The sequence below is a fragment of the Hyperoodon ampullatus genome (genome assembly GCF_949752795.1).
Source record: "Hyperoodon ampullatus genome assembly, chromosome: 17".
NCBI classification, from domain to species: domain Eukaryota; kingdom Metazoa; phylum Chordata; class Mammalia; order Artiodactyla; family Ziphiidae; genus Hyperoodon; species Hyperoodon ampullatus.
The window spans coordinates 73,970,520-74,114,698 of NC_136930.1; positions in this window are offsets into that span (position 1 = coordinate 73,970,520).

Sequence of the window (144,179 nt, forward strand, 5' to 3'; positions counted from 1 at the left end):
AGGACTGTGATTCCTTCCCCTCAGGGTTGTGAGAGCATGCGTGTGATTGCAGGGCACAGCTGTGATCTGTTTGTTCTCGCATCCGTCCACCCTTGCATACTCTCCCCTGCATGGTGGGGACCTGCATTCCCCAGGCGTCCTGGTTCCTGACTTCCCAGTGGGGAAGGCCAGCAGGATGCCAAGAGCAAGGCTGGAGGGCAGCTGGAAGACGTGAGGCCGGGTATTTCTCCCCTTCCTCTTGCTTTGAGCACAGTCTGGCCGTGCTGTCTCCTCTACTGTCCCATGGCATCTACCATGGCTTTAGTTGCTGCCAGAAAACCCTGGTTCCCAGGATCTGCTGGCATACCTTTGGTTTGTAGAAATACCCTTACAGTTTAATTTTCTATCTGGCCTCTGGGGAAAATTCAGAGAATGTATGCACACAACAAGCTCGCCACCAAAGAGGGGCCTATGTTCACAGCTGCAAAGAACAGTCCATAAATTCACCGTCCAGTTCTCTGCTTTGTGTTTCATTGTGAAGCACAGTTTCTGGTTTCCTTAAGAAAAAGTGTCTCTTTGTCATACTGGACTTTTCAATGCTTGTGTTTTCCAAAGTCAATTATGAAAACAGCCTGCTTTACTACCATAAACAGCAGACGAATTCCAATCTTAACTCGGGCAGAAGACAGGGCCTGCTGAGATATGTAAGACCCAGGACACTCGGACAAACCCAGGGGCGTCTGCATATTGTCTTAGGATTCCAGGATGCGGGAATGATGAGGGTTCTTGGGGGTCATCTGCTTCAGCCTGCACTCCTTCCTTGGGGGCCTGCTCCTCAGCATCCTTTTCTGGGTGGCTTCGGCTTGGATGCCTCCAGTAGCGGAGAACTCAGTACTTTCCTTGACAGCCTTTCACTTGCTGGGGCAACTTGAGCTGCCAGAAGATGATGCATCCTATGGGAGGGGGTGGACCCTCTGCGGTTTCACCCACGGAGACTTCTCCTTCCCAGCTGTGTGTGCTCTCCACGATGCCCATCTCCGTTTGAAGTCAGGACCCTCCCAGCACGTTGTCACTACCCATTCCTCCAGGTTTCCGATGGGCCTGTGACCTTGGGTGAGTCATGTAACCTCTCTGAGCCTCGCTCAGAAGGTAAGGATAAGAATAGCTCTTGCCTCGATTCAGATACTCAAGGGAGATACACATGTGGAGTGGCTGGAAGGCCCAGGGAACACAGCACTCTCTGCACACCTGTGGGTCAGCGTTACTATCCTGCTGTCGGGACTTCCGCTATTAATAATAGTCACGGGCAGCCCCATTCCCCTGACAGCTGCTTGTCCTAAAAACTTTTAAATAGAGCTTTATATACAACGTCACCACTATACAGAATGAGAAAATTTAGGTTCAAAAACCCTGATTGATATCACACAACTAGAAAGCGGCCAAAGTAATTGTAATTAATTAATTATAAAACACCAGATCTGGTAACATCAAAAATTCTTGAACTTTTTGTTGTACCCATATTTATTATCTATAAGAAGATGATGTCATATATATGTGTAGATATAGATACATAGCTATAACCTTTCTGATTTTATAATGAGTTTCCCTAGTGTTATTCTTGAGAAACTTTAAATAACTTACCTGGCAAGACATAAATCATGGCAAATTTAAACTGACTTTATTTTTTTCCTCTTGAATGCCAACCCCACAGCCCTGTTTGCAGGGCTAAAAAAAGTAAGGAGAGATATTCAAGCCCTGTTCCTCTTGGCTAACTGGGGATTTATTACTGGTTCGTTTGCTCACAATGGCAGGGGGCAGACCCATCCTTCTGTTTCTGGGCTGTGAGCTTCTAATTGGAATGTGCGCTGTGTAATGAGGTTTACTGTTTATGAGCTGCTTCATGAAAGGGCAAACTCCAAAGACAAAACGGTATTTTCATGTATTTATTATTTTATCTGTGGCATGAGATGGAATAGAAGGGCAAAATCAAGGTGAGCTTTTAGAAGTGTCTCCATACCAGGGGTTTGGTCTTCACTCATTCCCACGCCTTCATTTCTCCGTAAGGATTTGCTGACTTCTTCAGGAAATACAGAAGAAGAAGTGATTCCTTCTTAGGGCGAATTCCAGAGAAGGCTCTGTGGAGGAGGTGACATTTGAATTGGGCCCTGGAGGATGAGAATTCTGATGCATTGAGTTGGGGACAGAAAGGCAAAGAAGGAGAAGAGAACGTTTTCTGGTTAAGCTGGGAGAGCCATGGGTCAATTCACCCACCAATCAATCATCTGAAACATGTGTGTGGGCACCGGTATCCACCAGGCAGACAGGATGCAATGAGTTAGAACCAGAAGCAGCTTCTACATTTAGATGAGGGAGCCTGGGGGAGGACAGTGGCGAGGGGCACACAGCGTGCAGGACCACCAGGCCTCTACCTTGGCTCATAAGGGAAAGTCACGTTAGCAGAATAAATAAGTAAAATAAAAGAGGAATCGTCCCTCTCACTGTCTCCTGGTCCTGCTTGCCACTTGCTTCCTCTGACCTTAACTATCACCACATCAGTCATTCTTTTTTTGTTTTTTGGTCCTTGCCGTGCTGACCGTGGGATCTTAGTTCCCTGACCAGAGAAGGGCGGAGTCTTAACCACTGGACCTCCAGGGAAGTCCCTTGTAACCTAAACACCGAGGGGCCTCCACGTGGAGGCTGGTTGTATGGGGGCAGCTCTCCTCCAGGAAAGCTTGTGCCCCCGAAAGTTCTTAGTGGGAGACAGCAAGGTGGATACAGGAAGACATGGAACACAGGTGTTACCAAACCCAGCAAGGGCCCCTTCTTCCTGGTGTCATTGGAACCAGTAGAACGAGACCAAGTTGGGTTCGGAAAGCTCCGTTCTTTTTTTTTTTTTTTTTTTTTTTTTTTGCGGTACGCGGGCCTGTCACTGCTGTGGCCTCTCCCGTCGCGGAGCGCAGGCTCCGGACGCGCAGGCTCAACGGCCATGGCTCACGGGCCCAGCCGCTCCGCGGCATGTGGGATCTTCCCGGACCGGGGCACGAACCCGTGTCCCCTGAATTGGCAGGCGGACTCTCAACCACTGCGCCACCAGGGAAGCCCGAAAGCTCCGTTCTTTGATCAGAGAAGGGAGAGGCACAGGTGGGACTCTAGGGCGCATGCTCTCCCACCACCCCCAGGCCGTGGGCGGGGCTGCTTCCGGGGATCCGGCAAGGGAAGAGGCGGGGTTCTCGCGGGGCGGGCGGGCGCAGGCGCAGCTAGACGGCTCCCCGCTCCAGGTGGCAGTGCCAGGCGCGGTGCCTCTGCACACGGCCCGCTGCCGCCGCTGCCATCTTGAATTGAGGGTCGGGTGCAGCGTCTCTGCACACGGCCGGAGAGCTGAAGTGTGGGTTCAGCCATGTTGCACCAGTGTCTCTAGTCTGAAGCGCCCAGTGCGTGGGCTCTGACTGCGGCCCCCCTGTGAGTGAGTGAAACTAGACTAAGCGCAAAGGTAAAGGTTAGACTTTATTTTACTACTCAGACTTTACTTTTATTCCCTGGGAATTGCTCCTGGGTTTTGCCGGTGGCACAGGGTGGGAAGAGGTGGGGAGAGCTTTGTTCTGGGTGCCGTGAACACAGAGAAAAGCCTGAGAGCTCTTCTCTGACCTGCCAGTCACAGCTCACCTGGGATGAGGGGGAAGGAAAGGTCTCTGATGAGACCTCGGTCCTGCCCTCCAGCCAGTCCCCGCCAGGAATGCACCTGCAGTGAACGAGGGGGCTTGGTTACCTTCCGGTGAGGGAGTCACTCTCAGAGTGTGCTGGAAGGGACTCACGTAGGGCTGGGGTCTGTGTTAGGTGGTATGGGAAGGAGTTAAGGAAGTGGGCTTTGCTCTGGATTGGATGCAGTGAAAAAGCAGGTAATCCTAGTTTTGGGTATCCTACCTATATCTTACCTGTAGGGAGATCTCCCCTATGTGAGGGAGATTGGAGTGAGGCTATGTTATCTCAGTGGGTCCTTTGCCCAGAGTTGCAAATGTCAATCAAACGAAACCGGTGTAGCAGAGCAGAAACTTTATTCATCGATCAAGGAATGGAGGAGGGAGAGCGTGTGCTCTAAAAACACCTTCTCCCCGAGGGGAGGGGTGTGAGGGAATTTTAAGGGGTAGGAGGCAGGCATGTCATCAGGGAACTAGGAAAGGGGCAGAGATTTCCAGGGACAGCCAGGGCATGCGAAGTCTTCCCTGCTTCTCTGCACAAGGCACGAATTGTGCCTAGCAGAGTACAGGTCCCCCCACTGGGCAGAGATCTTAGCGTAATGATGAAGCAAAGGTTGCTTCCGGACAGCCGAGGTCTCTTCTGCGTAGGCTGGCTCCTATGGTCAGGTCGGAGTAGGTTCAGGCACGTCTCTTAAAGCGCAGCTGCAAAACATCTCTGTCAAACCCCAGGTGCTTTTTTTAAAAAAGATTTATTTTATTATTTACTTACTTATTTAATTTATTTTTGGCAGTGTCGGGTCTTAGTTGCAGCATGAGGTCTCTTTGTTGCGGCACACGGGCTTCCCTCTAGTTGTGGCGTGCAGGTTTTCTCTCTCTAGTTGTGGCGCACAGGCTCCAGAGCACGCAGGGCACCTCTAGTTGAGGTGCGCGAGCTCAGTTGTTGTGGCATGCAGGCTTAGTTGCCCTGTGGCATGTGGGATCTTAGTTCCCTAACCAGAGATCAAACCCACATCTCCTGCATTGTAAAGCGAATTCTTTTTTTTTTTTTTTTTTTTTTTTGCGTTACGGGGGCCTCTCAATGTTGTGGCCTCTCCCATTGCGGAGCACAGGCTCCGGACGCGCAGGCTCAGCGGCCATGGCTCACGGGCCCAGCCGCTCCGCGGCATGTGGGATCCTCCCAGACCGGGGCACGAACCCGCGTCCCCTGCATCGGCAGGCGGACTAGCAACCACTGCGCCACCAGGGAAGCCCCATAAAGCGAATTCTTTACCACTGCACCACCAGGGAAGTCTCAATCCCAGGTGCTTTTGAAACCAACATAGAGATAAATCAAGGCAAGGATCCTTCAGCTCTCAGGGGAAGGCAGGGGTGACAGCTACAGCTGTGATTCCAAAGAAGCAGCAGTCACTCCGTCAACCACGATGGGGGATGTTTGGACATTTTTGTGGTTTGGATAAAGTTCTTGTTCATGATTATGCAATGGTCTTGTTTGTCTTGATCTGTCACGGGCAGAGTGGCCCTGTCTGGTGTTGATATTCTGTGAAATGTTTGGATTCAGCAGGAGGACACCAGGCCAGCTGCCAGATGCCAGGGGTTGCCTTCTAGTTCTTAGCTCTGAGGTCACACCTAGACTTCGGGAGTTGTTAGTTTGGTGGCTTGAGTAGAGAGACGGCATATGCGTAGACTTTGCAGGGAGAGAGCAGTGACCATCCGGGGAAGCACAGGGGCTCAGTGGCTTGAAGCAGGAGTGAGCTTGGGGTGAGAGGGTGGTAGGTGCTGGGCAGGTTGGAAGGAGTAAGTCACGAGGGTCTGGCTTAGGCGTTTGGACCTGGGGCTGCAAACGAAGCAGGGAGCTAGGAAGAAGAGTCACAGGGTCTGATTTGCCTTTTATACAAGTCACTTGCTACACTGCAGGTGAATGCAGGGAAATCTGAATGTTCAAGTTGAGGGGCAAAAGGCGCTGAGAAAACGGGGTTAGAGACCTGGATCTGCTCCGCTCGACCATGTCATACTTGAGAGCACACAGAGGCCCCACCTGCCCAGGTAGATGGTCTCCCCACTACATTTAAAATAAGCAGCCAAGGAGACTCTTGAGAAGAAGAATTTAAGCTGATAACCAAAGCCCAGTGTCGTCTGACCTCCTTCAGTTCACAGAAGGGTCTTTGTCAAAACTGCCTCCAGGCCAGGACTTCTTGTCTGGTAGAGGCGGCAGTTATCCTGTGGGTGTAACAGCCTGCCTTCTTCCCTCCCTCCCTTCTTTCCTTTCCTTTCCTTTCTTTCCTTCTTTCTTTCTTCTTAAGATATTCTTCAAACATCATAATGACTAAAATACCTTTCCTAAAATTCAGTAATTTAGTCCAAATGTCATTCCAGTGTAGGTACCCTCTCTTCTCTCCAGTTGTCTCTTTAGATCTTCTCTTTGCCGTTGACATTACTCAGTGTCACGACAGTGGGTCCAGATGTGATTTTCTGTGTATTTATCTGTGCTGGGACTTGCACGCCTCCTGAGTCTGAGTGTTTATGTCCTTCGGCAGTTCTGGGAAATTCTCAGTTTTTCTGGTCATGACCTCATTACACATTGACCCCATTGTTACCTTGTTCCTATTAGATGTATGTCATGCCTCCTTTTCCCATGGTCCTTGTAAATTTACATTTCATATTTTTCTGTCTCTGTCTCTCTGGATTACGTTTAGAGTAATGTCGAGGTGTTATCACAGCTAATATCTGGAACACGTTATTATATCATCATCTTTTTCAAACATCACTTTTGCCCATTCATTAACTTTATTTAAAATTTCAATGACTGCATTTTTCCTTCTGGGTGTTCTATTTGCCTGCTGTTCTGTTCCTAGTATATTACCGTTTTCTCACGGTTTTGAGTCTATCTCTCATTTCTTTATTTATTTTAAATGTACTTAAAATTTTTTATTTATTTATTTATTTTTGGCTGTGTTGGGTCTTTGTTGCTGCACGCGGGCTTTCTGTAGTTGCGGCGAGCAGGGGCTACTCTTGGTTGTGGTGCGCGGGCTTCTCATTGCGGTGGCTTCTCTTGTTGCGGAGCGTGGGCTCTAGGCCCGCGGGCTTCAGTAGCTGTGGCGCTCAGGCTTCCATAAACTCTAAGTATTACTTATCTGAAGTTCTTAGAAGTCTTAGTAATGGTGTACCGATCTGCTCTAACTTCTTGTTCATGCAATGTTCCTACGTATCGAGCATTGTATTGTGCTTATATATTACCAATGACACGTTGTTTCTCTATGCATCTGGTCAGTTTAGATGTTCAGACTGAACTGGACCTGGATTGTACCTCACCCTAGATCAGCTTGGCCCCTTCTACCCCCCGCCTTCCAGCTCTTAGCCACACATCTTGTTTCCTTGCGAATGTGCCCTGGCGATGTCTTATGTACTTCGTGCTGTTGGAGAGGTGTCGTCAAAGCTGCCACAGTACAAGTTCCCACAGGCCTAGGAGCCCTGACATGCGCCATCACCCGATGAGGGAGAAATGGTACATGTACGCGTGGGTGGGACTGGACCGCCAGAGGCTTCTGCTTCCCAGAGGCTTCCTGCAGGGTCTAGATGACAATCCCAGGAGACTGAGGGACCTAATGAACTGTTGAGTATACTCCGTCTGGTGGAGAAAGGAGACCGGGATGAGCCCGCAGGTAGATCTCTCACCCTTCCTCCTCCGTGAAGATAAAGTGCTTCCACGTGGCCCTTCCCCACTGGGCTTTGTTTGAAGCAGTGTCTAGCTCGGAAGTGCATCCTCTTAAAATTTCTGTGCACAGCGATGAGTGTGTCACTGAACACCACGGGCATTTGGGGTTGTGAGGTAGTTGTGACAGCATTCATAACATACATTCCTGTACAGGTTTTCTTACCTGAGTTACGGGTGTCATTTGTGTGAATAATGACACGTTGTGTGAATAAAGATTTACACTGTAGGACAGTGACAACTTAGCCTAGTTACAAAAATAATATATATTATTAGACACCATCCCCTACGCCAACCGAGATGAAAAGTAATCTCGAAGAGCAGATTTGCAGAAGCTGTGGCTTCTGTGAGTGCTGATTCTCTTTTTCCTTTGGGCAGGTTATGATGGGAGGCACTTCTCAGAGGAAATCACATCGGTTGGTGTCCAGAGGCCAGGATTCGATCTCAGGTTTGTCCTTACTGATTCTATGACCCTGGGCTAGTTAATTAACCCTACTCTTGTATTTTCTTTTCTTATTTGGAAATTGGGAACGACGAGTCGTATGTGGTAGGGTTGTTGTGAGGCCTGGGGTCACAGGAAGGCCCGTTGCCTGGCACAGTCCCTGACATTTAGGGTGGCCTCCATAATTGGGAGCTGTGTGTTGGACCGTTCCCTACTGAAGCCCTGATGTGGAAGCCTCGGCATCCAAGTCCCTTTGCGAATCAGTTATTTCAGTGCAACAGACTTTCACCAAGCACTGTCTGCTTGGCTCACAGCATAGGCTCTGGGGATTATACAAATGAAGAAGACTGCTTGGCAGTGGGGGAAAAAAATTCCACTAAAATTAAAGCCTATATCTCTTTGAGTTAAGAGCAAAATGTCACTTACTTCTAAGCGTCGTTTCCAGGGAGCAGGTAACAGTAAGTTTGTGGAGGCGTTTGTGGGAACAGACAGAGGACTTGCTGTCTCGTGCCTTTGGGCAAAGTATACAGCGACATTCCTTCTAGAGAGATTCAGGAAATGGCACTGTCTTCAGGTGGACAAATTAGACAGGTGACCCCCGGATGGGTGGGCACCGCTCGGACAGGGTGTTGCTTGGTGAGCAGAGCGTAGGCAGGGTTTCAGTGGCCACATGCTTGGTCTGGTTGGGGACCTGTGTGCAGGGCACAAGTCAGGAGCTGGGTTCCTTCCAGAGGCCACGGGAGAATGTGTTCTTGCCCTTTTCAGTTCTCAGAGGCTCTGCCTGCACTCCTTTGCTCACGACCCTTACCCTCCATCTTCACGCCCAGCCACAGTCTGGCCCCTCGTGTGTTCTCACATTTCTTTGTAACGATAACCAGGAGAAGTTCCCCACTTTTAAAGATCCACATGATTAACTGGGCCCACCAGGTTAATCCAGGTACCTGCCCCCCACCATCTCAAGGTCCTTAGCTGTAATCACATGTGCAAAGTTTCTTTTTCCACGTAAGGGCATATATTCACAGGTTCTAGGGATGACGTCATGGACATCTTTGTGGGGGGGGGCCATTATTTTGCCTCCTCCAGTACCTCCAGCCAGGAAGGAACTGAGGCCCTCAGACCAAAGTCCAGAAGAAAATGAAGGCTGCCAGCAGCCACATGGACCAGGAACAGACCCTTCCCCAGACCAGCCTCAGATGAGCCCAGCCCCAGTTGAGACCTTATCTGAAGTTAAGAATGCCTGGACCCCTGACCCACATGGATGGAGATAATACATGTGTGTCATTTGAAGCACCAAAGATCGTGATGATAATATTCTACAGCAGTAGTTAACTAGTACATTATACAAAAGCCTGTTGCCTGTTTCTCCAAACCCATCTACCATTGCCCTCCCCTCAATTTATACATGTTTACATTCGCAGAAACACACACACACAAAACCACCTACAATAACTATACACTTTTAGTTCTTTACACAAAACACAGGGTTTCACGCCTCTGTGCTGTGAAATTAAATGAAGATTTCCCAAATGAAAGTAAGCAAAGGCTATTTACTTTGAACTTGCTCTAGCAGGGGAGTCACCCACCATCGTGAGCGTTTGGCAGAGAATCCAAAGCTGGCAGAGGAGTGGGAAAGCTTTATAGTGTCAAAAAAACAAAGGCCTCCAGGGTGCCCTGATTGGAGACTGTTGGCCTGGAGAAGCTGGAGTTGGACTAACCACCTCCAGTGGGGCATGTGACTGTTTAGAGGTGAATATTATTTTTATTCCAGTTGGTCCTAAGCTAGAAATGGGGGCAAAAATTAGGGAGGCTGTCAGTTATTAACCAAGACCTGGCCATTTGGGGCTGATTGTTTTAAGGGTTATTGGTTGGCTTCCAGGGTTGGTTGCTGCAAATTGAGGATTGGAGTTACCTTTCATATATACACACACGTGCGCACGCACACACACGCACACGCACCCACATGCACCCACGCGTGCACACATGCACACATGCGCACACATGCACATGCACACATGTGTGCACACACACACATCCCCGCACGCATGCGTGCACACACACACACATGTTTGTCCGTTTGTATATTGAGTCTCACAGCACTTTTTCATGTACGGTTCTTTCTACCCAGAGCGCCCATCCCTACCCAGCTGCCAAACTCACATGCAACTTTCAGAACTCCGCTTCAGTGTAATGACTTCCGGGATGCCTGCTGCGATCACTCTGCCTTCTGTCATCTCTCTGTAGTATGTCCACATCAGCATCAAATGTTCCACGCCGCATTATTTTATTGGCATATGTTTTTCTCCCCAACTTGATTATGAGCTCTATTTCTCCATTGTCCAGCCTATGGCCTAGTACCTAGGTGCTCAGTAAAGGCCTGTTAAATAGTTATAAAAATAGGGCCAGTGGCAAAGCAAATATTTCTATATTCTCCATCCAATCCAATGGTTTCATTTCCCTGTTAACCTGAAGCCATGGAGTCATGCAGTCTTGAAATCGGAAGGTATCCAGCTCATCTTAGCCTACTACCACGAAAGAGAAGGGGAGTGACAGAGTTTCTTGCCCAAATTCCCACAGGGGGAAGAGTCCAAAGCCTAGGTTCCTTCTGGTTTTCCATGCATCCTAGAGACCTATGGATGCTGGAGGGCTAGAGCCAGAGTGCAGGGGTCAGGAGCCTCTCAGGGAGTAAAACAGATGCTGGCACATGGAGGCTGTTGTTTACATACAAGAATGCACTCATGAATAAAGGAAAATCACTCATCATCTAGCAACTACTATGATTCACACTTTCCAAGGAATTAATAGCATAATCCAGGAAGGCACTGGACAAAAGCCTGGCACTGCAGAAGTATGTGAGTGTATTGCTTTTCTCTGTCTGCGTTCTCATTAGCCCCGTGTTATGAAAACACAGTTATAAATATTCAAAGTGGTATGTATAAATCTGTTTTCATATAAGGAACTCGATAGGAAATGTAGGCCCACAGCTGTTATTTCTTTGACTTCTTTGATCCTTAACCCAGGTGAGCAGGCATGTTCCGAACTTTTCTTTCTTTTTGATTCAATTCAAGTCCCTGTATGGTTAATTAAAAACAACGGCATCATCTCTGCTGTGATGGAACAGTCCCATCGCAACAATCCATCATGCTAATTAACAAAGGGAAGAGGGATTTGTCTGTTTTCAAGTTGTCTATTCTAAAACTGGTATAATTCAGAGGAGATGCACCAAGCAAAATCCAACATGCAAAATTTTGTTTGGAAAATGATACTTTATGAATTTTGAACTGTAACTTGGATTTCTTCAGATTTGGGCCTCTTGTATTATTATTGTTGCTGCAAAGTAATAATTAATAACCTAGTAATATTTATGTTATCAATAATAATAGTAATAATAATAATAGTAGGTCGCATTTTGGAATGTGTATTCTGTCCTACGTCGTCATTTCTCCAAGTGTGTTCATACAACACTACTTCTTACTATGGAAGATGCTTCCAGGCTCAGAGCTGTATTGGAAAATGGAATCTTCTAGTCCTTCCTTGGAGATTTATAAGACTCACTAGAAAAATCCCTTTAGGAGTCTTAAAGTTTAAAAAAATAGTTTCTTCTTAGAACTGTTGAACCATATTTGATAATGTATCATATGTGGAATATCAGCATCATGGAATTGGTATTTCATGGGATAGATTTTGATATTTTAAGCATTAAAAACAAGCTATTAAGTAGTTATCCCATTAGAGATAAGAAAAATGAGACCCAGAGGGGCAAGGTAATTTGTCTAAAGCCAACAAGTAAATTCCACCCCTGGACTCTGCACTCCTATGTGTCTGATCCCAAAGTCCATATTCCCTCGATGGGTGTATCTTGTTGGTGACATGGATCTTGGTGTGTGCATGTACTTGACCATTGAAACTAAATCTTCCGTCCTTGATTTGTGGAGGAGTTCTTTTTGAACATTTGCACAATAAAGCACCCACAACTAGACAGCAGGCCTTGATTTAAGACTTCCTTACAAGGCACGACGGGCCTTTCATCCCTTTGCTAATGCAAGAGACTCATGCCTATACTACACAGCAAGAGGCCACCAGTTAGGGGGAAGAAAGGGGACAGGGAAAAAAATTAAACTTTCCTTAGAACTAACGGGTGTCGGCTCTGGGTTGGGCCTGGGATACAAAGATACCCAGAACAGGGAACGTACCACAGATGTTTTCACCAAGGCCTGGCCCAACTAATCACTTTTTATAATGTTGGCTTTTGATGAGCAGAATTTCCTTCTTTTAATTCGGTCTGATTTATCTTGTTTTTCTTTTATGATGAATGGTTCACAGGCTATTTAAGAAATCTTTTCCTAAAACAAGATTATGAACATATTCTACTGTTTTATTCTAAAGCTTGATTATTTTAACTTTCAGATTTATGTTTATGATTTTCCTCAAATTAAATTATGAAATAGGGAAGAAAGTTTGTTTTTCTCCATACATATACTGGATTCGGGGGGAGCAAAATTTATTGAAAAGACTGTTCCCCAGTGAAAATCTGTGTCACTGTAAATAACAATGTCTGTCTACGTAGGGTCTATTTTGACTGATTATTCTGTTTGTCTATCTTTGTGTCAGTGTCCACGCTGACTTAATTACTTCAGCTTCACACTAAGTCTTGAAACCTGTAAATCATCTAACTTATTTTTTAATGTTGTCTTGGCCATTCTTTGTTCATAGCATTTTCATTAAATTTTTGAACTTCTTTATCAATATCTACCATACCACACTAATATTTTTAAAAATCTTCAACTGCTTTCATGTTTTGGCAATTAAGAATAAAGCTGCTGTGAATATCCATGTGTGGGTTGTTGTGTAGACATAAGTTTTCAGCTCATTTGGGTAAATACCCAGGAGCATGAGTGCTGGATGGTATGAGAAGAGTATGTTTAGTTTTATAAGAAACTGGCAAACTGCATTCCAAAGTGACTACCACCAGCAGTGAATGAGGGTTCCTGTCGCTCCACACCCTCACCTGCATTTGGTGTTGTCAGTGTTCTGAATTTTGGCCATTCTAATAGGGGTGCAGTGGTATCTCATTGTTTTAATTTGCATTTCCCTGATGACATATGATGCAAAGCATCTTTTCATATGCTTATTTGCATCTGTAGATCTTCTGTGGTGAGAGATCTGCTCAGAGCTGTCCTTCAGTAGTGGATATCAGCAACCTAGGTATCCAGATAGTGGATATTAGTCAGCATTAAACGGAAAAGAGCTATCAAGCCATGAAGAGACATGGAAGAACCTTAAATGCATTTTACTAAGTAAATTAAAGAGCCAATCTGAAAAGGCTACACACTGTATGGTTCCAACAATATTATATTCTGGAAAAGGCAAAACTATGGAGACAATAAAAAAATAAGTGTTTGCCAGGGGGTATGGGAAAGAAGGAATAAGTAGGTGGAGCACAGAAGATTTTGAGGGCAGTGAAACTATCCTGTATGATGCTATAGTAGTGGATGTTTGTCATTATACATCTGTCCAAACCCATAGAATGTACAATGAGTAAACCCTAATATAAACTATGGATTTGGGGAGATAATGATGCATCAGTGTAGGTTCATCAGTTGTAACAAATGTATCACTCTGGTTGGGGATACTGACAGTGGTGGGGGGCACTCGTGGGATGGGGGTATATGGGAACCCTGTACTTTCTGTTCAGTTTTTTTTAAACCTAAAACTGCTCTACAAAATAAAGTCGATTAAAATAATGATCTTCTAGGATTTTGATTGGAATTATATTGAGTCTATAAATAAATTTAAGGAGAATTGAAATCTTGATAATGTTAAGTATCTTAAGACATGAACATGGAATAACTGTCCATTTGTTTAGGCATTACTTAATTTTTCTCAGCAGCATTTTGTGTTGTTCCATGTGGAATTCTTACACATCTTTACTTAGATTTATTTCTTAGGTATTTGATATTTTAAAATATCAATATTACACACGTTTACATGGATTTATTCCTATGTACTTAATAATTTTCCATGCAATTGTAAATAGTCATGTTTTCAAATTTATTTTTCTATTATTTGCTGCTAGAATATATAAATATTATTGTATTTATGTACACTTTAGATTTACCTTGTTTCTAGCATCTTTGCTAAATTGACTTATTAATTCTAACTGTAGATTTAGACAATTTCTACATATATAATCATGCCATTTATGAAGAGAGATGGCTTGATTCCTTTTTGATTTTTTCCCTTTTTAAAAAAAAATTTTATTGGAGTATAGTTGATTTACAGTGTTGTGTTAAGTTTCAGGTGTACAGCAAAGTAAATCAGTTATACATATATCCACTCTCTTTTAGATTCTTTTCCCATATAGGTCATTACAGAGTATTGAGTAGTGTTCCCTGTGCTATACAGTAGGTCCTTATTAGTTATCTATTTTATATATAGTAGTGTATATATGTCAATCCAAGTCTTCCAGTTTATCCCTCCTGCCCTTACCCTCTGGCAGCCATAAGTTTGTTTTCTACATCTGTAACTCTATTTCTGTTATTCCATTTTGAATCATTGTATCTTTTATTTATTTTTCACGCTGATTGTAATGGCTAGTGTCTCCAATACAAAGTTAATTAAAGGTGATGACAATAGGCATCTTTTATTTGTTTCTATCCTCAAAGGGAAAGCATTAAATATTTTACCATTGAGTATGAAGTTAGCAAAAGGTTTATAGCTGATACCTTTTATCAGATTAAGGAAGTTCCCTTTGTTTTTAAATATTTATTTTATTTATTTATTTTTGGCTGTGTTGGGTCTTCATTGCTGTGTGTGGGCTTTCTCTAGTTGCAGCGAGCTGGGGCCACTCTTCATTGCGGCGTGTGGGCTTCTCGTTGCAGTGGCTTCTCCTATTGCGGAGCGTGGGCTCCAGGCGCGTGGGCTTCAGTACTTGTGGCTCGTGGGGTCTGGAGCACAGGCTCAGCAGTTGTGGCACACGGGCCCAGTTGCTCCGCGGCATGTGGGATCTTCCCAGACCAGGGCTCAAACCTGTGTCCCCTTGCATTGGCAGGCAGATTCTTAACCATTGCACCACCAGGGAAGCCCAGGAAGTTCCCTTTAACACAGTTTGTTGATTATTTTTAATCATTAGATATCAAATTTTGTCAAATGCTTTTTATATGCCTATTGGGAAGATCAAAATTTTTTCTTCTGTTTTCTGTTATGTGTAAATTAAAGTGATTAGAGTTTTAATATTAAACCAAACTTTCACTCCTGGAATAAATCTCACTTGGTCAAATCATATTGCCCTTTTTATATATTTCTGAAACAGATGAGGTGTTCGCTAGATATTCCCTTTAATATCTCTTATCCACCTCTTAATAGAATCATATATGTTTATGACTAATGGTGAGATTAGGTGATTAGGACTTAATGGTATGAAAAACCACAGTCTAAGCTTCCATTAGACAACAAGGGAGGCTACTTGGAAGAACAAAAATTGCAAAATGGACAGTAATTTAAAAAATGAACAGTAATTTGTCAAATGATTTGACACTAAATGTGTCAAATAAATTAATACAGCTCCAGAAGTTTTCCAAAGGATTTCCTACCCAGTCTGCCAGAAAGAACTCTTGTAGTTACCATAGACAAACAAAAGCTGTCATTCATTCATTCATGGATTCAGCATGTATTAAGCAGTTACTCCATACCAGCTATTACATATGGTAGTTCCTGCAGGTAAAAAGATGATGGAATGTAGAAAATGAGAAGAACCTCACTCACAAGGTTTTCAAACCACATTCCTTAGTGAGCTCTTGGAATTCTGTGGGATAAGAGGGAACAGAGTCAGTGGTCCCCAGGGATCCACACCCACTTCCGAACACCTCTGCTTTTGCTTTTAAAAACTTTGTTTTTGAAGAAGTAGTTTTTGCGTCTGCTGTGTAAGGCTTGATGCATTTTTACCAGTGAGCACAGTCATGAAATGGACACCCAGCCTGAGATACAGAAAACTGTCTATACTTTTAGAATCTTCTTTCCTGTCTCCTTCTAGTAAGTCCACCCTGAAAAGTAACCACTCTTCTGACTTCTTCCACTATGGGTTCGTTTTCATGATTTTGAGCTTCCTATCAGTGGACTCATCCAGCATGTACTCACTTCTGTTGACCTTAACTTTTTATGTTTGTGAGAGTTATTCATGTTTTTTGTGTAATTATTCCAGTTACTATGGCTGCATAATAAGTCATCCCAAAATTACGTAGCATAAAACAACCATCTATTGTAGTTATAGGTTCAGAACTTTGGACAGAGCACAGTACGGTGGGCTTGTCTACACCCCACTATACCTGAGGCCTCAGCCGACAGAGTCAGTCTTCTACATTCTCTTGTCTGGGGGTGGATTCTAGTTGCCAGCTGAGACCTTAGCTCCTACACATGGGGTCTCCATGTCAGCTGGGCTTCTCGTAATACGGTGTCTGAGTTTCAAAACTGAGAGTTCTAAGAGGGTAAGAGAGCAAAGCAGAAGTTGTACCTAATTTTACTGCCTAGCTTCCAAGTTTGAAGTCACACAGCATCACTTTTACTGTATTATGTTGGTCAAGGCAACTACAAAGTTTTGCCCAGGATCAAAAAAAAGGGGGAACCCCCCCCTCACTTCTCAATGGAAGAGGGTTAACATCTTGCTGTAAGAAAAACATGTGGGATGGAATATATATTGATGATTGCTGATGGACATTTGAGTTGTTTCTAGGTTAGGTATTATAACTAAATCTACAGAAGACATCTTTGTATATATATTTTGATATACATATGCATTTATTTCTATTGAGTATATTGAATGGAATTGCTCAGTCATAGAGTACTGGCATACCATCTTCAGCAATTAGAACTAAAGATTTTCCATAGTGCTTGGGCAAATCTACGTGTATATTGGCAAAATATGAATGCTGTAGTCGCTCCGCATCCTTACCATTACAAGTGAAATGGGCTGGTAAACAAGTTGTGGATGGATTTTGGGGAGCCCTGCATTCACGCCTTAGGGTTCACACTTTTCCCTCAAAGCCAGGGGTTTTAAGCTGGAGGTTTTCCATGCAAAACCTGTGGTGTTGCCGAGGCTGCTGTTGCTGTTGTTGCTTTTAACTGACTTTGGATAACTTTAGAAAGGGCGTAATTCACTCTCCAGTGTTCTAAGATAGTTACTATTCTGTAATTTCTCACCACGTTCCATCTCAGAATTATTCACTTTACTCCTGAAAGCATTTATTTTAAAAGTCCCCAAATAAGCAAAATTAAGCACAGTATTGTTGGGGAAAACATATAACATATACAGTAAACATATTTTTAAAAGAGCAAGAGGATAATGAATTTAAACTTCAGAATGAAACGTAAGCTTTGCAGGGAGGTGGAGGATGGGACAGATGGTAGCGTCCAGGTTGAGTCAGTGCTATACTAATTGGGGGAGTAGGTTCATGGGTAATTGTTTCTTTTTGCGTTATCATTTACATATATTACATATACTGTTTGTACTTATTTTTGTACCTGTATATGCATTTATTAATTCAGTCATTGTATCAGACAGTGGTTTTAGGTATAAATTATTACATGATAAAAAACTAAGCCCAGGAGGAAACCATAATTTGAAAAGAGGTATGTACCCCAGTGTTCATTGCAGCAATATTTACAATAGCCAAGACGTGAAGCAAAATAAATGACCATTGACGGATGAATGGATAAAGAAGATGTGGTACATCTATACAATGGAATATTACTCAGCCATAAAATAGAACGGAAAATGCCATTTGTAGCAACATGGATGGACCTAGAGATTATTATATTAAGTGAAGTAAGCTAGACAGAGAAAGACAAATATCATAGGATATTGCTTATATGTGGAATCTAAAAAGAATGATACAAATGAACTTATACACAAAACAGAAATAGACCCACAGGCATAGAAAACAAACTTATGGTTACCAAAGGGGAAAAGAGAGAGGGATAAAAAACTTAAGCCCTATATTTCATAAAATTCGTGCACGTGTATAGTGATATTTATGGGAGGAAATCTGTGAATATGAGAGGCATAATAAGATAAAAAGAAGAGAGATACATAAGCCTCCTTGTAGTAAAAATGGGAATATTCTGTCTTTTCCTTAACACAAACTGGGCTGGTTATTCAATTAAACATGGATTTCTTCCAAAATGAAATATTTGAAGACAAAATATTTAAGGGTGTTGGATGCTGGAAATATGCCCAGATCTGCTTGAAAGCAGCTCAGAAAAAGGATGAAAACAGGGAAGAGAGGGAGCAGTGGTGGCTGAGAGGAGATTCACACAGGCAGGCAATTTCCTGCTCTGGTATTTTTCACAAAGGCCCATTCCCAAATGGAGACTCCAACTTTGAACACTGGGTATTGTCACTTTCTACAGAGAACTTGAAGCTAATGGTTATTGTAGACTCGTTATAACCATGAACTGCAGGCTTTTTCAATCCATTTCTGCTTTCACTCAGCAGATGCTCAATATTTACTGAACAGAAGGCAGGTGTCATTGGATTTAAAGTCTGTGAAGTCTGTGCTAGTGTCCATATTTTACAGATGGGAAAACTGAGGCTCAGAGATGTGAAGTAGCTTCGTGGTGGGGCAGCTTGTAATCAGTAGTTTCCAAATGTGCGTCATAACAAGTCCACGTACTCTTCTGACCATGTGACCCACCACTGCCCCATCAGGAGGAGCGTATATCCCCTCTCCTTGAAACCTGGTGGATCTCGGTGACTGCCAGGACCAATGCAGTATAGCAGAAGTGACCCCATGTGACTTAGGGTCATGAAAGGAAATAAAGTTTCTTCCTGACTCTTTCTTGAGACACTTGCTCTTAGAACCCAGCCACCTTGCCTTGAGGAAGCCCATGCTACATGGAGAGCCCTGCTGACAATGCCAGCTAAGGTCGTAGCCAATAACCAGCACCAACCGACGGACACAGGAGTGAGAGAGCCTTCAGCAAGACTCCATCTCAGCCACATCTGATTGCAGCTGGGTGAGAGACCTCCAGTGAGAGCCTTTAGCTGAGTCCAGTCGACCCCCAGACCACAAGAAGGAGTGGTAGTAGTAGTCGTTGTAATAAAACTGGGTTTCTTATTTATTTATTTATTTATTTATTTATTGCGGTACACGGGCCTCTCACTGTTGTGGCCTCTCCTGTTGTGGAGCGCAGGCTCAGCGGCCATGGCTCATGGGCCCAGCCTCTCCGCGGCATGTGGGATCCTCCCGGACTGGGGCACAAACCCGCGTCCCCTGCATCGGCAGGTGGACTCTCAACCACTGCGCCACCAGGGAAGCCCAAAACTGAGTTTCTTAAATTGCAATAAGTTTGGGGTGGTTTGTCTCCCCGTGAAACTATGGGCATTAAGCCCCATGCTCAGAAGCTTACACTCATTCATATTATAAAAGATGCCATTAGTACCTCTAGAAAATGGCCATGTTCTTGCTTACAATTCCTTACAATTCCACTGATATTCCTAAGATTTTTGTTCATCAGATTTCATCTTCCTTCTTTTCATGTCTGAAATGCTAGGACCTGTTGACCCAGGTTCGGTAATAATTAATACCATTCTATCTCAGGGAACTCAGAGTTTGACGAAACAGACTCACACATAGATAAATCATTAGAAAGCAGCATGGGAATGGCAGGGTCATGGCAGATGGTGGTGGGGCAACCTCTAGGGAGGGACGCCAGGGAGGGGCAACATCAGGATGAGGGCAGTTGATCAGAAAGAAAGCTTCCTGAAGAAGAGGTCAGCTAAGCAAAACCTTGAAGAAATAAAATAAGTTGAAGGCAAGGAAAAGAATTCCCAAAAGGATGACACAAATCTTGCAGAGGCAGAGAAGCAAAAACTAGTTTAGTGCATGAAAGAACAAATATCTCAGCGTTACTTTAATGGCCTCGGAGGCCAGGTGTGGCAGCACAGCTGGCCTGGCAGTCTGGCGGTCCGGTGCTACTACAGTGCCTTCCTCGGGACTGGGTTTTCAGAAGTACTGCCTAAGGGGCAGGGAGTGCAGCGAAAAGACAGTTTGTCCTGCATGTGAATCATCTACTAAAATACAGTTCCCCAAGCCCTGTCCGCCAGTGTTCTCATTCTGTAATTCTGGGTCGGGATCTAAGAATTCTGATTAAAGAGGGGGAAAAAAAAGCTTCACCCAGTGAAGCTTTTTTCATTCAGTTTGAAACTGCTTGAGTCAGTGGGATCCACTGAGGGACTTTAGGAGGAGGACAGAGTCGTGTGTTGGAAGTGAGGCTTCGCTGAGCAGTTTGGAGCACGGAGTGGGAAGGGGTGGGGACTGGGGGCAGGAGAGCAGTCAGGTCGACGGTCCCGGTGAGAGCCGGCGAGCAACAAGCCAGGGCAACGATGCCGGGGGGAGAGGAGATGGCGTCCGTCACGGCCAGACCACACGGCTGGGAGGGCTGGTGGTGGGCCGCTGGTGGAGGGAGGTAAGGCCGTCAGGGAGGCTGTGCAGTCTGGGCTCAGGTGAGACGGGGCACACTGGGGCTGTCAACTAGGATGAAGGGAGACAGAACAGGTGCCACAGGAAGCCCCGACCTCCAGGTAATAAGAATCGTTCTTACAACATGAGAAATAATGATTCCTAATTTTTTAAAGAAGTTAAATTAATGACAGGCCAGGAAACGTTTTTTTCCGGCTTCCAAAATGAACACATGATTTATATCAGTAATAAAGAATAAAATTCCTGAAAATAAAATATAGAAGACACTAAATGGAGTAGAAATATGAGCGGAGGCTATAAATAGGCTACTGACAGATGGGGAAGTCAAAACTACTAACATGTTTATTAAAAACGTTCTGACTCGATAATTTTAAAATGCTAATTTAAACAAAGGTACAACTTTTTATCCTGACAGCAATGGCAAGGAGGTACAATTCAGAATGTGGGAGGGGAGTGGGGAAAGGGGTACTGAGGACCTGCCGGGATGGGCAGGCTGGACGGGTCCAGCCGTGCCGGAGGGAATACAGGTGGAATCAGTGGAAATAAAAAGGCGCGTAGCCAGTGATCCAGCAGAGGAGCTGCTCTACAGGGAACAGATATAAGGAGGCGTGTCTCAGCTTTGTGATAGCAGGTGTCAGAAGAAGCCCAGCTGCCCATCAGTGGAGAAAGAGACAGACAAACTGTGTGAGCGCACTAGGACGTGAAGCAGTCAGGAGGAGCAAACCAGAGGAACGTGCCGCCACACGGCTACATCTTAAAAGTGCTGAGCGAAATATCAGCATGATATCGTTAATACACATTCAAACTACGTACCCAGAAAACAGCATTACACATTTTCCAAGGATACCCCCATATTCAGGGAATGACACCAAACATAGCAGTTATCTGCTGCGGAGGCAAGGGGTGTAATTGAGGAAGGAGCAGGGGAAGAATCAGAACACAGAGCGGGAGGGAGAAGAGGGAAGAGAGGCGAGAGCAAGCCTGAGGTGACTTTCGTGCCGATGTTGGCATGTCATGAACTTAGGGATACAATCGCGTGAGGTTTCTGCACCCTCGAAGATCAGAGCCAAGAGAAGGTCTAGCAGAGAAGCTATTGATGAAGTTGAGTTTGACGTGACTATGGGACCTGCAGCTGTTGAAATTCAGGAAGCACGTGGAGAGGTACAACTGGAGATGACGAGAGGCAAAGAATCTGGAGAGAAAGCCGGACACAGTCCAAGAAGAATCCACGAGGAAGAGTGAGACACCCCTGGGAGGGGTCATAGGGTAAGCTGGCGAGTCCAGGAGCTGAGAACACCTGTTGCCAACGGGCAGGACGCAGATGGGGGGCTGCCCAGGAGACCAAGAGGCTGCGGTGTGAGGACACTAGGGGGAAGGAAGAGTGGCTGGTGGGACGAGCGTTGCCGGGGGGCTGAGGGGGCAGCGCTGGAGGCAGCGTACAGGCCCTGCGAGATATGGGCCGAAACCATCTCCTGCGTTGGTCCAGGACCTCTTGCTCTTATCACTAGGTAGGTGGTACATGGGTTTGAGTGGGTGGGATTAGGGGCTGTGGTGCAAAGGAGCGGCACAGAGGAGCAAGAAGGGATCCCTGTCCCTCTTCTGCCGCTGACAAGGCGTGTGAGTCATCCTTCAAGTCATTTCTCATCTCTGGGTCTCAGTTTTATGGAGACGAAGCATAGGTAGTTCTTGTTTTGTGCACCATCCTTCTATGGCTTCTATTAGCTGGCATATATGAAAGTCCTTTTATACTTCATGTTGCTCTGAGCATAATAACTCTGACAACTACTGCTCTACTTTCTGTCTTTGGATTTTTCTTTCCTGGACGTTTTATATAAATGGAAGCAAACACTGTGTTCTTTTGTGACTGGCTTCTTTCACTGGGTGCAGTTTTTCTTTAAGTTCCTTTCATTCCTTTGTTAATTTATCCTCAGATATCTCTCAAGTGTTTACTATGTCCAGGTTGGGATGTTTTGAAGAAAGCGGATCGTCTTAGTCTCTGACCACTTGGGGAATTGGACCACAGGTATTTCAGAATCAGTGGGTCCTCAGAATGTCTGGCTCACCTCTGTCAATCTACAGATGAGGATGCAGGGGGCAGGAGAAGCACAGTGACTCCCCCGAAGCCTCAGAGTGAGGGAGGGGCAGAGGCAGTGCGGGGGGCAGCCCTCTCGATCCTCTGAGCATCCCCGATGGCCCCCTGCAAGCCACACAGAATGGCAGGGGTCTGCTCATTGCAAGTGTTGTGCAGGTCTCCCCAGCATTTAGTTCTCAGGAAGAGCGGCCCTATAAATCATCTGAGGGCAAAAGCAAAGACAATGTGGGGTAATGGAAAATATCTGAACTCAGGGCCCGAATAAGCATTTTCCAGTCCCGTCATCCCTGCGACTCACTGTGTGAGGAAGTTTCTCTCCCTCTCTGGCCTCAGGAAAACACAAGAATCTAAGACCCCTCCCATCTCTAGTATTCGGCTGGCAGTTGAGGTAGCACAAAGAACCTGTGATCCAAGCTCACAAAATGTGCTGCTTGTAGCTCTCTGACGGCAGTTCATGGCAACTAAGCGATACCGCCGCCCATTCGCATTTCCATTGAGAAGCTTGGGTGTCCACCAAGCTTCAGAGAGAGGAAGTGGGTTTGGAGTGCTTGCCTTGGAGGTACATGGGATCCATGAAATGGGGCGGGGCCCGGCTCCACACGTGGGGCTCCCTTCAGTCTATGGAGAAGCACAGGCAGCAAATCGCAGAACCCTTTCCTCCGGCAAGATGGACCCGCCTACCTTCTGATGACAGTGTGCACGGCTCCTTCGGCCTTTGGCTGTTGCCTCCTGCGGGTCTCCCAGGCTCCCCCTTCTCCGTGGTGTAGGATTTGGAAATCCGAGCTGTGTAACAAGACAGGGAGCTGGATTTTGACTTCATTGGGAAAACCATTAGGGCAGATTCATTCAACACTTGCTCCGTGCTGTGTGGTGCCTTGTTAACTGCTTTTTACTCATTTCGTTTAATGCCTACAACAGCACCATAGCCCCATGTTATAGACCAGAAAAGAGCTGGACGTTGAAGCATGATACCTCAGGCCACACCCAGGCATGGGGTGGAGGCAGGGCTCCAAACTAGTCTGACACCAGAGCCCGAGCTCTGATCTGCCACATGAAAGGACACCTTCCACTGTGATCTGGGAAGGATGCTAACCAAATGCCAAACCGGCCAGTCATCCCATTTCCCGAATCAGCGTCTACAAAAGATGAGAGGGGAAGACAAGCGAACCTCTAATGCGTGTTTAAACTTCGACAATCTGTGCTCCCAAGTGGTGGGGCTGGGTTTAAAACTCAGGATTTTGACTGCATGGTTCAGTGATGGCCCCAGTGATGCAGCCTGCGCCTCGGCACGACCTTCATCCATCCAGGCAGCTGGTAGGAGCTGCCCCGGGAAGCGCAGCACACTTCGTCACTTCAAATATATTTCAAGGGTTTAGCGATGAATTTTATAAAAGCCGCCCCACCCCACCCCTGAAATCAATTCGCCATTTTTCTTAGACTCTAGAGGAGTGTGTCAGCTGTGGTCTTTTCCTAAATCCAGTGGAACTGATAGTAATAACTCCATGGCTTGCCAATTCCCACGGTATCACTGAGCAGCTGACCCTGCTCGTGTCCACTGAAGAGGTGTGCCTTCCTGCCATTCTCTGATGGCATGCAACATCTGGAAATACCGTGGAGCCTGATTTGGCAGTTCTAGAGGTTCTATATCATGGTCTGGCTTGCTGGAAAGGGTTAATTGCAGAAATTTGGCTTAGCAAGAACTCACCCCTTCAGTTAATGGTAGGAAATTATTCACCTATCTATTAATTCCCTCCCACCTCTTCCATGCCAGAGACTGAAGGCAGTGGTGAGCAGAGGCAGATTCGGTGTCTGTACCCAATGGGGCTCCCCCAACAAGCTCACTGGCAAAATCATCTGACACACCAGGAGCTGGTGACAGGGGAGGGGTTGTATTAGGGACAGGTGGGTCTGATGCAGGTGGACTAGAGCATTTATCTTTGAGAAGGAGGTAACCTAGGTCAAGAGGACCTGAGAGTGAGCTTCTGGGCCAGGAAAAATGTTGTTCTGCGTCCTAAAATCACTGAAAACCCAAACAAAAGGTTTTAAGCAGGAGTAAGGATGGGAGATAATGATCAGATGTATGTTGTGAAATAAGGTACCCAAAAAAGTTTGTGGAACAAACACAACTTGGAAGCTGGGGTATGTGCAGATTCCTGGGTCCAGAATGACCAGGATCTGAGTTAGTGCTAAGGTCTCATCCACGTCATCATGCCCCAAGCAGGGAGAACTCGGGATGCTGGGTTCCAACAGTGATATAGCACATGCACCCTGCCTTGGTATCTTTGAGAGGACACATTCTTTTTCTTTTCTTTTCTTTTCTTTTTGAGGATACGTTTTTTATAAGTAACAGAAATTCCAAATCAAACTGGCCTAGACAATAATAGAGAATGGGATTTAGGACCAGTTGAATAGCACTACCTCTGTTTCTCTGCAATTCCCTTTATTCTGCCCATCTCTGCATGTCTGCTTTCTTCTCGTGTTGCCTTTTCTCATAGCGGGAAAACAATGGCAGTTGTTCAAGTTCCAGATTTTGCATTTTTAGACCCTAAACTGGATCCTGTTTCTCAGAATTCCCTGAAAAGTCCTGAGTTCATAAACCACTCTCTGTGGCTGGGAGAAAAACCAGGCATCTACTGGCCTATGCTAATCAACACAGCAAAGAGGATAGAATTAATCTTTCTGGTTAAATGCGCCTGGAGCTTAGGGTGGGGTCGCAAACGCACCCCAAATCCCAATGGCAAAGTGGGCTGGGAATTGGAAGGGCAAACACAACGTCCTGAACGGTGAATGTCTGTACTTCTGCTCTCACTGTCAGCTGTCTAATTACATCCCCGTTTCAGATTCCTCAAAGAAGGAATCTGTTGCAGCTACGCGCCATCACCCTTGTTTGCAGCTCTTCCACCAAGATGCACCGTTGCCTGCGACCAGCCTGATGCGTGAATGTCCCTGAGGAAGGGCCCTTCCCTGGTTGAGGCTGCTTTGACTCAAGATTGTAGGGAGTCCCATTGTAAAGATCACGGACACCCCAGCTCGGGGCTGCAGTCTGAGGTGTCTTCAGCAGAAGTTATGGGTGTGGCAGGCACCCAGAACAAACGGATCTTTCATATAGTGGGGGCCGATCTTGACCCTCCCAGGAGAGAAGGTTCGTTTCCTGCACAGGGTGAGCTTCCTTCATTAAAGGGCTTCAAGGCAAAGCTGGATGACCACTAGGTGGCGCTGTGGAGGATCATCAAATTGTCAGCCGGCGTGGGACCAGATTACCTCCTTGTTACTTTGAATCTCTCACTACAGTATTATTTAATGATTCCCCTTATTTTGTTGAAGATGCCCTCTGTGAAATCAGTATTTCTCATTCCATTAATTGTTTCGATATTGTCTTCTGGGAAAAAGACTTGGCAGCATTTCAGAACTCAGGAGCAATCAAAACAGAATTTTTTTTTTTCCCCCCCGCAATTGTCTTGCTTATGTCAGATTTTTACTTAAAGTCACAGGATGTGAAAGTCAAAGTGCTCCTTTGAGATGTGGAGGCTGAGACACAGAGAAGGGAAGGGATTTAGCGATGAAGACACAGGGATTCGGGGAAAAAGCAAGTCGGGAGCCCAGGTGTCGTGAGCACCAGGGTGAGTCCTTTTCCTCCTCACCATGAGTCTCCTCAGTGCCTGTCACACGTGGGGCTGCATCCTGCCCTGTGCTTGCCACTTGTTGGCCCTCTCTGGCCATGCCCGGCCCTTTGCCTGACGCATGTCCCCACCAACCTCTCAGAACTCCTTCCGGGAGTCAGCCACCCTGCAAGGCTTCCCTGACCCCCAGCATCTGAGACTGGAGTCCTCCCCACGTGTTTTCCTCTGTTACTCTGTGCAGTCACCCCTCCCGACCTCGTGAAACTTGATAGGACGTGGTCATGCACAATGCACCCTTTCTCTGGAATGCTGCTTCTTAAGGACAAGGACCCTTCACTGATTCGTATTTCTATGAATGCCTAGAGTTTTAGGCATTGTAGTGGCTCAAACAGTGCTTGCTGGATGGCTGAATAAGTGACTGATTAATAACTGAAATAAGCAAATTGAACTCATACACACACTGTCATTTCAGTGAACATCCCTCTGCAAAGATGAATGAAAACAGAGCAGTGCTGTTGAAAAGAACCGTGTGTGTGAGGGACTTCCCTGGTTGCTCAGTGGTTAAGAATCTGCCAGCCAGTGCAGGGGACACGGGTTCGAGCCCTGGTCTGGGAAGATCCCACATGCCGCGGAGCTACTAAGCCCGTGCGCTGCAAGTACTGAGCCTGTGCTCTAGAGCCTGCGAGCCACAACCACTGAGCTCGTGTGCCAGAACTACTGAGGCCTGCACGTCTAGAGCCCGCATTCTGCAACAAGAGAAGCCACCGCAATGAGAAGCCTGTGCACCACAACGAAGAGTAGCCCCCGCTCGCCACAACTAGAGAAAGCCTACACACAGCAATGAAGACCCAACGCAGCCAAAAATAAATAAATAAATTTATTTTTTAAAAAAAAGAACCACGTGTGATCTCTAGACACTGAGAAGTGAAGATGTCCAAACCATTAACTGAGTGATGTGTCAGAGAGTATATGTAGAAAGATCCTACCCTTCTCAAACAAGAAGGAATTATATCTGCAATAAAATGTATGTATGGATGAATATATATCTATTTTAGTATAAGCATGTGTTATGTGTGAGTCTATATTTAACCATATTTTAAATTATGAATCAGACTCTGAAGTTTTTGCTTAAAACTTTGAAGTGACTTTCTTCCGCACTTAGGCTGTTACCTAATTCACTGGCTGAGGCTCTGTGTGACGTGGACCCCGGTTCCACTGTACCTCGCTCCACCAGTCCCCACTCTGCACACTCCAGCCACTCTCCTTGGGGGCTGAATGCACTAAGCTTGATCTTTGTCAGGGCCTTTGCTTTTTCTCCCCAGCTCACTCTTACCTCATGCTTTAAAATGTCTGATTCTTTTGTATTATTTGGATCTCAATTTCTGAGACAGACAGGCTCTGATCACCCTTTCCAGGACAGCCCTCTTCCCAGTCACTGTCCTCCATCTCTGCCTGTGGGATGGATGCTGCTGTTGATTCATTCATTTACTTCTTGTCTGCCTTCATCACTGGAATATAAAGTCCATGGAAGGAGGGACCTTGCCTGTCTTGTTGTCTTATCCTGGTATCTAGCAGAGTATTCCAGCACACAGTAGGACATCAGTGAGCATACGCAGAAGGAATAAAGCATAGATATAATGTAAGTCCATAAAAATTGTGAGAATTATATATTAAACTCTTTATAGTGGTTATCTCTGGGAATGGAAGGAGAAGGAAATTATAGTGTTTTTATTATACCTGACAATGCCTAACAAATATTTCACATGAACACATTTGGATTTGGTGAGAATAAATTTTTTTTAAATGTTTCATTTCGGGTTTTACTTCTTTTTTACATTAAGCTATTATTTTTCCCCAGAATTGTAATCTAGATATGGTCCAATAAACCTTTAAGCATAAATAGAAAAGGTCCTCCGATGATGTAATGTGGATCATGTCCTTGACATCCTTGAAAGCTTTCACAGGCACATGAAAGGAAAAAATAGAATCATGATGCTGGAGGGGACCCGCTGTTAACCTAGTCCAGCTCCCTTACTTTACTAATGAGGGAGCTGAATCTCTAAAGTGCAGGTACTTCAAAAGTAGAAAGAAAAATGTATGGTAAATTGGAGTTCTGACTCTGAACCTAATTACTGGGTAACCTTGGACTGGTCCTCTGTCTCCTCTGAGCCAGTTTTCTATACTTTTAATATATGAGGGGTGGGGGGACTTCCAGTGGTGGTCCAGTGGTTAAGACTCTGTGCTCCCAGTGCAGGGGGCACTGGTTTGATCCCTGGTCGAACTAAGATCCCACATGCTGTAGGACACGGCCTAAAAAGAATTTCTTTTAATTAAAAAAAATATATGAGGGGGAGGGGTTGTCTTGCTGACCTCTAAGGATCTGTTCTGTTCTACGAACCCATGTTCCTACTGATGACTTAATAAAACAAGTCCTACATGACAAATTCAGACTATCCATTTCTAAATATCTGAAAGTGTAAGCAAGATTAATTTCCTAAGTTATTGGTTACAGACAGGACACACTACTTCTGAATTTAAGGGAGGTAAAGAAAGGAAGATAAGGATGTGACCTCTCTGAGCACACCTCCCAGGCAGGATGTAGGAAATCTCAAGAGACAGTTCCCACTACCCTAAAAACCAAGAACAAGCTGAATAAACAAAGCGATTTTAATTGTTTAAAGATCAGAGATCTACATATGCAGAATGAAATAAATGCTAGAGAAGGATGAATGTTTCCTAGGAGAGTCCCCACCTGTTTTCACCTCTGCGGGTAGGGAAGAAGGAAGAGTGGACCTGACATGGAAGGTGGTAAAAAGAAATCAGCACACATTTTAATGGCCACTTAATGGCCACATGTCAGCTGATAGGATGGGCTGGAATTCCTAGGTGCCCCCATCACTAATCTTTTGGTAGCCCCCTGCCACCGTTTTCCCACACAACTCTCACCAAGGGCACATAGTGGTATGCGGAAGTCTGGAGACGGGTAGGAGAGCCGGGAGACATCTTCTAGGTAAGATGAAAGCTTTCCCGCATACAAATGCTTGCTTTGGATGGAGGCAGGGCAGGAGAGTGAGAGATTACAGCCAGGCATGTAAGGCTTTCACTGAGTATAAGGTAGCAGGTGGCTGAAGGTTGGAGGCAAAGAAGCAGAATGGAGATGGATCTCCCCAGAAGCAAAAGGCTGGAAGCAGGATGGTAGAATAAAGGGGCTCAAAAGTCTGGTGGCCAAGCTTTTTGATCAGAGAGAAAGCGGCTTTGACTCAAAATTGGCAGATAGGTAGAAAAGCATAAAGAGGTCTTTGGAGTTCTACCAGTAGTTGCATCCTAAGAACTGAATATATTCTGAGGGTTATTATTATTTTTTAACCTACTGTTTGTGTGCATATAATAAAAAATTAATATTATGACATATAAAGAGTCAAACCAACCCAAATCAGGTAACACAACATTGAATAGAAACAGACCCATAGATAGCCCAGAGGGTGGAATTAGCAGATGGGGCTTTAACGTAGCTATGAAAAATAGGTGAAAAAAATCTCGTGGACAAGGTGGAGAAAAGACACCTAATGGAAATTCAGACCTACTGGAAAAATAAGAGGATATCAGACACTATAAATATGTACATAAATATATGAAAAATCTTATTCTGTACATTTTTCATTAAAACAATGACTGTAGAAAGCAAAAATAACAAAGTATTGTGTGGTTTGTAAAATCTGTAAGTGAAGTATAGAGCACAAAATCAGGAAAGAAGGAATGGAATATATATGCAAAATTCATAACAAAATATTAGTAAAATGAATCTAATGACCAAGTGAATATGACCAAGTGAAGTTGATCTCAGAACTGTAAGGTGTGTTCAGCATTTGGGAATCAATCAAGGTTATTCACCAAATTAAGAGTATCAATCAATTATACTTCAATTAAAAGAAGAGTATCCGGATTTCCCTGGTGGTCCAGAGGTTAGGACTTGGCGCTTTCACTGACGCAGGCCCGGGTTCTATCCCTGGTTGGGGAACTAAGATACTGCATACCGCATGGTGGGACCAAAAAAAAAGAGTATCAACGAGAAAAATCATATGACCATTTTAATGAAAGAATGAAAATTATTTTATATAATTTAATAACTATTCATGATGACAACATCAATCAAAAATAGAAGGTAACATGTTCAATCTGATAATGGACATCTACAAAAACCACAACAATTATTATACCTAAAAGTAAAATATTGAATGCTTTCCTTCCGTCATTGAGTATCAGGCAAGGACACCCTTTCTCACCTTTTATATGCAGCCTTGAACTGGAAGTCTTAGAGCAATAGGCAAGAGATGGGGAGATGACAAACATTACAAAGGAGGAATTCAAGCTCTTCATTCTCAAGGACATGATTGTATATACATAAAACTCTAGGGACTCTAAAAAAGAAAAGTAGAACAGATAAGTGAATTTCACAAGGTCAACTTGCTAAACAATTGAGTATCCATATGAAGAAAAAAACCCCCCTAAATCTCTGCTTAAATCATATAGACACACTATTTAGTGTAAATTTGAAATGAATCATAGACTAAATTTTAAAAGCAAGAGCCATAAAACTTGTAAAAGAACACGTATCATATATATGCAGCCTTCATGTAGGCAAAGATATCTGAGGACACAAAAGCACCAACCCTAAAAAAAAGGTTAAGAGAAAAATTGGGCTTCAACAGATTGTTGTTTCAATGTGATCATCAAATGACATCTGTAAGTAAATTAATAGGTAAGCTGCAGACTGGGAAAAAAGTCTTGCAATGTCTGCTGTGACAAAAGACTTAAATCCACACTATAAAAGAACACTTAAAAAATCAATGATGAAAAGGCAGACCACAGACACTTCCTGACAGCTCTTTTGTACAGGACAAAAGTGCTGAGTGAACTCCTGTGGCTTCAGAGAAGGCCCTAAGGCAGACAACAAAAAGACTCCAAGGTGGTTGCTATTCACAAGTCTTACAGGTGTGGTTGAAATCAGAGCCTGAGCAAAAGCCACCTGGGGCACCAAAAGCATCTTTGATAGGCAAGTTCAACTCCCATATACACTCCTGCGGCGCTCACAGAATTGAGCTGAATGAAACTGCTGCCAATGTATTTTCTGAGTTTAAATCTTCCTTAAGAATATGGGGGACTAATAAGGAAGAGAGAGAGAAAAGCACAGCAGAAGGGCAGGAGCTGGGCCACGAGATCAGGATCTTAAATAACTAAGAGGAATATACCACCGCAAATAGGAAGATAAAGATATTTCTGCTGACTTTTTTTTTTTTTTTTTTTTTTTTTTTTTTTTGCAGTACGCAGGCCTCTCACTGTTGTGGCCTATCCCGTTGCGGAGCACAGGCTCTGGACGCGCAGGCTCAGCGGCCATGGCTCACGGGCCCAGCCGCTCCGCGGCATGTGGGATCTTCCCGGACCGGGGCACGAACCCGTGTCCCCTGCATCGGCAGGCGGACTCTCAACCACTGCACCACCAGGGAAGCCCCTTTCTGCTGACTTTTTAGACTAAACAGAGGCACTGTAAACTTATGTAGAATGAGCTAGACTGGATCAAAATCATCTCTTTAGCAAAACATCTCACAAACAACAAACAAGAAATAAATGAAGTGCACCAAAGCGAAGAGAGAGGGCCAGCAAAATCAATAATATAAACAAAAATTGCCCATTCCAGTTATGTATACGGGACAGTGCAAAAGTAATTTTAAATGAGAATATTTAGGATGCTGTACGCTACAATTTAGGTTTAAAAATAAAAACAATGACTACAATGATGGGGGAAGGGTGTTCAGTGAGAAGTTAAAATGTTCAAATGTCCTTAGGAGGATAGGAATTAACATAGAAATACTTAATAGTAACTGAGATTTAATTAAAATACACTTAGATATTTATTTTAAAATAAGGGTATTTATGGGCTTCCCTGGTGGCGCAGTGGTTGGGAGTCCGCCTGCCGATGCAGGGGACACGGGTTCGTGCCCCGGTCCGGGAAGATCCCACATGCTGCGGAGCGGCTGGGCCCGTGAGCCATGGCCGCTGAGCCTGCGCGTCCGGAGCCTGTGCTCCCCAACGGGAGAGGCTGCAACAGTGAGAGGCCCGCGTACCGCAAAAAAAAAAAAAAAAAAAAAAAAAAAGATATAAAATAAGGGTATTTACTACATGAAGAGATGCACAGTAGGCTCCAAACATCAGAGAATAAGGGAATTACAGGCTCCTTTGTCTCTGAGGAAAAGGGAGAAAGAGGAATTGCCTCACGGTTTCCTTGGGCCAGTGTGGCTTCGCTGGATGCTTCTGGCTCTGGGTCCTCCAGGAGGTAGCCCTCCAGCCCATGGCTGCCATCAGCTCAAATTCCAAGTTCACGTGGCTGTTGGACTGAGACCTCAGGTACTGGCCACGTGGACTATGCAGTGTCCTCAAGACACGGCAGCTGGCTGGCCGCACGTGGGTAATCTGGGAGAATGAGGGAGAGTGGGCGAGAATAGCCCGAATGGAAGCCGCGGTCTGTGTATGAGCTAGTCTCAGACGCACCATCATTTCTGCTGGAATCTGTTTATTGGAAGTGAGTCACTAGAGCCAACGCATACTCAGCATGGGGGGATTACACAGGGCGTGTGTACCAGGAGGAGATCAGGGAGTCTTAGAGGTTCCGTCTTGGGAATTATGAGAGCACTGATGAAGATGATGACGCAGATGAGGATGAGAGTGATTGATGGGTGTGATGAGGATGATGACCCTCCTGGGAATGACAATGATGGTGATGATGATGGTGTTGATGATTATGAGGATGATGGGGCTGGAAATGAGGGTGATGAGGATGATGGTGGTGACAATGAGGATGATGGTGATAAGATGATGACCGTCATGAGCATGACAATGACGATGATGATGGTGTTGATCATGCTGGTGATGGGGATAATGATAATGATGATGGTGATCACGGTGCTGCTGCTGTTGATAGAGATGATGACACCTTGGTAATGATGATGATGATGGTGATGTTGATGATGACAGGGGCTAGGCATTGAGCACAGCTTCTGTGCCAGGCACTGTGCTTAGATATTTACATGTTTTGCTGCATTTTCTTCAGACGTCTTAGAACAGCTACCATCATTACCTGCATGTTTATGAAGAGGGAGCTGAGATTTAGAGATTTTATGGAAATTGCTCAAAATCACATTCCTGGCTGGTTGTGAAATCTGGATTTTAATGTGAGCACTTTTGTCCCAGAGTGGGATCTAATAACCACTTTGCTCACCTGCCTCGTTCTGTGCTGTTTTCTAAAACGTGCTCTTACAGAGGTATGTGAATGGGGGAACACAAGGAGGCATGCAGTCCTACAGAGCAGGCTGCATCTGGAAAAGCATCATGGATGTGTGCATTTAACCTAGCCTTCAAACACCCAAGAGAAATAGAAGTGGGGGGATGGTCATTCCCAGCAGCGCCAACTGGAAATATACTACGGTGAGGGGCCGTGGTCCTAACTGGGACAATTTGAAACAATTACGGCTGAGATGGGAAATAAAGCTTTTTTTTTTTTTTAAATAAATTTATTTATTTTTGGCTGCGTTGGGTCTTCGTTGCTGCGCGCAGGTTTTCTCTAATTGCGGCGAGCGGGGGCTACTCTTCATTGCGGTGTGTGGGCTTCTCACTGCGGTGGCTTCTCTTGTTGCGGAGCACGGGCTTCAGTGGTTGTGACACGCGGACTCAGTAGTTGTGGCTCGCCGGCTCTAGGGCGCAAGCTCAGTAGTTGTGGTGCACGGGCTTAGTTGCTCCGTGGCATGGGGTATCTTTCCGGACCAGGGCTCTAACCCGTGTCCCCTGCATTGGCAGGTGGATTCTTAACCAGTGTGCCACCAGGGAAGTCCCAGAAATAAAGCTTTGAAGATTGTTTTGGGCCAGGTGGTTACGAGCACTGAGTTCCTGTTAAGAGACTTAGAGTCTATGGTGCCTCTAATTTGTGGGGTCCAGTTTAAGGTTAGGGCTAGTTCATGATTAAAAATTTTAAATGCCTTGGTTTAAGACCTTAGACACCACCGGGCACACTGCTCTGGTGCTTGGCCAGAAAAAGCACCACACAGAGCTTTTGTGTTACTTTGCCTAAATTCCTCCTCCAGCATAATGTGGTGAATCTTAAGCATGTTGATTTTTTTTCCTGGGGCCTCAAGATCTCACCTCACAACTCGTTTTGTGAGAAGCCATGCAACCCTGTAAGAACACGAAGTAAGTTCAGGCCTACGGCTGTCCAACCCATGCAGACAAAGGTGACTTTGCTCCAACTGAAGCAGCAAAGTCTGCAGGAATTCTTCCACATCCAATTACCACTTCCAGTTAATTCCTATAACTAAGCAGAACATGTCCTTTTTCATTTTGTCTCAGAGAACTCATTTGGGTTACTTTGCTGAATTAAAAATTTTTTCCCAAGGCATGAGGATAAGAAATTCTCTACACGTGCAATACCATGTACTAGATTTTCTAGAACAAAGTTTAGTCTGCCTTAAAAATGATCAATTTGGTCTGCTCTTAGGATATAGAAATGACTTACATATATTAAAGAACAGTCTCCTATCTTCAAAATTTTATAATCCAATCTAAGCAAGGGCACCCTATTGTATTAACAACCTTAAACATAGTTTGGGGAAAAAAAGTTAAGTTTTGTATTTACATGCATGAGTGTATATTCGATCAGAGAGCTTAGGTAATTTGCTTAGAGTCACAGAGCTGAGGCCTTAGAGCTTGTTCCCCTTGTTACAAATCCTGGGAGTCAACCTGCAGGGGTCCTGCAGGAGGCCTCCCCTCACATCCCCCCGTCAGGTCAGCCTGCCTGAGTCAGGTGTCCTGGGCCTCACTCAGTACAGTTAAAGTACTGTGAACTGAAATTTGAACCACGTGTCAGAGACTAGCATTATTTAACTAAACGCTGGTAATGGATTTATGCATATTGAAACTGCGTGAAACAAGACCTGCCTTCCTTTACTGGAGTCTCCTGAGCCAGACAACTTGTCTCAAGGGGTCTAATACCAAAAAGAAAACAAGCAGAATATCACAGTGGCTCTGCCCCTGGTCTGTAACCCCTGAGCCTTTCCCCACCCTCTCATCCTATAGGTGAGGAAACTGAGGCCTGGAGGGGTCAAAGTGCTGGCTCTGGTCATCCCGTGGCTACTGACGGCACAAGGCAACAAAGCTCAAGTGTATTTGTTAGTCTTTCCGGAACATTCATGAAAAATCTGCTCAATGATTGTAAATTATCTCCTTCTCCGTCTCCGGGCTGTGCCACTGACCTGGCTCCAAAGGGCTGCGGGCCAGGAAGGCCCCCGTGGTCCTCATGTTTCCAGATCTCTACCCCTCGGTGTAGGAAGATGAAGCCCAAATGCAGGGATTACCTCAGATTGTCACAAATCACAAGCCAGTGGAGGTTTCTGCCTTGTGTGTGTGTGTGTGTTTATGTATATGTGCGTGTGTTTAGTGAATAATTTTCCCTTTATCACATGTAAAATGGTTTCTACAACAGAGTTGTTTCATATTCTAACTGTAATAATAAGCACTTACAAGTCATGAGTCATCATTCATATATGACATATACATATCTATAATGTACTTATTAAATCCTGATCTAAAACCTTTTGAGGGAGTTATAATTGCATTCATTTTGCAGATGAAAATTATATAATCTTTTCAGAAAATAATAATAACAACAGCATTCACTGGCATCCTTGGATAAGAATCCAGTTAGGGACACTGGGCAATAAATCCTAATGAAAACAAGACTAGAATCCTCATGCCCACGTCCCCCTGTGAGGCAGGCAGCCCGCTGTCCCGGTGGAAGGGGAGGCCGGCGGGCACACGGGAACCAGCAGCAGGAAGCCTGCCGTGCAGGAGGCGCCCTGGGCCCTGCACTGCTGAGAGACCTTGGCTGGGGCGCGGGTGTGAGGAGAGGGAGAGGGCTGGGCACCGGGTGGGGGGAAGGCTTAGGGAACAGAGGCAACACGTGAGGGCGGGGCGTGAGGTTCCTAAGCCACTGACCTACCCAGTGCTCCAGGACAGGGGAGGGAGAGGGAAGGGCTTGGGGCTGGAACCCGGCTCAGAAATATCCCCAGCATCCCTTGGAGGTGACGGTCCAGTGACCTGGGCCTAGCAAGACACAGCACCAGCCTCTCTGAGCAAGAAAGTAGTCCCACTGGGCAGCCCTTTCCTACTGCGAGCCGGGGAGGGAAAGTGGAGGACGGGGAGGGGAGGGAGACGAGTGGGTGCTGGGGGCCGCTCCTCTGCCAGGCTGAGGTCAAGGACCCGTGATGAGAGGTGCGGAGACCCAGTCGTGGCTCCGGAGGTTCTGGAAATGGAAGCCGCAGGTCATCCCCTCGCCAGTCCCACTCTCATTTCAAGGCGATGCTGGTATCACCCGAGGTGAAGTCACTTTTTCAGAATTTAATCTGGGCCATTTGGGACCACCCAGGTCGGTGTGGTGGGAAGAGGAGGAGCTCTGAGATGCTGTTGCCTCATGCTCGCAGGTCAGAGGCCCTTAAAACAGCTGCAGTGGGCTTCCCTGGTGGCGCAGTGGTTGAGAGTCCGCCTGCCGATGCAGGGGACGCGGGTTCGTGCCCCGGTCCGGGAGGATCCCACATGCCGCGGAGCGGCTGGGCCCGTGAGTCATGGCCGCTGAGCCTGCGCGTCCGGAGCCTGTGCTCCGCAACGGGAGAGGCCACAGCAGTGAGAGGCCCGCGTACCGCAAAAAAAAACCCCAAAAACAAAAAAACAAAAAACAGCTGCAGTGAGGACCATGGTGAGTGATGACGCACTGCATTAATTGACCAACATCGTCTCAATCAAGCCCCACAAAACCCTCCTCAATTAAGTAGTAATTAATCACTAAGAGAGATGCTCAGATTGACGATGGGGCAGGATGGCAGTTGCAGGAGGGACAGAGCTGACAGGTGAAGCCCCCCTTTGTCTGGGTCCCAAATGTGTATGGAACGTGATTTCTCTAAACTGGCCTGATAATAAAAATCAACAGAGGCACTTATTAAAGTTACAGATGCTAGGGTCCCTCAACTGGGGATTCTGAGATTCAAGTTTGGAAAACGTTACAGTAAACTAAACTGCATCAGGAGAACCCTGTGCTAGACAATATCCTGGGACTCCCTGGGCTGCAATCCCGCGGACGGGGTGGTACACAGCTGGTTTGTAGGCGCCCTTATAGCTGCCGACGGCCGGCAGGGGGCAGCAAAGAGCTTCCACGTGTTGAAATCCGTCCGCGTGCTGTGGCTGCGATGAGAGCCTGTGAAGGCGTCACGGGGCAGTTTCCCGGGGTGACGCTGGAGCATCGGCAGCTCGGCCCTAGGTTGGTCGGTAGGCAGGGCACAGGTGGGCCTTGCACCAACGGAAGATGCGGGGTTCCTGAACAGTTTCAACTGGGGAAGCAATAGGTCTGTGTTTTCGGAAGCGCAGTGTGGCAGCTGCAGTGCAGGTTCTGGCAATACAACGGGTGCCGGAAGGGACGTATTAGGAAGGGTCTTCACCTCCTATTGCGCGAGCAGCGCAGGGCAGGCAGCTTAAGCTCCAGGCTGCTGTTTCATGTGCAAAATGGGAGGAATGATAGGAGCCACTTTACACGGTTGTTACTAAATGAATTAATCCACTTAAACTGCTTAGTGTGATGTCTGCCAAGTGCTTAACTACTGATTAAATGTTAACGATTAGTAATATCTTCATTGTAATTACAGAGACTTTGTGGTCTCATTCACAGGACGTGGTGAGAGGCTGGCTGTGAGGTGGGCGGGGGGTGGAGACCAGCCGTGGAGCAGGTTTTCAGGGGGGAGACCTGCTCTCCCGGGGGGGCAATCAGACCCACCTGGGGCCCCGGTCCCCGTGAGGATGGAGATACTGGGGGTCTGAGAGTTGACAGGGACTCTAGGAGGAGACTGTGTCCGGGGGCATCAGAGTCCCCCAGAGAGGTGACAAAACAAACGACTGAATGTCAGGTTAGAATAAACTTGGAAAAGAGGAGGAAGGTAAGATCGGAACTGCCAGTCAAGGGTTTAAGGCTACTCGGCAGGTATGGGGAGGACAGGTGAGCCTAGGCAGGTGTGAGGGGGACCTCCCATCGCACTGTGATTTGTTTATAAGGAGACATAGGAAACTTACACGTAATAAAATGAATAGCGGCTAATGTTCATTGATGGTAAGGTATCAGTCACTGTTCCAGGCACTGTATCTGCATCATCTCCTCTTCCCCTGCAATCACCCTACAAATGGGCATCATCCCCACTTTGCAAGAAGGAACATGGAGCACAGGTTGTTTAAGCAGCTTCTTTAAGGTGTCACAGCTAATAAGGGCTCAAACCCAGCCGATCTGAGTCCAATTCCCACCTTCAGAGATATCTGGGCAGGGCTCTGCTTTAGGAATTTGAATTTTAAAAACAGCCTCATTGAGGTACACCTGGTATTCATAAACCCTGCATATTTAGTGTTACAATCTGATGAGCCTGTCCATACATATACACCCGAGAAACCATCACCACAGTCACTGTTATAAGCACGTCCATTACCTCCAAAAGTATCTTTGTGCCCCTTGGGTATTTTTGTTTGTTTTTATGTTAAGACTGTGTAACACAAGATCCACACTCTTGACAACTATTTTAAGTGCTCCATACATTGTTGTTAACTACAGGCGCTGTGTTGCACAGCAGGTCTCTAGAACTTTTTCGTCGTGCATAACTGAAAGGTTAGCCCGTCAGTGGAGTGTGGAGGGCGGACTGGAGGAGGGGAGAGACCAGAAGGAGGGGCGGTGTGGTGGTGAGGGCCCGCTGCAGGGGAACTTAGAGACCAAATCTCCAGAAACTCTGATCAATGAAGAAGGCAGAGACATAACAACAGTAGCTTCTTTTACTGTGCTTTACCTGAAAGCCTCCCATAATTGCACCCCAAAACCCTCACCCCTAAACAACATCTTCTTTTGTCTTTCACTGGAGGTGGTGTTTAAGGCGTGGATGGGCCATTTTAACAAGTTGCTCAGTTTTCCTGCGTCTCTCCCATGTATTGAATATGTAGGAGGGATACATGTTACTAAGCTTCTGTTTGTTTTTCTCCTGTTAGTTTATCTTTTATGGGATTCTCAGCCGAAAACCTAGAAGGGTGGAGGGAAATGAGTTTTCCTCCCCTTATATACTGGTATTTTAGAGACAGCTGTTGGGCAGGAATACATGTTTAAGTTCCTTAATCCTGTTAGGTTGCTCACTGCTTTCCTCTCCTTTAGGATGTAAATGTGTTGAATCTCATGACTAGATTTTCTGAAATTGAGCCATCTTTTCTTTTTTGCAGAAATACGTTACCGTTTCAGATAGATCACTCATAAATGCCAGCGACCTTAACACCCTAATGGAGCTTTAGGTTAGTCTGCCAGGAGAAGTGTTTTGTAGGAGCTGTCACGTATCTTTAGGATAAAACCACGTTCCTAATTATCTAATTCTCCTCTTCATAATTCTTCGGTGCCTCTCTTTTGTTCTCTGAATTTCAAGCTCTTCTGAGTATATCCAGGGCCCTTCACACTTTACGATCTCATCCCTCATCTGTCTTCTCTTCTAAGCCTCTCATACCCAGCCAATCACTATAGCTTGATAATTGTCTTCTTTAAATGTTTCTTTAATCCAATCCCTATTTTCCATATTTAGAATCCTTGCTTCATTTCAAGCCTCAAAGCCTTTATCTCAGCACCATTCTAAATGGGTTCAAGAATCATTGTTGTAAGACAGAGATGGGAGTCTATCTCTTAATTGTTCAAAATACTAAAATGGGTCTCCTTCCCCCCACAAGATAAGAGCAAACTCGTCACGTCAGTACAGCACAGCCATGACCAGGTTCCTGTCCGTGGGACACATTTCCCCGGGAAGACGGTCTGGGTGACAATTTGCAGTGCACACCTATGGCTGCATGGTGAAGCCTGTTCTCAAAGGGAGCTCACTTCCCTCTCCGTGAAGGGGCCCTGGATCTGTGAACTGACTCCTACCTGGGAATCTGGCAAAAGGCCGCGCATCCCTCACCCCACGCCCCCACTGCCACTCTGGTATCTCAAATCAAGCATATGTCTGCCAGGTCTGAAATGTTCCTGTATATATTGCAGTGTAAGAGGCTGAACATGTAGTTAAGTCCAAGTATGTCTGTGACCAGGTCGCCGTCATTGCGTCATCCCCCCTGTTAAATCAGGCCTCATCTTGCTTCCCCTGGCTTCCTGTGGAAATCATGCCTCCCGTTCATGAGGGCAGTGCCCTCATAACCCAGTCACCTCCCAGAGGCTCCATCTCCTAACAGCATCGCATTGGGGGTTAGGTTCCAACACCTGACTTTGGGGGCGGGGGAGACACAAACATTCAGGTCATAACAGTCAAGCTGGCACAATTCAGTGTTGTATTCACCTTCCACCATCTAATGCCCTCAGAACACTTCGGCATTCATGTGGCTTCGGCTGTGTCAACAAAGACTGGAAAGATTCGCTAACAGTTGGTATGTTACACCTCCTCCTGCAGCAAGGCCTCATTTCCACACCTTGGCTTTGCTGGAATAAAACTCTTTGTTATCAGTCTGAAGCACAGGGCGCCCATGGGTGGGCGGAGTCTGGAGGAGAGTCGACAGCCCCCTGTGAACCAACCACCCTGTGTGATGCCAGCAGAGTTCTTTATAAATCCATCTTTAAGTGCAGGGAGAGGCTGGTTTCCCTACGCGTGAGAGAGGGTTGCTTTCACTGAAAGGAATGACAAGAGGGATTTGAGAGTTCAAGGTCCTCAGCTTGTATGTGCCTGCCCCGCTGTGCCAGCCCTGGGGGCCCTCTCTCTCCCCATCAGTTCCGGTTCCCTTAACTTGGCACAAGAGGCCAAAGAGAATTATCATCTAATGGTCACTATAATTCAGTGGTCCTTACAGACTCTGTGTTTGACCCACATTCACCGGCAGCCGCAGGGGATAAGGGCTGCTTTCGGAACTGCCCTAGACACCTTTTGATTTTCTACCTGCAGCCTGAGTTGAGAATTCAAGGCTTTGAAGCTGCCAGCCCATGTTTCAGTATTTCTAATCAGCATTGTCAACTCAGCTTCTAAGTGGCATACAGTAATTAATTACTGAATCAACAACTTGCCCTCTACGTGCACCCACCAAGTCAGCTGCAGAGGAAATCCCCTACACACAGCACTTATCAGTGTCCCGTTTCTCCTTGGTGAAAGATTATATATTCACATGTTAAATAGGGGGCCCAGCAGCATACTCCCTTCTGGCCACCAGAGCCATGTATGTGCTCTAGTGGTGCCTCCTGACGTGGGCTATGTGGACCCTTCTGTTACGGCGGGGACAACTGCCGTGGATGTGCGGGTAGGTGGGGCTGGCCCCTGGCCAGCTGTCTGTCTGTCTTTGCCTCTTTCGGTGGCTGCCAGCCCACTGGTGGGCAAGGCCAGGTCCCAGGGCAGGTGGCCGTGGGGCCCTTGGGGCCGGAGGCTGGTTGCAGCCCATTGGTGGACAGCTGAGCCCCTGGCACTGATAGGCTAGAGAGAGGACTCCAAAATGGCACCTGCCAGCACCAGTGCCCTTGTGGTAGAATGAGCTCCCCAATGGGAGGCCCCAGTAGCCTCCTGCCTCTTCAGGAGGCTCTCAAGATGAACAGATGGGTCTGACTCAGGCTCCTTTCAAACTACTGCTTTTGTGCTGGGACTCAGAGCACATGTGAGATTTTGTGCATGCACTTTAAGAGCAGATTATGTTTCCTGCAGCCCTCCAGATCTTCCATACGCAAACCCCGCCGGCCTTCACAGCCGGGTATTCTGGGGGCTCGTCTTCCTTGTTCAGGACCCCTGGGTTGGGAGCCCAGCGTGGCGGCTTGAGACCCCTCACTCCTCGGGGAGAACCTCTGCAATTTTGATTATCCTCCTGCTTGTGAGTCGCCTACCCAAGATGTGGGTCTTGAGTATACTGCGTCTCCTACCTGTCTCGTGGATCCTTCTGTGTATCTTCAGTTGCGGAAAATCTTTTCTGCTAGGCTTCGGGTTGTTCTTATAGATAGTTGCTCTGTAGTTACAACTGTAAACGTTGGAATTTTGGTGTGCCTGGTGGGGAGGGGAACTAAGGGTCCTCCTACTCTGCCGTTCAGCCACACTCTATGGTCATACATTTAATAACTAAAAAGCATTCTAAAAATAAACTTCCTTTTATTTGAGCCAAAAAATCACACCTCAAAGTGTCCAAATAAAAAATGTACAGCTGGATGAGTTTTCACAAAGTAAAAATTGACCAAGTCTCCACCACCCGTTAAGGAAAAAAAAATAAAAACAGTAACATTGCCCCTCACGGCTCCTCTGGATTCCCTTCCAGTCACAACACTTACCCCCAGAGATAACCACGACCCCGGTTTCTGCCATCAAAGATGAATTTTTCCTGTATTTAAAATACACGTGCGCACACGTACGTGCATGCCCAATGTGCATATACCAGCACATACACATACACATGCACACACACACAGTACACATATATGCTCACACACATATACAATACAGTGTGTACCTCATTGTGTCTGGGTTTGTTCATTCAACATTATCTTTCTGAGATTTATCTCTGCTGCCTATATCAAAAAAATCTGTGTCTATATCATAGCATTAAGCCATTCTTCAAGTTACCTTTTAGAATTTATAACAATTTTCCTTTTAAATTTAGACCTATAATCTATCTGGAATGAATTTTATGTATCCAATGAAAAAGGAATCAATACTCATAGTTTTAAAATATGGATATCGAATTTATCCAGAATAATTCATTTATTTTATTGCATTTATGTGTGTGTGTGTTTAGCAGAAATTTATATTCCATTCCATTCCTCTATTTGCCTATTTCCGCACCTATTAGTGTACTGTCTTAATTATTTAACTTTATATAAATTTTAATATTTGGTAGTGAAAATTCTCCATGTTTGTTCTACTTCTTCAAGATTGCCTTGGCTATTTTTGGCTATTTGTATTTACGTAAAAATGACAGATAAAGGAAGCACTATCCAATTTGATTTTGGATTCACCTCATTTTGTTTTTAATTTCTCTAAGATTGTTGGCCCCACATTCTAATTTCCTTGACAGATTATCTATGCCAATAAATAAACAAATACACACATATATCCAATGCTCTGTGCTCCCTGGAACACACGCACTTTTATTGTCTCCCGTCACATTGACTGCTGCCTTGGCTTGGCCGCGAGGCTAACTTTTAGCTCCTGAAACAGCAAAATCATGGATACTGAGGCTTGATCTCCGGGAAAACTTGCTTTTGGGATGCTTCCTTTTCGAACCTAGGTATAATGCTGTGAGAAGCTCAACCTAGCCACCTGGAGAAGCCATGCTGGGAACTGAAGACTTGGCTAAGGTCCCAGCCAACAACCCGCACTAACTTGCCCGCCACGGGAGTGAGCCTTTCTGGAAATAGAACCTCCAGCCCTCTTCGAGCTTCCCCAGCTGGAGCCACATCCCCATTTGAAGGAGCTCGAGAAAATTAATTATTTTGGTTAGATTAAGCCTCTGAATTTGGGGGTAGTTCTTTATACACTCATGGAATATATGTATGTATGTATGTGTTTGTGTGTGTGTGTACAAATTTGGGGTGATTTATGACACATTTATAGAATTGTGATGTGCAATGAAATTATATATAAACTCTTCTAGTTATTCTTGGAAGGACTGTTGGCCTAGCACTTTTTCACAGTCAGAGGTGCAAATATAATTGAAGAACAGTTTTCCATAGTGAATGGCGTAGAATAGAAGAATGATAGGATTAAAGCATTGTGAATAATTGGACACTATGCCCCATTAATCCAAAATCCATTCAATAAAGACAGGGCAGGCTAGGCTGTATAAAATGCATTACTGTAATGGTAGTTTTGCTGACAGTACAAGGATTGTGATTGTTCTCAGGCACTTATATGGTTGGTGAATAACAAGCCCTTGGAGTCACTGAGTTGCAACTTGTGTAAATATATGTTGTATGTCATGTTTCTCGTTTCCATTATATAATGGGAGGAGAACCTAAGAGAATATATGCAGATGATCCTACAAGTGAATTATATTTTTTAGGTCATTATACTCTTAGAATTGACATATTTACATTTTAGAAATGTTTGTCAGGAGCGTAGCAGGTCATATATGTTCCAGTTAAATGATCTTTTCTCCCCTTCTCCTGGTAAACACAGTGAGGATTCTTTGATGTACCTCAAATGATTTAGACGCGTGCCACAAGCAATCTGAGACTAATAACCGTTAACATGCTGAGGTTTGCAAATTATAGACTTTATAAATAACTTAGAGCAATTCAAGGTTATCTGTAAACTTCTACTTGATTGCTGTTTGATGTCTCCTTCACGTTGTGTGCTGTACAGTTTCTATGCACCACCCTCCCCCCACCTACCATTCTCTCTACTCTTTCCACGTTGCTCCAAGCTCACAGGGGAGCATTGGCAAGAGATCTGAGGGAAGGGAGGTGGTAAAGTCAGGGTCTTGATTTTTTTAACTCTCCCTGCAAGATCTCTGCAGGTTGACTGTGTCCTTGACAACCACAGTGCATCTTAGATGCTGTTCCCCACACAGCGTCCCCTCCCTCTGGGATCTAGTAACTGTACCTCCACTAACCCTGCAGGCTTAGGGGTGCCGTGTCTCACCATTGTCACCAGATTCCGGATGGGACCTTCCCTCCTGACCCCCTAAATCCTGCCCACAGGATGAAATGGTTCCTTTTACAGATCGTTCCCTTGTGAATTCTTCTTAAATATATGTATGCTGTCTCTTTTCTGCCAGGGTGTTAAGGAAAGTTAAGATGATTTATTTCTCAGCATAGTTTACTCACAAATCTGGGTTAACTTGTGGGATTGGTGTCTGAACTTGACTTCATCATGAGCCAAACACTGGTCTAAAAACAAAGTTCAGCCTCTGAACTGAGTCCCGTGCAGCCCTTCAGAAGTAACAAATTACAACAATGGCATCTGTCTATCGTAGTAAATAGTGGGTCCTAGAATTTCTGGATGTCCACTCTGGAAAGAAACTCAGAGCTCATCTGATCTCACTCCTTTTTTTATGTGGGAAAACTAAGGTAGCGGACATCCCTTTCCCAGCATCATGGCGTGAGTGGGTCTAAATCTACCAGCAGGAAGGCTGCATGTTGAGAAGAGTCATTCGTGGACTGAGAATCTGGAGTTTGGTTTCTACCAACTCACTCATGTGAGCATCAGGCAGCAAATACAAGCACCTCGTTCTAGAAGTGAGCAAGGCAGACATCCTTCCTGCCCTCAGGCAACTTCCATCCTTACAGGGAAGGCGGAAAGTTAAAAGATACCCAGATCATTATAATTTGTCATTACGACTGTGAGTGAGACAAAGAAGCAACAGCAGAGACGCCTCCTTTAGGAAGCAGTTGGGGAAAACCTTTTTGCTGCAGAGATGATATTTAAGCACATACCCAAATGGCTCAGTGAGGTGACCACCCGCATGTTCTTATGGAGCGCCTACTGTGTACCAGGCTCTGTGCCATGTGCTGGGACTTACTGAGAACCACCAGGCATTGTATCTTAGTAGAAGAAAGAGACGATCCATTTTAAAGATTGAGGCTCTGAAATGACAAGGGTTATGATGGCCACCGACAGGACACAATGAACATCCACAAAGGGGTGTTCAGTGTGCTTGGGAGGTCAGGTCAGGATCCCCGAGAAAGTCTGGCTCACGGCTGGGTAGCAATCGAGTGAAAGAATAGGGGAAGAAATAGCATTCTGGGACCCAAAGCAAAACCAAAGCAAAAGCACGTGAGTGTGCCAGGGTCCCACAGGAGGCACGTGGAGGCTTCAAGGACCAAAAGGTCCAGGGGTTACAAGCTCAGAGCGTAAAGGAAAGCCTGGGGCAAGGTGATGCTGGAGAGAGGTCGGGGCCAGCAACACAGGGTTTTCCAGGTCCTGTTAAAGAATTTTGCTGTTAACCTTAGAGCACTGGGAGGTACTAAACCTCCTTAGGGGTGTGTGTGTGTATTTATGTGTATGCATGTGTATTTGTGTGTATGTGGGCATGCACTCAGACACAGTGATTACTCTGCCTTTAACATGGGTGAAAAGAAGATAATTATGTGAAGAACCGGGGTGGTTGGGGGAACACTGGCCAAGCAGTCAGAACATCATGTGCAAAGGCCCTGAGATCAGAAGAGCTTTGCACATTTCTTTGAGGAATTGAAAGAAGACCAATTGGTTGGAGCATCAGGAATGAGGTAGAGAGTTTCGAGGTGTTCAGAATTATGCAGGGGCCACACCATGCTGAGCCTGTGGGCTCTGACAAGTGCTTTCAGTGATGCCCTGGGAGGCACTGATGCAGTCTCATTTCATCATTTACTGGCTGTGTGACTGGAAAAGTCCCTGGTCCTCTCAGAGCCTCGGTATCCTCATCTGTCAAATTGGGCAAACACAGCCACCGTGGTAGGGCTGCCAGGAAGATTAAATGCGGTACAACATACACGGGTGCTGTTGTCACCACCGTCTCCAGTATGTCTCCTCATTTCCGTCTGCCAAATGTCAGCACTGAACTAGGCCAGTGACTGCTAAACTGTATGCATTAAATGCTACCCGGGAACTAAAAACACCGCCCTCCCCCCTGGTTCAAACCCAAGTCCACTGACCTAGAATTTGCAGGGACAGTGCCTGGGAACCTGTACTTTCAAACAGACGCACCAAGTGCCTGGCATTTGGAAGCCACTTGACAAGATGTCCTCAGCAGGCCCTTAGACACCAAACATTCCTTGAGTCGGTGCCCCCAACTCCGGCTCTGGGGCCCGCGTTGAATGCGACCCGCTGGAGGTCAGCTCCACGGCCAGTTTCCTACTCCAGGCTCTGCCAGAGACTTTGCAGATTACGTTGGATGCCTTCTCTCCCTCCCTGTTTCATAATCTAATTATCCTGGAAACCAGATGTGACAGGCTCCCTCCCAAACCCATTTAAACATCTCAAAGGGCACCGTTCAGGACCCAGCGTTTTATCCTTCGCCAGGCCCTGACCCGAGAAGCCTGGAAGATCTCTTTGTGCTAATTAGCAATGAAATGTCCTTCTGCCACAATAATCCGATTATTGGGCCCAGGAGCAGCTGCGGGAGAGAGCATATCACGGGGGTCAGCCCCCTGGAATAGCACACCCTCTCCCTGCAAGCACTTCTAGTGTCTGTATCTCTCTGTGTGTGCGTTTTTGAAAATGTGATGAATATAAAGGTGCCTTTCCCCAGGAAATTAAATGCATATTCGCAAAATGATCTACCCCTTTGCAGAGCTGTGGGCCACGTCAATCCCTTGGTGCCTCGTCTACTGGCTGACATGAGCCAGCCATGCCGGTCACTCACTGAGCACAGCTTACTGTTGTTTCCTTCTAGACCTTTTCAGGTAATGCTTTTCTTTCTAGACACATGGGATTATACTGTAGATATTGTTCCTCAATCTTTGAGTGGATGGATAAATATAGGAAAAGAGCCCAGAATTGGAGATGGAAGATCTGAACTCATATTCCAGCTCTACCTACCAACTATCTAAACTCAGAAATGTTACACTTTGAGATCCAGTGCCCTGCCAACCACCTGTGGGAATTGGCGGAGATGCCAGAGAGCTTCTTGCCTTGAGTCCAACCAGTTTACAGGAAGGCTCTGTGTACTTGTTCGCTGTTGGCCTCTGTAACAATGTTGATGAGGATGGCATTTGTTGAGTACTGACTGTATTCCAGCTATTGTGCTACTGACTTGAAATGCATTAATTAATGTGATCTCAAAATGACTCTTAAGGTAGGTAAAAAGTCCAAGGATCTTGTAAGTAATTTGGTAGAAAAACCTGGCTAGAAATGGCGTGATATTATTTATAGTTTTCATTTATTTTGTTCTCATGAATATTCACGTCTCCCCACAAAAACAGTAATGAGTTTTATTAGAGTCATGCCCTTGACCCTTTCTGGCCCTTTTACAAAGTTAGAAACAGGCATGGTATTATATTAAACTTCTAAACTTTGAACATATCCTGAATTCTGAAACATTTCTGGGCCCAAAGATTTTGAATAAGGGACTTGGGCTTGCCTATATTATACTCATTTTAAAGTTGATCAAACTGAGACTGAGAAGGGTTTAAGTACTTTCCCCAAATCAGTTGGTAAGTAAGCAGGCTGCGATTTGAACCAAGAGCCGTCAGCCACCGTAGACCATTCTGTTTCCACTAGATTATGCATGTTAAAAGTGATCTGAAAATTAGACAAAGTGATCCCTGCATGTTCTTTCTACCTCTGATTTCTGTGGCTCTCAGGCTAAAGCACCTCTTATTTATAGTCTATGTCTCCAGGGCAGCTATGCTTCATCTTAGCTTTTATGTAACAAACTTATCGTCTAATTTGGAATCCAGGAGCAAGTAATCATTAAGTTTTTCTAATATGCTTTGGGTAAGGCACCTACCTGTCAGGGTCAGCACTGTATTTAGGAAAGTGAATTACATTTACAGGGTTCAACTGAATACCCTGCAAGGAAGGAAATATTTACAGAAGTGAGGGAAGCATTAAGAGAACTGTGACAGGATGTAGGGTGCCCAAGACAAGCAACCCTGGGATGCAGTTTCCACCCCTAGCTGTGAAGGTGCAAGGGGGGAATGAAGAGAGATCAGACCCCAGGTGAAGTTGCAGTTTGGAGGAGAATCACTCGGCAAGGGCCACGTGGGGAGGGAGGCAGTCACTGCTGGACCGTGGCCCAGTCACTCTTTTATCCTGCCCTCCGGTTGTCTACTTGTGCTGCCCGACGGCCAAACCCAAATAAGAGTGAGAGGGCAAGGAGCGCAGCAGATGTAATTCGTAAGGATTTGGCCTCACACAGCCCAGTAAATGGCAGTGAAGTGTGGACCGTGGACCTTCGGGCAGAGAATATCCAGAGCAGGTCCTGTTGTAGGATGGCATTGTGTGTGGTCATGTGTGTGAGCTCTGGACCCAGGATGCCTCATGGATTAGTCAGCTTGGGCTGCTCTAACAAAATACCATAGACTGGGTGGCTTAAACAACAGACATTTAAAAAAAAATTATTGAAGTATAGTTGATTTACAATGAACAACAGACATTTTTTTTCTCACAGTTCCGGAGGTTGCAAGTCCAATATCAGGGAGCAAGCATGGCTGAGTTCTCTTGCTGGCTTGCGGATGGCCACCAGATGGTGGAGATGTCCTCATGTGGTGGAGAGAGAGCTTTGGTGTCTCTTCCTCTTCTTAGAAGGACACTAATCCCATCATGAGGACCCCACCCTCATCTAAACCTAATTCCTTCCCAAAGGTCCCCACCTCCAAATACCATCACATTGGGAGTTAGGGCTTCAGCAATGAATGGGGGTGGGTACAGTTCAGTCCATAGCACCTTGGCTGACTTGAAATTCCCTCATGACACTCATGAATTCACTCATTCATTTAGAAACTTTTTTTGGCATTTTAATGATCCTCATCCTCCTTTTCCATCTCTTTCTAAGCAGCACTGAACAACGGGTGCCGCACATTTTACATCGTTCAGTCATAATAATGAATCACTTTATGAATGAGGCATCTGAGGCATTTTACTACTAACTCATTGAATCAAGACTGAGAACATTTTTCTTGTGAAGAGGGCATTCTGTTTATTCAGGAGAAATATTTTTATGAGTTTCCTGGGGTAGAAGTGAAATCACAAAAATGTCCTGGGATAAAGCCTTCCAAGGAGGGAGTTTCCTCTGTACATCCCTTATTTGAAGAGTATCTCATGGGCTGAGTCAATAATGGAAGTAGAATTTCCTTAATGTGGAGGGATTTGAAGATGGGTTTGGGGCTGGAATCTGGAAAGAAAGGAGAGCTGGAATCAGTATCCACGAGGGGACAGGTGGAAAGAGGAGGAAGGGAAAAATAAAGACAACCAACCAGCCAGTTCAGAGGCACGGGTGAGAAGGGAGTTTGAGGAATGTTTGCCCATTTTTGTGAGTTGTTTATGTATGGGGGATGCAATGTAAACCCTCCTGCATTTGGACACTTCAGGAAAGTCTGCTGTGCTCACCGAGGCTTCAGTGCAGATGGGTTATTTCAGGGATGTCTAAGAGGATGAGTTCTGTTCCAGGTTAGCAGGGAGTGAAAACTGCTTCAGCACATGTCAGCAAGAGAGCAGAGAGGCATCTGTGTAGCCTCTATTTTATGGACAAGCACGTTGAGGTTTGGCAAGTACCTTGTCTAAAGCTATATTGTAAGTGATAGAGCTTATTCAAGTAGAATTTAGATTTGTCTGCTTTCAATGGCTGAATTATTTACACTCTTCTGTACTGTTTCTACAGCGATCAATGTTGTGATAATTGCAGTAAGGTGGTACCGTAGGTGAATCATGAACAAATGCTTTCCTTAAAGAGTTATATTGTGCCCATCCCATTTCTACTTGAAAAATCAAAGGTGGCAGAAAGCTCACTGCCTCCCAAGGAGACGGTTAGATTTTTTTTTTAAATTCCTCGGGGGTGAAACTTACTCTATAAAGTAAAAAGAATTTCACTTTCAATATGAAAGTGAGGATTTCACTTTGAATCTCTTAGCCCTCATTCAAAATTTTGAGGTAGCATCAAAGAAGTATTCCCTCCAAATTATCAGGAAGTCTTTCCAGCTCTTAGAGGGGAAGTCACAGTTGACCCTTTTCTCCCCAGGGTTAAGGAGCCACAGTGTTGCGAATGAATTGTTTCTATGACAACAATTCCAAGTTCCTTCTCCAAACGCCTAGTCCCGTGAATGCTCAGCCTTCAAGAATATATAAGCATTATTTGAAAGGAGTACAACTTAAAAAAATTTTTATTAATATATGCACAGGATATTAGTCACCAACAGCTTGCCTTCTACTGAGCCAGAGACATGTTGGGAGAGACCTGGGGAGGGCTGTGGGTTGCCAGCTGATGGAGCAGTGGAATACAAACCGCCATCTGCTAAGTGGAAGAGAGGACCTGAGAAGTAGCTAGAGAAAGCTGGGTCTGCTTCTCACACAATCAAGAGAGGAGACAAATCACGTAGGAAAGTCTGTCCCTAGGAAAGAACCAGGCACCCCGTGGGAAATGGCAGTGCCCCAGGCAGCGCTGGGATTCCCAGGGTCATGGACATTGGCTGGCATGAGCCAGGGAGGAATGAATGGAAGCACCATCACCATCTCTTTCATTTCTTGGCTGTGGTCCCTTCACTGCCAAGGCCCACGTCATACTGAATCATTGTCAAAGGGCTGTCAGGTCCCCTGCCAAGGAGCATAAGGAGAGGCTGTGGCCAAGGACCAAGCAGGGCACAGAAGAGGGACGAGTGACAGCTGTGGCTGTGGAATGGCCCCTGGCAGATTTCTAGACAATTCAGCAAAAGAGCCAGAAGGTGCAACCCAGGACTCCAGGACCCACTGCAAATAGTTTAAGTTTCCACACTGGAAGAAGAGGCCTTGGGTCGGTGAGATGTTGGCGTTTGAGGACGGTGATGCTAGTTGTGGAGATTTGATTATGGAATCAAGTAAAAGTTCTAAATTTTCAAGATATCCTTAGAAATGTTCATGTTTTTTACTTTCGGATGTGTACAGAGAAAACAAACTACACTGATGAGGTGGGTGTGCTGTAGACTGAATCTCAAGAAGGGCTTTGAATGAAATCAGATATATTGATTAATGTCTACTTTGACTGTGTCTCCACTTCTTCTCTTTCATACCATTAAAACATTATGTGTCATGTGAGCAACAACAGACATATGAACTGCCCAGTGATAAACTCAAAAACACTATTTGGAAACAAATAAAAGTTTAAAAATAAATGGAGAGCCATACCATGTACCTGGAGAGCTTCACTCAATCTTCTGAAAATTAAAATTTGTCCCAAATTGTTGTCTAACTTAAACATAGTTCTACCTAAATCTTAATGTGATGTTATACTAGTTGGCAAAGTGATTCTAAAGGAATTCTAAACGTAAACATAGGATAATATCCAAAAGGATTTTAAAAAAGAAGGCCAGTGGAGGGGGCTGTCACCTGTTATATGGCACATTTACTGTAAACATAAAATAATTTAACTCCTGGTGCTTGTATAGGAGAGAGAAGATATAATAGAAAAAGACATAATCTATTGTTTAAACTCTAACGTATGAAAGGGTAGTGGTTCAAATTTGAAGTTACAATGATTATTTGGTTACTTGTTAAATAGTATTTTGAAATTTGGCTGAGGGAAAAATCAGGTATATACTCATCTGACATGTAAAACTGCTTGCAGAGAGAGTAAAGCTTGACTGTAAAAAGTGTGGTAATAACAAGAAAGTATAAACCTATATAAAAACAGGTTTGAGTAAAATTTATAAGAATAGAATAGATATTTGAAAATTGCAGATAAAAAGATGGATTTACTTGATGAAATGTTTTTCATATACACATATATGCATGTGTATGTGTATGACAATGTAAGTGATTAACAAAGTAACACAGAGCTACTTGTATGATATGAAGAAAATTCCCTAATGAATAATTATAGAGGTAGAATAAGTAATTGGAAAAGTTATGAACAAGAAATGTCTTGGGCTTCCCTGGTGGCGCAGTGGTTGAGAGTCCGCCTGCCGATGCAGGGGACACGGGTTCGTGCCCCGGTCCGGGAAGATCCCACATGCCGCAGAGCGGCTGGGCCCGTGAGCCATGGCTGCTGAGCCTGCGCGTCCGGAGCCTGTGCTCTGCAACGGGAGGGGCCACAACAGTGAGAGGCCCGCGTACCGCACCAAAAAAAAAAAGAAATGTCTTTACTTCACGTCCAATAAGCATAGTTGGTGTGAGTGGAGGATGACACATCAAGATCTTTAATGGTATTGCAGGACTGATTGAAAAATGATACTTGAGCTTCCCTGGTGGCTCAGTGGTTAAGAATCCGCCTGCCAATGCAGGGAACATGGGTTCGAGCCCTGTTTCGGGAAGATCCCACATGCCCCGGAGCAACTAAGCCCGTGCGCCACAAGTACTGAATCTGCACTCTAGAGCCCGCGAGCCACAACTACTGAAGCCCACACGCCTAGAGCCCGTGCTTTGCAGCAAGAGAAGCCACCGCAATGAAGAGTAGCCCCTGCTCGCCGCAAGTAGAGAAAGCCCGCGTGCAGCAACAAAGACCCAACGCAACCAAATAAACAAACAAACAAATAAATAAGTAATTAAAAAAAGAAAAATGACCCTTCTGGTCTATTAAATGATAGACCAGAAAATAGACACTTGGTAGATTAAATGTGCATTTTAATTGCATGTTTGAATTCCCTATTTTGTTTCATTATGAGGAGCTGATCTTTTTTAAAAAAAATCTTCATTTAGTTAAACCAGAAATCAAAAGACAATCAGCTAGTAAACACAAAGAAATATCTACCCCATAAATCCAGAGGCAAAACAAAAGCACCGTTGATTTTTTTAAATCGTTTTTATCTCTTGGAAATCTAAGTCACAATATATTTAGTTTACATGGTCAAAATTGGCATTTCTGTATCTATGGTTTGCCCAATTTGATTTTGACATTTCACATGAAAATGTGTGTTTACACTGATTTATTGCCATAATTAAAAAAATATATACAAGCATTCTGGATCACCTTATATTCATTACAATCATGCATTATAAGCCCCAGATATAGATGTATGTTTATGACACTACTGGCAAAATGTCCAGTTATATTGATTTAATTTTTTCAGATTAATGAGAAAATTAAAAGGAAATCTTAATATGTAAGCAATGTGTTGTGTCTGGTTAAGTAGAGCAAAACTGACACGCACACACACACACAGTCTGTCCTCTCAAAGAGCTCTCGGACAAACGAATGCATGATTACAACACAGTTAGAAGCTGCTATAAGGGAGTAGAAGATGGTATGAACAAGAGCCTGTATAAGTCAGGCATCAGGATGACCAGGAAGTCTTCATGGAGAAAAGCACACTTGAGCCTCGTCTTGAAGGAGAAGTAGGGATTACCCATTTTATGGAAATGGGCTGTAGCATATGCAGGCTGTTGTGAGCAAGGCCCTGCCTCTTAGGCCCTATGACCCAGCAGACCCAGTATTACTGGGAAAGTATTGTGGCATGGAAGCTATCTTTAACCTCTGAAAAGCCCTGTGGGTTTGGTAATCAAGTCTTCTTCTTCTTCCTTAACCTTTTTTCTTTATTTGAGAAGAAGCTCCTGGTTTGCCTCTGGGTTGTGATGAAGGCTTCACCACGAGATGGTACATGTGGGTATTTCAACGGATTTAAATGTGGAAGGGGACTAGTGAGAATCCCAAGGAAATAATTACACTCATAATCAAATGAGTATAATCTGATCCAAAGAGCCATAGAATTGGATGTACACAGTAGGATGGGGCTAGTGTGCATATGGACTTCTAGGGGATGTTTCCACCAACTTGAAATAGACAGTCAGGGCCCTTGAGCACTACTCTGCTGGCCCTGAAATCTTCCAGGTGTGGAGAACTGGGGTGGAAGGAAAGGTGGTCCGAGGTGTGGATCAACACAGACTCTCGGGCACAGGTGCACAAGCAGACCCTCTGATCAAGGGCTGTTGAAGTCGGGAAGGCATGCCAGAGAGGGACACTGATGGACCCCCTCAGAATATAGATTCCTGCCTGCCTGTCTGAAGGACAAAGTCTGAGTGCCTTAGCTAACAATGCACAATGCCATGTGTAATTTGTTCTCAGATTACCTGATGTCCAACTCACCACTCTGCCACACACACACTAGGTCATTGTGGGCCTGAAATTCTCTGTGGTTTTTGAAATGAAACACTCCTTGAGAATTATTCTTTGCACATGTGCTTCCTCCGTTGTTGTCATGACTCCTTCTCTTGGAAAACTTCTTACTCTTAAGAATCAGGCCAATGCCTTCTATTTCTCGCCCAAGAAATTAACTGATTTGCATTTTGCATTGTCATTACATTTATCCACGGCTCTGCTAAAGCTCTTACTGGATCTTTTACATGTCTGTATTCCTGATAGACTGTGAACATCCTTATGGAAGGAAATCAGACTTAATAGCCATCACCCAGCACCATCAAAGATGAGCAGTAAATAATACTTGTTAAAAAAAAACTGGTGATAATGCAAAACAAACAATGAAAATCTAAGATTATGCAGCCATAAGGAGAGATCAAGTCAGGATCCACACACTGTAGATAACCTGAACTCACTTGGGAAGATTTTGTGAAGAGAATGTTTAAGAAGTACCCTGGCTCCCTCCCTGTAGGGGTGGCATCGTGTGATCTGGCTGAGTCCTCCACCTGTGACCCCACTGTCTCTTTAGGTGGTCCTATACACATGACCTCCTCCTTATGGGTTCTTGTTACCACTCTCCTTGGAACCCTGCAGACACAGGTACGATAAAGGACTGCCATAGTCACTAGCTCGAAGGTATAGCACTAGTTTTTGTGGTTTCCCTGTACCCTGCCTACATTTTTGTAAATTGTCCCCCGTTTCAAATTATCCAATTTGAGAATGACATCTCTTTCCTGCCATGAACATAGCACAATGCTTTCTGTATCATAGGTATTGATGTATTCATTTGTACAATTTTTTAATGGTAAGTTTGAGGGCATGACCCATGTATGTTATTCTCTATTATTTCCCATGGTTCTTTTATCCCATTATATAGTTGTTGTTTTTTTTTTTTTTTTTTTTGCGGTACGCGGGCCTCTCACTGTTGTGGCCTCTCCCGTTGCGGAGCACAGGCTCCGGACGCCCAGGCTCAGCGGCCATAGCTCACGGGCCCAGCCACTCCGCGGCATGTGGGATCTTCCCAGACGGGGCACGAACCCGTGTCCCCTGCATCAGCAGGCGGACTCTCAACCACTGCGCCACCAGGGAAGCCCCATTATATAGTTTTTATGAAATATTTAACAAGTATGCATGGAGGACCTTTGATCAAGGATCTGTCAAAGTGTGGGGAGTACAAAGCTTTATAAGCCAGATTTTCAGTCTAAAATGTACCATAGTCTTATTAGTGTGAGAGAACTAAGCTGGTATATATTGCTACACATTATACTACACTATAAAAAGTGCTAAATTAGAAATATGTAGGTACAAATACTACTGGAACTTGGGCGTAACTAGAAAGTATACCTCTGTCAGGGGATATTCAGTAACATTTTTCAGAATATGACCGTGGAGCTGGAGATTGGGATTGGATGTGTTGAAGTTGGCTTCCACGGGAGAGCATTTATTTAGAGAAAGCAGAGCGAAGGAACAAACCTGGGACCCAGAGAATAGCCAAGAAGCACAAATACACTGCAGTGTTGATGACAGTTGTATTCAAGTTCGGGCAGATGCACAGACCCAAGAGGGGAGGTGCGAAGCATCTGGTCTGACGGAGGAGACATGGCCAAGGCTGATTACGAGATCATTAGGGAAGCATCACCTATGGTGTAGGGTGCTTGCAGGGCAACCCTCTGAGACATGGTGGCAAACAAGTGACAACAGTATGCAGTCACAGGAAGAAAGTTTCTTTAGGGGAAATTTCCAAAGCCAATATTGATTGAGCTGCTGAAGTTGAGGCAGTAGAATATAAGGCAGTGCTCCTAATAGAGCCGAGCAGAAGGGATGAAGACTGGAAATCTGATATTCCCAGAGGTTTAGAGTTCGGGGCTCCTAGATGATAATATCACTAGAACACAGATAAATACTTCATAAATAATTGCATACAATGAATTTTGCATCCTCCCTTTGCAGTCAAGAGCAAGTGAATGTTAGCATGTTGAAAATTATTTTGTCAAGTAGTTAGTTGAAATTCAGGAAACTGTTTTGATCTGTATTTTTTCCAAATGAATTTTTCAACTATAATTAGAAGCTGTGTTAGTTGTAAGCCAGATATCTCGTCTCTTACATAGTCACAAAATGCTCACTGAAAACAAACTGTGGTACCACCGAAGAGAACAGAGAATTAGGCAGTATCTGAGAGATTTTTGGAAGGAACATTTTCTGCCTGATGAGTCTAATCTTCCGTGACAGGGTAATGGGGCTTAGAGATGGGAAGATGATGACAGGTGTAATATATCTTGTCTTGAGCAAAGTTACGGGTTCTTCATTGCATGACACATCTGTTTCATATTAAAAAGATATTCTTAATGACAACCACTAGGTACGTACCCAGTCATGTTTTCTTGGATAATATTTTGTGGATGAAAGCTTGTCTATACCAAGTATAAAGAAAGATTTTCTAAAAAGATGGACTGAAATGTTGGAATTGTAAAACTCAAAAGTCATCTTCAACTCCTCCATCACTCTGACCCATGTCGCTCATCCGGCCCTCATATCCTGCCAATTCTACCACCAGGGATTCCAACGGAACTTCATACTGTGTAGACACGGCGTCTTCGTGGCAACAGAATCAGAAAAACAAACTTCTGACCTGAATCTGAATACCCTATAAATATATCTCTAAATATGGTACCAGAAGGAAAAAAAAATTATTAATTTTTTCTTTTATATTGGAGTATAGTTGATCAACGATGCTGTGCTAGCCTCAGCCATACAAGAAAATGACTCAATTATACATCTACATGTATCTATTGTTTTTCAAATTCTTTTCCCAATTAGGTTGTTACACAATGTTGAGCAGAGTTCCCTGTGCTATACAGTCGGTCCCTGTTGGTTATCCATTTTAAATATAGCCTTGTGCACATGTCAATCCCACACTCCCTAGCTCTCCCTCCCCCCCCACCCTTCCCCGCTGGTAACCATAAGTTCATTCTCTAAGTCTGTGAGTCAGAAGGAAAAATTTTAAAGATGTTGTAATGATTTTCATTTGCAGAGAAACAGAGAGGGGAGAATTCCCGGATATCACATCTAATTACCTACTTCTCTGCACCCCAACTGCCACTGCTTTAGTTTAGAATACCAGTGTCTATTTCCAGAGATATTGTAATAGCTTCTCAACCACGTAGTAGATAACCAAGGCTCAAATTCCTGGTGTCATCAGTGACGACTCCTCACATTTTGTACAGAATTTTCAATTGCGTGTTCATCACCACTGGACATTATCCCTTACCTGTACTGCTGGGGAAGTACCCTCACTGGAATCTCCATGCTATTTCAGCTAACATTCTGCTCTCAGATTACTTTTTACAGTTCTGGTCACATAATTCCTCTGTGGAAAAAAAGTCTCTGTGGTTCCTATTGCCCACCAAAATGAGTCCAGAATATGTTAATGTCCTATTACAATCTAGCTTAAATTTACCCTTTTGTTTTTAATCTCCTGGTAAATCACTCATCAGTCAATAGTCATTTTCTTAAAAATTCATGAGCACTATAGTTCTGTTTTGTGCCTCTGTATGTACTTTTTACCCTGAATGCTCATACTTTCCAATATTTATGCCTTTCTCAGAATGTGCCATGCTAAGAGAAAAGCCAAAGGCTCCCTTTCTTTTAGTTTTTTTTTTTTTGGCCATGCCACACAGCACGTGGAATCCTAGTTCCCCAACCAGGGATCGAACCCGCACCCTCTGCATTGGAAGCGTGGAGTCCTAACCACTGGACCTCAGGGAAGTCCCTACGTACTCCCTTTTTTTTACATAAAGCCTTCTCTAACTCTCTGTTGGAAAAAACGTTTTTTTGTTGCAATTTTAAAATCTCATTCTTTCTTATGGCAATCTTAAACCATGGAAAGAACCTGGGTTTTTATTCAGAACATTTGCAAGTTTGAACCGATGAATAACAGTCTTTCATATTTTATTACCAATACTCATGCAACTTTTTGAGAGTAGACAACAAGGATCAAGGACAAAAGGATAAAGAGTAGATAGTATGCTATTGCAGTGAGGTGGAGAGACAGGGTCTGTGCTTGGTGAGTAGCAGTAGAGGTGGTAGAAATGGTCAGATTCTGGATATATTTTAAAGATGGTGCCAAGAGAATTTGCTGCCATACGAGACACGGGGTGTAAGAGAAAGGAAATCATTTAAAATGACTCCAAGGTTATTGGTCTGAGCAACCAGAAAATTGGAATTTGCATTAACTGAGATGGGGAAAACATGGAAAGCCAGTATTTAGGGTGGAGATCAGGAGTTCAGATTTAGAGTTGTGATGTGTGAATTAACTAGTAAGTATAGAATTGGAAATTTTGAGTAGGTCATTGTATATAGAAGTCTGTTATTCAGGAGCGATGTCTGGTCTGGAAATAAAATGATCTGGATAAAAAATTGGGGAGCTTTCAGCGTTATGTGATATTTGAAGCCTGTGACTCTGTAAAATCACACAAGGAGTGAATGGAGAGAAGGAGAGAGACTCGAAACTGATCTCTGTTGTACTCTGGTGTTTGTAAGTTGGGGAATGAGGATTATACAGAAAAGGAGGCTGAGACATAGTTAGGAGAAAGACAACGGGCATGTGGCAACCTGGAAGCTAAGCACAGAAGATGTTAAGAAGAGAGGACCCATTGCTCAAATACTTCTGAAAGATACAATTAGCTGTGGATTGGAACGTGTCCATCAGGTTTCACAACATGGCAGCCCTGGGTGACTTTACAGGAACGGTTTGGTGGAGTAAGGTTGAAATCTTATTAAACTGAGTTTAGAGAAGGGCACAGAGGAATCTGTGACAACAAGGGGATAGATTTTTTTAAGCATAATTTTAATGTATGGGAAAGATGAGCAAATTACTGGACATTTCCTTTCATACGGACCTTAAATCCTTGTAATTAATAGGTCTTGTAACATGTAGGTATTTGATGCATTTTGTTCATGCCCTAATATTGAAAAAAAATGAAGTAAATATGCAGATATTGACATAGATGACCATGATATTATATGGGGACGAAGCAACTAATAGAATGTCTGTATATTATGATATCATTTATATTTTAAAGCACCAACACTGTGTGTGTGTGTTCATAAATACAAAAAAAAAAAACCCAACAGTATCTGGAAGAATGCACAATGAATTATTCATAAGAATTTTATTCAGTTAGAGAACTGGGGTTGGGTGTATGAAATAAAAAGATAATTTCCATTTTTATTATATATAGAAATTTTTTAATATGAAACATATTAGAAAAATTAAAAAGGGGATGTATAACATGGAGGGGATGTGAGTCCTTAGTAAGTTGATAACAGTAAAGAGAATTCATGTTTGCTCAGTTTAATGGAAGTTTGGAGTTGACGATTGGTACTGCAGCTCAGTTATGGGAAATCTGTCTAATTGTATGGTGTCCCTATCTGTCTTTTAGGGGCCTCGGTGTTCTCAAATACACAGTGAAGGATAGGAATGAGATGGCATCTAAGCTTCTTCCTCATTCTGCATACCTCTATTCTTTGACCTCAGTGTTGGGAAATATACTGGTGATTGAGGCCAGAAGTTGGCATTCTAATACTTCTTTGATCCTAAGTCATGGAGTAATTTTTGGAAATTTCTCTTTTCTGAATCTAGTCTTCGTCTCGCTGTTGGGAAAATGAGGAGCTTGAATTACATCAGTGGTTTTCAGCTTGAACCTCCCACTGCCGTGGCCAGCAGTTACCTTGGGTGAGTCATCTTTATAAGCCTCAAGTTCTCATGTTTCAAAAGGATAGAAAGAACAGTGATTTCTTTGCAGGATTGTTGGATAACTATCATTCATGAAGATAACCTTTCATAAGACATTTCGTAACGTTTCACGAAAATAAGTGAAGTGTTATTTATAACATTTATAAAAGGATAAAGGATGATATTGTCCCTGAGCAAATCCAAACCTTTGGAGTTCCAGGATTTACAGCAGAAGTCAGCCTAATGAATGTTTTTGCTTCTTTCACATCCCCACCTAGCTTCCCTTTGAGGATGTGACACTTTATCCAGGTCTCCATTGTTGAGGGACTTCTTACTGCAGGAGGAAGATACGCAGACATTTCAGAGGAAGACAACATATAAACTGTTACACAGAGAAGCTTCAAATTTCAGTTGATTTCAATGCCCAAATCTTCCTTCTAGATGAGGGCACACCTGAATTTGAAACCACACATGAAGAGTTGAAAGGTCAAAGCTGCTTCATCATTTCTATGTTTAATAAGCAAATCCTTACTAAACAAACCCTTGAATAATGCAAAGCCATAAGTCATCGATGGGTCCTTAGTGTGATAGAAAAAGCTGACTTTCAGATTGTTGAACTTATAAGACATCACGTAATGACTAGGAAAGCAGGGGTGTAAAATGCATTCCTCTGTACCCTAAATGAGCCCAGATATTTTTCCTTAGCTCAGCCTTATAAGCATTTTAGGTTTCCATTATAATTTTTACTACCCTATTAGGAGACAATCGTTCATGACAGGGAATTTGAGTGAATTATGCAATCTCTGAAGATACACCAATATCTCATAGTCCCCTGTGTCTTTGATGAGCTCACTTCCTGAAGCCATCAATAAATGCTTTAAATGCAACCTTGACTATAGCCTTGCAATTTCCTGGAAACTGTCTCTGATGTGTCCTAATGCATGAGGAGAGAGAGTAATGCATTCCTGATTTTTGTTCTGGGTGGCAATAGTAAGAGCCAAAGGCAAGAAGGGACAGGCATTCTAGATGGAGGAACCAGCACAGGAAATGTATGGAGGAATAAATGCACAAACAGGGCATGTTTAGAAGATAATACCTTGACTGAATCCTTTTACCTTGGTATGTTGATTGTTTCATAGATTAATACAGAATGAAGGAGAACTCAGAAAATCTCTCAAGGTCACTTCTCTTTATCTGTAATTCACACAAAGGCCTGAAGTTCTCCACTAAAATAAATAAGAGTCAAACCTCAAAAGTTAAACCATTGGAGTGGTCAGTTTCACTGGGATACAACCATGTGCTGGGTATAAAGATGGGCACGAAAGACATGGCCCCTGTCTTTGTGGAGTTTGAACCCTGGTGAGGATCCTAAGAAGAGTCCTCAAGTAAATATCACCCAAGATCAGTGCATGAACTTCCTACTGCTGCTCTAACAAATTACCACAAACTTAGTGGCTTATAACACATTTACTTCCTTATGGTTCTGGAGGTCAGAAGTCAGACCTGGGTTTCACTGACTGCAGTTGATGTGTCAGCAGGGCTGTGTTCCTTCTGGGGGGCTCTAAGGGAGAACACATTTCCTTCCCTTTTCCTGCTTCCAGAGACCACCTACATTCCTAGGCCCGTGGTCCTTTTCTCCATTCTCACAGCCGGTAGTGTGTCATTGTCAAGTCTCTCTCTGACTTTCCTGCCTCCCAGTTTCACTTATAAGGACCCCTGTGTTTAGTTTTGACCCACTGTAACAACTTCCCATCTAAGATCCTCTATTTAATCTTATCTTCAAGATCCTTTCTACATGCAAGGTAACATATTCATAAGTTCTACGGGTTAGGGCACGGGCATCTTTGGAAGGCTACTGTTCTGTAAAACTAGGGAATATTTCTCTGAGCTGAGCCTTGAAGTTTGGGTAAGATCTGAATAGACCAAATTTCCTTTCTTTTTTTTTCCCTTGCTTCCTCCCTCCCTCCCTGCCTTCCTTCCTTCCTTCCTTCCTTCCTCAGTTAATTTAGTCCAAAAGTCACTGGGAAGACCAAAGTGAATCAGTAACAGTATCCTATAGGATGGCATCAGAAACAGACCACAGAACCATTCCAGTGGTGATTGAAATGGTAGTCTGAAATGCAGTATCAGAACAGGGTAAAAGAGGCATAGATTGGCATACAGGAATTTGAGCACATAAGTAAGTATGTTGGGAATGGGAGCCAGCTTTTCAGTGACAAGAAGGGAGGTAGAAATATGGAAAGATACGTTATGCTAACACCTCATGTATTCCATAAATAGATGAGTAGATAGTTATAGATATAAAATAATTAGACTTAAGGTGTGTGTGTTCATGCATACGTTTCCACTGAGAGGGACTGGGGACAACAACACTAGGGTAGCAATTAGCACACATTACATTTAGATCTTGGTCTCTAAATACCATGGAGGTGCAGTGCACGATCCAAGGAGCCCAGGGATTGTCAAAAGAGAAACATTTCAGTACCTGGACAGCTCCCTGCACAGCTCTCTGAGGGCATACTTCCTTCCAGCACATCAATGTGACATCCAGCTGCAGGTCTGAGTCAGGTCCACAGAGCAGGTCACTTCAGTGTGCCAAGAGAAAGCACTACATACCCACACTACCTGCTGCTAAAAGTGCATCCAGAAAAAAATCACATCACTCAATGATGACTAAAAAGAACATTATTTCATCTATGAAGTATAATTGCATTTCAATGGGAATTAAACTGTTTGGCTTTTTGAAAATTCAAGAAGGCAGAGCCTCTGTGAAATGGAGCAGAAAACCACAAGGTAAGCAAAATCTAAGACAAAAAGCCAACGGGATGAAGTAGAAAAGGAAGTTAGACAAAAAGGGAAAAGTCACAATGGGGACTAAAAAGCATGGAGATGTAAAATTCCATAGACTCAAATAAGCAATATAGACAACAAATATGCAAAAATACCTCCAGGTTCCAGAGGAAAATAACTGAGATTAAAACCATTAGTAATTTCAAGGGAGGGGCCTATAATAATGATTCAGAGATTAAAATGTACAAATTTTAAAATTATGGAGAAACGTGTTTTCCAATTTGTTAATGAAATTTAAAATTGTTAAAAACAATCATTATATATTATTAAAAACATAAATGGCCACAAAAAAAAGCCTATGGCTATTCATCAGGGTAACCATGCACCAGAAAAAGGGAAATTCCCAGGACTTCTGTTAGATACAGGCTCTATCTCTAGTCCTGGGCACCCAAAACATCACTGAATACTATTAGTCAGTTTGGGATTAGGACAGTGAGATGACGGATTTTGATTTACCTCCGTCTAATAGTTGAGTAAATGCCCTACCATATTAGTGAAGTTTCTGGGTGCCAGAGTGTAGGGCAAGTCGAAATAATCCTTTTAAAATTAGAGAGAATTTGCTTCACCTTACATCACTCTGGAGAACAGGATAGGATACTTTGTGGATGTCTCTGGATTTTGGAGGTAACCATATACCACATTTGGGAATATCGTTCAAATCCATTTACCCATAGGCTGCAAGTTTTCAAATGGGCTCTGCACAAAAGAAGGCTCTGTTTTAGGTCTAGACGCTAGTTTTAAACTGCTACCTGGATCTTTCAAACCAGATCATGGTGAAGGAAGGGTGTGTGTCAGGCCACAGTGCAGGAAGAACCTTCTGGTTGACCCAGATGGAAGATATCAGTGCATGTTTCCAGGTACTTGAAGTAAGGTCATGCTCTCTTCTTTTGACTACTATTTCTTATCTAGGTTTTTTGTTGTATATATTTTTTATTTTTTGTTTTGTTTTTTTGTGGATTCTGTTTTATACAGATACCAAGATGAGAGGTCTGTAAGAGCCTTTTGGTTAACTACCTTGACATGATAGAAGAATTTTGTAGAGTCAACAAAAAATAAATAACCATTTACAATTTTATGCTATTTTAATATTTTCCAATTGCTTTATAGACATTGTATCATGTGTGCCTCATAATAACCCTATGCAGTGTGCTATCATCTTTACCTATTTCACAGGTGGGCAAACTAAGGTTCAGTGAAGCTGATTTGTCCCAGGCACAGAGGTAGGAGGTAGCTGGGTCACCCAGTGTCCTTGGGGAAATCCGTATGACACACAGACTAGGCATTATCTAGAAGAACCTTCCACAGATAATTCAGGTTATCGTGATGCTACTCATGCTATCACATCACAGTACTTTCAAACTCTGCTTAGTGTGTAGGTTGTTACAAAGTTTTTGAAGGTGAGTGATCTGAAGAATGTCAATATAATTAAAGTCCCACCTGAAACTTGAGATGTTGGCACCACCAGTGCTTTTTTATATAAAGTAGTAGGGGGAAGGAAAAGGGGGTTAAATTAATTAACCAAACGTGTGTTCTGGTTAACTTTCCTTTAGATAATTGAGGGAATAATTTAATAAATTGGAGCCTTCTTCTACGACCCCCATCTTGTGTTTCCCATTCCCTCTGACAGCCAGCCTCTCAGTTAATTGAAATTTTCTTCCTGATGGTGTCATGGATGCCTTTATTCCCACAGGATTCATATCCTTACTGGATCTTTCCTTATTGGATTGCCAAAATTTCCTATTGACTGATATTTGTGGGCTTAAGATGTCTAAGAAATAGTCAGTGCCTTTCTTGGATTTCACACACTGTCTTTCTTGACAATGTGTTTTAGTAACAGAATTTGCCCTTGGTAATCAGAATCAACCACCTCAGCAAATACAAGAAGCTCTTCTTCGTATGGTGATGGAACAACATAAGGAGATCAAATGCTTAAGGGGGAGTTTCCGATTCTGATTTGACAAAAATTTAATGTATAGCCTGGTCAGTAGGCATCCTTTGGGCACTAGACATCTGAACCCTCTGAGCACAAGGCTGCATGTGTGGGAAACAAAGGACATAGTGATGTCGGGGTCCTAAGCTCTGGCCAGGCGCTTATAGATTTGTATCCCCCGTGGGTGATCTGTCTTAGTTTTAGTGATTCTGCCTGCTCTACAGATCTGTCATCATTGTATTCTTTTTTTTAACTTATTTTTTTAGCTACATTTTATTTATTTAAAAAGTTTTTATTTAAGTATAGCTTATAATGTTAATTTACAATTTACAACATTATTATTTACAGTGTTGTTAACTTCAGGTGTAAAGCACAGTTATTCAGTTTTATATATATATTCTTTTTCAGATTCTTTTCCCTTATAGGTTATTACAAGATACTGAGTATAGTTCCCTGTGCTATACAGTCGGTCCATCATTATATTCTTTAGAGTTCTCTTTGTCCCTTGATGGGTCATCTCCTGTTCTAGTAATTCTTGAATAATTCTTTATATTAAACGTTTCATTTTCAAAGTACTTCGTGGTTTCTGTCTCCTGTTGGATCCTAACTGAAACAAATAGCTGTTGGTGTAAGGGACTCATCTCATTTCGTGGGACAGCACCCCAACCTTGCACGGAGTTACCTCAAATCGGTCCTGAGTCTCAGAAGCCCATTCCATCTGTTTGTCAAGCCAGCGACTGTTTTATAAGGCACATGGTGAAAAATTAATTTGTAGGTTTTAGCCCATTACAAATTCTCCTTCACAGTAAAATGATTTCCTCAGTTAGTGTCGATGCAAAGTGGAATACTATGGTGATGAATTCCACAAGTCATTGAATGATGATGGTTCTGTTAGAAATATTTCCTGCAGGGAAGACAAATCTGCATCTAGAATATGTATGTGTTTCTATTAGAATAAATTGCTGCCCACTCCACTATAAAAAGGAAAAAAAGTACTACACCTACCACCTGGTAGCAGGATGATTGCAATTGGGGGTGGTACTATATCAGCAAAGTGGCCATAAAATTGACTTTCTCAAGTAGGACACTTTTGAGAATGAAAAGAGGAGCTAATGGGACATCAGGACAAAAGGGATAAGACTCCAGGGGCAAAAGTGAACGCACAGTTACCCTGCATGCTAGATACTTAGCATTAGTCACTGCTAAAGACACCATCAGTACTTGGCAATAGCAGTGTCCAGCTCAGCTTGGTGAAGGATGTCCAGCTTGTAGAGCCCACGCATAGTCTTCATTCCTGATGCCCCAGAATCTTTGTGTCCACAGAGAAAATTCCAGGCTTCCTGGAGAAAGAGGCTGATGGACGTCCACATATGTTCACCTTGTCCACCTGGTTATTGAGTGTTTTCCAAATGGGTTGTGTCTCCTGGTGTTTATTTAGTTTTATCATAAATGTCTTCATTCACCATTCCCTTTCTAAGAGGTCCGTCCACACATCACTCCTCTATATGACACCTAATTTCCAATAGTTATTTTTTGGAAAAAAAATATGAACGGCGAACCAATCCATTTGCAATCACTATACAGGTTCTGTCTTTTCCATTGTATAATGAACGTATAGAAATACTACCCAAATTCTTCATTGCATAACTTTATTTTGTAACCATCCACAGGGGCACCCTTGGGGGTCTCTCTTGCAGCTGCCATTCACTTCCAGTGATGACAGCACACTGTGCAGATTTTGAAAGAGACCCTTGCTTCTTTCCCATTGTGTTGGCTGCCATCAGAGAGCTGCACATGATTCTAGGTGAGAGTTGATGGAGAAGTAGTATAATAGTATGTATTAGTCAGTTTGTGCTGATGTAACAAAATATCATAGATTGTGTGGCTGAAACAACAGAAATTTATTTTCTCACAGTTTTGGAGGCTGGAAGTCCAAGGTCAGGGTGAAGGTGTGGGTAGGTCCTAGAGGGAGTTCTCTTCGTGTCCTGCAGATGGTCACCTTCTTGCTGTGTCCTCACAAGGCATGGGGTCAGGAGAGTGAGAGCAAGAGAGAGAGAGAGTTTCCTCTTCTTATAAGCCCACAGGCCATAGTCCTATCAGATTATGGCTCTACTCTTATGACTTTATCTAACGTTAACTCCCAAAGACCTTATCTCTAGGTACAGTCACAATGGAGGTTAGAGCTTCAACATGGAAATTTCAGAGAGACACAATTCATTGTATAGCACAGTCAGAGAGGGTAACTTTGGAATGTGTACCACATTCTCCTGCAGGTTACCTGTGCCTCTGAATTGGCTTTGGTCTCATTTAAATAACTTCCATTTAATCAAAGAACCATTTTTTATGATTTGCCAGCTCAAGTACTCTTCAGCCAATAAAAGTAAACTGAAGTTGCTGACTCACATGGTGTCCTGAGACATTCAATAGCTTTCAGGGCCCAGGAAACCAGAGGTGCTTTTCAAAAGAAGAATCACTGTCTCAAAGAGGTGACGGTTTTACTGCAAAGTCCTCAGTGTCTCTGCTGAGATTCATCAGTGGAGGACTTCCCAGAGGGCCCATGAGTATCCCTGTCTGCCTTAGATGCTTCTATTATCATTAGATCTACAGGAACATAAGGCTGAAGCAGCAGAACGCATGGATCTGCTGCAGAGCCCTTTCTGGCTACAGGCTCCCAATAAAACTTAGGCTTATGGGTCACTCAATAAATGTATCAGAACATCATGCCCAAAGGTAGTGTATCTTACCACCAAAAATCAAAGAGAGTTACCGCATTGCATCTTTTTCTTGGTTGCAGAGTGCAAACATAGCAAACTGCATCTATCTCTTTTTAAAGGAATATCCTTATACACCTCAGAACATGGGGCCATAGGAACCTTACCCGTGTGGCAGACCACTGGTCTTCTTCTGGTTTTCACACCCATCCTTGGACACACATATGCCTTGCTAAATTGCGTAGCGTGTCCACTATAACCTGCTCAGCAGGGACATGTAGAATAATGTCATCAATTGACATGACCAGTGGATCCACTGTGGGATATCAAAGTGGGTGTCTGAAAGCAGAGTGTGTAGAAACAAAGCTAAGATAGAAAATCAGTATGTAAACTGAAGAAAGGAGAAGGCAAGACGGGCAGAGGAAGAAGCTGACTGGCAGTGAGGTGGGACCCGGGCCTCAGCCAATCCTATGGGAGCTCTGGATCTGGGAAGGCTCCTCGGCTGGGTGTTTGCATTCCTCTGTCAGTCAGTCATCAGTCTTAGCCTCTTCCTGGAAGGTATATTAGTCAGGGTTCTCCAGGGAAACAGAACTAATAGGATACATATAGATGTACAAGAGAAGCTTATTAGGGGCATTGGCTCATCTGATCGTGAAGGCTGAGGAGTCCCCCGATCTTCTGCTGTCAAGCTGGAGAACCAGGAAAGCTGTGATATAATTCAGTCCCAGTCTGACGGCCTGAGAGCTAGGGGCTCCAGGTGTAAGTCCAGGAGTCCTAAGGCCTGAGAACCAGGAGCCCCAGTGTCCCAGGGCAGAGAAGATGCAAGTCCCAACTCAAGAAGAGAGACAGAATTCACCCTCCCTCTGTGTTTTTGTTCTATTTCGGTCCCTCAATGGATGGGATGATGCCCACCCACCTTGGGAAGGGTGGATGTTCTTTACTCAGTCTACTGAATCAAATGCTAATCTCTTCTGCAAACACCCTCACAGAACACCCAGAAATAATGCTTTACCAACTATCTGGGCATCACTTAGCCTGGTCAATTTCACACCTAAAATTAACCATTGCAGAGGGCATCACTTTAGCTGGGACAGTTCCTTATTGCTGAGGACAATTCCAGTGAGGGACACTTCTTTGACTCTTCAGCAACCAATAGCTATGGGATGGTAACATCAGACTTGAAGGAAAATTCAGGGCAGAGTACCGCTCTATCCACTATAAGTAGAATGATGGGGAATTGCATTGTTAGATAATATCATTAAAATATAATGATGTTGAACAGTATGGAGGTTCCTTAAAAAACTAAAAATAGACTTACCATATAATTTTGCAATCCCACTCCTGGGCATGTATCCAGAGAAAACTCTAATTCAAAAAGATACATGCACCCCAGTGTTCATAGCAGCACTATTTACAATAGCCAAGACATGGACGTAACCTAAGTGTCCATGAATGGATGAATGGGTAAAGAAGATGTAGTGTGTGTGTGTGTGTGTGTGTGTGTGTGTGTGTGTGTGTGTGTGTGTGTAATGGAATATTACTCAGTCATAAAAAAGAATGAAATAATGCCATTAACAGCAACATGGATGGACCGAGAGATTATCATACTAAGTGAAGTAAGTCAGACAGAGAAAGACAAATATCATATGATATAACTTATACTTGGAATCTAAAATATGACACAAATTAATATATCTATGAAACAGAAACAGACTCACAGATATAGAGAACAGACTTGTGGTTACCAAAGGGAATAGCGGGGATGGTGGGGGAGAGATAAATTAGGAGTTTGGGATTAACATATGCACACTACTATATATAACATAGGTAAACAACAAGGTATGCTATGTATAGCATAGGGAACTATGCTCAATATCTTGTAATAAACTATAATGGAAAAGAATCTGAAAGAGTATACACATATATATGTGTATATAACTGAATCACTTTTCTGTATACTTGAAACTAACACAACATTGTAAAGTAACTATACTTCAAGTAAAAAAATCAGAAAGAATAAAATATCTGATGTCAGAATAGTAACTGACTGTATAATCTCAGAGTGTTAATGTGAAGAAAACGTAGCCAATCATAAAGTTAAATTTCATGTGTATACCACATCAATGTTTATGTCTATTTCCAATCATATTATTCCACTCAAGTATTACACAAGTACTACATTATAGTTAAATCACTGTAAGTGAGAACAGTGCAAAAGAGTGCACATATAGTTTAAAAGTTAAGTACCTGTATTTCAAGGTTAGTGAAATGACTAGAGTGAGCCTACAGTGGAAGGTGGAAGCCCATGACTAATTTTGTTACATCCTGATTTGTGTAATCATGAGATCTCCTATATTAACAAAAGCTTCCATTTATTAAGAACTTGCTGTGGGGCAGACCTGTGTCAGTGCTTTTCGTGAATTATCTTATGTAATTCTCTTATCAGATTTATCAGTCCCATTTTACATCAGAGGAACTTGATTCAAAGAAAGATTAATTAACATGCCCAAGGTCATGTAGCTGGTAAATAGAGACATAGATTTTACCCCAGGAATTCTTGTACAGAGACCAAGACTGAAATGTCTAATTTGTCAAGATTTAAGGAAGACATAATGACCTACCCTATAACAGGTGGGATTATTGATGGATAAATTATTTGAAAAGCACTAAGAGTTCGGCAGAAGGATCATTAGTATGCAAAGCCAACTGTCACTGCCAGTGGCAAAGGTCAAGTGCAAGTACCCAAAGTCTCCTTAGCAAGGACCCCAGGCAACTGGCTAATCTGCAGTTGGCTAATTTGCAGATAAATTCTGCCCTGGAAGTCAAGAAGTCATCTTCAAAGATGAGCTAGAAGACTTTTTCCAATATTTTGCAGAACTGACCAAATGGCAGAGTTTTTCTTGTGCTCATTTGCGTTACAGGGATAGTCAGGCTTACCAGAATATATGCTTATTGTTTAACGTATGCTTTATTCCTCTCACCACGTGCTTCAGAAATAAATTTTAACCTTGTGTATCAGTACAAGATACATAAGTGTATGATGCTCTAGGAAGAGTCCAGGATTTAGAGAAGTATTCGAAACATACAGTGTTTCAAAGGTTGTTGTGAAATGGAATTAAGCAGATGGGGTAAACCGTAGGACCCCTTCCAACAGCTTGAGGAATAAAAAGTCACTCCTTTTTTCTCCTTTTCACACCCAGATCCCAGAAAATTCCATATTCCATTCTTATCCAAAAACTTCAAGGACATCCTCAGTCTAAAGATACCAGATCTACTTCCAAATACCAGATGAAGATAACTCAGAGTAGCCCAATTACTCCCCAAGGAAGTTTCATTTTCTGGCTCTACAGGTTTTGTTGCAGAGTGGGGGGTGGGCTGCACGGTGTGCTCTTGTCCATTGCTTCTTGGATGCTCTTATGGGTTGCCTTGTGTCCCCCGAAAAGATATGTTGAATTCCCAACACTTGGTACCTGTGGATGTGAACTTATTTGGGAAGGGGGGTGGTCCTTCTAGATGTAATCAGGTTAAGATGAGTTCGCACTGAGTTAGAGTGAGTCCTAATCCAAATCGATGGGTGTTCCTATAAGAACAGGAGAAAAGACTCAGAGACACAAAGAGAAAAATACGATGTGATGACGAAGGCAGATTGAAGTGATGCATCTACAAGCAAGGAGCACTAAAGATGGCGACAATGCCAGAAACTATGAGAAAAACATGGATTCGATCATCCCGGAGAGCTTTCAGAGTGAGCGTGGCCCTGCTGACTCCCTGATTTCAGACTTCTAGCCTCCAGAATGTGAGAGAAGACCTTTCTGTGGCTTTAAGCCCGCCAGCTGTGGCACTTCGCTACAGGAGCCCTGGAAAAATGATCCAGATACTTTACTGTTCTGATTCAGCACAAACTGAGATTGAGGTGTTTGGGGAGTTGGTTTTGTAGTTTTTCCTGGAGATAATCCCACTCTCTCCAACATTACCTGGGGCACAGCCCTGCATCCTTGAGCTATTTAGTTTACACTCACATTCTCAACACAACACCCGCCCCGCCCCCCCAAAAAAACCAACCCTTCCTGTGCTGGGAGCTGCATTAGTGTGGGGCAAGGATGGAGAGAGGGGTTTCCTACCGTGGCAACAGTGAGCCATTACACGCTGGTCGGGGCAGCCTCCCTCTACAACTTTGTCGTTGTAGTAGTTCCATAGGCCCCATTTGATGTGCCTGCAGTAACTGGGGGTGTTTGATGAGCATCCTGATTCCCAGGCCTCACCCCAGACCCCCAGATCCAGCCTTGGACCTCCCGGGAACTGCTGAAGCCTATAGCAGACTGTCCATGGGGCACACTTGCAGGAACAATCCTCTCAGCTTTGTGGACGAGCTCGGTTTCCTTGCCCGGACTTTTCTGTTAGCCAGGCCCCTGCCACAGCTGACTGATGGGATGCATGCCTTCGTCACCCAGTGAGTCTGAGAACAGGAAGCACATGGCAGCACATGCACAGGTATGGGACTGTCTCTAGGGAGGGGGTACACACTTCTCCAATCCAGGTGGTGGCAGTCAGGAAATGAAGGCACTGTGTCGTCAGTTTTTTAAAAATCCGGTAATCAGCACTTACAGTACCATGGCGCACGTTCCATGTATTAATTAGCTGGCTTATATTTCTTTTTTACTATATAAAACTGAGAATCTTAGTTTCTGGTCAGCACCATGCGTCTGATGTGCAGAAAGATCTGTCACTATTCATAGAGGCTAAGACCACAGCCCCAGGTAACCTGCACCTTGACTAACTTGGATGCAGAGCATCCACCTAAATATCAATTCCCATCCTATTCTTCATAAGTGAGTTTGGGCTAATCACTGTAGCCAGCTTATTTCCTCCACAGCTAGAAGAAAGTATTTAAACACCTCCATGCTCACCGTCCATTTTTTGGGTATTAATAACAGTTCTGGGCTTCAGCTTTTGATGGGAAAAGATAAAAAGTATTGTGGCTGTTTCTGCAATATGCTACACCTTCCAAAATGTAATAGAAAGCAGGCTGAGACACCATGAACATAAATACCTATATTAAAATGCATAAACAAAATGCAGCATTAAGAAGTATAAGAAGGTATGAGAGTGGGGTACATTTCAATAACCAGGGGGAGCCATAGAGACATTCTTGATGTATGTGGTCATTTCTGAACTTTGTCTTGAAGGATGGTTGTGTTAAGGATAATATATTTGATACTCCAGTCGAGGGAGGAAGGTGAAAAGGGGCACATGGGTGCTCAAAAAGGATGAATCATTGGCTGTTGTGCAGTCGTGGCCGGGAAAAAAGAGGAAGAGGTGAGCAGGAAGATGAGGTAGGGGACCAAATGATGAAGGACCTTCAGAGCCCATGGGAAGGTCAGTTTGGATTCAGAAGGTGATGCTAAGCCCAGGAAGGAAAAGTGGTGCAATCAGCACAATGTTTAGAAGGCAACCAGGAAGTTCTACTTCATTAGGGGGAAAATGAATCAGAAATAGTGCAAAAGCAATGGGGAAGCTTTGGAACTGGTCCATGACAATGACAAAGAGAAACTGAACTAGCACTGCAGTGACAGAGAGAAAGCGAAGGGAAGATAGATAGTTGGGGAAAGAATCAGAAAAAGCAATTTTCAACAATTGGGTAATATAAACCCCCTTGGTATCTGTTTCTTCCAGACCAGACTGCGGAAGTAAAGAATATGAATAATAGATGAAGGATATATTGATGATGCAAGTTAATAAGAATATCTTAACAGTGTGCTTAAATGAAAATTCCAGGGTTGGAGAACCAATTAGGAGTGAGTGTGACTAGCGGTTCAGCCCTAAGCATCATTGTTCTGTGGTTGCTTTTTAGTGATGGTTCCAGTGATGGTGAAGGGGATGGTACTGGAATACGTGGCAGCAGAGTATCCGTGACACATCAGGCATCGGGAATATATCTTATAGGGCAGAGGCTCTGTTCTTGCCAAGCACTATTCTAGACCCTTGTGATACACCAAGAAGTAAACAGACAGAGAAAACCTGATACACCAAGAAATAAACAGACAGAGAAAACCTGCCTTCTTCAAGTAGATACCTGTATCTGTCATCTTCCTTCCTGAGAACTTGCACCAAGCAGTCTGACACTAGTCCCAAGCATCCCAAGTGCTAGGACAGACAAATGAATATCTCACCCTTAATAGCAGCAAGAGGAGCTTTGGCCATTTTGCGTGTAAAATCATAACCCTTGCTTTCTAGAACTCTTGAGTTGTCACCCTGTCCCATGCACAGAGTAACAGCTCTCCACACACTGTCTCATCCAATGGGCACAGCAACTTCAGCCCTGATGGCACGGGGAGCGAGCGGAGAGCTAAGGCCGGTCTGGCACAGCACCCAGGAGGTGCTGTCCAGGAGCCGGAGATCAACAGGATGTGCACTTCTGAGCTCCCCAACCGAGACATCTTGTTTTTGTTCTCTCGTGAATTACCATTAATGTGCCATCCAGGTAAGCAGTCTAGGATCATTACACTGTCATCAATAGAAGCTATAAAAACAAAGTCATCAAAGAGGGATTTTGCACGTCCTCTACTAATACGGGAGGGGAAGTAGACTGCTGACTCAGACAGTGGACTCAGTGAACTCAAACTCTGGTCCACAGAGGTATATATTCAAAGAACAGAACTTACAGCTTCTCCAAGAGTTTATCTCACTCTGCACAATGACTCATATTGACCACGCTCAAGACATGAAATTCAGCAGCCGTTTATTCATTTCCATGGGGAGATGAAGCTGCCAAAATAATCAGTTCATTCTCTCACGCTGGGAAAATCCATCTGGGAGACCACATCATGAAAAATTAAATGGCGAAAGTTGATGTCTAGCACTGGGTGCTAGACATTTTATCTATCTTACCACATTTCATTCTAATAAAGTATCTCTGAGCTAAAAACCAGAAGCTTATGGAGTTTCAATACCTTTTCCAGAGCTGGTATTTGGGAGAACCAGAACTTGGACCCACTTCTGTCTGTCCCCAAAGGTCTTCTCACAGTACTCCGCTTACGAAAAGTCAAAATATTCCTGGAATTAATGAATCTCGATGCTGCATTTTATTGTAGGATATTTTCCCTTCTTTTAGAGTTGGGGACAGAAATGCACTGTGACTGAAAACTTGGCATCTGAAGTTAGACTCCTGTGGTTCTGATCTTGCTTTGCTTCCTGCGTGGTTCATGTTGGGCAAGTTATGTGAGTTCAGTTCTCCGAGAAGTCATCTTTAACTATAAAAATGAGGGAAATTAGAGCCAAGTATCTGGCATGTAGAAAGCACTCAATAAATATTAATTATTGTTTGATTTTAAACCTCTGTGTTTAGGTTTTTGTGCGGACCTAAGTATCCAAGTCACTTGGAAAAATAACTAGGAGAACAAGGGCTGAATCATAAGACTCTGTTGAGCTTTGTAAAAAACTGCCAAACTGTCTTCCAAAATGGCTGTGCCGTTTTGCATCTCCACCTTTTGGTGGAGAATGAGAGTTCCTTTTGCTTTGCATCCCTGTCAGCATTTGGTATTGTCAGTTTTTTCAATTTTAGCCATTCAAATATGTTTGTAGTGGTATCTCGTTGTTTTCCTTTGCAATTTCCTAATGACATAGGATATTTAGCATCTTTTTTTATATGCTTATTTGCCATCTGTATATCATCTTTGGTAAGGTGTCTGTTCAGGTCTTTGCCAATTATTTTTTAACTTGGGTGTTTGCTTATCTTCTCCCAAACTGTGGCTTGGTTTTTAATTCTCTTAATGAATCTTCCTTTTTTGAACTTTGATAATTTTCATATATGAAATTAAAATACTTTTCTAAGGGAAGTAAGGCTGAAGTGCCATGCTCTCCTCTGCAGTTTAACTGCTCTCCCTCATTCCTCAAAGTGGCTGTTACTATGAATCTGTCTCCTACTCCTGCTTTAAATTCAAATCAGTGTCACCTCCTCCCAGAAACTACCACAATGACCTCTTTTTCCTCCAAGGCATAAGATAGTAATGGATTCCCCTGCCTATGCTCCGCTACCTTCCTCTAGCACCTTGTGAATCATCCTCCCGTCCCACAGCCCCCACTTCCTCCCTCTCTCTGAGATCATCAGTTGTGTTATGGTTTTCTCTTCGTGACTCAGTTTTTCCTCCTGCAATGGAAGATCTCTCTTGGCAGGTTATTTTTCTTGTTCAGTTTTGACCATCACCGCCTGATACAGGGTGGGCACACAATAAAAAGGTTTGGCCAATATTGTTGAATACATAAATTTGTTTAAAATAGTGAATATATTAAATAAGCCCTTGATATATACTCAGAATAAAAGACTAGGTATTCTGCTACCGCAGACCACCTTTAGGACGCATTCAGGGATTTAAAAAAAAAAATTTTTTAACATCTTTATTGGAGTATAATTGCTTTACAGTGTTGTGTTAGTTTCTGCTGTAATACATATACACATATCCCCATACCCCCTCCTTCTTGCGTCTCCCTCCCACGGTCCCTATCCCACCCCTCTAGGTGGTCACAAAGCTGATCTCCCTGTGCTATGTAGCTGCTTCCCACTAGCTAGCTATTTTACATTTGGTAGTGTATATATCTCAATGTTACTCTCCCACTTCGTCCCAACTTACACTTCCCCATTCCCGTGTCCTCGAGTCCATTCTCTACATCTGCATCTTTATTCCTGTCCTGCCCCTATGTTTATCAGAACCTTTTTTTTTTAGATTCCATATATATATGTTTTAGCATACGGTATTTGTTTTTCTATTTCTGACTTACTTCACTCTGAATGACAGATTCTAGATCCATTCACCTCACTACAAAGAGTTCAGTTTCGTTTCCTTTATGGCTGAGTAATATTCCATTGTATATATGTGCCACATCTTTATCCATTCATCTGTTGATGGACACCTAGGTTGCTTCCATGTCCTGGCTATTGTAAATAGTGCCACAATAAACATTGTGGTACATGTCTCTTTTTGAATATTGGTTTTCTCAGGGTATATGCCCAGTAGTGAGATTGCTGGATCATAAGGTAGTTCTATTTTTAGTTTTTTAAGAAACCTCCGTACTGTTCTCCATAGTGGCTGTATCAATTTATATTCCCACCAACAGTGCAAGAGGGTTCCCTTTCCTCCACACCCTCTGCAGCATTTTTTGTTTGTAGATTTTTTGATGATGGCCATTCTGACTGGTGTGAGGTGATATCTCATTGTAGTTTTGATTTGCATTTCTCTAATGATTAGTGATGTTGAGCATTCTTTCATGTGTTTGCTGGCAATCTGTATATCTTCTTTGGAGAAATGTCTGTTTAGATCTTCTGCCCATTTTTGGATGGGATTGTTTGTTTTTTTGACATTGAGCTGCATGAGCTGCTTGCATATTTTGGAGATTAATCCTTTGTCAGTTGCTTCATTTACGAATATTTTCTCCCATTCTGAGGGTTGTCTTTTCGTCTTGTTTATGGTTTCCTTTGCTGTGCAAAAGCTTTTAAGTTTCATTAGGTCCCATTTTTTTATTTTTGTTTTTATTTCCATTTCTCTAGGAGGTGGGCCAAAAAGGATCTTGCTGTGATTTATGTCATAGAGTGTTCTGCCTATGTTTTCCTCTAAGAGTTTTATAGTGTCTGACCTTACACTTAGGTCTTTAATCCATTTTGAGTTTATTTTTGTAGATGGTGTTAGGGAGTGTTCTAATTTCATTCTTTTACATGTAGCTGTCCAGTTTTCCCAGCACCACTTATTGAAGAGGCTGTCTTTCCTCCATTTTATATTCTTGCCTCCTTTATCAAAGGTAAGGTGACCATATGTGCATGGGTTTATCTCTGGGCTTTCTATCCTATTCCATTGATCTATATTTCTACTAAAACTACTTATTTTAATAACTCTCCCTGGAAAATAAGCCTCACTTACCCCGCACTCCCATCCTTGCCCCTTCTTTATGATGCACTGATTCATTTGTTTCCTAAATAGTAGGAGCGATGTGAAATAAATGAGGGAAAGTGGTTAGATTGTATTTAGACACATGTGCAAAATACACAGGCACCCGCACACCCTCAACAGCAGTTAAAAGGAAATCTAGCTTCAAGTGAAACCCTGTCTGGATTTACCACCACCTTGCCCTGTCGGTTAGTAGGTGGAATACTGATAATCCTGATACAAATTTGCAGGCATATCCTGTGTCTTCCAGTTTAAGAGCTATTTTTAAAACAGTAACATAAAACAACAATGGAAACCTAGGAGAGAGGAGCATTGCTCCCCCAGAGATGAGTTGGAGGGAGGGAGTTTAGGAGGATAACATCCTTCAGTCCTCATTCCTGAGCTGAGGTTTTAAGCAGGTACAGACAATATTTATTTATAACGTATATCCTGTCTCCTTCCAGAAAGTGTCAGAAGCAGCCTTTTCTTTTTTTTTTTTTTAGAAGATGTTGCTGGTAGGAGTTTATTAATTAATTTATTTATTTTTGCTGTGTTGTGTCTTCGTTTCTCTGCGAGGGCTTTCTCTAGTTGTGGCGAGCGGGGGCCGCTCTTCATCGCGGTGAGTGAGCCTCTCACTATGGTCACCTCTCTTGTTGCAGAGCACAGGCTCCAGATGTGCAGGCTCAGTAGCTGTGGCTCACGGGCCCAGTTGCTCCGCACCATGCGGGATCCTCCCAGACCAGGGCTTGAACCCGTGTCCCCTGCATTAGCAGGCAGATTCTCAACCACTGCGCCACCAGGGAAGCCCAGAAGCAGCCTTTTCTTTTTCCTGTACTTCCAGGATGTGCTGGGATTAGTCTGAGCCAGGCAGTGGCCTTCACCTGAGCTCTGCATTGTGATGCTGAGTTACAGTGATGTGCCTCCGATCTCACCTGTCTTAGTTGACCTGGATTCCTCCTGCTCCGAGTTCCCTTCCATCTTCCACACTCTCCTCTAACCTACGGTGCTGAATCTCTCCTAAAGTGCCTATGAACCTGGGTGAACATCGTTCTCTTGTACTCAGACACAGGTCTGCGTCTCACCACCCATTCCCCTTACGATACTGAGCACGATATTATACCTTCTTATTGCCCCGTTCTCTTGAAAATCAAGATTACTTAGGAATTCCAGAATGCTTACGAATGCCCCTGTATTTTCAGGTTTTCATTGTCAACCCACTGGCATGGTCCTTTACAGGGTGCAAACGATTTTTTTTTTTTTTTTTTTTTTTTTTTTGCTATACGCAAGCCTCTCACTGTTGTGGCCTCTCCCGCTGCAGAGCACAGGCTCCAGACGCACAGGCTCAGCAGCCATGGCTCACGGGCCCAGTCGCTCCGCGGCATGTGGGATCTTCCCGGACTGGGGCACGAACCCGTGTCCCCTGCATCGGCAGGAGGACTCTCAACCACCGCGCCACCAGGGAAGCCCTGCAAACGATTTTTACATGCAGTTATCTCAGCCGAGGTTCAGAACCTTTAGGTAGCTAATTCATTAACTTTTCTCTTAAATGAAATGTGCTAAAATATATGAACAGTATGAATATTTTCTTGAGTTCACTGAGGAGTGAGTAGGGCTTTAGAGTTAACATCCTGGGCCGTCACTTTCCAAACGCTGGTCTGGCAGGAGATGGAGGAGGAATAGGAGAGAACGCGCTGCCATTTGCTCATTTGTAACGTGAGCTTGAAAGCATCTTGCTTGCCTCGTGGATTTTTGTATGGATCAAAGGAAGTAACCCACGAGTCAGATTTATGATTTGTAAAATTCTACGCACAGTTAAAGGCTTATTAGCTAACAGTTAGCCATTCACTCAGTATGCAAAAAAATAATTGGATGGGGGTATACATTCCGATGGAGCCAGAGCTGGTCTTCCATTGCGGTCCTCACCTACTAGCTGAACAATTTACTTTCTGAGTTTAGTTTTCTCACAGATTAGAGGTTTGCCTATCAGGATAAGTCACTGCCCCTTCTACGGTGGACGGAGCCCAGTGTTGTCCGCTTACCTCCAAGTTGGGCTCCTAGAGGAATGGCGTTATTCCAGGGCCTCGGCTTTGGTCCCTGTCAGAGGTTCAAAGTAGTTAAATCAACCTTGGTAAGTGGGAGCCCATGCTGTTTGGCCAATGCATAACTTCCATCCCTGTCTCCGTGGTCATTTGGTTCATGTGCTCTTCATGTCAGCAATGGGGTGGCCAGTGACAGGGGGTAGCTTATATCAATCAGCCAAGTCTTTACTCCACCAATTCAAATGCTAATCTCTTGGCCTAGCGTTGGGAGACCTCAGTATTTGCTCTAGTTTGGTCAGTCCCTGGCCCCGCCAGAGCCAATCCCCCATCTCTGAGCCTCAGCTTCCTCTTTGCACAGCAAGGAAGTTGGGTTATAAGATTGCTATGGTATCACTGAGTCTAACATCTTATGATTGATAGGAAGCTCGGTATTTGTGCAGTAAACTGAAATGAATTCCTGTGCCTTGAGCACCTGCCAGGTGCCAACTCCTAAACTAGCAGTGTGCATGCATTATTTAATTCTTACAGCAATCTTGAGAAGAATAAGTCCTATTTTTACAGAAAAAGGAAACGGACAGAATTGGAACGATCGATCCTCGCTCTGCCTCCTCCCAACTGTGTGGACTTGAACATATACTTAACCCTTCTGCGCCTCAGACTGGAGGCCAGTGAGTGAGGGTTCTAGTGCTGTCCACCAGCAGAGGTCCAGTAAGTCTGCTGGCTGAATCTTTGACTCCCTCGGTAGAGGGAGCTCACAGGTCACGTGGAGCAATCAGCTTTGGTGCCCGCATGCAAGATGCACATTGCTGCATTTTTTCCCATGTTTCTGAATTTGGGGTGCGTCCTATGATCTGAACATCTATTGTGTGAGCCTCCTGTGCGTGTACGAGCAAGGGTCATGCCTGTATGTGAGCATCATGCGTGAGGGGGTCTGTGTGCCTGTTTCTCCACCTTCCCTACCACGTACAAGCCCATGTTAATAAAACTCGGGAATTTGACAACCATCAGCATGTTAGTGAAGGCATGCCTTACATCTTCCTCACTGTGGGTTGGGAAAAACTTCTTCTACCCTCTTACGTCAGTTTAATTCTTAGAACCTAAGATAGGGTAACAGGAGAAAAACATGCAAATTTATTATCTTTACACATACATGGGAGTCTTCAGAAGGAAAATGAACACCCGAAGAAGCTGTTAGTCCAAAAACCTTTCACATCTTTTTACACACAGAATGATTATGGGGATGTGAGCAGACAAAGGGGCTTGGTCTTAGGGCAGCAAAATGTGGGCAACAGGCAGGAAATATATGGGGGAGAGAAATGGAAGATGAGGGTTATCTTAGTAGGTTGGTCTATATAGGCTCATTTTGGTGTTGTCGCCCTATCTCTGGTGATAAGAATGTTCTTTTCCTGCTGTAGTGCAGGTACTTCTCTCAGGAAAACTTTGTGAACTGCATTTAGGGCAGAAAGGGGTAGGTCAGTAGCCCTTTCTGCATCTGCTATTTCTCAAGTGCTTGCAGCTCAAAATAATATGCTGAGGTGGCTTATGTTGGCGTGGCATGTTCTGAACCCCTTCACCAGAAATCAGCTGCACTCACCCTCATCCTGAGGCTTTATGGCACAGGAAATCACGTCTGGTCCTCTTGCTTCTCTTTATAAGGTCTCACAATCCAGCTTAAATCATCACTGCTGTGTCTCTTTACCTCCAAGGGTCTCTCCATCTTCTGTTTCAGCTATTCCTCTTCTACAATCAGTGGCTCCCCACTGCCTACAAGATAAAGTCCAGACTCTGCAGCTGGCAGTGAGGGTCCTCTTGGGCTCCGTACACACCTTCTACTCCTCACCCACTATGCCTCCCTCAGATGTTGGTGCTCTCCATCCATCAGACATATCCTGCCTCCCTGCCTGGCCATGTCCACGTTCAATTTTAATATCAGCCAACCATAACTGGTAGGCAGCACAGTACTGGAGGAGAGTTTGAGGTGGGGACAGATTAACCTTGTTTCAAATTCTGTGCGGTCCGTACTGATATTGGACAAACTGCTAACATCTTGAGCTATTTTTACTTGTAAAACGAGAGTCATGTGTGTAGCTACTTGAGAGCTTGGGGGTCAGAATTTATAAGCTACCATAGGAAAATTGCCAGGTGTGTAATAGATAACAGTGCATGGTGTGTATAAATAATTATTATAACTCAATTCAACTGCCCTTATAAAGATGGTCCAGATCTCCTATTCTATCTCTCATCTCATCCAAAATAATCTCTCTTAAAACCCAATAACTTTATCCATTCTTCCCCCAGGTCTCAGTTCTCTCTACCCTGCACTTGGCATGTCTGGCCTTCTCTATTAGACTGTGAGCACAATTCTCATTTGATTCAATTTTATATTCTCCAGAGGGCTTGGCAGACAGGAAAGCCTCAATGAACACTCAAGAGATGAACAAATAAATGGATTGCTTTGGCTGATTCCATTACAACTATGGGATTGTCATTCCACAAGCATAGCTTGAGCAACAATTCTGCTCAGAATTCTCTGGGGTTACAATAATGACTCAGAGACAACTCAATCAGCAGAGCCCACACAGACCCAATTACAATCCCACACTACAAAACAAGAAATCTGTGCTCTTTCCAGGTGGTCTAAGAATGAACCCACAGGGTTCTTTCAGAAGAAGTAGTTGTGTTACCTAAAGTTACCTTGGTTAGTCTTGCTCTCCAAATGTCACCAAAAATCCATGTCCAGGACCAGCGCCCTCCAACTAATGGCATGGTGTCATAAGAAAAGCTTTGTTATTCTCAGCAGAAGTTGTAAACAAGCCACTTTATAAAAGTAATCTTTCATGAAGATATAGCCAGAATTTCACAACTCGGCATTTGAGAGCTCAAGTTGTTTACAATCTCTTGGTTCTTGAGATGTGAAATCCACAGCTGAAGAGGGGGGATCTCCCTAGACTCTCCCCATTGTTTACAATATTAGGTTCTGGGTCAGCAGGTATTTAATAAATGGATGAGTGAATGTGTCTCCTCAGCACCCAGCCCCTGACCCAGGAAAGGTTGCTTAATAAATGCTAATTGAACTGAGACTCATTTGAAATCCCTGCCAAGACTCAGAATTGTTGTTTGGATGTGAAGGCCCTTCGGATGAGATATGACACAGTTAGAATCAAAATGGAAAAGATGAGTGTGTCCCACACCGGCCACAGGGATCATGAGTGCAGTCCCTTCAAACCTCAGTGCTGCTTGTTGAGTTCTTATGATGCACTACCAGGTGCCAACTGTTATTTTCATTCATTTATTTAATCCTCAGAACATCTCTGAGAGGTTAGTATTCTCCCTAATTTTGAGGTGGGAGACTAGACATATTAAGAATGTTTGAACAATCTAAGATCTAGTAAGCAGTAAAGTCAAGGTAGGAGTCCAGGTTTTGACTTGAAAGCCAATGCTCTTAGTGTTTTGTTTTTTTTTTTAAGAAGATGTTGGGTTAGGAGTTTATTAATTATTTTTGCTGTGTTGGGTCTCCGTTTCTGCGCGAGGGCTTTCTCTAGTTGTGGCAAGCGGGGGCCACTCCTCATCGCGGTGCACGGGCCTCTCACTATCGCGGCCTCTCTTGTTGCGGAGCACAGGTTCCAGACACGCAGGCTCAGCAGTTGTGGCTCATGGGCCCAGTTGCTCCAGGGCGTGTGGGATCCTCCCAGACCAGGGCTCGAACCCGTGTCCCCTGCACTAGCAGGCAGATTCTCAACCACTGCGCCACCAGGGAAGCCCGCTCTTAGTGTTTTACTGGAACTTCCTATCTAGTATAGGAAGGAACTTCCTAAAACCTGATTCCTATTACCTGAGCTTCCTATCACCAAGTCAGATGCAGAACACTTTGGAAAATCTCGTTTCTTGTAAAACTGACTACTCACCAACCAGCAAAACTTTTTTGGGCAGAATGTATTTTCCTAGACAGAGTAGAGACTTGAGCATACAACTTCTAGCCCGACTAATGAGTAGGCCATTCACTGTGATACCAGCCACACTTGAGTTCACAAAGTTAGCTTTTGCGGTATTTCAAGTCTATCAGCTGACGCAGTCTGTTGTCCTCTAGGCCGCCTGCCATGCTGTATTCCCTCAAATCAGGATCACCTGTTCCAAAGAACCTCCTGCCCCTCTAGCTGTGTCCAGGGCTGCATCTTTTTTTTTTTTTTTTTTTTTTTTTTGCGGTACATGGGCCTCTCACTGTTGTGGCCTCTCCCGTTGCAGAGCACAGGCTCCGGACACGCAGGCTCAGCGGCCATGGCTCACAGGCCCAGCCACTCCGCGGCACGTGGGATCTTCCCGGACCGGGGCACGAACCCGTGTCCCCTGCATCGGCAGGCGGACTCTCAACCACTGCGTCACCAGGGAAGCCCCAGGGCTGCATCTTTTTAAAGAGCCTGACACATGAGCTGGGCTCTGTTCCCTTTGCTACAAACATCTGGAAATGCTGTAGGAGTTCAGAACCCACCATCCTAAAATATGTCTCTCTGGCACGTTGAGTGTTTGCAGTTAAAGGCACTTGAGGAAGCACATGCAAGAAAAATACTGACTTTTTCTTCAGAGCAAGAAAATCACACATGAAATAGATCCTCCCTATTCTAGTCTCCTCATTTGACAGATGGGGAAACTGAGGTAGAGTAAGGGATGGCTCTCCTTGGATCACAGGGCACACTAAGTGCACAGCTGAGGGTGTGTCCAGATGTGATGCAGCCAGGGCTTCTGCTCTGTGTCACTATGATGTGTCTAACCCTAACCCTGCTGCCCAAGGTGCAGGCTGGGAGTGTCCTAACCTGGAGATGCCCATGTGCAGTCGGGGCCACTGACCAAATCCCCCTCAGTGGACCACAAACAGGCATGGCTGTTCTACTGCACACATTTCCTGGCTTCCCCACTCCTAGAGGGAGTCTGGGCTTCCCTAGAACCACTGTGGAGCCTGAGGCCAAATGTAGAAAATAAATATCCTGGGCTTCTCAAGTGCATTTGGGGACGGCAGAGGAGATAACACGGGTCTGAGGGGACAGATGACCTTGGGGCCAATCTAACGCTTCATGCTCTGGCCATAGAAGGCGAGCAGAACGTTCTGGGCTTCAGTTCCTCCATCTCTAAAATGTGGGATTCTTATTGGATTGTCTTTAACATCCCTGTCAGGTCTATCATGCTCTGATGTGTGGCTTCAAGGTAAAATTTTGGCTTTGCCAATTAATTATATATACATAGACTCAATTCCTGCTGAAGGACAAGAAGGGAAATAGAAGGAATATTTATTGAACTGTCATCATGTAGTAGACACATGCAGCTCTTCCTTCAGCGAAGAACTCGTGACTTCAGCTCCTAGAAATCCTGCCAGCAACAGCCTTCCGCTGTCATCTCCTTTAGGATTTTCTTGAGCTGTTGAAACCCAAATAGTCTGTCACATTACAGGCCTCTTCCCTAATCCTGACACCTTTGGTTCCTTCTCCTTGCCATATGGGTCTGGTTCCAAGATGTTAAACATCGCACACGTGCTAACCATTCAACTGTTAGTTACCTCTTATTAACATGATGACACTTAGCAAAGGTTGCCGTGTGGCAAGCACTGTGCTGAGCTCTGGGGACTTCAGACGTGGCCCCTACAACCATTTGTGACATTTCCTTTGAGGATGTCAGTTACTCCCGCTAAGTCATTAGGCCCTGATGGCAGGGCTTGTGCCTCAGGAACAGGGGCTACTCGTGACCGGGTACTGACCACTGGGGCCAGGTGCTCAGCAGACACATCCCAGACTGAGTGATTCGGCCCCGGTGACACACACCAGGCTAGGGGATGAGCCTGCACCTTCGGACAGTGGCCGCCATCTAACTCCTCGTTCCTAGTCTTTCTCTTCCACCTGGTATGTGAATTACAACTGAGCACCACACCCTATAGACCCTGGATCTCAGCCCTCCTCTTGACTCTGTAACCCACCAGTTCCCCAAACCCTGGTCACGACTGAGCGCGAGGCTTGAATCCCTTCCCAACTCCTTGGACCCCACATCTGTGCAGTCAGTTGAGGCTGCCTTGTGCCTGAATCTCCAGTGACTCCTAAAACCACTTGGAGGGCTCCACATGTAAAGAAGAACATAGGACTTAGGAAATTATAACTAGGAAGCAAATATATACATAAAGGTGGCCAGTCTCACATACAGAGAAATCCAAATCCAAACATGGAGGGTTTTCTGCTTGTTAAAGTATCAGTGGCTGAAGGAGAAAATAAAACACAAAATTGCTGGAGTTAGGGTAAAACTCTCCTTGTCCCTCTTTTATTGTAAGGACTATTTTGGAAAGCAATTTGGCAAAGACTTCCAGACACAAAGAAATATTCATATTCTTTGACCCAATAATTCATTTCTGGGAACTGAGCCTAAGGATGTAATTCCTTGTCTGAGAAAGAAAGCAACATCTGTGTATAAATATATTCCCTGAGGCATTTTTAATGGGGAGAAACTAGAAAGAGCCTTAAATAATCAATAACAGGGAAATAGGTATATAAATTATATACACTCAGCTCCTTTAAATGAGTTAAGAAAACTCTAAAAGAACATGGAAAGATACTTACACCATGATGTAAGCAGGAAAAAATAGGATAAAAAAACATACAGTATGATTTTATCTATGTAAAAGTTGAAATATATAAGAACGTCCTGAGGCCACTACAGATAATAGAAGCATTGTGATGGCGGGGGCGGGGGAAGAGGGAAGGATGTTGTAGGCTATTCTCTGGTTTTCAGGTATCTAACATGCAGCTGTATTACTTTAAAATGGTAAAAATCCTTGTAATTAAATTTAGAAATACGTATTGAGAGATGGCTGAGTTAAGGGGATAAGAGGAAAGTTTTACTCCCTGGAGAAACATCTGGACATTTCAATGACCATCCTTCTTTTTTTTTTTTTTTTTTTTTAATTTTTTTTTATTAGTTTCTGCTTTATAACAAAGTGAATCAGTCATACATATACATCCGTTCCCACATCCCTTCCCTCATGCATCTCCCTCCCTCCCACCCTCCCCATCCCACCCCTCCAGGCGGTCACAAAGCACCAAGCTGATCTCCCCGTGCTCTGCGGCTGCTTCCCACTATCTATCTACCTCACGTTTGGTAGTGTATACACGTCCATGCCTCTCTTTCGCTTTGTCACAGCTTACACTTCCCCCTCCCCATATCCTCAAGTCCATTCTCAAGTAGGTCTGTGTCTTTATTCCCGTTTTACCCCTAGGTTCTTCATGACATTTTTTTTTTAATTCCATATATATGTGTTAGCATACGGTATTGCAGCTCTATTCACAATAGCCCGGAGCTGGAAACAACCTAAATGTCCATCATCGGATGAATGGATAAAGAAGATGTGGCACATATATACAATGGAATATTACTCAGCCATAAAAAGAAACGAAACTGAGCTATTTGTAATGAGGTGGATAGACCTAGAGTCTGTCATACAGAGTGAAGTAAGTCAGAAAGAGAAAGACAAAGACCATCCTTCTTAAAGCAGATTTGGCGTTAGCTACACAGGAAGACGCATGTCTTGGCTAAAATTTGTCTCTAAGAAAAAGTCCCACCTAACCTCTTGTGATAAGACTCAGCCAGAAAGTTGTTTAAAAAAGTAACTTCCATTGCATTTCCTTGAGCAATAGCGAGAAGCTATTTTTAGAGCTAGATGCCTGATCTTCCATAACTGTTTCAGTGCTTGTTAAAAGAGCTAAGACAGCAGACCACTCTGGAAGCAGAAAATTCCCATCACGACCCTCCTGGTACATGTCTATCAGCTTAGAGTCCACGGAGCACTTTTACCTCCAATGACCTACAAATATTCTGTCAGAGAAAACAATTTCTCAGTCTTTATACTACTGGGGTCACTACAACTGTGAGAGAGCAAGTGACCCATCCAAGGTCACTCAACTTTCAAGTGAGTAAGTTAAGAAGGAATGAAAAGTGAGCCCAAGTTCAGTGAGAAATTGGGGTGAGCAGACTATATTTTCACTTCCCCTCTACAACGTATTAACTGTGTGTTTGTTAAATTAGTGGCTTCATCTCTCTTCCTCAGGTTGTTTGTTTATTAACCAGAGATAATAGAATGTATTTCTTCATTTTTATCTTGGCAACCAGGCGAAGTAGATATGACTGTCAGTTGATGTTATAACATCTTTAGTTCAGTTATACTTCATCATAAACAGTCATAAATATGTGCACTGGTGAGTTTACACTGAAATTCGAAGGGAAAGTATTGCTTTAAGGCAATCACATCTCAGAGCTGGTCAAGAAGCATTCCAATCAGAAAACACCTCCAGGTGTGGGTGCTTGGGAAGCTTTACCTTTGATCAATACTAAGTGTTTTTCTAATTAACATGTTGGATATGGGAAATAGACCCTCTTATGAAATCGGTGGGATCCGTGATGTATATAGCCAAAGATGTTCTAAATAGTTATCCATGCTGCACAAACCCAGTTAAAGAACTTAAAACACTCTGTAGCTTGAATCCTTAGGGAGGGCAACTAAAGTTTGATCCCTAAGTGACTGTCACGGGTTGACTTAAGGCCCTGAAAATACATGTTCAGATCCTAATCTCTAGTACTTGTGAATGTAGCCCTATTTGGAAATAAGATCTCTTCAAATGCAGTCGCGTTAGGATGAGGGCCTGCTGGACTCAGTGAACTAGGGTTCAAGGTTTTAGCTCGATGGCCGTTCTCCTTTCAGAAGAAGGGAACTTGGACACAGACCCTGAGATCCATCGGGACGAAAACCATGTGAAGATGGCTGCAGAGATTGGAGGGAATCGTGTAAAAGCCAAGGACCGGCAACAACTACCAGCAGCCGGGAGAGGGGCATGGAAGAGACCCTTCCTCGGGGCCTCCGGAAGGAGCCAAGTCTGCTGACACCTTGGTTTCCAACTTCCAGCCTCCAGAACCATGGTTCAGTTTTTTGAGTCACCCAGTTTGTGGCAATTTGTTATGCCACCTTCAAGAACTAATGCAATGACCCTGTGTCTGGTGTGGGGTAGAAGAATTCTCACTGTCTGATGCTGACCAAAAGGGTAACATAGGTCTACTTCCAGAATAGTGTTTTGACTTCCAGTTAACCTTTCACGCAAGGCATGGCTGGATCAGCTAACACGCCGAACAACTAGGGGCACCCAGCACACGTGTGTCCAAACCACCCCTCCTCTAGAGAGCCTAGTGGTGGCCTCGGTGATGGGCTGGCAGTGACAGTGGCCACCCGGCTGTTTCTATGAGCCAGTAACCAGGAAGCTTAGGTCCCCAAGGCTTTTTTTTTTTTTTTAACCAGAAGAAACAAAGGAGGTTTATTTCTATACAAAATTGTTGAATCAGGTTTGAAGAAAACTTCTATCAACATTCGACATAAATTCCATATAAAAACTTTTATAGCAATATTAGTCCTTACTTAAGAAATAAGAAAATAATATATTTTAAAGTCGCTTTTGTAGTAATGTAATTCTTCCAGCAGTTCTTACTACCCAAGGCTTTTAGGGAGCTTCTGGTCTATGCCTTGTCTGCATCTGCTTGTGTTGAGAATTGAGGAAACCAAGGCACAGTTAGTCAAGAACTTTGTCCACGTCCAGTGGGAAATCGGCCACAGAGACACCCCTGGGCCCCAGCCTGGGCTCTGGGGACACCAGCCTCCACATTCTTGGACATTCTTTCCAGGAGCCACTGTGGAGCCTCATCCCCACTGGGCCCTCACCACCCTTCCTCACACTGGTCTCTGGTCTGGGGTCCCCTGAGTCTATTCTCCAAAACAGGGCCTTGAGCATCTCCGCCTGGAGCCTGCTGCCCGGGACCTAAGTACAGGAGATCAGGAGCCTGCATCCCTCCTGGCCTGCAATGCAAGGATGCAAGACACACACACGAGAGGTGCTCTGACAAGCAGTCGACGTAGCCGTGGCTCACAGCTCCTCCCGGGCAGGTGCCCACAGGCCGGGCTGCCAGCAGGTGCCGACCCTGCGGGAAAGGTGTGAACACCACCGGCTGCGGTGAGCTCGGGTTGCGGGGGGAAGCGGGCATCCTCACCCTCCTGCTTCCCCTGTATGTCGGGGTGGGGGGGCAGTGTCTTAAAAAAGGAGGCGGAGCCTGCCCAGGCCTGCTTCTTGGCTCCAGGAGATGATGCTTATATCCTGAGGTTTCAGGTTTTCCTGTCACTCTCGAGTGCGATTCAGCTCAGCTTAAACACCTTTTGAAACAGCCAGACCAGCCCCTGACCAGGCAGCTGCGCTGCCACTACCCTCCTCACCATGTGGCATTTTCTACTCCCGGCCCCACTGCAGGTATTATCCTCCCCATGTTCTAACGTGGGGATGAAGGAGCTCAGAGAACAAGTGAGTTCACCAAGGATGCAGTGACTCACTCAGTCGTTCAGTAAATGTCGAGCATACACCACGTGCTAAGTGCTGTTCTGTACTGTCGCTGGGACAGTTTTACTGAAACACTGGACTTAGAAATCAGATCCTCCTGCATTCGAATTCAGGCTTGGCCCACCTCTTACTTGCTGTAATGCCTAGTGGGAGTTCCTTAATCTTCCTAAGCCTTTGTTGTCACCTCTGTTCATTGGGGACACCGATGCCTCAAATGAGACTAGGGTGACAGATCATCTCAGGCCAGCCACGTATGAATGGCACAGCAAGTACTAGGAAGTCATCAATTAGAATAAAGGACATCGGTCTTCCTGAAAGTTGTTGCAGGGAGAAGGCGTTGAGAGGAAGAACGTTTGAGAAGAACCTGACGTGATGGGCTGTATTTACTCAGAAGCGCTAAATGGTACTGATGGTGTTTCTCAAAACTGAGAGTGCAGGAAGATGTTGGCGAGCTTTGAAAAAGCAGATCCCAGGCTCCACTCCAGAGAGTCTCGAGTATCTTGTATGTACCAAGGAATCAGTTGTTTCATAAGCATCTGAAACCATTCTTTGGACATGATGAGCCTGTGGACTATCCTCTGAGAAATCCTGGTGTAGACACATGCATTCAGAGCAACTGTGTTCAATCTGGAGCTCTAACCTTCCACCTCTGTGCCCCTGGGCAGGTCACTTAAGGTCTCTGAGTTTCAGACTCAATAAAACTTGGCTTACCATTGTTTTCAAACGATCATTATTAGGGGCTGTAAAGCCCATGGTAAAAACATTAGCTGTTTCCACAGAGGGTGAGTCATGGCTCCATCTCTCTGTTGGAAACAGGTGTGAACAGACCCCTTCAGCTGGACACAGAAGGAAGGGCCTGGGGGGTGTTGTTGCATGACCAAGTTAGTCACCGCTGATGGCGAGGATTGTGGCTTAGACAGATACTTTGAACGCAGACCTTTCACTTAACGGTGTTGTCTGACTGACTCACGTGTGTTAATTTAAAAAGTCCCTAACTGCTCTGAATCTGAAGAGGTTAGGTGAGTGGAATAAGTCACTCGGCCTCCCAAATCTCAGGTTGATACCTGTAACAAGGGAGTTAGTGACGTTTCCAGACTTTGCTTGTGAAAATGCTTTGGATACTGACATAAGTGACACTGCGCATCACTCTTAAGGGGAGGGTTCTGGGCCTGCATTTTCTCTTCTGTAAAACAGAAATCCGTATTTCAAATGTGGCTTCCTACTGAGGTTAAGAGGATGGAACCAGATAATGAATGTGAAATGCTCTGAAAACTAAAGAGTTGGGGAATTGTATAGGAAAACACTTCCGTTAATTCCAGGGGTAATGGAGGCTCACATAGCCTCTTCATTGAGATTGGCTGGCCTTTCCAGGCACCTTCTGGCTCTGAGATGCCATCCCAAACTTCCCCCCACTGTTCCTCCTGTGGAGGGCTTACATCAAGGAAGAAATTCACCAGCCACCCCACTTCTCAGCACCTGGGGGTCCAAGGACTGCCTGCACCAAAGGGGCAAGACCTAGAAAAGTCAGGTGAAGGCTTCTTGATGTCTTTCAGTTTATTATCAGTTTTCATTATTGAATTTTCATGAAGAAATTGCTCTGTTATTGGTATGCAGTTACATTATTATGCTAGAATCTGTTTCATCTGTTTGGAAGAAGATACAAACAGTCTTGAGTGGCAATTTGTGCAGATGTGAAGGTCCTCCCCTTGGTAAGCTCTGGGTAACGAAGCACTGACAGCACATCACTGACAGCCGGGTCAGGATCTGACCCCAGATCTTTCTTACTATCTGGAGAGCTAATACTACTTGCCTCGGGTCACCTAGTTACCAGTTCCTAGCTTGCTCATCTGTAGAATGCACTATCTACCTTATGGAGTCATACAAAGATTAAAGTCATGAATATATGTATCTGTATGTAATCAGACAGCAAATGCTAAGAAACAGTATTATTAGATGTAAAGTAAATGACTGTGGAGGAAGGAGGATTAGACATACATACAATGAGCCAGAGAGTGATGTGCTTCTAAAACACCCCGAGCAAAGCATATTTTCTAACAGGATTTTCCGAGCTGGGATTTCTCAAGCTTTAGTGAACATGCAAATTACCTGTGGGAACTAGTTAAAAGGCAGATTCTGATTCGTTAGATCTGAGGTGGATCCTGGGATGCTGCAGTTCTAATAAGCTCCCAGGTGATGCCAAGGCTCCTGGTCCATGGCCCGTACTTTGAATAGTGAGGGCATTTTAACAAGAGACCCATGCAGTTTGTATGCCCATTGAGGAGCTCTGTGCTACATCTCAAGAAGCTGTGGGCATTATAATAGAAGGAATCCTTAGGGTGACTCTAAGAGCTAGGACTTGGTCAGCTGCGGGCCAGCCTCTGGGAATAAAATGCGTTGACTCGGAGGGTACAGACAATGCCATTAGGTGTACATAAATGTCAGTAGTTCTCCAGGGTCAGCACAACTACAGCTCATCTTGAGTGTTTCCGTATGGGATAGTCCTTTATTTAATCCTCACATGAATACCAAGGCAGGAACAATTATAATGGCCAACCTACAGATGATGAAACCAAGGCTTACGGGGTTATGGTCTCATGGGCTCCACAGCTGGGTTTGGATAAACCTACCATGTTCAGAGGCCACAGGCTCAGGCTGCCCTGCTGTGCCTCCTGGTTCGGCACCCTGACAGCCACGAGAGAAGCAGAGGGGCCTGCATACTGGGGTGTGATGGCCAGTGACCTTGACCTGGCCTCAGCCCTGGGCACCTCTGGGTCATCTCTATGTGCCCCGCGCTTGAAACTGAAGCACGGAGCCCAGCTGCCCCTGGGGGCCTGGCCCCAGTCCCTTGGCAAAAGCACCTGAGCATCAGACAGAGCTGGAGGAAAAATGCAGACTGTCCTATTCCTCCTCTGCCTGGGGCCGTGAAATCCTGAACTGAAAACTCCATGGCCTTCATCATGGTGCACAGGCCTAGGGCACCTGTTAAACTTTAATTCTCAGCACCTTGCCCCAACCCTGAAAGGCTATGTGAGGGCATGTAGCAGCTAAACTTATTTTCCCCTAAACTCTTTAATTCTGATAAGAATAGAAGGCTCTCAACCACAGTCATCCAACTTGATAACCATGGATAATGTACATTAATGCATAGGCTAAGGATAGGAGTCAGGGGCGCTGACTAAGCCAGCCCTGAGCAACCAGGATCGGGGTAAACTGTGTGTGGGGGACTTCTACGATATTTATCCAAACACACGTCACCTGTATCTTCAGATGCTGATGCCACATAATACATCACATAGTCTGGACCGGCACCAGCACCTGGAGTGAACTTCGGGGGTGTGGGGTGGGCATGGGGAAGCCCAGCAGTCGGCTTTACCAAGTCCTCCAGGAGAGTCTGATGTTCTCAGAGTCACGGTTTTACTTCAAATGCTGACTTCACATGCCAGCAATTTCACCAGACCTTAAAATATCTGGGGAATGGGAGGAAACAGTATTGGCTAGCACAGGGGTTAAGAGTGGGAGATTTGGGGTCAGGACAGTCCCACTCATGTCACCTGCTAGTTATGTGGCCTTGGGCAAGTCACATCTTCTCTAGAGTTGTTGGGAGCTCAGGAGAAGGTCTGCTGACGCTCAGGTTGGAATGTCATGTAGTTATAGCTCCATGACAGTTATTGTCTCCATACAATGCCGCCTTTTAAGCAAGAAATCACTATTTTCTACCACGTAACATCAAAGTGTTGGCCAACCAATTCTTTTTTTTTTTTTTTTTGCAGTATGCGGGCCTCTCACTGTTGTGGCCTCTCCCGTTGCAGAGCACAGGCTCCGGACGCGCAGGCCCAGTGGCCATGGCTCATGGGCCCAGCCGCTCCGTGGCATGTGGGACCTTCCCGGACCGGGGCACGAACCTATGTCCCCTGCATCGGCAGGCGGACTCTCAACCACTGCGCCACCAGGGAAGCCCCCCACCAATTCTTGATGGTCAGCAAGTCTTTGTCCTGCTGTTGCCAATGCCTCCGTTGTGCGCCTTCAGAAAGAATGGGTGAAACAGGATATGTCACTTGTCCCTGTCATACCATTTATTTTGCCTGTACTGTTACCCAGGGAAGTATAAGGCCTCTTCCGGTGTGTGGAGCCCAAACAGATTCACCACTGAGGGGCAGAGGGTCTTTGAGGAAAAGACTGTTGTCTGAGCTCCTCCCTTCCTTCCATCACCCACCCATATAATGGACCAGATGGCCTCCACGGTCAACTTCTGGCTCCCAAACTTCTTTGAATCTCAGAATTTCAAACATAACTTCACTTTGAACCAGAACCTGGATTTTTCTGTTTTTCAAAGTCCCTTTACTCACATGCTGTTTACACTGTAAGTGGAAGCCCATGTCACATTGAAATCAGAGACGTTGATGTCATAGAGCCATGTAGCCATGTGGGGCTTGCAGGAAGCCCCACGGGTCGCTGTTCTGGAGGAAAGCCACCTCAGGCAGGATCAGACCGGTGACTGGCCCTAGACCTCCTGCCTGATTAGATGCTGAGTTGAGCAGGGATATCACCACTAGCTGCTGCCTCTGCCAGGTGAGCCTCATGGCAGGATGACCTCTAAAACCTCACAAGGACTCGCTACGAATAAAACTGAGTTCTGTTTTCTAGACACTTTCCCACCTGCTTTCATGGAGCTCCATCCGTGGTTCTCAGTGGGAGGGGGGACACTGGGCAATGTCCAAAGACATTTTTGGTTTTCACAACTGGGTAGAGGCCAGGGATGCTGCTAAACATCCTACAATGCACAGGACAGCCCCCTGCAGCAAAGATTTATCCAGTCGAAATGTCAATACTGCTAAAATTGCAAAACCCTGAGCTGAACTTCTACTGAGCTAAAGTGTTGCCTCTTCCAGGAAGAATCTGGGACTGCATCTACTTCCCCAGGGGGATGTACGTGCTCTTGCTCTGGGCTTCTATTGAGGCTATCAGAGCCCTCACCCTGTTACATCCATTAAACTGTAGCTCCTGGTCACTGTTTCCTCTTATAGATCGGGAGGTCCTTCCAGGAAAGAACTAGGATCAGGTCATTTTCCTTTTTCTTTTTTTTTAACCCCAGGTACAGAGTGGTGAGTTAATCATATCAACTAGTTAATAGAACTTATCCTCCTTGGTCTACACAGCATCTAACAAAGGTTTGGCACCAAGTAGATAATAGTCATCCAACCAGTGATACATCTGGAGATTGTAACTCCAAAGATTGTAACACTTGTTTTCCTGTTACTACTGCTTGGCATGAAAAACAAAGTTCAAAAAGACATCTGGTGCCCTGAAAACTGCAGGACTCTCCCCTGCTGTGGGGCATGGATTCGGGGCAGGGCTGAGGCAGGTACCAGTTCAGGCTCTCAGGTACCGGTTTCTACTTAAACCACTGGCTGAACTTGGGTCACCACGCCTCTGCAAGATCACCTGCCTTGAAGTCTGTGACAGCGTGGGAAGGATCCTTTTTTGCTTCTCATAACTTGAAGATTTCAAAGCAACACTTGGAATGGACAAAGCAGTGTTAGGGACCTCGGGAGACCTGGATTTAGAACCAGACTTGCCTGAGGCCCCAGTGGTTGCCCCACACATGCTCAGTTGGTGGATATGAATCTGTGTCTTGCACAGCCTTCCTAGTTTGAGCCTTTGGGTTCTCTTTCCTGATCATCTATTGGATTGGCCAAAAAGTTCATTCAGGTTGGTCCATAACATCATACGGAAAAACCCGAATGAACTTTTTGGCCAGCCCATACGTAGCCCCTTACCTGTGTGGTGAGCCATTGCCCTGGGCCTTGGTGCTTGCTTGTAGAACACACAATATGTTGATTCCTGCTGCACCAGACATCTGGGACTCTGTTTTGGAGCACTCAGAAAAGCCATAGGAAAGTAGCTGCCTCTGAACACAGAACATCCCTGGCTATTATCTCAGCTTGGAGACTCCCGTCTCCCCACTCTCATCCCCTGCCATGTTTATGGTCCTATAAAGGACAGTGAACTTAGGGATGTGCAATCCAACTAACTCAGTTAGCTGCTGAGTCAACTAACTCAATAAAATTCAGCTGAATTTCTTTTATTTGCTTACTGAACTTTTTCCAGCCTCACAAGCGTGAAATTGGAGCATAAAATCCATATGAGGTTTTATTTATTGCTCCATGCAGCTCAGTGAAGATGCTGAAGAAATGGCTTCTTGGTAATGCTGCCCCCAGCCACATCTGAGTTGCTGATGGCTTACATAAGCATGTCTTTAGGGGACATGCTGCCTCCTGTCCCCACAACTTCCCTGTGAACCTCAAAGGTCTCTATGGGATAAAATCCAGGCACTCGGGCACTTACACACCTCCCAGACCTGCTCCGTAACATCACCTATTACTGTCGACTCCGTGGAAACTGGGACTGGTTAAAAGCTAACACTGTCCCGTATCCAAGCCTTTTCAGTCTGTAAAGCCTCTCCTAGCCCTCACTCGACTCAAACTACATGATGAGGGCGATGAGAAAATTATGGTGATGATACTAAGACATCAAATAACGCTAACTCTACATAATAAGCTCTTTCCATGTATAATATTAACTTCTGTAAGCTTCACAAGAACCATTGAAGTCAAGTCCTATTATGATCTAACAGTACCAAGAAGGACGCTGAGTCACAAGGGTTTAAGTATTGCTGAAAGTGGAACAGCAAACCAGGTGTGGACTTGAATCGAGGCATTTGGGCTCCAAAGCCTGTGTTCTTAATCCGTGGGCTGTTCCATCTCCAGGGATGACTACAGCTTTTCTACTTTCATTATTCAGGAAACGTGTCACCAACTCCGAGATGGCAGCACAACCCCCCCCGCCCGAGGGGGTCTCTCACCATTTCTGAAGTCACATCGCATTCTGTCCTCACTCTGGCACAACTGAGAATAAACTGTATTTTTAAATCATTCACTTTGTTTGAGGATTAGGATCTTTACATAAAATGTGTATGCAGGCTTTCTCTAGTTGTGGTGAGCGGGGACTACCCTTCCTTGCGGTGCACGGGCTTCTCATTGCGATGGCCTCTTTCGTTGTGGAGCACGGGCTCTAGGCACGTGGGCTCAGTAGTTGTGGCTCACGGGCTCTAGAGCGCAGGCTCAGTAGTTGTGGCACACGGGCTTAGTTGCTCCGCAGCATGTGGGATCTTCACGGACCAGGGCTCAAACCCGTGTCCCCTGCCTTGTCAGACGGATTCTTAACCACTGCGCCACCAGAGAAGCCCCTTGTATGCATCTTTATATAAAAGTACGATCCTCATTTTTTATATTGTTAGTATAAGACCATGTCCCAAATCACATTATCCTAATATATTAGTTTCTTTCATTGTATATACATCCTTTTTAGGTGTAAATATGTGCAACTTCATACTCTGCTCTTATTTGTATTTAATTGCATACATATTTCTTTCAGTGTCTTCCTAATTCTAACTTTGTGTGGCTGCGTAATAGTCCCCGACTGATGTAATTCTATTTACCATTAGATTATGTCCATCTTTTTGTGTCCTTTACCAAGTCCTGTTACCAGCATCTTCTGTATGTGACTTTAATTTCTTTTTAAATTTTTTATCAAAATTATTTGCTTAGAATAATTTCTTGGGAGTGTAATACTGGGTCAAAGGCCATGGCATACTTAATTTCATTCCCTAATTGTTCTTTTCGAGATGTAGTAGATTCACGTTAACCCCTAAGGGATTTTGCTCGTGTGACTATTGCTGCCACCTCCCTCCCATAGGTACCCCATGGACCGGGTATGGTTATTAGAACTATTCTTTCTCTCTTTAAAGTTCTTTCTTTAACTTCTCTTTCATCTCTGAAGCAAGGATGGGACTGTAATGAGAACATAGCCTAGCTATAGCTTAACGATACATGAAGATTAACTTTCATGCAACCATCTTAAAAACAAAGTTATCTTCTTGCACAGCTCTTTCTCTCCATCAGGTTTATGAGCTCCTGCGGGGGCAGGTTTTAGAGATCTGTGAGCCCATCCCTCTTCAGCACTTAGCTAACATCTGTGGAAAGACTGAGACTGTTTTCTGGACTGTAGCAATTTCATCTCGCTGAGAAAGGAAGATGTTGAAGTCAAGGTAACTGTTTGATGTGAATCTACTGGGTGTTAGGAATTGCTCAGGGTGCTTCCACATGCATTATCTGTCCTCTTTAATCTCACAACACAATTCTGAGGAAACTGAGACTCAAAGAGCCCAGGCACATAATTGTGGATCATCCAGCAAGTTCGTGGTGCAGCCCAGATCCATTACATGAGGCCCCATTTGAGTACAACGAGAGGGCTCCCCTTGTGCTCCTTCCCTCGTAGATCTCCAGGCTCCCAAAGGAAGCAAGACAGCCCAGAGGTGGCGGAAACCTCAGGAGCCGCCCTTCAGCCGCAACACCTGCACAAAGGAAGCGGAGTGAACGCTTGGGCTCTGAGCCACCAGAGGGCGCTGCGTGCCCAGGAAGCAGCAGCCACGGGCATTCCCCTCCTGCATTTTTCCATCAAGTCTGGCTCTGGTCTCTAGAGCAGAGGGTCTCTCAGGATTCACTGAATTAGAACTCAGTGGAAATAGCACAATTTAGAAAAGGCAACAAAACCACCCACGTCCTTTTCTACTCACAGATTGAATTAGCCTGGTGGAAGCCTCCCTCCACATCACTGTAACCCAGATGAGTCAGCTGCCCCCAGAAGGCAGGCTTCCACCAACGCACACCTCTGCTTATGCGGTTGTATTTCTGAAGGTCACAGACTAGACATCTGGAGAGGGTCTAGTATAGGCCAGTTCAGCCCCTGGCCCCTCTCCCAGCCCCTCTGATGGACTCAGCTGACTCAGGCCAGGACTGTTGACCAGCTTTAATCACTGTCGTCATGATACTGAAAATCCTAGTCACAGAATAACATACACAAGAGCTAACGTTTATCTTCCCAACAGTCATATTGGTAAGAACGATTATTATCCTCTTTTAGAGAAAAGGAAACAGGCTCAAAAGAGTTGAGCCACTAATATGAGTCAAAGCCAGCATTTGAAGTCAAGTCTGTCTGGTGCTCATCTGCGGTCTTTATACCGAATGGAGCTGCCTTTTGGTCCTCAGCTCACAATCTGGATATATGGAAGTTGGGATTCTTTTTCACTTGCTCATTTATTCAACACATTGTTTATTTGCTTTATTGAGGTATGCCTGATATACAAAAAACTGCATACATCTAATGTGTACATCTTGATGGGTTTGGACATATGGTTACACCTGTGATACCCTCACCATGACCAAAGTACTAACATGTTCCTCACCTCCAAAGACGTCCTTGTGTTCTTTTGTGCCTTTTGGTTTTGTTCTGGTGAGAACACTTAATATGAGATCTCTCCTCTAAACATATTTTAAAGCATACATATTTTTAAAGTGCACCTACTTTTAACCTGTGGTCATTGTTAACTACAGTTACTATGCTGCACAGTGGGTCTCTAGGATTTATTCATCTCACATAACAAAAACTTTATACCCATTGAAAAACAATCCCCCTCCCCCTACCACTCTATTCTCATAGTGTTCTCTTATTGTCCTTTGTATTTCTGTGGCATCTGTTCTAATGTCTCCTGTTTCATTTCTAAATTTATTTATGTGAATCAATTTTTTCTTGATTTTATCATTTTTTAAAAAACCAGCACTTATTTTCATTGATCTCTTCTATTGTTCTAGCCCTTATTTCGTTTATTTCTGCTCTAATCTTATTTCTTCTTTCTGCTAACTTTGGACTTAGTTTGTTCTTTCTCTGGTTCTTTGAGGTATAAAGTTAGCGTGTTTATGTGATATCTTTCTTAATGTAGGCCTTTGTGGCTATAACTTTCCTCTTAGTACTGCTTTTGTTAGCACCTACTGTACGCCCATTTACTCTGAATATACAGACAATATAATCTGACATGGAGTCTGATCTGAACTATGGCAAATCTCACACCAAGTTTGTTCCAAGTACTCTAGTCGGGAACCAAGAAGACAGTAACTCCCACAGACAGGCGACGAGGGCAAGGGAGGTGACCAGTAATAACAAGATATGAAAAAACAAACAAACAAAACAAGCACCTGAGCTTGCTTTGCAGGTACTCAGGAAAGCAGCCTGCCTCTGCTTGCTCCCTCTCACCAAGTCCGCCTGGATCCACAGCCTCCTCTTCTCTGCTTCCACACCCCCAGCTCAGGCTGCAAGTCTCTCTTTGGGGATCACTCCCTGATCTTGCTATTCAGGCAGATTTCTCCTATGAAACCTTGTAATGATGGATGGACACGCCTAGATCTGTGGACACTGCTGAACACAGTGGAGGCTAGTTTCTAAAACGAGGGGCAGAGGCCCAGTGACGTGGCCTCAAGCAGTAGTGTCAGAGCACGTGATGAAAGATGCCAAGATGCCAAGGAGAGGCGGCATCCTTCCTGGACCTGGAAGAGCAGCTCTAAGTCCTAGAACTGCTCTTCAAATGTGAGAACCTCAGACCTCTTACTCACCATCTTGAAATCTCGGTTTCCTCACTTGTAATAGGAAAAAAATGGCCTTTAGAAAGAGTTCCAGCTTATTTCAATAATAATCATCAACTGCATTTTACAGCCCACTTACTAGCTGCATTGACAGCAGGCCATCTCTAAATCTCTCAGTCCCATCTCTAAAGTAAATATCCTCTTCCTTGAAATGAGGATAACATTAATATTCCTAAAGCATTGATATAGGAATTAAATAAAAATAGTAGCATACCTTGCCCTTGGTTAGCATAGAGTGGGGATCCCATACATGATACTCAGCTGAAATTAGCAAAATAAAGGTTGATAACAGAAAACTAAATCAGAAATATAATTTCTTGGGGAGTCAGACTCCACGCTGATGAATTTCCTCAGCAGAGAGAACTTCTGACTCTTCAGCAAAGGGGGGCCCCCTCCATACTCATGAGTCACCACTGCCTCTCCTGGCCTGGGATGCTCCAGTCCCCACTTCCCTGGCAGAGGGGTGAGGGCGGGCCAAGGCTGATCAATGGGGCTGCAGAGTGATGGGGCCGGGGGCAGAGTGACTGTTCACCTGACGAGACGAGGAGTTTGGACAAGATGATGAATAAAGGCCCTGCCAGGTGGGGAGATCTGAGACTCAGCAGAGACCAAGCCCAGGAAGTGACTCACCCCAAATCATCAGCTAAGACTAGGCAGAGCTTGAGTTTAAACATTGTTTAAGTAGATGCCCAGCTGCGAGAGAGGGTTGCTGAGGACTGGGCTGGAAGTCAGAGGGAGTCCAAATGCCAGTCCTACCAGGACTTGGGTGAGAATATGTGCTTCCTGTGTGGGGGTTTCAGAGGTGGCGCCACATTTGCATTACTGGGTTTTGAATGTGGTGATAAGGTGAGATCTGAGGTCCTCAGGGAGTTGTCCCCAAGAATGGAGAATGGATGAGAACAGAGACCACCCTTTCGGCTGAAGGAGAAACGATGCCCGCCTATCTCGGCTCAAGTCATCATCGTCATCATCATCGTGCACAGGAAAGAACTTTCAGAGCAGGAGAGGCTGGTCCACGGAGCACACAGGGAAAGCAGAGCTGCAGAGGCCAACGGTGGCGCTGCCAGCGGGGGCTGCCCCGGACCTCGGTGTCCCAAGCCCTGGGACCCCAGCAGCCTCACACCCTGGGGCCAGGCCACCCAATCAGCATCCTTCGCTATGAGTCACAAGTCACATCTGCATGAGTCCCTGCAGAGAAGAAAACTGGAATATTATCATGGTTCTCTAAAAGTAACAATAACAGCTCCCTATTTGAGCATTGATGATGTGCTAAGGGCTTTTGCACTTTATCTCACAAAAACTGTGTAAGGGATTTCTCATGATTCCCCATTTTTGAATAAACAGAACTCAAAGAATGGTGAACTGCCTTTTAAAATCTAAGATCTGAGAGTTAGAAATTGGCAGTGTTGATTTAAACAAGGTCTGCCTCGTTTTAAATGTTTTTTTCTAGGATACTCTGCTGTCTCAAATTTTTTCAATATCCTTTTGTCATTTTTTTTTTCTTTTGCGGTACGCGGGCCTCTCACTGCTGTGGCCTCTCCCGCTGCGGAGCACAGGCTCCGGACGCACAGGCTCAGCAGCCATGGCTCACGGGCCCAGCCGTTCCGCGGCATGTGGGATCCTCCTGGACCGGGGCACGAACCCATGTCCCCTGCATCAGGAGGCGGACTCTCAACCACTGTGCCACCAGGGAAGCCCTGTCATATTTTAATATGAAGTGTGTAAACATGCATTTTATAAAGTATAAAAGTATAAACATATACTTCCTATAAGTATAAGCATAACATGTTCATTGTGGAATAAGTAGAAAATTAAAATAATATAAGGACCGTTGCTCTGGGATAAATAATGTTAAAAATTCCAGGTGTTTCCCCCCAGTTTCTCTCTCTCCCCCGCCTGCCCTCACACGCTCAGTGCTGATACAGACTTTCCAGTCTGCTTTGTAAGATGAAAATTTTGTCTGCATTTTATCTATCATTACCTATTTTACCAAATATAAATTGAAACCATTGCAGGCTCTAACCACTATCTGGTTAGACCACAATTTTACCAGTTCCCCCACTGGAAGACATTTTCATGGTTTCCAGTTTCACTCACAAATTACACCGTAAGAAACATTTGTGCCTGCAGATATTTGTGTGCACGTATCTGATTGTTTCCTGAATTCATAATTCTACCTCTATGGATTTGTTCAAAGGTTCTCGGTATTTCGGCAGCTTTCTCCCTCTCCACCTACAGGGAGAAAATGGGCTTCTCACACTAACATGAGTCTGCCAGTGTGAAGGGCTGTTTTTCACTGTAATGTAATAAAGTGGATTTGATTCACGTACCCACTCCTGTGTGGTTAGCTAATGTGAGCGCCCCTCTGAGACAAAACACAGCCCCTGTGGGCTGTTGAAACCGTCTCTGTGAACCTGCAAGTCCCTGGAGGCTGGAGAGTTAATCACGTGACTGCTCCCTCACAACAAGGCTCCCTGCCTGCCAGGCTCTCCTGAAGATGCACATTCATCACGCAATCGCTTTCAGACTCGAACCATTGTCCCAAAGGAAAGCAATTGCTGATTGATGAGAAAGGAGAAATGGCCTTCTGAGTGTGCCTCTGCCTTTTATAAACTCCATGGACACAAATCCAGGCAGTTCCTTCCCTCGCAGGAGGAGTTACGTGCATCCTAAGACCCACACGACTCACGGATGGTGCGGCGTGAAGCTCAGGAAAAACTTATAGGAGCCCCAAGGTCCCATCCACGTCTCCCTTCCTACCCAGTCCTGCTGTCACCCCCTGAAATACATCTTTGCAAACTCTCGAAACCCTGTGTTAACCTCCTGATTTTCCCAAATTCTTCCAGCCTCTCCCATCTCAGTTCTGATGGTGAAGTGCCCAGTGGATCTCTCTGCTAAAAGAACTATTCCCAGAAATTCCAGTTGTGGTCAAACTCCTTTGGTTGCTTCTGATTATGGGGGAAAAGCCCAGACGCTGCCTTGTTGTTCATGGTCCTTCAATGTGGATGATGGACCACTTCTCCTGCTCCTTACAAGGGCCATTGGGAAGTACCAGCTTCTCCATTCATTTTGGACTATCCTGTTCCCAACTCAGTTCTCACCATTTCTCCTCTCCTTATTTGATTTGTGGTTTTTACTCCACATACCTCTTGTAGCTCCTTTTGTGGAGCTGCCCAATGACCAGCCTGTATCAGATCTGTTTCTGGACTTCATCAGAAGTGCCACCTGCTGTACTGAAATCTCTCCTGAGAACTTCTACTTCCAGCCATGAAGGACTGGCTGGAAACAGAGCAGTGAAAGAGCCGAGAACAAATAGAAAATCCAGATAGGATGCTGAAAGATCTGCTCAAAGGTGGCAGACAGCTACGGCAGCATTCAGGATTGAAGAGCAAGATTTTTGCAAGCAGGGAACTGCAGAAAAATAAGCCCACCTTCTGTACCTGCCTCTCCCTCTGTGTATTTGCTGATTCATACTTCAGGGTGAGCAGATGAGAATCCCATATGCAAGAACCGCCAGAGGGCTGCTGCTAGAAGGCAGAGAAGCCAGCAGAAAGGGAAATCTCACGGGGCAGGAGAGACAAAAGAAAAAATGGAATTTGGGTCTGTCGAGGCAGCCAGGACTTAGAATCCAGAGAGCAGTGGGCCCAACCCTCATCTGGTTTCTCTAAAAGTGTTGATGTTCTTAAAGCGAACAGACAAGGGTCTACAAAGTGCAGAATAAGCCACTGAAGAAATGGGAGAACATTAAGCATGATATCAAGGTGCTGAGAAGACAAAACTTGGAGTTCACAGGCCACGACGGAGGATGGGTCCTAATAAAATCACCAGGTCACCAGCTGAAACCCATGAGTCAGGATGAATCTAAGGTTGAACTAGCCTTACAAGCACTAGAGAGAAACCTCAGGTGATTTGATCTCACTTGGTCTACCTGGTAAAGGCGACACCCTCGGAGGCTCCACGACATTCTGTACGCACAGGCAGACAGTTACTGTGAAACATCACCAGGCGTGTCAACAAACAGCATCAAAAGGGAAAAGAAGGACAATAGGAACAGACTCTGGTGACTTTGTTGGAATCCCTGGGGACAAGGTCTTCAAAGGAGCTGTAATCATTATGGGTAAGAAAACACACGACAAGGTGAGGAATTTCACCAGACAATCAGATGGAATAAAAAGAATAAACCTGAAATTGGGCAATTACAAGAATTCGGCCTTGAAAAAGAAGGAACTCCTGCTATTAGTGACAACATGGGTGAATCTGGACCACGTGACGCTGAGTGAAATAAGCCAGGCACAGAAGGACAAAAACGCATGATTCCACTTAGAAGAGGAATCTAAAATAGAGTCGTAGAAGCAGAGAATACAATGGTGGTGACCAGCGGCTGTGGGCAGGAGGAGTTGCTGTCCAATGGATATAAAGTTTCACTCGTGCAAGATAAATAAGTTCCAGAGATTTGCCAACGCAGTGCCTGCAGTTAATAATACAATTCTGTGCATCTCAAAATTAAGAGGGTAGGGGCTTCCCTGGTGGTGCAGTGGTTGGGAGTCTGCCTGCCGATGCAGGGGACATTGGTTCGTGCCCCGGTCCGGGAAGATCCCACATGCCGCGGAGCAGCTAGGCCCGTGAGCCATGGCCGCTGAGCCTATGCTCCACAACAGGAGAGGCCACAACAGTGAGAGGCCCATGTACCGCAAAAAAAAAAAAAAAAAAAAAAAAAATTAAGAGGGTAGATCTTTTACGTGTGCTTCCAAAAAACCAACCAACAAACAACAAAAAAGGATGCAAGGAGACTTGGTGAGGTGTTAGTGTATGTATTACCTTGATTGTCATGACAGTATTATGGTTATTTATACTTGTTCAAACTCAGATTGTACATATTTAACGTGTGCAGTTCTACAGATATCAATTAAGCTGTAAATATATAAAGAAAATAGACCTGTTCAAAGGCACATTCAGTGAGAAAAATAAATGACACAGTAAGAAGCCATGTAACTTCCATTTCTCTCTAGGAAACCATGAGGGGAAAATGAAGAAGTTGAGCTTGCCAACAAATTTTGGGCAGCAGTGGGTGAAGGTCATGGGTCAGGGTCAAGGCCATGCTACCCTGTCAGGGTGTCTCCTGTTAACATTTATTTGCACATGAGAATTGGCCATAGGAGCAAAATGACAATCTGTGGTTTTCCTTCCTACCACTTTCCTTTTCTTTTTCTATTTTTTTTAAATTCATTTGAATTTTTCTTATTATTTGGCAGAGTTTAAGGGTCATTATTTTATATTAAACAGAAGAACGGGAGAAAGAACTGTGCTCACAGTTTTGCATAAAATGAAAGATAATTAAAAAAGAATTTTAATAGAGGACATGATGTGCGTTGGGGGAGCGGAATAATTGAAGCGGCATAGTCTTTGGGGAGGTTGGCAAGGAGTTTGAATGCAAGCACTGTCTCCTCCTAGCTGGGGGGCTTGGCCTGGTTACATAACACAACCGAGCTGGCCGGACCACTGCGATGTGGGGCTGAGGACGCCTACCTCCCAGGGCTGTTGGGAGATTCCATTGAAATAAGGTACCTAAAGCACATAACATCACACAAGTCAAAACTGCATTGCTTTTCTTATGATTGTACCTTCCTGTCACCATCATTACTCCCCTCACATCTGATGGTGCTGCAACATCTGCCAGATCAGTCCTGACCTTCCCAGGGCGGGGGGTGGGCAGGCTGCCCTTGAACAAGCTGAAGTTCATTCAGCTTTGTCTCCTGAGTGCTTCCTCCCCACAAAACCCCCTCCTGAGGCTGTTTGTAGTTTAGAGGGCACTTGATGAGGCCTTTGAGACATATTATTTTACAGTGAAATGCATCCTTTCGGTGGACAGTTCCAGGAGGTTGCTCTAAGGTGCAGGGCTCGTGTTATACTCTGTGTAAGAAATGGGGGGCCGGCAGCAGCTGTGTCTAGCATCAGGGTGAAAAGTTGGACCGCTGGAGTCAGGTGTGGGTTATGGTCCCTGCCCATTACTTCATATCTGTGTTAACTCAGGTGAGTCCCCAGACTCTGCTGAGCCTCAGTTTCCTCATCTGGAAAATGGGAGGAATAGTGATGTGAAACTCATAGGATTGTTATGAAGCTGAAGTCGGATGACACACACAAATCCCTTTATATAGTGCCTGAGACTTAGTTAATAGCCAATAAGTCATAGTTTAAAAAATGATTATTTTACTATTCTCAATATCACTGTCATTTTCACATAGGGAAGTATTTGCGAATGCTAAATTCCAACCAAGACATCATTCTTTTGCTTTCTTATTCACCAGATATTTCTGAATGCCCACCGCGGAGATGAAGTGGGCAGCAGGGCGAAGTCCCTGCTTTCATGGAATGTTTAGAATTTATTGGGGGGAGACCAGTAGTGAACATGGTAAAAAAAAAAAAAAAACCATGTAATTTCAAGCAGGGACAAGAGCCACATCCGTCAGTGGGAGTGGGGTTTGCAGATTGATCAGGTGAGAATGATCATACGGTCAGGTGGACCTGACTGGGGAGGGAGCTTTGGACAGAGGCCTAAACCTCTCAGGAACAGGTCAAGTGATGGTCCCCACAAGAGTGTTCAGGGCAGAGGGATGTGAAGCTGCTGGTGAATCGCAGACTGTAGCCTGTAGGGCCCCTCCCAGTCTATTATCTGATTTTCTGAAAATAATTATACGGAATCCTTTCAAATAATCTTTTTTCCCCAGATTTTTCCGTTTTTCAGATGGAACTTATTACATCACGTTAAATAACTTTGGGACCTTCAGAGACCCCAAACAAAACAAAATGGGCTGAGTTAATTTCCTTACAGATCTGGGTGTAAACACATCCCAGGCCCCTGCCTGTGGGCACTAGGATCACAAAGCAGGGGCCCCTTCCTTTCACACCCTCAGTGAATGGACTAGAAATCCCCACCTTACGCTGATTTCTTTCCCCCTCGACATTTTCATGGAGAGGAGAAGAAAAGGTATTTAAAAAAAAACAACTGTATTTCTAGTATATCTTACCACAAATTTTTTTAAGCTGTGCTTCCTGGATACGGAATAAAAAAGTAAACTTAAACATGAAAAACTTTGAACAACAAGCAATTAACGAGGTGGCAGCAAAGGGCACAGAGAGAAAGATGAATTGTCTGAAATAAATAAGGGCCAGGAAGGAAAATGAAAAATGTTCCTGATTTGAGGCACCGCGAGATAAAGGGGCAATTGTTTAATGCAGAAACGATGAGAAGGCGTCTCTCTCAAGCCCCAAAGTCACCAAATCACGTGGCTTCGAGACCTGTTGGGGGATGTTTAACTGCTTGTTGATGGGTAGCATCTCCTCTGTGACCGGCACCACTGTGTGCTTCTCCGCTCATCCTGGAAGGTCCTCATGGAGATGGTCTTTCCTGACTCCCCACAGGGGTAGTTGCTTCAAATCTGTAACAACTCAGGGTGTACAGAAACATCACTGGTCATTTCTCTCCCTCTCACTAGATGGTAGGCTGGAAGGAGGTTTCACTTACTCTTAAAAGGGTACATTTTTGTTTGTTTAGGCACTCTTGTTCAAAGAAAATTGAGAAGAGAGCAGGTGGAGACAGAAGAAAGGAATCCAATGGATATTCATCCACTGATGCCTTCTACTCCAGGCACACCTCAGACAACTCGGCTCGAGCTCCAAAGCACCACAAGTGCTTGTCACATGGAACTTCCCCGGTGGCGCAGTGGTTAAGAATCTGCCTGCCAATGCAGAGGACATGGGTTCAAGCCCTGGTCCGGGAAGATCCCACATGCCACGGAGCAACTAAGCCCGTGTGCCACAACTACCGAGCCTGCGCTCTAGAGCCCATGAACCACAACTATTGAAGCCTGGTCGTCTAGACCCCGTGCTCCGCAACAAGAGAAGCCACCGCAATGAGAAGCCCGCGCACTGCATTGAAGAGTAGCCCCCACTCGCTGCAGCTAGAGAAAGGCCGCACACAGCAGTGAAGACCCAACGCAGGCAGAAAAAAAAAAAAAAAAGAGTCACATGAATGTTTTGGTTTCCCGGTGCATATAAAAATTATGTTTGCGGGCTTCCCTGGTGGCGCAGTGGTTGAGAGTCCGCCTGCAGATGCAGGGGACACGGGTTCGTGCCCCGGTCTGGGAAGATCCCACATGCCGCGGAGCGGCTGGGCCCGTGAGCCATGGCCGCTGAGCCTGCGTGTCCGGAGCCTGTGCTCTGCAACGGCAGAGGCCACAGCAATGAGAGGCCCGTGTACTGCAAAAAAAAAAAAAAAAAAAAAGTGCATGGCTGTTGCAGGGAGAAACTGCTGCATCAAATAGCAAGGAACAGGCTTGGGTCAGTTAACAACCAACTTAAAGCAGAGCGGGAGAGTCAGAGGCATTCTTGGCAGCATTTGAAGACCCATCCATCACTTTGCAGCAGGAGGACAAACGGAGCTGATGATCAGGCATGGGACTTACTTCAAGCTTCTCTCTGTCATCATTATAATCAGCCTAGACAATTCCATGACAACGGGGGGCCCTGATGGGGAAGGGGTGGGAGTTGAGATTGAGACGTGGGGACATCTGGGCAGATGTACTGAAAACCCTGAGTTCCCAGAACCTCTAAATACTCTGCCCGTGAAGAAATAGCCCAACCATGCCAGAGACTCAAAGAAGGCAGAGCCCCCTGTGGGACGATGTTTGCTCTCCAGGTTGGTCCCACCACTGCTCCCAGCCACCAGACCCACCTCTAGTGTAGAGCCTATGGCACAGCCCACCAGGGCTGATGGATGAGAAGAATTATATTACTCCAAAGGGGCTGCGGAGGGAGGCTCTTGTGTATCAGCAGGAGCCCTGAAGACACGCCTGGGAGTGCTGGATGGAGAGGCACAGAAAATAAGGCTAGTTAAAAAGAATTTGTCAACACGGGATGTAACCCCGTTGTGGGGGACTTGGGACATTATTCTAATATCCTACTGTAGTGCCACAGGGAAGCGGGGAAGCACTGACAGCCCACCTAAATGAAGCAGAGACACCAAAACTGCTGTGACAGATGAAGAGGAAAAGATCAAAGGCTCGGAGAAGTGGCTATGATGGAAGGGATAGGTCCCGCGAGACTTGGAAATCCGCAGGCTGGCCATTTTCCTGAGGGGGTGTCAGGCCTCTGTCATCAGCAAGGCAAGGGGGGAAGTGAAGGATCGCAGCTCAAGACCTGGGTGATGCCGTCCACTGTAGGCTGGGGTGACAGCAGGGGATGCTGGTACAGAGCCAGGCTTCCTGTGGCAATAGAGAGGAGAGAATCCCAGGGCAGCAGAGGCCAGGGGCCGCATCAGCCTTCAGAAGTCACCTGGGCATTGCCTTAAAGGGCCGTGAGGCTGGAAATGTATAAGGCCGCCTAACCTGCAGGAAGCTATGAAGATGGCTCTAAGGATATATGATCTTGGTGGCCAGAGAGATGGGCCACTAGCAGAACTATTGTTTAATATATTTTATTTTATTTTATTTTATTTTTATTTATTTTTTTTTTGGCAGTACGCGGGCCTCTCACTGTTGTGGCCTCTCCCGTTGCGGAGCACAGGCTCCGGATGCGCAGGTTCAGCGGCCATGGCTCACGGGCCCAGCCGCTCCGCGGCATGTGGGATCTTCCCGGACCGGGGCATGAACCCGTGTCCCCTGCATCGGCAGGCAGACTCTCAACCACTGCGCCACCAGGGAAGCCCTTAATATATTTTATCACAAAAGGTCAAGGATGGATGATCATAAGACTGGGGTTAGCCACCCCCATGGAAGGTCAAAATCTCTTGCCCAGTTTTTACACCCGAGACAATTCAAAGACCCAAAACACATCAACTACAGGAGAGGCCAGGTTTCATGAAGAAAGGTCCTGCAATGCCAGGTCAAGTAGTTGCAGTAATGATTTCTCCATCCTTTCCCAAAGTGAACTGTGGTCATTTGCTTGGTGACCATACTCCACTCGGGGTACAGAATCCACGCTGACCCCGATACCAGTGGCCTGAAGCACCATCAAGTCTCCCTGCAGAGTAGGGGCCCCTGGGAAATCCAACCTAAGACAAAAACCTTCTATAGAATTCTGAACAGAAAATGTGACCTGTGCTTACCCTAAGATGGTCCACTGGAGTGAGTTAAAGCCCGCACAGAAAAGTACTTATGGTTTTATAATTACTTCTGACAAAGGCAAAGATGAGAAAAGGGTTATTGATGCTAAATCCAGGTAAAATTAACGTCAGAATCAGGAAAAATATATACGGAGGTAAATGATATGTGAATTGTCGATTCTTACCTGTGCTTTCCTTGGTTTCTCCACCAGCGTGCTGAAAGAGGTCTTGTCCACCCACATGCTGAGGAAAGCATACCTGGGAAAAGTAAGAGGAAACCAGCAGATCAATGAACAAAAGTCACTCACTGTCACCTTGAGAAAGGTACCCCCAGCATACACTGTGAGGACCATTCTATTCCTACAGCAAAGGCAGAGGGAGCTGACGGGCCTATGTTTATCCATCCTCTTCCTTTTTCATGCATTTGCTAAACATTGACTGTGGCGTCTCTGGGGGTAAAATATGAACAGGGAATAGGCTACCCACCAGGAGCTCATAGACTAGCTGTGTTTTGGGGTCCCCAAGGCCACCCTCAGTCACAGTGTTTCACTAGAAGGACTCACCGACTTCAGCAAAGCCATTACTGTAACTCAGAGTTACAATTTAATACAGTTACTAATTGTAACTTAGAGTTACAATTTGGTACAGTGAAAAAAATACAGATTAAAATCAGCAGTGGAAAAGACATGTAGGGCATGTAGGGCAAAGTCCAGGAGATTCCAGGACTAATCTTCAGGTGTCTTCTCCCAGTGGAGTTGTGTGGACAGCATCTAATTCTCAGTGGCCAGGCATGACAACCCACATGGACTATAGCCCACCAGCAAAGCTCACCCTGGCTTTGATGCCCAGGGTTTTTACTGCAGAGTCAATCCAGATGTAGGCATGGCTGACCAGCCCCTCCAGAAACTAAGATGTTATCACATGGCTAAGCCCCCACCGTAAATCACACTGTTACCATAGACTCTCTAGTATGGCCCGAGGGTCCCAGGTAAGCAAACATGTTCTAATTAGGCAAGACATTCCCTTTCTTTCTTTCTACCAGTACCTGTTTGTTTAAATCACTGAAGTTGGGATGTCTGTTTCTGGCAGTTCAATAGCTTTGTGACCTTTACTTCCAAGGCCATTGAATGGATCTGGGTGCTGGCTTTCCTCCCAGATTTCTAGAACCAGTTAGTGAGAGTCTGGTAAAAATAAATGCCTTGTTTTCTGGTAAAGGAGAAAGGAACTGACTAGAATATTGCTGTCATCCAATAGTCTCAGGTCCAGCTGGCGATCATTTAGGATCAATCAGAGAAGTAATCCTTTTAACAAGAGAAAGATGAGTTATCAGGGTTCAGGATTGTGTCTAATTAGTTTTTGGTGGGTTGAATTTTCTCCTTCGAATATGAGGGATAAAAGGGAAGTATCTGCTTACTGTGAGCTTGGCCACTAGGAAGCATCCTTTTCTAGGGCCATAGTTTTCTACCCATTTACTTTCATTTCCATAGTTTTCTCTACCCATTTACTTTATTTTCCCTCAGATCTTGTATGACTAAAACCCTCCCGGAATCCCAGAGGAGAAAAAGACGCCTCCACTCAGGAGTGAGCTCCCCTTTACTAGACGCAATCAAGCAGATGTCAGGTACCTTTTGTTCACAGCTGTTGCTCTGAGGAAAATTCTCTTGTAGCTGTGAGGCACGGCTCTCCTACAGCATCTGGCATCAACTGTGTGACCTGTAGCAAGCCATTTTACCTGGGACTCATTTTCCTTGGTGGCAAAATGGGAGGGTGCATGTTGTGTAGGTGGGAGGATGCACAGCATTGCACAGGGTGTCTCTGAAGACCATCTACCTTCAGTCATCCTCAGACAGCCTTTCTGCAGAGCAGACAAACACACCCAGCCTCTGGTCTGACCTTTGCCCCTGTTTCTGAGTTGCCTGGATATTCCTCTAACAGTCACATGGCAGTGCCAGCACTGAGAGGATGTCCTCTGAGCCCTGGGATGGGTACTTTCCAGACAACAGCCATCACAGGGGTAAATTTCTTTTCTCATTGCACAAATTAAAAAAAAAATGTTTGGAGGTTAAACAGTAGAGAATTAGGTAAATTCTGCCAAGTGGAAAGCCATATTTTAAAATTCAGGTGCATTCAACATGCAGGCTGGAGACCAGGCAGGGGATCAGCAGGGCCAGTAGAAGCTCAGGAAGGATGCCCAGAAGGCCCTGCTGGGTACCAGACAGGAAGCAGTCACTGCCCATCCATCACCTCCCGGCAGTCGCTGCTGAGCGCAGCTAACCACAGATGAGATGATGACATTCCAAGTGGGCAGGGGAAGAGGCGGAGGAGGAGCGAGATGAATCAGACCCCCCGCAGACTCACGGCACAGCTCCTCCGCAGCTATGAGGCCAGCCAGCCAACAGCGGGATTGGCAGGAGGGTCAGAAGTGATGATGATCACAGGAGCCACACGATGGCTACCAGGGACCGGGGCTCAGAGATGATCCCCATCTGACAGTACAGTACAGATGGGAAAGCAGAGGCTCCAAGGCTCCGAAGCAGAGGCTTCCTGACGTCACACAGCGGTTGTCTGCCTGCCCTTCCCCACTTGGACAGCTCTGCCGTGGACCAAGCCCTTTGAGAACTTGAACCTGCCCTCCCACTCCTTTAGAGTTTTTCATCTAATTCTACTCTCAGAATTAATCTGTTCATTTGTTCAGTCATTCATTTCTTCACCAAACAAACATCTCTTGGATGCTTGCCAGGCATCGGGTACCACACTGAGAATGGGAGAGCAAGTGTGCCCCCTTTTGCTTACAAAAGTCGTTGAGCGGGATTAAAAGAGTCCCCTTTTCTTCAGGCTAAGCTTCCCTCACCCAGGTAGACCTGCAGAATGACAAGTGATGTGAAGGGTCAAATCCAAATTTGATAAACAATTCACACGCACACACACACCCTACACCCTAGTCTTCAGCACGATGTCTGGCATATAGTAGTGGCTCAAACAATATTCTGAATGGATACATCTGTGCACATCTGTGCTGGCTTTTACTGAGCTCTCACTAACCAGCACTTTACCTGTATCATCCATTTCCTTTGCTGTCAGGGTCTCCATATTGCAGACAGACAGGCACACCTCGTTTTATTGCACTTCACAGATGTTGCATTTTTGTTTTACAAATTGAAGTTTCGTGGCAACCCTGCGTCGAGGAAGCCCACCAGCGCCATTTTTCCAATAGCATTTGCTCACTTCATGTTTCTGTGTCACATTTTGGGAATTCTTTCAATAGTTCAACCTTTTTCATTATTCTATTTGTTCTGGTGATCTGTGATCAGCAATCTTTGTTTCTACTGCAACTCGCTGAAGGCTCAGATGATGGTCAGCATTTTTAGCAATAAAGTATTTTTTGATTGAGGTGTATACGTTGTTTTCTTAAATAATGCTATTGCACATGCAATAGACTGCAATATAATAGAAACAAAACTTGTATAGGCACTGGGAAACCAAAAAAAAATGTGTGACTTGCTTTATTGCAGTGGTCTGGAAGTGGACCCGTAATATCTCTGAGATACACTGTACTGACACTGTCATTTTGAGGTGAGAAAATTGAGGCTGAGAGCGAGGCTTACTCAAGGTCAACAGCTAGTAAGTGGTTGGAACAGGATTCAAACTCAGTGTAATTCCAGAAGTCTCCTTCATATCACCACACCACTCCACTTACAGGGAACTTCTAAAATAAGTCTGGAAGAATACACTTGCAGATGTTGACAGTGGTGGCCCTTGGGGTGATTTTTACCTTCTTTTTGCTAATCTGCATTCTCAAGTTTGCTCAAAAAGCATCGCTCACGGGCTTAAATTTCTTATACAAGTATACTACTCATAGTTTCTAACCTGGCACGTATAAGTGCCCAAGAAATGGGAATAATTATCACAATTTGCCAAATTGGGGGGAAATTAAGGTAAAGTACATGGTGATCTGCCACAGAGCTTGGTTTGTTGCAGACGTTTTCTGATGCCCTTTCTTTCTATTGCTAAGAAAGGAGAGACCACGTCCTAGCTCAGAATTTTTTCAGCAGCAAATACCAGAGCCCTGGCTTTGGGGAAACGTGTTGCAGACAGCCCCGCCCCCGCAATGGTGTTGGAACAGAGGAGAACCCGTCAGCTGGACCATCACATGCCCCACTGCCCGCATGTATGGCAAACTCGTCAGCAGGACCCTGGAGATGGGAGGAAGTTAGGGCCAGGCATGGGGTCCGGGGCTGGCCTGCAGGGGCTGCCTGCTGACCGCCTCCTCCCACCCATGTACAGAGCGTGGTCCAGCTGCAGATGCACAGGACATGTGAAGAACGAACGCTTCTCTGATGAGTGGATGAAGCCCCGGAACTCCACCCCACTGAGAGAAAGAATGTCAAGACCCCAAATTATCACTATGTGCCTTCGGCTTCTCAAAGCCCTTTGGTGTGGATCAAAAGAGAAGGAACAGAAAAGAGAGTTGCAGAACATTTCCCTGGATGAAAAGGGCTCTGGGCGGCCATCCCAGGCAGTCCTCAGAAAGCTGGGGTAGGAGCCTGGGAGACGGGGAAAGTGAAGAGAAGTCACATTTTTCAGTACCAAGGTGTGATTCGCAGGCTGCGAATTCAGGTGCTTTAGCCCTCGCACCCCCGCTTGGCTCAGCTGATTTTCGCAGCAGCTCTGTAAGTTTAGTGATCTTCCACCTACGAAATGAGAGGCCCAGAGAGGTGAAGTCATTTATCCACTATCACACAGCTGAAGCCACAGAGGAATGTTTGCACCAGGCTCCTGGCTTTAGGGCTGGCTCCTTTCTGATAAGTGTCTGGTTAATGGTTGTCTAGTGATGCAGACACTGAATTTAATCCTCACATACCAGAGAGGGAGATGAAATAATTAGGTTTTTTTGATGTTTGGGGAAAACCGATGCCCAGAAAATGGAAGCAAGTTGACCATGGTCACAGCCCCCGGATGAGACAGAACTGGGATCAGAACCAGGACCCCTGAGTCATGTGCAGACCTCTTTCCACACAGATGATGGCACACAATTAAACATTCAACATTCTTTTTTTTTTTTTTTTTTTTGGTTGGGGAGATGGGGAGGGGCATTGCAGGGGAGAGAAAGATTTTCCTTAAACAAAGTCCAAAATGTAGAACCGACAAGGGGCAGGGGCATGGGCTTGCCCACCGCAGTCTCTAAGGAGCATCCTGGATTGCATTTTAAAAGCCGCCCTCTGGTCCCTTAGCACACAGACTCAGACTTGGGAAGCCCACTAGCAGCACTTGATTATCAACTTCTAGTTGTCAATCAGCTACACGTGCCAGCTACCCAGAACCGCACACTATACCCATATTACGCTATTGAACCCTCACGACAATCCCGCAAAGCAGTTCTGATAAATGTGGACGGGTGTGCGCTGGATTTGCCTCTGATCTAGGGAACGCATGAGGCTGGGGAGTGGCATCTGGGCAGTAACCCTTGACCAATAGACTAGACAGGAGGGTGTAAGAGACTGGTGAGAAAACGAGGCCGGAGCTTCTCTTCCCCGGGGGAACCCCCCCTCCCAGCTTGCTTCCCAGACACGCCCAAATGGGTGAGGGGCGGAAGGAAACTGCACTTGGGTAGCTGCTGGGCCTTGGATGGATGGAGATGCTGCATCTCCTGTCTGTGTCCCTCACTGTGGCTAAGTGGTGAAAGTCTAAGTTTGCAAACCTGCATTCACTATGTGTCAACACAAGAGCAGAAAAATGGGTCCCTGCCCTCGTGGGGCTCACATTCTAGTGTGAGAGACAGGCGTGACTAGGACCTGCCATCGGCCCATGTCTGTTCATTTCCTGAGCTGACGGCCGCTGCTGGGAACTAAGGAGGTTGATGCAGGGGCGGGCTTGGGGCAGAGGCCACACACTGGGGCAGCCCTGCGGGGAGGCGGCTTGTGAACAGAGACCCTAGGACGGAAACAAGCCTGCAGGATAAGAATGTCCAAGGCAGAAGGACCAGTAAGGGCCTCCATGGGTCCCAGAACAGACAGTGCATGGAGGAAGGGGCCATGTAAGAGGACACTGACAGAGGCCAGGCCACGTGGGGTCTTGTCACTGAGGTGCTCAGCTTGGATTCATCTTAAGCTGAAGGGAAACCAAGGGCAGGCTTTGAGCCAGCAGGCTTTTTACCTCCTGTGTGTCTTCTCAAAGATTCTCCCGGCTGCTGAATTGCAGAGCGGTTCGGGGTGCACGAGCCGGAGCAGAAGGCCATCCCAGCGGTGGGTGAGCGATGCAGCCATGGGGGGCGCTGTCCTTATTAGCTGTGATACTGGGGTGTCATAAGCTCCAGCTCCAACCCCCTGTGATTCCAGAAGTCTCAGGGTTTCCTCCTCCCCACGGACCAGGCACCAGTAGGTGTCACCAGAGACAAAGTCTTCGCCATTGGTGCAGATGGTGGAGAGGGTCTTGCAGGATTAGCAGTGTATCCCGGGGAGCATTAGATGTTGTTAGCTCCAACAAATGTACAAAGCAAGTACCTCCATTATTCCAAGGAGAAAACAGGCTCAGTGAGGTTTCATGAGTCACCCAAAGGTAGCAAAACTCCACATTGGTGGGCTCAGGATTCGAGCTGGTGTTTGATTGATGCCCAAGCCCCATCTTCCCAGCACGTGGAGCATTTATGCAGAAGGAGAAACCCCACACCGATGTGGGGGGAAGGGGCCACCTCTTCTGAGAGGCTACCGTCAGGGGGAGCTTCTGGGGGGCGCCGTGAATCATCCCTGCTAAGCGGAATTTGTGGCGCTCTGATAACAGCCAGGGCTGGTGGCAGCCATGTATCAATCACAGACCAGCAGGATTCAGAGGTGGTGCCCATCAGGACCCTAGGCATTCATGTTCATGGTCATTCATGTTGGGATGTGGCGATGGTTAAAGTGATAATAAATATCAGCTCATGTGCTCTCCATTCCTTAACAAGACTCAAACCCACCCCATGCTGGCTCATGCCTCACTGGATCCCTTTGTTCACAAAATATTTATCCAACTTCCACTATAAGCAGCCCTTCTCCTGGCTGCTAGGAAAAGAACAGCGAACAGGAGACAGCAAGCCCTACCCTCTTGAGGGTCACTTTCCACCTGCTGGATTTAGTTTAATGTTTTCAACTTCCCCAGGTGGGTATAATTACCCTCATTTTACAGATGGGCAAACTGAGGCTGAGAGATTTAACAGCCCACCCAAGACACACAGCTAGGAGGTGGCAGAGACAGGATTCAAAAGCTGATCTGGCTGACTGTTGGGGGCTTGTTTCTACCCTCAGTCACGACACCCCCCTGGGAAGGCGGTGGGCAACAATGAGCCCTGGGGAGCCTGAGCTCATTTGAGCCCCAGGGAACAGAAGTTCTACTGCTCACACATGGGCCTGTCTTTATGAACTGATGTCTGTTACTCCCCTACAATGCACTGGGTACTTTAACAGGTGCTTCATATACCCCACTGTCTCCAGGTTTGACCATCCTATGAGTTACATCTCCATTTTACTTAAGAAGAAGGTGATGCTCAGAGTGGATTAAGCCATTGACCATAGCCGTAGAATTAGGGTTGCAACACAAACCCTCTATCTGTGTCCCCAAGCTCTGCCTCCCAGGGGAGGAAAGACCAAAGGAGGGAGGACACATCTTGATGGCAGGCACTGTGCTAAGTGTTTCTCCACTGAGCATTCGTGGACTTGAACCTGGAGAGTGTGGGTTCCAACCCACCTGGACTACTTGTTGGCTGTGTCTCAGCCATTTAACCTCTATGTGAAGTGGGTACTATGCGAATATCTACCCAATTTCCTCCTCGGGTGATTGGCTGGTGAGTAACAATCACACAAAGAGAGGCTTTTTCATCAAGCATACAGCATCATGTGAGTGGTGCTGAAGTCTGAGATGCTTGCGGAAGGTGTGGGCAGATTTGGGCTCTGAGGGACCTCAGCGGCTGCTCCTCTGGGGCCCTACTACATCCACCGTCCTGATGGCACTTGGGAGGGGTCACAGCAGTCACCAAGCAACTCTAACCTGGGGGGGTGCTCTTTGGAGCATCACCATCATGGCTTCTCCCTGGAGTCTGAAGCATCCTGGCTCATAGGCTATGGCGGAGGGGAGGGGAGGGGATGGGCTTTCCCTGCAGGGCCCCCATTCATGCAGGTGCTCTGGGTCCTTTCTGAAGAGTTCCACATGCTGGAACTTCTCCAAGTCCTCTTAGCCCCTGCTGGCAGAGACAGGTGTAAGATGAGGACCGCGTTGCAGTGGAATTTTGCTACCAGAAGGCAGAGAAGGAAGATTCAGGACAAACGTGTTGTGCAGTGAGGAATGAAGCTGAAAGGCACCCGCTTCGGGGTCAGAGAACTAGTTTAAGTGCCTTCGCTGCCTCACATTAGCCGGGTCAAGTACCTGCCCTCCTGGAACCTCGGCTTCCCCGGCCGTTGTACGACACGTGGGGAAGATAATGGCCCGCAGGCAGAGACGCTGAAAATGTCAAAGGATAATAAGCATTTACTGGGCGCCCATTAGACACTTTAAATAACGTTGGTGTTGGTTGTTCTTGTGAAATTGCCTTTTTCTTGTTACAACCAATACGTGGGCCATCAGAAGAGTCTGAAGAAACAGGCAAGATAAAAAGTTCACCACTTATCCAGAAACAATCAATGCGCATATAAAAATAGGTGTAATTTCAGATAATTTTCTACTTGAATATGATTACTTACCAAAAGAATGGAATCATAGCCTACATACCTATTTATAACCTGCTTTTTTCTCCACTTGACAGTTGATCATGACCATTTTCCCAGCTCAGTAACCTCATTTCTACTATGGCCTTACAGTGACCACAGGTGTTTTATTACATGGATGGTGTACGTTATTGAGCTGATTCCTAGGTGTTGAAAATTAAGTGGTTTCCAATGCTTCTGTAAGAAAGAGCATTACATTAAAAACCACTCTCTTCTTAATCCCAATACTCACACGACAGCCTTGTGAGGTGGGCACAATCACATTCATTTTTTAAATTATATAATATTGGAAAGCATGTTATAAGTCATAAGACATCACAGAGATATGGCATCAAAGGTTTGTTGTGAAGAGGCCCCAGCCTCACCTTTTCTTGGGCATGATAATACCCATAACAGCAGCTGAAAGCCTCTGGAAATACCTTGCAAAGCTCTTACACACACACACACACACACACACACACACACACACACACTCTGAAACAATATAGTAATATACCCAATTAGCAAAGATCAGAAGTCTAAGGATATTCATGGTGAGTGAGGACATGAGAACGCTGGTATTCACATGCTCTACCAGAAAGGTGTGTCAGCTGCCACCATCTTTGGGGAGGTCGTAAAAGTCCTTATGAGAAGGGTGTTTTCCCTTTGAACAATTCCAAGTCTTATGACTTATACTAAAGAAAACAAAAAGAAAAAAAGCAGACATAAGAATGTTCACTACAATACTGCTAAGGACAAAAATTTAAAATATGAAAAAGCCCAAAGAACCATCCATATGGCAATGGGAATGGTTAAATACACACACACACGCACATACATATACAGTGGAATTCCAGGCAGCTCTTAAAATGATTGGTATAAAAATGTATTTCTATTTATCAATACGAGAAAATGTTTCCAAAATATTGTTGACTGAAAACCTTATGTGTAATATTGATAATCTTCTTAGTAAGAAAAACATACTTGTGTATCTATGTAAGCATATATGTGATAATGCTTGGAAGAATATGCTTGAGAAAAAACAGTGCTCAAATCTAGAAAGATAAGATTATAAAGAATATTTTCGTATTATCTGGCATTTTCTAAATACATTGTATGAATAATTTATTAACTTTAAAAAGGAAAAAGCAGCAAAGCTTTGAACACACAATGCATGCGTGTATGTGTGTGTATCGACTTTCAAATCTGATCTTGGGCCCATTTTACTCTTCATTCTTTCCCCCCTGCATCTTTCTATTTTGCTTTTATTTCTTAACAGCTTTATTGAGGTATAATTTGCATCAAATAAGGTTCACTAATTTTGTAATTCTACAGTTTGGTGAGATTTGACAATATATACACAGTCATGAAACTACCATCACAGTCATGATATAGAACATTTCCACCACCACCAAGAATTCCCTTTGATCTTTTCTGTCACTACGCATTTACAGTATTTATCAGTATGGTTTGGTTAAAATCTACTGTCTTGCTATTCATTTTCTATTTGTTCCATCTGTTTTCTATCACTTTTTTCCTTTTCCTGCCTTCTTTTGGATCGATTTTTAATTTCGTTTTATTTCCACTAATGTCTCAGCTATACCTCTTAGTTTTACTTTTTTTTAAAGTGGTCATCCTAGGGTTTCAAATAATATTAAATGTCCTCATATATTCGCACTTCACATAACTTTAAAACGCTGACAGTATGCCTCCGATATCCTTTCCTGGCCTTCATACTCTAGTTCTTATACATTTAACTGCTATGTTTGGTTTCAATCCCACAATTGAAATTACGTTTGCTTTAAACATTCAATTATCTGTGAAAGGTACTGAAAATAAGATATATCTTATCTTCACTCAAATATTTACCATTTATGGTCCTTTCATAAGGACCTTTGTGTGAAGGGTATAATATGCTTTTTTTCTTTGGATGCTTTAAGATTTTTATCACTGGTTTCCAACAATTTGATTATAAGATGTCCTGATAGTTTAAAATTTTTTCTTGCTTGTTGTATGTGAACACTCTTTTTTGGATTTTTGGTTTTTACCATTTGGAAAATTTCCAGACATTATTTTACACACTTATTTTTGGCCTCTCTCTTCTAAGGACTGCAACTGCATGTATGTTAAATAAATTGATATTATGAAAATGGCCCCTGATTCTCTACTTATTACTTTCCTCCTTTTTTCTTCCCTGTGCTTTGTTTTGAACAGTTGCTATGTGTTCAGCTTACTGATAGTTTGTTCAAGTCTATTCTGTTGTTAATTCCAACCAATATTTTTCATTTCTGATACTGTATTTTTTATCTCTAGAAGCATTTTTAAGATATTGTAATATTTTCCGTTTCTCTCCATCATATTTGTTATTATCTATCTTCTTAATATATGGCACAGATTTATAATAGCATTTTAATGGCCTTATCTGATCATCTCTGTTATTCCTATGTCAGTTTCTATTGATTGATTTTTCTTCTGGTTCTCAGTTTTATTTTCCTGCTTCTTTGCCTACTTGATAGGTTTGATCGAATTCCAGACGTTGCACTGGTGCTGGATTTTGTAGTATTTCTTTAAATGGTGTAGGCTTGGTTCTGGCATGCAGTTAAGTTTTTGAGATCGGTCATCCATCTGAGGCTTGCTTTTCAGCTTTGTAAGGGCAAGTCCTAACAGCCTTTAGACTAGAGCAGATTTAGCCACCTTCCTAAAGCAACGCCATCCTGTATACTCTACCGAACGCCTGAGCAATACAAAGTCAGATCAGTCACCAGCCAAAGACTAATGAGGATTCCTCTGCAGATCTCGAGGGTTCTCCCTCTGAAGCTCTTCTCTTTTGATATTTTGCTCCACAAATTCTGTCCCCTTGACGGCCTCACCACCTCTTATTCCTATCTTCTCAACTTGATGTAACTGCTGGGCTCTTTTTGGGTCACCCCTCTCTTCACTGCAGCCTGGAAGCTGCCATTAGGTTATAAACTCAGAATTGCAGGGCTCACTTTGCTTTCCTTTATTCACATCTTCAGGGAACTCAGTCCTCTGTTTCATGTTTCTAATGTCTAAAACTCATTATATGTATATATATCATGTGTATATTCATTAGGGGTACATTACTTTGTATAACATATATATGTCCAAATGAAATATATATTCAGTTTTCTAACTGTTTAAAGTGGAAAATAAATTTGGACCCTTTTACTCTCTCCTGGTCATAAATGGAAGTCTCCTAAATTTCTTTCAAATCCATGTCAAAATCTGTATGCTGCTGAGCTGAGCGAAATCCCTGCCTTGGCAGAATTGGTCACTAATAGAATAAAAGCATTTTGAGTGTGTTTGCCCAATTGTTAGACCGAGAGATCTTTCTTGGAAGCTTTTCTTCTTGACACAGAAGCCTGTCCTTTTGTCTTGAGGGCAATGGCATCTCCAGTGCCTTCAGGATAATGGTGGCCCAGGGCCAGGCAGGGCTCAGTCTTAGGGGCTTTAATCCTACAGCAAATTTGTTTTAAGGCTGCAAAGGGTTTATGAGTTCAGGAGGCCTCACCAAAGAGCCCTTTGTAACTTTTAAAAATTGTCTCCTAAAGGCCCAGGAATGGACTAAATTGTGAGTATGTGAGAATAAAGTGTGATGTGGCAGAAACATTTCTAGAAGAAGCCATCAAGTGTCCTGGCTTCTGGCCCCTGTGACTTTGGACGACTCACCACATCCCTCTGGGACTCCATTTCCTCCACTATGTGAATACAAGTTCGAGTACGATCATTTCGACAGTCCTTAGAACTGTGTGAAACTGCACCTGTGCATCCAAGTGTGAAGGTGGGGTTCTCTCAGTTGGCTTTTAAAACTTTATACTGAACCTCATTTTGCACACATGCTCAAGGGGGCATTGCAGATGGAATTGTATCCCCACCCAATTGATATGTTGAAGGCTTAACTCCCAGTAGCTCAGAATATGACCTTGACTGAAAATAGGATTATTGTAGATGTAATTAGTAAAATTAAGCTGAGGTTATACTGGAGGTTATACTGGAGTCGGGGGCCCCTTAATCCAATGTCATTAAAAAGGGGAACTTTAGACACAGACATGCATGCACGTAGAACCTGTGTGAAAGGAAAAGCAGAGATGAGGGTAATGTTTCTACAAGTCAAGGAACTCCAAAGCTTTTGCCACAAAACCAGGAGAAGCTGATGGTTCCTTCACAGCCTCAGAAGGAACCAACCCGGCCCACACCTTGATCTTAGACTTCCAGCCTCCAGAACGATGAGATAATACATTTCTGGTTTTTTGTTTTTTGGGGTTTTTTTGCAGTGTGTGGGCCTCTCACTCTTGTGGCCTCTCCCATTGCGGAGCACAGGCTCCAGACGCGCAGGCTCAGCGGCCATGGCTCACGGGCCCAGCCGCTCCGTGGCATGTGGGATCTTCCTGGACCGGGGCACGAACCTGTGTCCCCTGCATCGGCAGGCAGACTCTCAACCACTGCGCCACCAGGGAGGCCCTACATTTCTGTTTTTTAAGCCACCCATGTGGTAGGCAGCCCTCACAAACTAATAAAGGGAGAAATCCATGACATAACTTAGATTTCACTGCTTAGACTCCTGTAAGGCTCCAGCCAAAGTCACCATCATCACCACCAACAGAAAATGTTATAAATTGTAAAAGGTACATAAATGTGAGGACTTTGTATTTTATTCTGAGGTTCAAGTGACCTAGTTTGAACTTGGAGAAGGCTTACCCTGGGTTCTTTACCCAGTTCACTGTGTGCCTTTGTGTAAATTACTGAACATCTCTGCACTTCAGGAGAATGGGGGAAACAATCTCAGAATATTAACGTTGTGACAGATTCTTAGGAAATGGCCCCAATGACCATGCCTCCCTTAGTACCCCCATTTGTGCAGGTTACTCCCATGGCGAATCAGGCTGTCTTTCTGGACCAGTGGAACACAGTGGGTAGGATATTATGCAACTTCCAGAGCATAGGCTGGAAGAGGTGTTGCAGCTTTTTGCTTTTGCTGTCTGGGAACTCGGCCCTGACAGCACCTTGTAAGGAAGCCAGTTTAGCCTACAGGAGGATGGGCAGCCACACGGAGGAGAAATGAGATGCCCAGCCAACAGCCAGCACCAGGTGCTGGACCTCCCAGGCCAGCCAACCCCCCAGCTGAGGCAGCCACGTGAGTGAGCACAGCCAAACCACAGAGGAGACACCTCGCCAACCCACAGAACTGTGGGAAACAAAAAACCCTTGCTATTTGTTTTAAGCCCTGTGTGTAGAAGTGGTTTGTTACACAGCCATAGCTAGCTTAAACAAGTATGAAGATTAAATGAGAAAAAAAGTATATATAATATATGTATATATAGGTATGTAAAATCTAGGTATATATAAGATGTATACATAATGTATATGTATATAATAGATGTATACATATATATATATATAATATGTGTGTATATAATATATGTTATATATGTATATATGTGTGTGTAATCTATGTATATGTAATCTGCATATTTGTATAGGTATATATGTAACATCTATGTATGTAGCTATGTACTAAGAGGTATCTATCTATAGGTAGGTAGATAGATAGATAATCTCCTAATACAGTTCCTAACACATAGAAGCCTCTCACTTAATAGCAGCTACCATAATGCAAAAAAAAGAAAACTATGGAATGTTCAGTTTTAAGAGTTCAGCTGTTGCGACAGGGCTCCAGGTAATTTCTCTGACCTTCGTTGGCGCTACAATAATAGTCGTAGGAATGGGGCAGTCCTGCATGGAAACCTGCATGGAAACCTCCTGACAAGGAGGCAGGATGGGGCCCGACCACCCCAGGAGTCCAGACGTGCAAACCACAATCACAAACAGTCCCAAAGCCCAAGCGCCAAGCGAGCCCAGGAGCGTCACATGGTCAGTGCAGGGCCCACTGACGTCAGGAGAGATGTAGAAAACCTAGAGCTCACCTCGCTTGTTGGCTGTGCAACCTTGAGTTAGTTACCCCACGTCCCTGAATCCCACTTGTCTCCTGAGTGAGTGAAGATGCTGACAGTGAGGAGGATGGTGACGTCCTCATCTCTGACAAGATCCAGAGGTGGGCGGGGTTAGATGGCATCCCCTTAACCTCACAGCCCCGGGCAGAGAGTCCTCTGCAAACACGCCAACCCCAAGGTCCACGCCTGTGGCTGAGTGGAATCCTCCAGCGACAGGAAGTTGGGGGTATCCCCATTGAAAACTCCCAGCTGTTAGGGAGTTCTTTTTGAATTGAGCTGAAGTTAATCTCTCGGTTCCTAGTTCTCTCTCTGGAAGCAAATTCAGAGCCACAAATACTGGCCACCCCTGGTGTGTGGAGTCTTGCCACACTTGGTCATCATTTAAACACTAGGACAGCACTTAGCAAGTCGCATGCCATGGTGACATGGTGACACAGCCCCCTTCCCCTCCCAGGAGCGGCAGTTAGAGGGTGTCCCACCCTCTCTGTGTGCACCTCGCTGGGCACATACATGCCTGATGCACATGACGTGCTTCTACAGCATTACCGGCCCCTTCCATACAAGGGTCCCTTGTGTGGAAGCGGGTGGTCAGGGAAGGCTTTCCAGGTGAGGAGACCCCGGAGCCAGGTATTCCCTGGAGTTTTGAGGGGAAGCTTTGTCATCTACCCCACCCACAGTGGTCCCTGAGGACAGAGTCCCAGCCTGGATGTCTCTGTACCTGCAGCTCCAATCAGGGCATCTTGCTCGGAGCCACGAATCATTCTGAATGATTTGAAAGACTGAGAGAATGATGTTTTAAGTGATCTCAAAGCCCTACATTTCCACAAGTGTAGGAATATAATTTGGAGGGAAAAAAAATTTAGAATCTCTGAATATTATTTTACTTTAAAATATATCTTATAATATACCTACAATCTTTTTGGAGGATTTTCAGAGAGAGAAGAATATTAAGTGGTTGACAAGGGATTAAATTAGGAGCAAATTTCATCTATCTAACAGGTCTCTGATAAAGTACTGAATATTAGGCAGGCATGCAAAATCATCACGGGGGGATGGAGAGGTGGGCAAAGTGATACATGACAAAGGCAAACTCAGAGTTAGCACATTGCAGCCTGGGGGCTCGCACATCACATGTCACCCTGGGCCAGGGCCTTGTGATGATGAAAACCACGGGCAGAAGCAAGGAGCTTACCAATGTGTGTTTTCTTTCTGCAATACTTTCCCAAATCATATATTACATCAATGAATCATTAGGTGTTTTTTTTAATTTAATAACTTTATTGAAGTATAATTTCTGTAACATAAAATTCATGTGTTTTACAAGCACAATTAAAGGATTTTATTATATTTACAGAGTTGCACAACTCTCTCCATCATCCAGTTTTAGATCATTTCTATCAGCCCATCAGGATCCTTCGCAACCAATTGTAATCACTTCTCATTTCCATCCCCAGACCTAGGCAAATATTAGTCTACTTTCTGTCTCTGTAGATTTTTGACATTTCATATAAATAGCACCATATAATAAGCCTTTGCATATCGTTTCTTTCACTTGGCATAATGTTTTTGAAGTTCATCCTGTAACACGTATCAACACTTTGTTCCTTTTCCTTGCTGAATAGTATGCCATTGTATGAATGTACCACATTTTCTTTATCCATTTAGCCCTTGGTGGACATTCAGATTATTTTCACCTTTTGGATTCAAGGAATAATGCTGCTATGAACATTCCTGTCTAACTCTTTGTGTAGACATGTCTCAATTCCTCTTGGGTAGATACCCAGGAGTAGAACTGCTGGGTCGTATGGTAAGTCTACATTTAGCTTTTTAAGAAACTGTCAAACTGTTTGCCAAAGTGACTGCACTGTTTCACATTCTACCCGTGGAGTAAGAGAATTCTGGTCTCCCCATATCTTCACCAGCACTTGTTTTTACGTGTCTTTTTTTTTTTTTTTGCGGTACGTGGGCCTCTCACTGTTGTGGCCTCTCCCGTTGCGGAGCACAGGCTCCGGACGTGCAGGCTCAGCGGCCATGGCTCATGGGCCCAGCCGCTCCGCGGCATGTGGGATCTTCCCAGACTGGGGCACAAACCCGTGTCCCCTGCATCGGCAGGCGGACTCTCAACCACTGCGCCACCAGGGAAGCCCACAGATTACATTTTTAAAGTTCAGATTGGCTGTCTGTCTGGTGGTCTAAACCCTAAATGACTAATAGCTTTCTTCTTCACTTTAGGTCTTACAGAATTTATCTCCTTACTGATAGACTTTCTGAAAATTAAAACCATTTATCATTTAAATAATTTTTAATGTTAAGTTGATACCTTAAAAATGTTTGCTTTTTTTCCCTTTCTTTTTCTCTCATTCTTTTTTTAAAAAAAATAAACTTCCTAGTATGAATACATATCAGGTGGCTTAAACGAGCAGGGTTAGTTCTTTTTCTTTCTTAAATTAATAGATTTTTTCTTTTGAGCAGTTTTAAGTTCAGAGTAAAGTTGAAGGGAAAGTGTGAAGTGATCCCACACACCTCATCCCCAGAGCACTACCGTCAGCGTTCCCCACCAACGTGATACATTTGTCATAATTGATGACCCTACATAGACACATTATTATCACTCAAATTCAAATTTTATATTACGGTTCACTCACTATACATTCTCTGGGTTTGGACAAATGTATAATGACATGTGTCCACAATTACAGTATCATCCAGAGCAGTTTCACTGCCCTCAAAATCCTCTGTGATTCACCTATTCATCCCTTTCACTCTCCACTCCTCTGACAATCACTGATGATTTTACTGTTTCCCTACTTTTAATTCTCCAGAGTCTCATATAGTTGGAATCAGAATGTGTAGCCTTTTCTGTTTGGCTTCTTTGACTTAGTAACATACCTTACAGGTTTTTCTGTGCCTTTTCATGCCTTGATAGCTCACTTCTTTTTAGCACTGAGTAATATTCCACTATATGGATGGACCACAATTTTTTATCCATTCACCTACTGAAGGATATCTTAGTTGCTTCCAATCTTTGACAATTATGAATAAAGTTGTAGTAATATCTGTGTACAGATTTTTCTGTGGATGTAAGTTTTCAGCTCATTTGGATAGGTACGATGAAGCGTAACTGCTGGATTGTATGGTAAGAGTATGTTTAGTTTTGTAAGAAACTGCCGAAATGTCTTCCACGGCGACTACCATTTTTTTGCGTTCCCACCACCGATGAATGAGAGTTCCTGTTGCTCCACATCCTCGTCAGCATTTGGTGTTGTCAGTGTTTTGGATTTTAGCCATTCTGATAGGTTTATAGTGGCTTTCATTTGTTGTTTTAATTTGCAGTTCCCTGGTGATGTATGATGTGGAGCATCTTTTCATATGATTGCTTGCTAGCTGTATATATTCTTTGTTGAGGCGACTCTCAGGTTTTTTTAATCATAAAGAAAATGACATCTGCTGTACAACCGCTGTGTGCCCTCAGTTGTAACTTTCAATTCCCAAGCTCACTAGATTATTACCTCCATTTCTCAGCTGAAGAAAGTGAGGTTCACAGAGGCAAAGGTCCCAAGCCGACAAATGGCAACGTTCCAGCTGGAAGCCAGCTTCACAGTCATTTGACGGTGAGCGCGATGCATTGGAGCTGGATGCACCATTTAGAAGCTTGTCAACCAAAAGAAAGCCCTAAAGTGTAAAGATTTCTCAAAATAACTCTTCCATTTAAACTGGAATGGATCAACAGAACATGAAGCCATGCGATTCTAACAGGCCGAAGTCTGGCTTTCTATAATTCTGCTGGGATAGAAATTCTCGATGAAAAACCAGCTGTGGTCAGATTGGTTTGAGACTGAGATGATTGATGGAGACAAAGGTGCTGTGACAGTGGCCCAATTAAGTTCTGCCCTGGAGAGGCAGGTGAGGTACCAGCCCTAGGGACCTGCTGTGCCCAGAGCCTGAAGGTCACTTCTCAAGTCTCAGCGGGAGTGGGAAGAAGACAGGCAGAGCAAGCATCCTGTGCCTTTGACACACCGTCATAGTGATCTAATCAATTGCTGTGACGACCATACAGAAACAGGATAGGAAAGCTATCTGGCTGAGACACCGTTGGGACGATCTCTTAGGTAAGAGTTCAATTTAGACAAAGTGGGCTCAGTACGTTGAAATAAACCTGAAACCTCCTTTTCTTGGGAGGCCATCCTCCTTTTTTGCACAACTCTCCAAATTGTACAACAAATTTCTTACCAGAAATACAGAAGAGGCCGGTATATATCTGACTTGCACTTCTTAAGTATTGACAAGCTGCTCATCTCAGGAAGCATGTGGTGTCAGTTACCATTTATTAAAGTAGCAACTCCCACACTATGCTTCACTATTTGAAACAAGCTGCTCAACCCAAAGCTCTTGCTGGGGTTTCTAGCACTTTATTCAAGTGCTCTGTGGGACCAGAAGTGACAGGTGCATTTCCACAGACTGGGCTCCATATGAATTTTCTGGGAGGTGTGTACTGGTCAGCTCAGAGCGTGCTCAGCCTGGGGATGACAGGGACAAACCCGTAAAACAGTGTAACTTCCCAGCCCATTCCTCCAGAGAAGGGAACCAGAGGTCTTACCTGGCAGAAGGTGTCCTAGAGAAATATCAGCCCCAGGCAGCCCTCCTCCTGGGGGGGTCGCCTGGTAGTACATACTTAACCCTCCAGATCAGCAAGTTCCATCTTTTGAGAGGATTTCCAATAAGTACTTTCCAAAACAGGGGTACAGAAAGAAATAGCTTAGAAAATTAATAATAACTAAGCAAGTAAGGTCAATTTAAAAGAAAGAGTAAGAGACAGATAAATGTATTATAAACAGTAGATAGAGAAGCAAAAAAGAAACAATCACCCTTCATCCCATCCCCTAAAATAAATCAGTATTTTGAACACAGCCCTTCTTTATTTTGGGGGTTTTTTTGCATTAACTTTGCTTGGAGAGAGGCAGTCCTTTTTTTCTTTTTTTGGCTGCACCATGGGGCATGTGGGATCTTAGTTCCCCTCCCCAACCAGGGATGTAATCTGTGCCCCTTGCAGTGGAAGCACAGAGTCCTAACCACGGGACCACCAGGGAAGTCCCGAGGCAGTCCTTTTAAAAATCTAGGTCTTCTCCAGGATTTAGCTGAAAATTACATTTGAGCTATTCACAACTTGGTCGGAAAGAGATTCTAAGATGAACCTAAGACACTTAATGGGCTTCCGAAGGAAGAAGACACAGGAAGGATAAATCTTGTGGCTTAAGAAGAGAGAGGCTGGGCTTCCCTGGTGGCGCAGTGGTTGAGAGTCCGCCTGCCGATGCAGGGGACACGGGTTCGTGCCCCGGTCCGGGAAGATCCCACATGCCACGGAGCGGCTGGGCCCGCCTGCATGTCCAGAGCCTGTGCTCCACAACGGGAGAGGCCACAACAGTGAGAGGCCCGAGTAACACAAAAAAAAAAAAAAAAAGAAGAAGAGAGAGGTTCTACGTGTGGGCCCCGTGCAATGGTTCTGATTGCATCAGCAGAGTATTTCTTTGGTAACATAGTGTACCCTGCATGCATGTGTGTATGTATGTATATATATGTGCCAATAACTTTATAAACTATGTAGAAGAGTGATGTATATCTCCCAGAACATTTAACAGAATTGTCACAAACACAAGTGTTTCATAAAAGCTTGGAATTGACTGCCTTTGGCTAACTTACAGAATATTAGGATGCGTAGTTTCTTCACTATCAGACAAAATCATCCTTCACGCCTGTTTTACAGATAGGAAAACCAAGAATTAACTTGAACAAGTCTCCCTAAAATAGCGCGAAATGAACTGAAAACCAGACTTTGTGAATGAACTGTACCTTTACTGTAAAGACAGAGGGTCTGTATCCATGTATGAATTTTCACAACACAAAGCATCAAAGCATAGGTTGCTGTAGTAGCCACTCCTCCCCTCCCATATGTTTCACACTAAGATGACAGGAGTAATTGCTCTGCTTGGGCTCATAATTCTAAAGACAAGACCACAGATTTGCTCCTTATCTCATTTACGAATCTAGTCAATCTGTGCCCCAAATGCTGTAAGACTCACTCTTGCCTCAAGTCAACGGCCCCCTTTCTGAGACAGTCCAGAGCGGATGCTCATATTAAGCTGAGCTTTGACTGGCCACCAGTTTCCCTGGTCATCTTTGTACGGGGTCTTCCACAAAGGTAATTTCACTTTTAAACAATGGATGTTATATGGAGGATTTTTAAGCCTTCAAAGACCCATTATTTCAATACTTCACTTGATAATATCCGCTTCCTCTTTGCTCCATTTTCTTTTCGTTTCAAGAGTAGAGAAAATTGCACATAAAGATGAGATTTGGGGTTAGAATCCATTTATTCCTTTTCATAAAATTGCAGACTTCTCTTTTAAGAAACGACATCTGTGTCTAGCAAAACATGAAGTAGGATTCGCAACGTCTCTCTGTTCCTGGAACCCAAACTCTTCAGTTAGAAGCAAACAATCAGTTGCCTGGAGTCCTTGGTCTTGTGTGATGCCAGCCTTCACCTGCCCCGGCCCTCGCTCATATCTGGGCCCTGGGTGGCACTACTCAGGGGTCGGCCATGGTGAAGTCGTCCCAGCCTGGCTCTGGGGGAACCCCGCCAGTGTTTCACCGGAGGGCCCGCACAAGGGTGGATGCATCAGTCTTCAGATGATGTCTGGGCAAAAGCAGTTATGACTGCAAATTGAATAAGTGATTTCCCCCATGGAGCTGAGATGGTAATCTTTTCTGCCTTCACCTTAATGGAATAAAAAGGGCCCATGTGTCTTAATTCCCTCTGGGAGGAGGGGGTGAGGTGCCTGGAGTGCATGATCTACTTCAGGAGATTCTGGGTCAGCCCCCTCCCCCATCGCAGTCTCTTCTCCCTTCAGCCACCTCCGGAAGGATCATTTAAAAATATAAATCAAATTGCATCACCCTTCCTGGAAAGCCTTCAAAGCCTTTTCTTCACACAGAAAATCAAATCTCAAGTCCTTCCTATGTCCTTTGAGTTCCTAGCGATTTGTCCAAGGACCCATTTTCAACCATTTGCCTCTCACTGTGCTCCAGCCGGCTGTTCTTCCAAAACACCCAAAGTTCCCCCACTTCGGGGCATCACAGGCTGCACTTCTTCAGACGTCCTGCACCCTCACTTCCTTCAGGTCTCTGCTGCAAACTCACCTCCTTCCATAGTCCTTCCCTGACCATCCTTCTTAAGGTAATAACGGAATCACACCCTATCTCCTCGCCCTGGATGTCTTTTCTTACTAGCAACCATCTCTCCTTTGCAATATGCTCTTTCCCATCAAAATCTCCCACTCAAATATGAAATCCCTGAGAGCAGGCGCCATACACCCAGCACCTAGAATGCTGCCTGACGCTTAGAAGGCGCTAACCACTACACTTGTTGAATGAATGAAGTCCATACAGCCTACGTCTGTCTCCTGCTGAGAGTCTCAAGGTTCCTTGGGGGAAGAAACCGATAAGAATCATCACACCCGGCTCAACATCACTAATCATTAGAGAAATGCAAATCAAAACTACAATGAGGTATCACCTCACACCAGTCAGAATGGCCATAATCAAAAAGCTAGTGGGAAGCAGCTGCATAGCACAGGGAGATCAGCTCGGTGCTTTGTGACCACCTAGAGGGGTGGGATAGAGAGGGTGGGAGGGAGACGCAAGAGGGAGGCGATATGGGGATATATGTATATGTAGAGCTGATTCACTTTGTTATAAAGCAGAAACTAACGCACCACTGTAGAGCAATTATACTCCAATAAAGACATTGAAAAAAAAAGAAAAGAATCATCACACCCACATCCCATGTGCTGGGTGCCTTGCTCACACGGTGTCTGATACTCACACACCCCTGAGCAATGGAGACAAAGGAGACACTGAAGCCAGTTCTTCAGCAATTTGAATTTCAATTCACTTGAGCCCAAAGTGCCTCATCCAGCCACCTGGGCAAACGCAGCGGCATCGGTTTCTTTCCCCAGGCTTTAAGGAGGCCAGAAGCAGGTGCTTCAATAACTGAATCTCAAATCCTCCGAGCCCCCTGCCCACTCCTGCCCTTGACTAAGTTGCCCTCTTCTAGAATTTCTGGGCATCCTCAGAAGGTGGAAGGTGACCCACGTCCATGGATCGACCCTGTTCCTCTTGCCAGCACGGCGGGCAGCTTCAGGCCTCCACAGACCCCCAGACCCAATGCCGAGGACCTGACCGTGAGACCTCTGTGGCTTCCCCATAAGGGCCAGTCTGGCTGTGCTGCGGTTTCTACGAGTCAGCCTGCCCTGGCTTTGTTTTTTGTTTTTATTTTTGTTGTTTTTTTTTTTGCGGTATGCAGGCCTCTCACCGCTGTGGCCTCTCCCGTTGCGGAGCACAGGCTCCGGACGTGCAGGCTCAGCGGCCATGGCTCACGGGCCCAGCCGCTCTGCGGCATGTGAGATCCTCCTGGACCGGGGCACGAACCCACGGCCCCTGCATTGGCAGGCAGACTCCCAACCACTGCGCCACCAGGGAAGCCCCTGGCTTTGTTTTTTACTGAGTGGGAGATTCAATCTTTGCTGCCGGTGATAGAATCCCCATGATCCTCATGGGCCTGTGTCTCTAGAATCGGGAGAGACTCTCTTTCTCTTGGAAAAGGTTCTCTTTAGAAGAGAGGAGGAACAAGTGACCGCCACCTGTGCTGCTGCCCTTTTCCAGTCCACGTCGCCCTCTGGGACCGGGCTGCAGTATTTGACCTCGCTCTCACCTGCCTTTGAGTTCCCAGCTCCCTCAAACATGGCTTGTTCCCGTCGCCTGGTTCTTCTTGTCCTCTTGGCTTCAAGTAAGAATCATACCTGTTATTTATTGAATATTGTGAGCTTACGGTGAACCTTCATGAGCTGATCAATTTCCATTCATTGATCATATCTTATTCTTGTAACAACCCCTTGGGACTGGAAACTACTATCTCAAGATGAGGAAACTGAGATTTACTGAGATTCAGAGGTTTTCTGGTTCACGGCCTTGAGGCGGGTGACTGGCTGAGCCATGTCACGGCTTCAAAATTAATCAAGAAACAGAGCATTCAATGTAAACATGAAAGACTTGTTTTTCCCTGGCACCTAGGAATACAGTCTCTATGGGCAAAGATGTGTGCACAAGAATGTTCGTCTTGGCACTACTTATAATTGTGAAAAATCGGCAATAACCTAAATAGCAACACAAACAAGCGATGAAAACTCCATGTAATGAAATATTAGGCAGTTGTGAGGAATGGTGATGCAGAGCTGTGCTGATTTTCATGTAAATTTGCCTAATGCGTATCGTTCAATGAAAAAAGCAGATTATACAACCAGTCTCCCGTCTCGTTCTCTAGAAGTTAATGCCAAAGTGTTTCTTCTACAGCTTTACAGATATTTTCTGGGCATTTGAAGGAATTCAGATGCAGAGAGAACAAAGGAGAATAAATCTGTTTTATAAAATAGAAAAAAAAAACTGCATATGCTGTTCTGCAACTTGCTTTTTTCACTTAATCTTGAGCATCAGTCAATTTCCGTTGATTGAGATCTGTCTTTTTTGTTGAAATGGTCACACTGCATTTTATTTATTTATTCAACATTTATTGAGAGCCTGTTACATGCCGGGTGCCATGCTAAGCACTAGAAAGCTTTTCTCAGATAGTTGAGTATACTGTTCTTTATTTTTCTCTTCCTCCATTGATGAATATTTTTCTTTTCTTTTTCCTGTTACAAACAACACTGCAACAAATTTCCATGTATGTATGTATTGCTCTGTTGTGTGTCTCTAGACTAAATTCCTAGAAATGACAGTACTTGGCCAGAGAGTAAGCACAGCTTCAATTTCGATAGAATTTTTTTTCCGGGACATCTTAACTGTGAGAGTCCAAACAGTAAAGGGATGTGGGCTTTTTCCAGTACAGAGGAAGAAGCTGATGGGGATTTCAGAACAGAGAAGTCAGTTTGTACAGTGGATCTCAGCAAAGAAGAAAAGGAAGAAAACCACAGTGTAAGGAGAACATACGCCATACTTGGCATGTTCCATAGATCAGCAAATGTTTTCCTCTCTACAACTGCGTTTCCCGAGAAGCAACATGATAGGTGTCAAAAAATGTTTGAGTAGCATGTGGGGTAGACGCTGTGATCCCCACTCTGCGGGTGAAGCCGAGGGGATTAGAACCTTGTTTGATCCCACCCAGCCTGCCAGGGACAGGATTGCCACCCAGAGGTCACCGAGTCCCCCTGCAGGACAGGTCAGAGGTAAGGAGCATGGTGCCGGGAGATGAGTGAGGAGTTGTTTGCAGTGCTGCCCTCCTGGGATGAAAGTCTTAGAGCAAAAGCTAGAAAAGCAAGGACAGGGCGATAACGTCCTGGCTATGGAGTGGCATTCCCCATCCCTCTTGTTTAAGAAAAAAGGTAAATCCACTTTCGTAAATCGCAGGCCCCTCTCTGTATTATAGGTATCACTCTTCCTTCCCTGTCTGCTGTACAAGCATCCTTTCCCCCGCCCTCTGGCTGGGCAGTATCAATCATTTGACCAATTGCAAAAGCTCACATCTCCTGCCTGGCTTCTCACTTGCCCACCTTTGCCAGGAGAGGGAAAGCCTCCTGACTAACATTCAGAGCGTGAAAAGTAATAAGGCTGGGCTGCAGAAACCAGTGGAGACTTGGAGCCAGTTACGATGGCTCATAAGGGCTACGTGTGAGCTCCTCTTCCCAATTCCTCAGTGACAGCATCCCACTGGGAGCTCGCATTTGATCATGGTGGTAGTATTTACTTCATGAAAATCAGCAAATGCAAGAAAGCAGAGCCTTTATTTTTTTCTAAAGAGTCGTTAAACACATACCGCTGATGCAAACCATAGAGGAGCCTTAGCTTGCAACTACTGAGTTCTGCCCAAGACCAGAAACTGGAGTCGACCTATGATATCACTTATACGTGGAATCTAACATATGACACAAATGAACCTATCTATGAAACAGAAACAGAACCGTGGACATAGAGAACAGACTGGTGGTTGCCAAGGGGGAGGGGGTTGGGGGAGGGATGGAGTGGGAGGCTGGGGTTAGCAGATGTAAGCTATTATACACAGAATGGATAAACAACAAGGTCCTACAGTATAGCACAGAGAGCTATATTCAAGATCCTATGATAAACCACAATAGAAAAGAATATTAAAAAAAGAAAGTATACATGTGTATAACTGAATCACTTTGCTATACTGCAGAAATTAACACAACATTGTCAATCAACTGTACTTGAATAAAAAAAATTGATTAAAGAAACTGGTATTGGAAGCACCTGGCCCCATTTGCACAGGTGTAGATAGCCACCACCCAGGGCTCACCTGCATGCCTAGGCGACCCAGGTATTTACATGCTTGTGGTATGAAGCGGGGACTAGATCTCCATTTGCAGACGAGAAAACTGAGGTTCAGCAAGACAAGCACTAGCCGAAGGCTCATTTCTCCAACAAGCTCTAGTGCCCAGTCTGTCTGCCTCTCGAGGTTCACCCCTTTTCACTCCCTCCCTCAAACTACTTCAAGACTCACATCCCTCTGGCTTTGCACAAACTCAGTTCTGTTCCTCCTTAACTGCTAAGTGCTTTTCAGTCTTCCTGATCCCACGGAGAGAATTACTGGCCCACAGAAGTGAATATGCACTGAGAGAGAGCTCAGTGGTCAGGCTTGGGTCGGGAAGGGATCTGGCTTGGAATCTCTGTCATTCTCCCCAGCCCTGGCCTCCTCCAGGTGACACTTTATCCCTGAGGGTAGAAGTTGTCTGCAGCAGCCCTGGGCCTCCAATCCAAAGAAAGAACAACTCTCGGTCCCTGTGGTATCTCTCTTAAGAGCTGGGATGCTCCTTTCTCAAAAGTACCCCTCAGGGACCTCCCTGGTGGTCCAGTGGTTAAGACTCTGTGCTTCCAATGCAGGGGGTGTGGGGTTCAATCCCTGGTCGGGTAACAGATCCCACATGCCATGTGGCGTAGCCAAAAAAAAAATTTTTTTTTAATTCTTTTTAAAATGCCCTCCAAAGCTCCCTCTCACAGATGACTGTTCCCGATGAGACAAATCCTATGACCAGAGGAATCACATCACCTGTGGCCTTTCTTTCTGAATGAATCACTAGCAAAATGTATGGTTTTAGCCTGAATAACCTGTGTCTGCCCTGGAGCTGGGAGTGGGGTCAGCATCTCTTTAAGCACCCAGGAATGTAGGGGAGAGAGGGCATCTATTAACACCAGGTACTGCAAACAAGGAGGAGGTGGGATCAATGTTCACTAAGCAGCTATCGTTTTTTACCTACAGCCCGGATCCCTTTCCAGCACTTAGTAAACACTGCAACAATGTCTGTTTCAATGTGACTCATTTGTTACCCTCTTGTGTCCTGCAGGGCGTGCTCAATCTGAGCCTAGGTGAATGCCTAGCCAGGAGGGACCAGCTCCCTGTGTCTGCAACTTACCTGCCCATAGTCCATCATCAGGGTTTGGAAGCTCATTGGAGATCTTGGGGGAGGTGGATGGCCTCTGCCTTGCTCCAAATACAGTTGACCCTCCGACTCCATGGGTTCTGAATCTGTGGATTCAACCAAACACGGATCAAAACTACATACGTTTTTTAAATTCCAGAAAGTTCCACAAGGCAAAACTTGTAAGTCAGCAAATATTCATCTAGCATTAACATTGTATTTACAACTGTTTACATAGAATTTACATTATATTAGGTATTATAAGTAATCTAGAGATGATTAAAAGTATACAGAGGATGTGCATAGGTTATATGTAAATACTATGCCATTTTATATAAGGGGCTGGAGCGTTCATGAATTTTGGTATCTGCAGAGATCCTGGGACTAATCCCCCATAGATACCAAGAGACAACTGTATGGCCTTTCCCACTGTTCACCTGAAGTATGAATTTCTTGCCTAGGAGGCTTCAGAGCTAAAGCAACCCTTGACAATGAGGGAGATGGTCCTGTACCCCTGGTCCAGTTGCCTCCTCTCAACATCCCTGCAAGTGAGAGCTTAAACCCGCATACCAGCCTTCCTAGGGTTCCCTCCTTACCCCCTTCCCATTCTCTCCAAGGACCACCTCTCCATCCCTCCCCACAAGTCTCCTCTGTCCAAAGTCAATAGTTCAGCCTCTGGGACTCAGTGGAAGACACTCCCTCCTCCACGCCATTTCTGCTGCTGGATGGGGAGAGTGACACCCAGTCCTGGGAATGGAGGAGAGGAGATGGTGATGAATTCCTACTTTGGGCTTCACTTTTTTTTTTTTTTTAACGTCTTTTAAAAAAATATGTCCTGCACCGCTATGATTAGTTTCTTGCCAAAATACTCATAAAACTTACATAAGAGATTCCTACTGTTTGCAAATACAGCCTTGACTTTACAATGATAAAAGGGTATTTGCCCGTCTCCAACCCCATGTTATGATATAAGTTTACATAACCATGGAGGATACTGCTCACAATCCCTCATCGCTAATTGCAGGGCCTGTGTCCTGGCTGGGAAGGGCCAGGGGACATAGGTGTCAAGAAAGAATGAATAAATGAATGAATGAAATTGCATCTCCTGCCCTTGAGGAGCCCATAGTCCAACAAAGCATTTCAGAGAGATGCACTGAATTGCAATCCAGTGCCGCGAGTCTTAGGACTAAATCCTGCATTAGACGGTGGGAGACTTTCCTGTAGGAAGTAATCTCCTGGACCAAGGAGGCGGTGTTCACAAGGAAGGAGGCGGTCAAGCTGGGGCTCCAAGGATGAACAGGAATTTTCAAGTTGGCAAGGCAGTGATGGATATTCCCACCAGAGAAGGCAGCCTATCTTAATGAGTAACTGACTTAGAATTTGAATCAAGTCTTTCTTCCAAGAATTATACCCCACTCATCACACTGTATCCTGGAGATTCCTGGAATCAGTATCCATATTAGATTTACTCACTATCTAGCAAACTCATTACAACAAGCCCAAGAGCCCTACTTTCAGGTGCTCAGTTTTAACAGCTGTGTATGTACCTTCTAGACTTTTCTCTCACTCATATAATCACACCGCTACCTATAATCAATATATTGAGATGCAAAGTTTTTCTTTTACATATTTGCAGCTACTTTCTATCAAGAGAAATAAGTACGTTGCAGCATAATAAGTATACTGTACTTGCATTTTTCCAGGATTTTTCCCCCTGCCACACAAAATTCGGCAAAGATATCATTGTACGTCCTTACAGGCTGATAATTTTATTTCTGTAGTAGATATTCCCCGAAGTGGATTATTGGGTCAAAAGTTAGATACATTTTTGGGCTTCCCTGGTGGCGTAGTGGTTGAGAGTCCACCTGCCGATGCAGGGGACGCGGGTTCGTGCCCCGGTCTGGGAAGATCCCACATGCCGCGGAGCGGCTGGGCCCGTGAGCCATGGCCGCTAAGGCCTGCGCGTCTGAAGCCTGTGCTCCGCAACGGGAGAGACCACAACAGTGAGAGGCCCATGTACCGCAAAAAAAAAAAAAAAAAAAGTTAAATACATTTTTAATTTTAATAGAACAGATTACTTTCTGAAATGACCCCAGTAATTTATAATCCCATCAGCAATATTTGAAAATACTTTTTTCTCTAGTCCTTCGCCAGCCATGAATTTTATAAATCCTATTAATTTCTGTCAGTTGGATGGTCAGAAGTTCTATCTCACAGTTAAATATATTCCCATTTCCCTGACTCTGCATGAGGTTGAGAATGGAGTTGGCTTTTGCTCTTGAGTCGGCAGCTGGTGGGGTCTCTCCTTGCAGTGGAGGAGGGGACACGCCTGTAGGTCAGGAGCTTCACACCCCACATGTGTGCCATTCCTCCTACTATGTCTACGGCAGATGGCACCAGTCAAGCATGGCTTCCTCTTCTTTCAAAATAATATACAAGAGAAATTGTAACCCTTGTGCACTGCCGGTGGGAATGTAAAACAGTGAAAGCTACAAAAAACAGTATGGAGTTTCCCCCAAAATTTAAAATGGAACTACCATATGATCCAGCAATCCCACTTCTGAGTATATACCCCCAAAGAATTCAAAGCAGGGAATCCAAAAAATATCTGCACACCCACTTTCATAGCAGCACTATTCAAAATAGCCAAGAGGTGGAAGAAACCCAAATGTCCATCAGCAGATGGATGGATAAACAAAATGTGGTACTTACTACAATGGAATATTATTCAGCCTTAAAAAGGAAGGAAATTCTGACTCATGGGTAACATGGATGAACCTTGAGGACATCATGCTCAGTGAAAGAAGCCAGGCACAGCAGGACAAATACCATATGATTCCACTTATATGAGTTACCTAGAGTAGTCAGGTTCATAGAGACACAAGTAGATGGTGGTAGGGGGGAAGGAATGGGAAGTTATCGTTTAAAGGGTATAGATTTTCAATTTGGGAAGATGAGAAGAGTTCTGGGGATGGATGACGTTGATGGTGGAACAAAAATGTGAATGTACTTAATGCCATTGAACTGTACACCTAAAAATGATTAAAATGGTAGATTTTATGTCCTCTGTATTTTACCAAACTTTAAAAATATAAAATAACATGAAACACAGGAGAGGTTGTATGCATATATATACATATATTCAACTTATAGAGTATAATAATATAAAAACAGCCAGAACCCACCACCCAGAAAAAGAGCTAGAACATTGCTAATTTTCCTGTACCTATTTGTGAATATAACTCTTACATAAGTTCTGGGGCATTAACTTTGCCATACCTGGGTCAGAGAGAAGCATGAAGACATTGTCACTGGGAGAATCTCATGGCTGAACACCAGAGTGGGTTGAGAAGGTATGGGAAAGCTCTGGAAACAACTAAATCTTTAGAGACTTTTCTTTCCTCTAATTTTAAATTTAAATTTAAATTTCCTCTAATTCTAAAATTACTTCCTCTAATTTTACTCCCAATTTGGAACTTGTTTATACCTTTTCTTTTCATTTCCAATCTCTTAGAGTTCATCCTTGACGTTTTACTATTAAAATTACTTTACACGTTCTAAAATTAATCAAAACCATGTCTTTCTTTCCCAAATATTACAAGTAAATTGTATCACTTTGGTTCTTATAAACCCCTACTCATTACATGTAATTATGTTGGTATTTTATTATGTCTTTTCAACCACATATATTTAAGTTATTATTATTAAACACCAAGAATGTTCTTTGGGAGTTATTTATGTGTTTACCCATCTGTTTATTCACTCTTCTTTCTTGCATCCTAAATTTTCTTTGGAGGCTATTTTTCCTTCTTTCTGAAGTATATCCTCTACTAATTTCTTTAGCAAATTCAGCCTCAAAATTAGTGTTGAGGCTGTGTGCTTATGTACTTAGAGGTGTATGTGTTCATCTAAAGAAACATTTAGAGATATGTAAAAATGTATAGATTCATTCTGCAAACATTTGTTTGTATAAATCTCTTTAACATACCCCTGCATCGCTTTGTTTCATATATACATTTATTTCCTTCCCTCTCTCCTTAGCTCACTATGATGTCATTAAAAGATAATTTTCAAATTAACAAAAATCATGACTTTCATACAAATATAAAATGAACACGTCAATAGATTTTATTAAATTCATTAGTTAACGAGGGAACCAGTAATATATTAAAACTTCTCAAGAGAAAAATCTGAAGAAGAGACACATATAGTCAGGAATCAGGGATGCTGAAATGAATCTGCTAATAGATACAAAACCGGTTGCTATCCAACCAAATGTAATGTTTGAAGTAAGCTTTTCCATTGTGTTGGGCTGGGGACGTCAATTGCATCACCACCAGACAAAATTTTAAATTCATTTACATCTCTATGAAAAAAAAACATATTTTCTTTCTTTCTTTTTTTTTTTTTTTGCAGTACGTGGGCCTCTCACTGTTGTGGCCTCTCCCGTTGCGGAGCACAGGCTCCGGACACACAGGCTCAGCAGCCATGGCTCACGGGCCCAGCTGCTCCACGGCATGTGGGATCCTCCCAGACCGGGGTACGAACCCGTGTCCCCTGCATCGGCAGGCGGACTCTCAACCACTGCACCACCAGGGAAGCCCCCAAAAACGTATTTTCTTTACTCTCAAGATTTTTAAAATATATAACTTAGAGTTGTAAAATAGCCCAGTTAAAGACTCTGAAGGACTTAGAACCCTATATGATCAGATAAACACAGATAATGCCCAGGGTTCCCTTGAAAGGATACCCAATCCCTTTTTGCCCATTTCCAAGTCTTTCATGATGTTTCTTGGCAGTGTCATTAAAAGCACACTGGTTATAGGGGGAGAAGAAATGAATGCCAACTTGGATACCCCATTTCATCCGTGTGAACTTTGGATGAGTTACTTCATTCTTTTCAGGAGGTCATGGAAAGCTTCACAGGAGGAATGGCCTGAGATCTTAATCTTAGAGAAGTAGGAACTTATCAAAGATGACGTGGGGTAAACGGACTGGCCCTGCTAGGGCCATGAGAGGCACATGGAGGTGGGTCGAGGGAACAAGGAGCTAATCCTGGTATTCCTGACTTCAGAAAAAAGAAAAATAACTTTATATTTCTCCGTGTGTTTTCTCACCTATGAAAACTTCTCACCTACATACACCAAAGAGAATCTGTGAGCATCACAGGAGCTCATGTTTAGGAAGGCATTTTTAGGTCTTCAAAGGACTGAATTTTTAAGTTCTATTGTGCTGTGTGCTTTACATATATTAAGTCATTTAATCCCCACAATGTCCCTGTGAGGTCCATACCATTAGAATTCTGTCCTCTGAATCTTATAGAAATGCAAGTCTCTTGTCCGACGTCACACAGCATTAGAATCTAGGAGCAAATCCTGGCAGTCTCCTAATATTGCAGCTGAAATTAAAACCTAGAATGTAGGGCTTCCCTGGTGGCACAGTGGTTAAGAATCCGCCTGTCAATGTAGGGGACACGGGTTTGAGCCCTGTTTCGGGAAGATCCCACATGCTGTGGAGCAACTAATCCCGTGCGGCAAAACTACTGAGCCTGCGCTCTAGAGCCCGGGAGCCACAACTACTGAAGCCCGCGCGCCTAGAGCCCGTGCTCCACAACAAGAGAAGCCACCGCAATGAGAAGCCCGTGCACCGCAACGAAAAGTAGCCCCCACTCGCCACAACTAGAGAAAGCCCATGCGCAGCAACAAAGACCCAACACAGCCAAAAATAAATAAATTAAATAAATACATTTATTATTTTTTTTAAAAAGTAGAATGTTGAATAACGTACCAGGACCTAGAGGGAGGTGTCCGTGGGTGTGGCACAGGATCTATCTATGGTCTTTTTCCCTTCAAGATTTTTCATTCATTGATTCTTTCACTCACTCTTGAACTTATTAATTCATTCAATTGTCCTCTATTATTCCTGAATTAACTGACAGATTTCCTGCTCAGCTTACATTAGATGGATGAAACCTCAAGAACTCAATGTCAATTCTACTTAGCTTCAT